The sequence below is a fragment of the Heterocephalus glaber genome, unplaced genomic scaffold (assembly GCF_053883595.1).
Source record: "Heterocephalus glaber isolate CG9 unplaced genomic scaffold, H.glaber_assembly_v1.0 deba00001523, whole genome shotgun sequence".
Taxonomy (NCBI): domain Eukaryota; kingdom Metazoa; phylum Chordata; class Mammalia; order Rodentia; family Bathyergidae; genus Heterocephalus; species Heterocephalus glaber.
Window position 1 is genome coordinate 7,820,403 of NW_028258327.1, and position 103,424 is coordinate 7,923,826.

General features: G+C 39.7%; 1 protein-coding gene across 6 annotated transcripts; it reads left to right on the plus strand.

Annotated features, from left to right (window-relative positions):
- Nucleotides 1–1,288: 1,288 nt before the first annotated feature.
- On the plus strand, nt 1,289–82,999 carry Faxc (failed axon connections homolog, metaxin like GST domain containing). 6 transcript variants are annotated; one of them, XR_015441533.1, is made up of 8 exons: nt 1,721–2,303; nt 7,709–7,844; nt 19,423–19,619; nt 28,377–28,600; nt 56,991–57,107; nt 72,372–72,457; nt 74,486–74,686; nt 74,980–75,118. XR_015441533.1 is itself a non-coding variant. In XM_004862493.4 (7 exons), exons 1-7 carry the CDS (start codon nt 1,387–1,389, stop codon nt 75,267–75,269), a joined length of 1,185 nt encoding a protein of 394 aa, XP_004862550.1. In that variant the 5' UTR covers nt 1,289–1,386; the 3' UTR covers nt 75,270–82,999. The 6 variants fall into 6 exon arrangements, 5 of the variants coding, with proteins under 5 accessions (XP_004862550.1, XP_021098336.1, XP_087044079.1 ...); XM_004862493.4 differs by lacking the exons at nt 72,372–72,457; nt 74,486–74,686 and adding an exon at nt 1,289–1,485 and having other exon boundaries at nt 2,182–2,303; nt 74,980–82,999; XM_021242677.2 differs by lacking the exons at nt 72,372–72,457; nt 74,486–74,686 and adding an exon at nt 1,475–1,711 and having other exon boundaries at nt 2,182–2,303; nt 74,980–82,999.
- Nucleotides 83,000–103,424: the final 20,425 nt, after the last annotated feature.

Consider the following 103,424-nt stretch of genomic DNA (forward strand, 5'->3'; position numbering starts at 1 on the left):
CATTATGGCATATCCCAGGTGAAACACAGGCACTTTAAAATTTGGAAAACTGATTTGATTTTTCCATGCCTAATTGTTCTGGCAAGCTGCAGAAACATGTGACACAGGGAGTAGCAATAACTGCATAAGGAATTTTCTGAAGATATCTTTCTCAAAAGGTGACAGAGTAAGTCACAGGCATTTGAAGTTTTGAAGTCATTTGATTTAGACATAGTTCAGGATGGAGCCACAGACGGTGTAAGGAAAGAATACCATGGACAGTGCTCCAGCGGGCATGTGTGGTGTGAGAGACCAGATAGCTGGCAGAAAGCCCACAGTGTCACTGGTATGAGATGTTCTTTGGGTTGAATCCTGGCTCTGTCATTCCCTGGTTCTAGCAACTAGAGTAGTTAATTGGCCCCTGTGTCTCAGTTTCCTCACTTGTACAACTGGAATGAAAATACTTATCTAATATAGCTTGTTTTGATATAAGAATATTACATTTTATTCTCTACATGTCGGTAGAGAGCCAAGTCTGAGTGCTACATGGGGAGGGCACAGGAGGACCAGGAAGAACCCTTGGTGACCATCCTCCTGGTGCCCTCTTCCCAGCATCTCAGCCTCCCCTACTCTGCTTCCTGTGGGCAAGGCCCTGCAGCTGCCTGGCCCCGCTGCCTGGAAGGTAGTGTGGTGATCACCTAGGCCACTCCAATGGGTTCCACTTTGGAAACCTGCCCCTGGTAGGAACACACTACAGCTTCCTGAGAGGCCATATATGCTCTTTCCCAGGGGTGACTGGTGCCCCTGACTGCTGCTGGTGCTTAGGCACAGCCTGGCTAGGCCCTCCTCCCTATCTCCTTGAGGCTAACAGCTTGCTGATATTTTATCAAGGACGTGACCATGCTGCCTGCTTGTTCTCTAGGGCTGGTACAGTGGGGGAAGTAGAAAGGAAAGGAGAGCTGCTTTCATCCCAATCTCTGTTGCCTCAGGCAAAATTTCCGAAATTCATCCTTCCACCATATGAGTGATGAACCCCCATGTGTTCAGTTCCTCTAAACAATTTAGAACTGCCTGTGTTTGCTAGCTTTTGTGTATACATCATAAACTGTGAAACACAAGCCTGTTCTTCGTAGTTATAAACTGCAAAAAAAGAAGTTGGGGGGCCAAAACCACACAATTGTTTGAGATTTTCTGTACTGAATAAAGAGGATCCACAGAACCTATAGTACAACAGCGAGTATCCTCATAAAGATTTCAAAGGGGGAAAGACTGATGGTGGGTTTATCAGAGGAAAGATTTCTCTACCCAGAGTACATTTTGTTGCTATTTGTCAAGCTGGACACCTCTCCCTGAGTACCCCGCCAAGACCTAGGTAACCATAAAGTCCTAAGAGTGTTTCTATAAACTATGCAAATACTGGCCAGACATCCGACTCCCGGCCTTGATCCAGGCCTCGGCACCAGCCCCGCCCGCGGCGTCCTCAGCCCGCAGAGCCGCGCCCCCCAGGTGAGTCCCGCTAGGGCCCAGCTCCCGGGCCCGCGGGAGGGGCCGGAGCGGAGGCGGGGACCGATTGGGGAGGGGTACCAAGATCTCGGGCCCGCCTGCAGCCTCCTCCTCGAGGCAGAGACGCCTTCCTGCCGCCTCCTCAGCCCCAGCCCCCGCCGAGGCTCACGGCCGTCTCCGGGCGGTGGCCAGCGGACCGGGGAGATGCGGGGCGGGGGCAGGGCGCGGGGTAGGTGACTTTATCCCGCCCGTTTCCCTGCCCCGGGGAGCAATGACATCACGCGGCCTTCTCCAGGCGCCGACACAAAGAGCGGCGAGGAGAGGCCGCTGCTTGGGGAGCCGGCGGCCGCCGCTGCCGCTCAGGACCCTGGGCCCCCGCCGGCCAGGCCCGCCGTCCGTGGCCTGCGCCCTTCCTCTTCCTGCTCCACAGCCGCCCGCCGGGTCACCGCTGCCTGCGCCCCTCACGCTCCGCTGAGCCCGCGCCCGGCCGCGCCGATCCCTTCCCATGCGCGCGGCGCGGGCCCTGGGAGGTGCGCCCGGAGCCAGCCGCGCAGCATGCACTGGGGGGTTGGCTTTGCCTCGTCCAGGCCGTGCGTGTTGGATCTGAGCTGGAACCAGAGCGTCTCCTTCTTCGGCTGGTGGGCCGGGTCCGAGGAGCCCTTCTCCTTTTATGGGGACATCATCGCTTTCCCTTTGCAGGATTACGGTGGGATCATGGCAGGGCTGGGCTCCGATCCCTGGTGGAAGAAAACCCTTTACTTGACCGGGGGAGCTTTGCTGGCCGCAGCTGCGTATCTGCTCCACGAACTCCTGGTCATTAGGTGAGCCGGAGAGAGGGCCCCCGCACGGCGCTGAGAGGGGCACCTGGCCAGGGCAGGGATGGCACAAAAGGGGGTCCGGTGCCAACACTTCGGTCACATTGCCCAAATGCCCAAGCGTTTTCCCTTACTTTTCCTCTAGAGGCCTTCCGCGGTTACCTGGCCTTGAGGGCAGATTAGAGTTGACGAGAGAATTGGAGAATTAACTGGTAGTGGGAGGGAAAAACATTTGTCCTCACAACCCTTCTGTGCTGGAAGCAGAGTGCTCTGGGTCGCTAGTCGTTATTGAGCAAAATAATTTGTTGAGAGATGTCCTTGGGAAGATCCTAAGCGCTATGTATTCGCAACAATAGAATTAGGCTTTGTAGAAATATTGAGTTACACTTTCATGAAATGTTTGATCGTTTATCGGTAACCTCATCACTTAAAAGGTTACTTCTACAGTAGCCCTCCCTAAATGTCAACATCAAGAGGCTGCAACTGCAAAGCTCCAGAAACCTGCGGGTCCCTGTTAAAGATGCACAGCCAAGTATAGTGGTGTGCAGTTTTTGATGCAGCCTTCACCTGGTTATCTGCTTATCTGGTACTGAATGCTAAGCACCGTCTTCAGTTTAAATGCTATTGTTGTGTGAGCTGGTGATCCCAGGGCAGGGCTAGCACATGGGCGTGTTTGACATAACACAGAGTCGCCCAGGGCTGTAAACAGTTGCATCTGCTGTAGCAGAACGTTTACAGGATTGACTTGGAAATTCCAGAAAATGGAGAATCCTGCTGTTGGTACATCCAGTCCCACTTGAGATCTTCTTTGGAGTAGGGTAATACCACAAGGTACCGAAATGGTCTTTAGCTAATTGATACATCAATTCATGGTTGAAATTTCCATGCATTTGAGCCCTGGGTCACTGGAAGATTACTGGAAGCACAGCAGTTTTTAATAGCTCAGGATGTCCCTTCTGAGCAGTATTTTCTGAAGAGGGAGAAATGTGTTCACACCACCTTTCTCCAGAGGAAACATGCTGCACGAGTGATTATAATAAAGACAGTAGCAGGTGACCTTTAAGGGACCCGCAGGGATTCCAGGAAGGCATTGTAACAGCCTGACTGTAACCGAATATTCTTGGGTCTGAGAATGTGGGAAATCATTTAGATCTGGGAAAATGTGTTTGCTTTTATAGTATTCAGTCACAGTTGAGAATTGAGAAGTGTATTTTATACATTTAATTTTCTGACTTAACCTAGTACCTTGATTCTAGTTAAACCAAATAAAACATTTTAAAGTGTAGTGTCTCCCTTGACTATTCAGTATTTGTGGTAGTTTTAGAACTCTATTTCAAGTACAGTTTCAAGCTATCTAAAGAACCAGAACATTTGTGCAGTATTTTAAACATTAATCATTTTTTCCCCCTCAATTATATTCCAGTTCAAAGCCTTTGAGGATCCTGAGCCATGTGGCTTCTCAGCAGTTCTCCACTCTGTGGAGGGAGTGAAGGCTTCCCAGGGCTGAGTCTCATACATGGATTAAATGACCTTGCAGAAATTGAGGGGGGTTAGAATTCACTCAGGAGTAGGCCAAGCTCTTGGAGGTGTGGTCCTGGCTCTCTGCCCACATCTAGCTCCTTCACCATTTAGAGGACCACAAGCCCCAGCATGGATACTTGTTTGGGTTAAGGAATCTTAAATCCTTTATTTGCTCATGTTTATTTCTTAGCAAATGCTTAAGATGAATTGGGAAGCCCTGTTATATTATAAAAGAGGCAGGTTTTTTTTTTTTTTTTTTGGTACCAGGGATCGAACTCAGGACCTTGCGCTTTCGAGGCAGGCAAGAGTTCCCTACTTTTGAGCATTTTCTGGAGACTGCATACAAGTACTTGGTACACGTGATTGCAGTTGCTGCTAGTGACTATCGCTCTGAGGCTTGATCCACACTTTATAGACCAGGAAACTGTGGCCGAGGGAGATTAAGCAGCTTGCCCAAGATCACTCAGTAAGAGTAGTAGGATCCAGATTCAAGCATGAAAATGAATGTGTGTGCACACACAAGTCTATACTTTTTACCAGTACCTCCTGGAAAGTGCCCATTTTGAAATGTTTTGTTAGGGGAAGAGGAAGAGAAATGTGGAGAACTAGGGTGTCACCTGGGGAAGACAGGCTGGTGGCAGTGGCCCCATTTTCTGCCAGCTTCTAGAGGGGTAGAGGAATGGGGAAAAAACAGGAGGGTCGAGGATTGAGGCTTCAGAGGTTACAAGATGGAGAATTCCACATAAGGTGAAATTTAAGTTTCAGTTGTCTATATAGTTTAGGCAAAAAACCAAAACAAAATCTGAAATATTTGGGACAGAAAATACACCTTGAAATGACTTCACTGAATTTACTGGCAGTTGCAAACTCTTCCCTGCCCTTCCTGGACTTTTTGCTGCACAGCTTAACTTGGTCTATAGCTATGACTCTGGATTGGAAAATAAAATTGAGAATTATCAGGCTGTTCAACAGTGAGTAAAACCAAAGCAGATGTTTTGAGTGTTGGAGGAGGCAGGGGCCTTTTCTGGAATATTTTGGGTTTTACCCATGTTTCTTTCCACATAAAACAAACACTGTCCCAATCCTCTACTTTATTTTCCCTGGTGGAGATAGTCTGCCAGCTCTTAAATTGAATTGGCATTTGGAAATTTGTTCTCTGTAAATGGAATGGGCTAAGTAATGACTTCATTACCAGTAGTTCATTTGCACTTTGGTGGTCTGGTTCAGCCTGTCCTAGAAAATTTAGTGAATCAAAGCAGGCCATGGGTCAACCTCTGATCTCCACAGAATAACAGCTCCTCATGTGTACACAGAGGCTGGCATCTGTGAGACCCTTAGCCATGGCAGTAGGCGCTAATGTCTTCCTACAGTAGCCAGTTTATACTCTTCAGGCATTGTTTTACACATCCACTTACAAAGTAATCTGTATACAAAGCAACCCACACCTGATCCTCTGATCCTAAGCTAGAAGAAGATTTCTGATGTGTGGAAGGTAGGCTCTGGAGCCAGATTGTCTGGGTTTAAATTCAGATTCTGTCTTTAACCAAAATGTACCTTGGATGTGAGAGTAAGTTCTTAATTACTCAGTTTTCTCATCCATAAAATAGTGATGATAATAATAATGCCTTTCTCATAGAGTTGATTTAATGTAGTAACAGTTCAAAATGCTCAGTTTGTTTTATAGTAAACATTCAATAAAGGTTAGCCATCACTAGCTGTTATGGGCAAATGGCTTGAGTGGTCTGAGTCAAACTGTCTGTGTTAATAAAAGAGAGGAATCGCCCATTTTGGTGTCTTTGAAGTGCTTAAGAGGTTGGGAACTGGAGTTATTACAGACTTGTTCCCAAATTGGTGTTCTCTGGCAAGTTATTGAACTTCTCTGAGCTTCAGATTCCTTGTCTATTGTAAAGTATAAGCATGGCATGATGCCCTAAATTTAAACAATAACAATACTCTCTAGTGTCATTGTCAGAATTTAATAAGTTAATATGTGTGATGTGTATAGAGTCATTGGTTTATGGTTGTTATACAATTAGCATCCATTCTTATTATGATATAGCCCAAATTAACCGTTAGAGCTAGATTGTTGTGGCCAAGGGAGCAGGGAACTTTGTATTTATTTCTTCTCCTATGAATTCTTAAATTTTTGCTTTTCTAATTTACATGAAAATACCACTTTGTGGTATGAGTTATTTTACTGGACAAAATCAGTTATTTGATTGTCAAGTCTATAGTTTGCTCTCTAGGAACATGGTTGAGGTGGGTTCTTGATTTTATTTTATTTTTTGGTTCTTGATTTTAATATCTGACTTCTCACACATTTCATCTAAATGAAAAACTTTTTTATGAACATTGCTGGAGAAACAGCAAATATTTTTATTTTTTGACTTGACTGGTATTTTCAGAATGATTCACTCTGAGCTCTCTAAGTTGAATGCACCCTTGGGTGGTAAACTTCCTCAAGAGAATTTATTTTACAAAATGGAGGTGCTGAAGTAAGTGAGCATCAGTGGGACGGTGATGGGCTTGTTCATGCTTAGGTAGAAGTAGGTGTAGAATTTTACCGGGATTCATGCCCGAGAACCTAAAGCTCAGGGAGGGCCAAAGAAAAGCGTGAAATTTATCTGAATAAATAAATGGTTAGATAGAGTGAAAAACTGAAATTGCAATAGGTTCCTGAGGAGTAGTATGTAAGTAGGGCAGTGTGGAATGATGACATTTTGTAGCATAAGGGGATTAGGCCATATCTCTTTGGATGAGAATAACTTTTACTACTCTTATTTGATACTTGACTGCTCACTAAATATTTACAGATGTTACCTTATTTAATTCACATGATAGTGAATGATAATCGATATAGAATTGGTACTATCCTCACGCTCCAGGTGAAGGAAGGTGGAGAGGTCTGGAGTGATATGGCTGATAGGAAACTGGGCTTGTACTTATCCCCAGGACTCCAGATTTGGAATCTAACATTTGTTTCACTATATGGTGGCTACTGAAATTGCCTGTGAAAGTTGTCCTCACCCCAAAAAGTAGCCACAGGAGAAGATGGATGTGTGGCTGAGACAGAAAAAAGGAGAAAAACAGGAGCACTAAAATATATGCTGTGTGGCCAAAGTGTATACCCTGTAAAGACTAAGAAAGGGGGAGGGAGGGAGAGTGAGAGAGGAATAGAAGGGAGAGAGGGAGAGGGGGAGAGAGAGATCAAAAGCCATGTTCTACTAGCACAGGTGAAAGGCCAGGCAAGGGCACAGGCAGTCTAGAAGAGGGACCAGTGTGTTCAGAGTTTCACATTCCCTGTGGACTTGGGTCATAGCAGAGTGAATCTCCTCTGGTATTCCTTAACAATAGAGACTGTAATGGCCAAGAACACAGGCATTGACTACCTGGTTTAGTCCAGATTCTACAATTTACTAACAATGTGACTTTAAGCCAGTTAATCTGCACCCTAGTTTTCCCATCTATAAAACATGTATTTTATAAGGTTATTATGAAGATTAAATGAGTTTAATACCATTTAAAAATCTCAGGACTATCTGTGGTACATACGTAGTGAGCACAAAATATCATTTCTACCCATCCACCTTGTGCCTGGCAGCTGGAGAAGAGTTATCTGTCCCAGAGAAGATTCCCCCTGTGCATAGGTAACAGAAGAATGGCTTGTAGTTACTTCTGTGAGCCACTGGGTCATGGTGATAATCAGAGTTTGTATGGCTCTCATACTAAATAGCTCCATCTGCTGTTCCGGGTGAAGTACTGTGATCCTCTGCGATAAACACTGCTGCATGTTCCACTAGGACTACAGTGCTGCAGGGTCCTCTCTAGAACTAAGGGAAATGAACATTTCACATGCAGATTGTTCTTTATTTCTGTTTTGATTTTGACAGGAAGCAGCAAGAGATCGACTCCAAGGATGCTATTATTTTGCATCAGTTTGCAAGACCTAACAATGGTGTCCCCAGTTTGTCACCATTCTGTTTGAAAATGGAAACTTATTTAAGGATGGCTGACTTACCCTATCAGGTACTTATTTGAAAATATGTTTTATTCTCATGACATCCACATCAGTTTGGGAGTATTTTTAATGTCACACAGCAGATGACAGAGAAGGTGAAGTCTGAAAGTTGAATGTCCAGGCCTTAGTGAGACAGAAATACTCCATTCCAATGCCTGTTGATTTTTATATCAATTTTAATGACAGATCAAAAAGTCATGGACTTTTGAGGAATTCAGGGCCATGATATTTTCCTTAACAATGAGTATACTTTGGTTGATGGCTTGGGTAGGCCTCCTTCACAGCTGTGGAAATAGTGAGTGTGCCATTCCCTAATGGCTTTTCCCTTTAGGTTTTCATTATTGACAGCATTATATTTGGTCTCTTATGAATCTGAGGTTAGAGGGTCCAGTAGGCACCAGGTAGATATCTGCATAGATTGGAAGAGCTTTTCTACGTTCTGTTTGAGTGGCTGTTTATTTCAGCATTAAAGAATGAAACAGAGCCAGGCATTGTGTTGCATGCCTATAATCCCCGCACTCAGGAGGTTGAGGCAGGAGGATTGCTGTGAGTTTGAGACCAGCCTGGGCTACATAATGAGTTCAAGGCCAGCCTGAACTACGTAGTGTGATCTTGTCTAGCATTTTAATTCTGAAATTTTTGCTATCTTTTCCATTTTTGTTGATTTTTAGACAACAAACTTTTTAGTGCAATTTGACTACCTTATTTTCCATATACCTCATCCTACAAGATTTATCGTGGTTTTTTTGGTACTGGGGATTGAACTTGTGCTTGCAAGGCAGGGGCAGTGCCACTGAGCTAAATCCCTGGCCCCAAGATTTATCTTTTTATTTGAGTTCTCCCTGGGTAAATATTTTCAGAGTGATCCTTCATGTGGCAAGCCTTTAGTGGCTTTGCATACCTGGAAATATCTTATTACAGTCTATATTTGATAAAGCTATGTTCAAGTTTCTCTTCCTTTAATGCTTTAAAATATTGCTTCCTTGTCTTATTGAAATATTTGATATTAATCTTTTTTGGGGGGTAGTATTAGGGTCTGAACTCAAGGCTTCATGGATACTAGGCAAGTGCTCTGTTACTGAGGAACATTCCCAGCCCTCTTACTATGCTCTTTTAGAATTGGCTCTTAATCTTGATGTTCATAAGTTTCACTTATAATGTGCTTTCATATGGGTCTTTATGTATCTTCTGTAGTCATTTATAAACTTTTAACCCGAGGTCCTTTATATATATATTTTTTTGGTACTGAGGATTGAACTCAGGACCTTGTGCTTGCCAGGAATGCGGCTGCACCACTGAGCTACATCCCCGGCTCCCTTCATATGTTTTTAATTCTGAAGAATTAATGCTCAATTTTCTTAAAGTATTTTCCTTTCTTTTATGTTTGTTTCCCCCTCTTTTTCCTGTACCCTATTTTCTAAATATTAGAACATCTGCTTTTATTTTCTGTGCTGTTGTCCTTTGAACTGTCTCTGCTTCTTCCTGGGAGTGTTCCTCTCTCTGGGCTTTCATTACAGTGCTCTGTTCTGTTTTTGCATCCATCATGCTGTTTGTCTCAGCTGTTGTGTCCTTTATTTCAACTTTTGTCTTTTTCTGGTAGCATTTGTCCTTAGTTGGTATCACTGATCTTTTCCTTTATCCCTTGGGGGATACTTATTATGTTAATTAAATTTTTGTTCTGTCCTAGTAATTCTGCTTCCTTTCATACATGGTCAGTACATTACCTTTCTCTTGCAGATATCTAGTTACTTTGGTTTGAGGGCTGTTCTTCCCAGAGATGCCAGCCTCCCTGACTGGGAATTTGTACTGGGCAAGGGCTAAAGCTCAGTTATGGGCTATGTGTCTGTGAGGAGTTTAAGAAAGCAAGGAGGGGAGCTCTGGGGACTCCTAAACACTGTGGTCCTTTCATTTTGTCATCACTCCTCCAAATGACTCCTGTTGGTCTGAGATTCACCCTTTGTCTTCTTCTTTTTTTTTTTTGGTACCAGGGATCGAACTCCGGTCCTTGCGCTTTCCCTTCGTCTTCTATAAAGTGACAGCTTTGGGATAAGGTAGTATCCTTAGGTTGTAACCACCAGCTGGTAGGCTGTTCCCTAAGGATATTCCCCCTCCAACTCCTACTTCCTCTTGGCCGTGCTTTGTGAGGTGGTACAGAAGTGGGATGTGGCTGGTAGTGACCCTCCTAAAGCACTGCTGGGACAAGATGATTGACGCATTTGAGCTTGGTAAGTGTTGTGATGGAAGTCCTTTGGAAACATGGTAGAATCTGGACTTTGGGTAGAGGGCTTGGGGAGGGTGTGGCATGTTTGGGAACCGAAAGAAGGGTCTTCATGAGCAGGAACTGGAATTCAAGGGGTGAATCTAAAGAGAGAAGCAGGGAGAAGTGTGTATAGACTTGCTAGGCTAGCAGTGGAAGAGAAAATAGCCATAAAAACAGACAAGGCTTGAATCATCTAAATGCATTGGATCAGATTTAGCTTGGTGTTGGCAGGCAGTACTGGAAGATACATGTGACTGAGGGACTTAAATTGAAGAAACAGATTGCTACCCAGCAGCTCCTTGTCCATTCTGTCGTCACTGTTGCCTAAATCGCATAGCCATGAGAGCGCTGGGCAGTTAGGGTCCAAATCGTGAATTTTGTTCACTGCCACCACTGGCTGCTTTCAAGATCTTTTGCCCTCTTCCACTGTGATAAAGCAGTCCTGCTGTTTGCAGTGGCTTCAGCAGCTTCTGGGCTGTTCTGCCTTTTCTTTCCTTCAAGTCACCAAGCATGGACTGCTGCAGTTCTGTCTTTTCCTGAAGCCACACTACCTTTGCTCATGGCTTTTGGTGAGTGTATGTGGAGCCACACACCTTGCTTTGAGGTATGAAGCTATTACAGAGCTCTTTGAGAAGAGTGCCCTTACCCCTTCCAAAATTATTATTTTTCTATTAAGTATATCTTTAAAAAATGAATCATACAGGAATGTTTTCTTCTGTGAGGTCTTTATGGAAAGTAAGTGGAGAGTGTGTTCACAGGGTGGCATTCTAGGAGGAAGTAAATTGGTTCTGTGATGTAGAAGGAGATGCTCTGTGCCTGCTCATGGCACCTTGAGCACTGTGTTGATGCCCAGGGTGCCCTTTTATGTTGATGTTGTGGTGCCTCAGTGGTGCCTAGAAGTACCAGGCAGCCATTGCTTGGTATAGAAGTGTTTTGTCCTGGGCTCCAGGAGCTCCATGTGCTACCCCAACAAACCTATGACTTTATATTTGAAGCTTTCATGTTTTTTAACCTACATAGGATGGCAGTGAGTATTTGATAACCATCAATAGGAAATCACAAGAGCTTTTTTTCATAAAGCCCAATGTAATGGAGCTATAATTTTTTTTGTATTTTTTATTTTTTTTGGTACTGAGGATTGAACTTGGAACTTTGTGCTTGTGAGGCAGGAGCTGGCACCACTGAGCAAAATCCTTAGCCCTTTGGAGCTATTATTATTTTAAATCAAGATATATTGGTAATTCAACTTAATCTTTTTTTTTTGTATTAAATTCTTTTATTGGTACATTGTAGGTATACAACACAATTACATTTCTCATTAGGAATTGTACCTTTACATAATGCATCTTGGTTCTTATTTTTTCCCCATTCCTAGCCCTCCCTTCACGCCCTCCACCCTTCCCTATTTACAAAGACTTTATTTCCATTTTTTTCATTTCTCATCATTTTTTCCTTTCCCTTCTTTCCTTTCCCCTGCTGCTCCCACTACCCCTACCCCTTTGGACTGTTTCTTCCTATTTTACATTATCGATTATTCATTCTAATTATTGGTACATTTTAGGTATACAATATAATGACATTCATCATTGGAAATTTGCACCTTTACATAGTCTCTCTTGGTTCTTATTTTTCACCCTTGCCCAGCCCTCCCTTCAACCCCTCCATTCCTCCGTATTTACAAAGATTTTGTTCCTATTTTTCCATTTTCTCATATTCATCCCATTCCCTTCTATCCTTTCCCCTAGCCCTCCCACTTCCTTCCCCTTTGCCCCTTTTCTTCCTATTTCACATGACCTATTATACATTTAGTCCTTATTTACACTTTCAGTTTCTCACACCAGAGAAACTATTCGGTATTTACACATGTGTGTCCTATTTATTTCACTTAAGAGTATTGCCTCAATGTGCATCCACTTAGCTATAAATGTCTCTAATTTCTCATTTTTTATGGCTGAGTAGTACTCCATTTTATAAAAAAAACCACATTTTCTTTATCCAGTCTCCAGTTGATGGGCATTTGGGCTGTTTCCAAGTTTTAGCTATTACAAACTGTGCTGCTATGAACATGGGCGTACATATATCACTGTGGTATGACTCTTTTAATTCTTTGGGGAAGATCCCAGCAGTGGAATAGTGGGGTCAAATGGGATCTCCAGTCCTAGTTCTTTGAGGTATCTCCATACTGACTTCCACAGTGGTTGCACCAGTCTACACTCCCACCAGCAGTGGAGCAGGGTTCCTCTTTCCCAAGAGCCCCTCCAGCATTTGTTATTGGTTGATTTCATGATAGCAGCCATTCTTTCTGGAGTGAGGTGGAATCTCAGCGTTGTTTTCATTTGCATCTTTTGAATGACCAGTGATGTTGAACATTTTTTCATGTATTTATTTGCTATTTCTACTTCTTTGTGTGAGAAATGTCTGTTCATTTCAAATGCCCATTTTTGGATTGGGTCTTTAAATTTTGGAGGTGTGATCTTTTTAAGCTCTTTATAGATTTGAGATAGTAGACCTTTGTCTGAGGAAGAGCAGGTGAAGATTTTTTCCCACATTGTGGATTGTCTCTTCACACTGCTGGTGGTTTCTCTTGCTGTGCAGAAGCTTTTTAATAAGAAGAGATCCCATTTGTTGATTGTTTGTGCTAGTTCACGGGCAACTGAGGTTTTGTTCATAAAATCTTTTCCTACACCGATGTCTTCAAGGGTTCTACCTAACTTCTGTTCCAACTGGTTCAGAGTTTCTATTTTAATATTTAGATCGTTAATCCATTTTGATTTTAGTTTAGTGCATGGTGAGAGATATAGGTCTAGTTTTAATCTTTGGCATGTTGAAGCCCAGTTTTTCCAGCACCATTTATTAAAGAGGCTATCTTTCCTCCAGTGAGGGTGTTTGGCTCCTTTGTTGAAGATGAGGTGGCTGAGTGTGTCTGGTGTTGTTTCTGCATCTTCTAATCTGTTCCACTGGTCCTCAAGTCTGTTTCTTTACCAGTACCATGTTGTTTTTATCACAGTAGCTTTGTAGTATAGTTGCAGGTTGGGGATTGTGATACCCCCTGCCATGTCTCTGTTACCTAGAATTGCTTTTGCTATTCTGGGTCTCTTCTTTTTCCAAATGAATTTTTGGATTTTTTTCTCAGTTCTATGAAGTATGCTGCTGGGATCTCAATTGGAATTGCATTAAATCTATATAGCAGTTTTGGAAGTATGGCCATTTTCACTATATTAATCCTTCCTACCCAGGAATAGGGGATGTCTGTCCATTTTCTGATATCATCTTCAATCTCTCTAAAAATCTTTTATTTTATAATAATCATAGATTCACATGAAATTGCAAAAAAATGTAAAGGGATATTGATTAATTAAAAAAAATAGTCAGGCATGGTGGCCTACATCTGTAATCCTAGCACTTAGGAAGCTGAGACAGGAGGATTGCTATGAGTTCAAGGCTAGCCTGGTCTACATATTGAGTTCAAGACCAGCCTGAATTACATAATGAGACACTGTCTCAAAAAACCAAACCAAACCAAACCAAAACAAAAGAACAGAGGGCTCTAGACATAGCTCAGTGGCTAGAAGGCTTATCTAGCAAGATCTGGGTTCAACTTCAAGCACACACACAAAAAAAACTTTCTTGTTTTTTCTGATGACATAAAGTTTAGCATATGGTCCTAGTCTAAATTTCAAACAATACAGAAAAGTTTAAGTGATAAGTGAAAATCACCTGATATCTTACTAGCTAGAGATTAGTGTAACTAATATTTTTGACCACCTTCCATACATTTCTCTTGATGTACATAAAAACATGTACATCTTTGGATATGATCATTGGATATAAGCATATATTTCACAAAATAATTATCATATAAGAGAGAGAAGAAAGAAAATCTTATTTGGAACTTTTTATTTTTTGGTATTGGAGACTGAGCCAAGGGCATTTGCACTGAGCTACCAGGTCATTCATTTTTATTTTTCATTTATTTACTCATTTCATTTTGAAAAAGGATCTTGCTAAGTTGCTGAGTTGCCCAGGCTGGGCTCGAACTTGTCCTCCTGCTTCAGCCTCCTAGAGTGGGATCAAGGCCACCACACTTAGCTATTAGCCTTGATTTTTGTTGTTCTATTTATTTGCTGGTCTTTCCCCCCTGCTCCCCCCCCATCTTTTTGGTTTAAATTTTACAGACAAGTTAAAAGAATAGTACAGTGAGTTCCCCAGGCTTTTAATCTGTATTCACTGATACTATGTTGTCTCCTTGCTTTATTTCTCTTATATATACTTACAAACATTTTAAAATAAACCATTTGAAAGTACATTGAAGAAATCATGATATTTCACTCTACAATGCTTTAGCATGCATCTCCCCAAAATAAGGACATTTGTTCTACAAAACTACAATACATAGGGATACATGGATTTATTTATCTACATGTTATAATCTGCAAAAGGTGCTCCAGTTACTTCACATTTACCCAGTGGGAGATATTTGGTGATAGTTTAATGTAATGGATAGCAGTTTAGCTAAAAAGCTAGGACACAACATAAACAAGTCAGAACCATAAGACTCTGAAATCTCTTTTAGGGTTTCAAGTTCTCCATCTCAAAATGGTGATGATGATGGTGATGTTAATACATCAGAGGAAGGCATTCTGTCAAATACATCATGTTCATTTTCTCATTTAATCCTAACAGCTGTTATCATTCCTCCCATTCTATAGATGAGGAAACTGAGGACCATGGAGGACTAAGAGAGACCCAGGGAGGTCCAAGGTCATACAATGAATCAATGATGGGACCAGATTTTAAAATCCAAAGCATATGGTTTTCACTGATGTGCTAACAATGTCATGTATACAGCTGCTTCATGCTCACCTGGGACAGACTATCAGGCAAAAACATCAGCTTGGAAAACATTACTTTCACGAAGTACCCTCAGTAGACTAGTCAGACTCCAATTGCTTAAATAACAACTGAGCAGGAATTCTTTAATATGTTTAACAAAGTTAAGTATTGCTTAATATTTTTATTTTAAAAGTAATATAACCACATTCAGAAAAACAAGTGGGAAAGAAAAGATCACCTGCATCTCATGCACAGTATTGCCAATTACTTTAGACATTATTGTCCAAACTCTTTTTTCCAGTGTTTTAAAAATCATCTAGTTTTTAACTCAGATATAATTACAGTGGCTTCTAAAATGTTGTTTTCTGCTTTTTCAGCTAACAAACAAAGTAACATTTCTGGTCAAAAAAATATACCAAAGCTTTCATTTCCACATGAGAGTTGATTACTCATCTTTATTCCTATTCTTTGATTTTAGAAAGTGGTCAAGATAAGCTTGTACCAAGTATTCAGGGGAGAAAGTGGCCTAAAGGCACATGTGTAAAGAGTTATTCTGCAAGGAGAGGAGTATACACTGTATAGAGGAAGGCTGAAGGGAGGGAAGAAAATTGTTGTACCCTGAGGTAGTAGATCGCTAATGAGGTGAAAATTGAACTGAAAATTAGGATAGATAGGACTTTAGGGGGCAGGGATTCCTATAAAATATGGAGTGTGCAGATTGATGTGCCTATGTATGAGCAGTTGGAATCCAGGAAACCAGAGGGACTGATAACTAATGAGCCTGGTAGTTGGGCAGCAGCTAGATGCTGGGGGTCTAGATCGCTGTGTGAGAGGGGTTAGAATAGATCTGTTAATGCCATTGCTTAATTTTAAGCAGCAGAGTTCTTATGTTTCAGTACCTTACAAAGAGTTCCTTCTGATGGTATTGTGGAGAATAGATTGCATCTGAGAATGAGTGGAGTCTACAAGAGGATGTATTAGGAAGATACTGATGGTATCAACAGAAATCTGCAACTGAGACTATGTTATATGGTAAACTGATACCTTTGGTCTATAAATTATATGAATCTCAAATGTACTAGTAACTTTTCCAGTAACTAGTAACTTTTTCTCCTCATTAGCATCAGGGACAAGGTTCAGGGCTGCCATGTATGGATGGTTGTACACATAGCTTACTACACAGCAGTGCCTGGCCAAAGGCTGGGATTGAAACCACCCAATTCCACACTGTTCCAACCTGTGAACCTTGGCATGCACTGCAGCTACCCAGAAGAGATCCTGTTTTCTTTTCTTCTTTTGGTACTGGGGATCAAACTCTGGACCTTGCGGTTGCGAGGCAGACAGCAACACCACTGAGCTAAATCCCCAGCCCTGATCCTGTTTGCTAAATTGCACAAAGGCAATGTGGCTAACAGTAGTCCAAGTAAGTGATTACCTTTTTTCAGGATAGGTCTTTTAATCAATGAGACAAAGTATCAAGTGGCAGAGACCAGTCTAAGTTCCCATTAGTGTCTACCAAAAATGGTGGTAATCAACATATAGCTAGTATCTGCTCTGCTTCTCAGCCTTCCAAAAAGGTGATATTAACTACTAGTTTGAAAAGCCCAGGACCCTCAAGCATAGCTTAAGCTCACTCCTGTGGGCACAAAGACTGCCCTGACCTTGAGGGACATGATATCCTGTCATAACCTTGTTATGTCACTTGAGGGCAATTCATCGGCCGGGCATATTTAGTATCTACCATACACACTATGCAAGAAGCATAATTCCTAGACAAAGAGAAGCTTAGAATTTTTGCAGTTTTCTGTTTTTATCCTCCATGGTTAAGGTATATTATTTTGCTTTTATGAAAGGCACTCACAAATCTTTTTTTTTCTTTTTAAGTTTCACATTTTATTAAAGTTAAGAAAAAACAGGCTCTGCAGAGTGAGTTTGGGCCAAGTAAAAATAGGAAAAATGGAGAAAAAAATAATAGGGTGGGCTACCCTGAAGAGACACGATAGCCACACACAAATCTTGTTGTGATTTGAGCAAGAACAACTTGAACAATAGTCACCTTGGCGAATCCTCATGTTTGATACAATGAATAGCAATTGTTTCCATCTGTGTGCACATTTTGGAATTTCAGTCCTTAAAGAGGGATTTGGTCATTGGTCTTCTAGAAAGGGTCTTCACTGAGTTTTCTGTTCTAATGCACTGTTACAAAGAGATGTCTTTTTGTCTGGTTCTTGATCCAAATGGTTCCTTAATTTTAATTTTGTTTCCTTGGGAAGTGGGGAAGGTAAATGAGTACATTTAGGCAAATGACAGCCTGTGGGCCAAATCAGGCCTGTGAGTGAAGAAGAGCTTCTGTATTTAAATAGTTGGAAATATAGTAAAAAGACAATTTTGGATTACATGAAATTCAAATTTCTGTGTTGTAAGTAAACTTTTATCGGAACCCAGCATGCTCATTCATGTGTGTATTGTCCATGCTGCTCTCTCTTGCTTTGGCTGCAGAATTAAGTTGCTATAGAGACTGTGTGGCCTGCCTGAAACATTTCCTCCCTGAATCTTTATAGAAAAACTTTGCTGATGTCTACTCTAGAGAAATAGTTTAAACATATAAAAGTTTGCTATATTTAAAATTTATTAATGCTATGTTCTTTTTTTAAAAAAACCCCACAACTTATTGAGATATACTTGACATACAACAAATTGCACATATTTTAAGTGTAGTAGCTTGATAAATTTTAACATAGGTAAATATTCATGAAGTAATTACCGTAATCAAGATAATGAATGTAGTCATTGTCTTCGAATTTCTTTGTGCTTCTTTGAAATTCTTCTTACTCTTGTCCCATCTTGTCCCACACTGTGCGCAATGACCACTAAATGACTTTTTGTCACTATAGATGAGATTACATTTTTTACAGTTTTCTAAAAATGGAAACTCATGATGTGTACATGCCTATGCTATTTTTTGTTTGTTTGGTACCAGAGACCGAACTCGGGTCCTTGTGCTTGCAAGGCAGGCGGCAGAACCACCGAGCTAAATCCCCAGCCTACTATTTGGCTAATTTTATGTAGCAAAATTATTTTGAGATTCATTCATGTCATTGTATGAATAGTTCTTTCCTTCTTTGACTGAGTAGGATATGTTAGATTTGTTTATTCATTTATCTCCATTTATTTATTTATTTATTTGTAGTACTAGGCACTGAACCAGGGCTCATGCATGCTAGATAAGTGCTCTACCAAGTTACACTTCCACCCCTTTTCAAGTTTTATTTTTAGACAGGATCTCACTAAGTTGTCCAGGCTGGATTTGCTTAGCCTCTTGAGTAGCTTCAATTACAGGCATGTGCCACTGCGCTTGGCATTCACTTACTTCTTCAGGGTATTTATGTCTTTTCCTGTGTCTGATAACTGCTACTAAATCTTCTATGAACTTTTGCATATAAGTTTTTGTACAGACATATACTTTTTTTGTCTTGTGGATAAATGCTTAGGAGTAAAATGGTTTGATTATAAGACAAGTGTATATATAATTTTTTAAGCAGCTGTCACGGTTTCAAAGTGCCTATAACATTTAACATTTACACCTGCACTGTCCTAGGAGCCAGTATTTGTGATTATCCAACCATGTTTGGACTATTTGTATGAAGTACAAGGAAGAGTTTGTAAAAATCTGATAAATTTAGGTTATAGACTGCAGAAAATTTGATTTTAACAATCAGCTTTGAGGTCTACATGACCTAGATAATTGAGAAAACTGAAGACATGGATTATTACCACAGAGTACCCTCCATCAATGTGGTTTAGGATTTTGTTTGTAAAATTGGCAATGTATGTCACTTTGTAATTTTAGGTGTTTATAAAGTGTGTGACCCCAACTGCCTACCCTGTTTTGGGGTCAGAGTCCTATTAGACACTGCCCTTCTAGCATGCATACAAATCAAAGGGGAGATTGTCAAGAACACAGATTTGTGGGTGCCATCCCTCAGATTCTGAGCTAGAGGTCTGGGGTGGGGTGTGGTAATCTACATTTTAAGAGGCACTATAGCTGAGCCCATTTTGCACATTTGTGATATCTAAGGGTTGTGATTTGGGGACCACTTGTTTGCTGTGTAGTGACATTAAGCCTTACTCCAGTGTTAGATACTTTATTTTAAATGTGTTCTTTGGTTAGTAGCCTACTCAGACAAGCCTCCTCATTGTTCATTTTCACCTTTTGCATTTTTGATAGTTTATACATTATAACTAGCCTGAGCATTCCCAGGATCATTTCAACCATTTCAAACCCTCCTCTTCCTGCCCTCCATTTCCTGCCCCCTCCCGAAGGTCTTGTTTTTTTTTTTTCTTCAATAAACCAGAATCCAAAATCCATGATAGAGTTTATCAGAGTAAATTGGTATGTTGCTATGAGGTTAAAGCTAGAATGTTTGTTTCTGTTAAACATACAGTGGAATTTAAATAATGTTTTTCTCTTTTTAAAAATATACTCTGTTTAGAACTATTTTGGTGGAAAACTCTCTGCTCAAGGGAAAATGCCTTGGATTGAATATAATAATGAAAAAGTTTCTGGCACAGAATTCATAATTGACTTTCTGGAAGAGAAACTTGGAGTGAATTTAAACAAAAACCTTGGCCCACATGAAAGAGCTGTGTCGCGAGCGGTGACCAAGATGGTGGAGGAGCATTTCTACTGGTGAGTCCCCCGCGGCACCCCCAGCCTTGCGGAGCGAACCCAAGTTCTATTGCATCTTTCAGATATTCCTCTCACCTTTTCAAGAGTTCTCTGTTAACAGTTTGATGAGAAGTCTGACCAATTTCGGGTAAAAGTTATCGTGGTAACAATTCCAGGTATCTAGATGTCAACAGACATTTCATGTAGGGGACCAGCCAGTAAATATTTTTGGCTTTGTGGGCCATGTTTCCCTGATGCAACTACTCATCACTGCGGTTTTATTACAAAAGCAGCCATAGACAATATACCATTGAATATTGTTGATTGTGTTTGATAAAACTTTATTATGGACACTAAAACTTGAATTTTACTTAATAGAGCATACAATTCTTTTGATTTTTTTCTAACTGTGTAAATCTGCAAAAAATTCCTAGCCTGTGCACTGCAGTTTGCTGGCCCTAGATCTAGGCTGGAACTCACCCTAGAGGGGGATATTTCACTTTGTTGGGCTCAGGGCTCTTCACCACATAAAGCACTGAACTAAGGCGCTATCACATCAGATACCCAGAGCAAGGAATGAAAGACTAAGTCAAAGTGGAATTCCTAGGTGAAGCAAATTATACAACCTTTGTGAGATTACTGGCCATTTTCTTCAGTTAGTAAGAGTTTTTTGTGTTCTGGAAGTAAAGCATACAGTCTCTGTAGTTTCTTTGCTCTGATTGCTGGACTCCTAGTTTGTGTTCCCCAAGTTTGAAGCATCACAGGAGTTGTGCTAATGTGTTTGTTTCTCCTGTTCTGCTTGTTGCGGCCTTGAGTTGGCTGCTGCACCACATGATTCGTCTTACTTTGCAAGTGCATTTGTCATACGGGATTTTTGCTCATTTGCTCATCCATTTTCTGACATTTTTGCCCTTTCTCTGTAGAGAGAAAATAGATGAGAGAAAGTTTCTCCCTGATTTCTAGAAACCTTATCTTGTCCCAAAGGTTTAATGAAGAATTACTAACTCCACTTTCTTGGCTCTACTTCTCCTGGGCTAGGTGCTGGTCCAGTAGCTTTTGCTAACTCCTTCCTCCCATTGAGAAGTTCCCTCCCAGGAGGGTGATTGTAATAGATTCTTCTTCATTGGCTTCCTATCTCACCCATTCTGCTCTTTCTAAATGGAAAACTTGCTCTTCATGTCTCTGAGATTTTAAGTGACCCTCTATTTTCCTTTTCCTCTTTCTACTTTTGTTTCTTTTCCAGTTTGTTCTGGGCTGACTGAGCTCCATTTCCTCTTCCTCCTCACTATGGCAATGAGGAAGGGATGAGCAAAAGGGAACAGGGGAAAGGTTGGAGGCAAGGGTACAGGTCAGTATGGAAGAGATCGGACTTAGTGTCCTGGAAGGAACCTAAGTCTTTTTCTTAGAACTTCTGGGCTCTCAAAATTCAAGAGTTATAGCGGGGACCAAATGTCTGTCTTGCTTGGCTTCTGGGAGAAGGCTTGAAGGATATAACCCATTTCACTTGCCAGCTCCAGACTCGGCTCTGCAGTGATGCAGGCCAAGAGAGAACCACACAGGGATACCTTGGGCCTTGTGCTTTTTTGTTTGATAGGGCCATCCAAAGCAATACCTTATTTGGTAGGTGGGCTCCTTGATGTGGAGAGCTGAAAGGCTGAAGACCCTATGTTGGCTATAACTCTTAGATTTCTGGAGTGGCTTAGAAAATACATGTTCTGGTGAAAAAGCTTTTGATTCAGCAGAGTTCTACATGTCACACTGCCTTTGCTCTGATGTGTACATCATTTTATGTAACTTTAGTGTCTGGTAGAAGTTCATGACTGCCCTCTACTCCCCATCTTTTTCTTTGCTAGCCTCCAGCTAAAATGGGGCTGGGGAGGGGGCAGATTGCAAATGCGGGGGAGGGGAAGAAGAGAGCTGACAGGTTGTACCATGGAGGCAAGGGTCTTAATTTTATGGATCAAAAACTTTCAAGTGCTTGGAGATTTGCTTGGATATGTGTAGACTCTTCTGAGAATAATTTTATTTCTCTAACTCACTTTTAAATTAGAAAAATATTTTTTGGGTGATCTCTTCTTTCTTACTTGTTTATGCTCAGAAATTCAATATCTAGTAGAAGAAGACAAAACAAACTTGTCTCTTCAGGTTTCCAAGGCCTTAGCCAGTGCCATTTTTATCTTCATGCTTTCCTGAGAGAGCTCTAAATCCCAATGGAGGAAAGATCTCATACTCCCCAGGAAAATGTTTCAGGTAGAGAATCTTCCACACTGTTCCTTTGAGCTCCTGTCCTCCTTCCTGTCTTCTGGTCCCAGAGACCTCGCACAATGCCTGCACCTGTGGGAGTGTGGGCCTAGCATCAGTAACTGCCCTCAATATAGGGGAGAATATCAAAAGCTTGAGTTTTCCATGAGATCTTGTTAAATTCTGACAGTCGTTGTGCCCCTAGGTTATGCTGCTGCTCACAGATGTAGGAGAGGAAATTCAATAAACTCACAGTGTTTAATTCAATTACTTAATGATCTGAGGGTTTTAGATATGTTTTATTTTGGCCTGAAACCTTAGAAATATTCCACTTCAGGTATAATTTCCTGAAAAACCAAGGCTATAGAAAGCTGTCATTACTAAGTAATATCATGTAGTTCTGAAGTCCTGTTTTAGGACTGTTTAAACAAGTGCACTCAACTGTAAAATCAATGCTTTTTCTTGCATTTGAAATTTATGCAATTATGTCTCAGTTGCATTATAAAAGCTATTACTGAAGATGAAGTAGACATTTTTTTCCTATCCTTTTTATTTTACTCCTGCACTTGTGGAATGCGTAAGTTAGGTCTAAAGCAGGGGAGCTGGTATGAAGAAATGTCTGGGAGACCAGGGATCAAACTAATGGAAAGAAATTGAACTTTGGTAACATTCTGTACTTGTTATGTGACATAGTGCCCCCTTGAGGACATCAGTGAGTTCTTCAAGAGAGGTGTGCAGGACATCACCGTCAGATTACCTTAGTCATAACATTGTCACCAATAAAAATATAGGCAAATTTGCTTCTAGGTTAGCTATAATTTAAACATTTGAGCTTGGCTTTTTTTCTTCTGAGTGCTGGGAATCAAACTTAGTGGTCTACCAGAGATACATCCCCAGCCTGAGCTTGGCTTTTGATGTGGTTTCAGTGTCTTTGGGAGATGGGATGCTTTCATAAAATAACTTGCCCAAGAAGGTCCCTTCTGAAAGCCAAGACACAATCTCCAATTATAACTGGATCCATGTGTTCCCATTTCACCCCTTCCAGTTTTAGCTGTAGGAAGGGTTAATCTAATGCTTGTGAAACCTGGTGACATTACAGAAACATAGCATAAACTACTGTACCCTTAGCAAATGTTCAGAGTAGAAGCAAAAAACAGTGAGGATGTAGCCCCATTCCAAGAAAGGTATTCTCCTGACTTGGAAGGCCACATTCTGAGACTCAGAATGCCACACTTTGCAGTTTTCTGCATATTAATATTCACTTCTACTATGGACCTGACATTATGTTAGGTTATAATGAGATATATTTTCATTAAACATCAGGGTCAGCCTTTCTTTGTCTGTTTTCTTGCTCTCCTTTAAAAATATTTGAGCAGGTTTTATTCTTCTATTAGATAATGTCTAGAAACTCTTTGATCCCATTTTTGCAGGAGGGATTAGGTACATTAGTTATGATAAGGGAAATCAGACCTCAACTTCCTGAAACAGACTCACAAATGATAAATTAATTGCTTAGCCTAGTCTGATTTCCAAATCGGCACTCTCTGCTGTCTCTTGTTAATAAGTCACGATTTCCTGTGCAGTGGGCTTCCTTCCAGTGAAGAGGAAGGAGCCAGGGAGCTCAGAAGAGCAGCAACCCCTTTGTCCTCCATAGGCACTCCTCTCTTTTCACTTTTCTACTCAATTATGTGTCATCCCTTAGAAATACAGCTTAGCAGTAGTTGGCTCAGAGGGAAACTTTTCTTCATTCAATCAATACTTCAGTCTTCAGCAAACTAAATGACTGACTACCAGTGGCCAAGCACCATGTCCCTGTCCTCAAGTGGCTCAGAGGCTGGAGAGAGACAGCACCCCCTCTAAAGGGTCATTGTTTGGGAGAATTGAAGAGCTGAAGCAAGGCAGTGCGCACCTGCTGGAGATAGGAGGAGTTAATATCCTGCTGGAGTGTAGGGACAACTGGAGTGGCTGCTGGTAAGGGGAAGTTAAGATGTCCAGGCAGAGGGCAAGAAGGAAGTGGTTGGGGAGCATCTTAGTCCATTCAGGCTGCAGTAACAGAATGCCACTGACTGGGTGGTTTATGAAGAACAGAGTTCATTTCTCACAGGTGTGGAGGCTGAGAAGTCCAAGGTCAAGGTATTTGGTGTCTAGTGAGGCCCTGCTTCCTGGTTCACAGATAGCATCTTTTGCTGAAATCTCACATGGCAGAAGAGTTAAGGGAAGTCTCTGAGGTGTCTCCCCCCCCCCCCCCCCCACAAAGTGGTACTAGGGATTGAATCCAGGGTCTGGGGCATGCTAGGCAAGCTTTCTCCTACTGAACTACACCCCACACTCTTTTATTTTTAATTTTTAAAATTTTGAGACAGGGTCTTGCTAAGTTGCTCAGGCTGTCTTTTAACTTGTGATCCAGTGAAGCTGGGATATAGACATGTGCCAGCACACCTCGCTTAATGTCTCTTTCATGAGACTATTTATCCCATTCATGAGAACTCTGCTCCTATGATCCAATCACCTTCCAAAGGCCCCACTTCCTAACACTATCATGTTGGAGATTAGGTTTCAATAGAATTTTAAGAGGGCATAATATTCAGTCTCCAGCAGGGAGGTGCATGTAAATTCTGTATGGCTGGTGCTTAAGGTGCATGGGAGGAAGTGCAGAGCAATGGGATCAGAGAAGGGTAGACCGCAGAGGGGTTAGGCCATGGGAGCAGTGAAGAATATTTCCTGGGATCTGTGCAAGATAACTTTGGAATTCTGGCTTGGTTGCCAGAGAAGCTGGTTTGAAAGGAGCAAAGATGAGTCCAATTTTCAAAATGTTGGTTTGCATTTCCTGAGGCTGATCCACATGGAATCCATGGATTCCAGGACAGCGGTCTGGGCTGAATGAGGATTTGGAGTAAGTTTGAAATCTTAGATGGAAATCAGATTACCTCTTGAGTGTGGAATAAATAGGTAGAAAGCTAGAAGAAAAAAAGAAATAGTTAAAACCTTGGGAACACACAAGAGGTGGGAGGAAAAAGAGTAGCGATGTCAGCTAAGAGAAGTTCCAAGAAAGAGGCCAACAGTGTCAGATGATGTAGAAAGTTCTTGAAAGCTAGATATAGAAAGAAGGCTTATTTGGATATTGCATCGAGGAGATGATTGTTGGCTTGCACAGGAGTGATTTTGGTGGAATGATGGGGTGGAAGTTCATATGGATGGAGTTTTCAGAAATTTTGGTTGTGAGAGGAGATGCATATTTGGTTTTAATGACACAGAAACAAGTGCAATGGATGTTTCCTACCTGTAGTAGTTGCTTTAGGAAGCTATGATACACTCCTTTTCTTTGGTATTTGAAGTTGATACATACTTCACAAGGCTTGATCCTTGAAGAGTTGGCCTGGCCCTGATTTGCCTTGATACTGGTCTATAATATTGGGCGCAGTAAAGGAAAGAGAGGAAAGTAATCAAGAGCAGGGAAGGAAAGAGGAGAGAGGAAGGCAAGACAGTTTCTAAAGTTACTTCTACCTGCAAAATTCTGAATGAACCCTGTGTTCCTTCTTCTGTGCCCTACATGCAAGCTGATACTGCACCTAGAGAATTGATAGAGTCTCGTCCCTGGTGAGCCTTGTGACCCAGAAAAGCTGACTCTCCCATCCCTACCTGCTACTCTCTGTTAGGTCCTCATCTTCTGCACATGCCTGCACGCACATTTCCTGCTCTGAAGAGGAAACTGAACTTGGAACCTCTGTGTAGCCCCTCCCACCTTGCAACCCTTCTTCCTATATCTCGCCAAGCTGTCCCTTTCAGCTTGGCCTCATTTTCTATCTTGATCTTAACTGTGGTTTTCTGAACACTGCTCCTCACTCCAGAAGCTTCCTTAAGTGTCCTTTTTTCCTCTTACAACTTAAAAATTACCACCAATTCTCCATCTACAGTCTAAACCTGCCTCCTGAGTTCTCAGCCTTATACTGAAAACATCTCCACTTGGGTTGGGGGAGTTCCATGAGACCTTCAAATGCAACTGGTTAACTCATCTTTCAATGCCTGAATTTGTCCCACCTAGTGAGATACAGCATCAATTAAGTGACATTGTTCCTTTGAACCATCATCAGCCTAGGGGAAAATACCTGCTTTCTTCTTCCATACAATTCTTATACCCATTGGTGTGTTTCTTCTGTCTCAGTGTTTCTCCCATGTCTTCCCCATTCATTCTCGCTGTTGCATTGGTCAGTGGATTGTTATTTTTTTGGCCTGGTCTTGCTGTGGTCTTCTAATCAGCCTTCTTATCAGCACTGCCACAAATATGATTATGTGTCTAGTCTGTTTAAAGCCTGTTGTGGTTAACCTTGGCTTTTGGATAAAGTTCAGCTTCCTTTTCCTGACACAGTCCTGATCTGGTCGCTACCTCCCTTCCAGCCTCATCTCTGCCAAGCTTCCTCCTGTGCCTCCTGTACCCCACCCACATTTCCTGGGGTTCTTGCAGGTCAGCAAGGAGCCACTGTTCTTCACACACCTACTTTTGTCTTTTGCTCATCCTTCAGCCTTGGTGATGATAAAACCTATGCCATTGGCCTACAGAGAATGTAGTTTTTCTCCATTTCAACTTGTCAGCTTTCAACTATGTTCTTCATTTTTACACTTTAGATCCCTCCTAGATGCTATTATTTGTTGGTTGTGCGCAGCATTGAATAATTTAGTTTTATTCTCGGACCATCAACTTCCAAAATTATCAAAATTATCCAAAGATTAAATAATCTTTTAAGTGTGAATTTAGATCTAGTGCAATTAAAATCTGAGTGCTCAATTATTTTAATGCCATGTGAAAACACAATTAGAATTAAAGTGCTCAATTATTTTAATGCAATGTAAAATTTGCCACCTTAATAACAGCAGGTGTAAAAAGAAAAGCAAGTAGAAAAGCATTTAGTTTTCATGTTTATATAGAATTTATCAGAATAATGTGGGATAATTTATATCAAAAAATCCACTGAATGCTTTTAACTATACACACTAATTATTCACCTTTGTGACGTGCTTTTTCCTATTTTCAGCAAAATCCATTTCTTGACTCTGCAATATTTCATTTTAAGAAACTTACTAAAAATAGTTACATAAATTTTTCTAACAATATTTGTGGGCATTTAAAAAAAGTAATAAAGAGCAATTATGGTTGTAGTACATAGTGTATGTTAAATTGGTTATAGAATTTTGCAGTAAAAGGAATGTTTCAAAAAAAAGTAGAGATACCCATTTCTTTCTTATTTTCATTAATTAGAGATCAGAATTGTGTAAAATGGTCAAAGTTTCAGAGTCTTTTTGTTGTTTTGTTTTGAGACCGAGTCTCACCATGTAGTTCAGGCTGGGCTTGTGCTTACTATGTAGCCCAGACTGGCCTCAAACTCAGTGATCCTCCTTCCTCAGCCTACCGAGTGGTGCCACCCTGGCTTTTTTTTTTTTTTTTTTTTTGGTCTCTTTTTTCCCTGGAAGGTAGAAAATACCATTTCATTGTAGCTACAGTTTACCATTATCCCCATGTTCTCTCTAAAAATATTTTTCACATTTCTGATTTTTTTGAAGTGGCCATTACTGCTGTATAAAAATATACTAGGAGTAAGGATATAGTCACTACATTTCTTTTTTTTAATCATTATGAGGCAAAACACTAGTATGTCCTATGCCTGTACTCCAATAGCTACTTCTTTTTAGCCTTTAATAGGAAACATTTAAAACTTGTATTAGCCTTAAAAACATTCTTGCAATTGTAGGGGTTTGGAGAACAAAATCAGCAAAGGTCTGAGTTATGCAGTCAAGAGGATGCTTAGACAGAGAGTAGCTCTTCACACTTCTTATGCAGGAACACTTTGCTGGTTGCATTCACTGTAAGCTTCATCCAGATGGGAAAAGTGATTCATCCAAGTCCCTGGGTATTTGTGTTCACTTTAGAGCCCTTGAGAAGACACTGAGGTAGAGCTGATTTTCAGGACAGCGAATCATTTACATAATATTTATGATTTATATAATGTGTCATATACATGGAGAGGTATACCTTTTCCCTATCCCTCTGTCACAAAGGCAAATGTTTTAAAGAAAATTCTTTTATATTGTGAAATATAAGATTCATAAACAGAATGCACAAAACAGATGTGTGCAGCTTAATTAGTATGAACCACATACCTGTGGAACCGTGCCTGGGAAAGGGAACGATTTCACCCCAGTCACTACTGCCTGCTGCCACGTGTCCCGCAGGGACTCACATCCTGAACAAAAGACTTTAAAGTAGGTTTCTTCCTGTTTTCTGTGGGGTTGCATGGAGGGAGTTCCGGAGGTTTTGTGGAACTGGAACATATGGTATTGTTACCTGGATTTTTTACCATTTTTCTCATAGGCGCATAAGTCTAGGCATCAACTACCACCTGCTGTGATATCTGCCATGCAGATTGCTCTTTGTTATTCTGTTCCTTCAGAGTGTGTAAATTGTGAATGATTCTTTCAAAAGTGACTCTGTGGAGCTGATACATACCTGATGCACAGTAGTAACTTGTTTCCACACAATTCCAGGACGTTAGCTTATTGCCAGTGGGTGGACAATCTCAATGAGACCCGGAAGATGCTCTCTCTTAGTGGTGGCGGTCCCTTCAGTAACCTGCTGAGGTGGGTCGTGTGCCACATAACGAAAGGAATTGTGAAGCGCGAGATGCATGGCCACGGCATTGGCCGCTTCTCAGAGGAAGAGATTTACATGCTGATGGAGAAGGACATGCGGTCCTTAGCAGGGCTTTTGGGTAAGGTGCCATGCCTTCTATTCTGTATTTCCTTATTTTTGCATGATTAGTAAAGCATTGCTGATTTACTAATGTAAAGTTTATTTTGGTCGGTTTGTTCACTTCCACATGTAGCTGCAGTCCCCCCATTTATCCAAGCCCCCTAATTTTCAGGAGCATGCGTCTTTCTACTTAGTCACTGGCATTTGACTGTTTTTAATGTAGAATGTGGAATGTGCTTTAGCATCAATATTTGACTGTAATGATGCTGGCATTTCTGGACGTTCTGTGAGAAAGGGTGATTTTGAGCAAGGAAGCTCTTCTATTTATACACATGTCAGGGTTGACCTTGTGAACCCATCTACTCAGATTAGACTGTGTACCAGTCGACACTGAGGAAAGTTTGAGAGACTTGCTGACAGTGTTGGTTCTGATCTATTTGTATGTGTGTAACATTTGTTGTTTCTTATTCCTTCCATTTCTCTTTGTATCCTTGGTCCTCTTCTTACTAGCATGTTTTAGCTCTGATTTTGTATTTATTGCACACAAAGAGCTTACTTGTGTTTGAGAAGCCCCCCAAAGAGAGCCATGTATGTACGCACCCTTGGATGGACAGGTTCCAGGTGGCTGCAGTTCTGCACTGGGCAGAGCTTGATTCTAAGCTATGACAATTAATAAGGAGATCATTTGAATTCAGGACCTTCTGGATATGAAGTCTTTGAAGGGGGGCAACTAATGTACAGAGAGCCAAGCCTGCTATGTGACTTGTCCTTTGGGGGCTGTTGATTTTGACTGCAGGTGAGTTTTTTTTCCCTCTACCTGCCCTCCATTAGTGGCAGTCATTTCGAGAATCATCCTCATCCCCATTCGGACCCACATTAGGTACCTCACCTCCTTTAGAAAGCGGGGTTTGGAATTTATTCTGTTGAAGCCCATCTGGGTCCTAGGAACTGGAGGCTGTGCTGGTTACAGCCTGTGTCTTGCAGAGTGACCTTCTCTGACTGGCTCTTTAGTGTCCCACACTGCAGACCCTTGGTAGACCTGCAGTTGTCCCTTGAACCTCAGCCTGCAAGTGGCAAATCTGGCAGCACATCCATCTGTTGGCTAGCTTTGCTATTCTGCTTGTGGTCTGTAGGGGGTTTGATAGCGGCTGGATTCCTTCAAGCTCTGTCTTGATTGAAAAGTTGACACCGTCTAGACCTCCTGTCATTTTGCTCTGCTGAGACCAGGTGAGCCTGCTTGATTTAGAGATGAGTGGAGTTAGCCTCCTCCAGCTTGCTCATTCCTTTGGAAACTTCACACTGGATTCTTGGCCTCAGATACCTGACCCACAGCCTAGATCATCTCCTCTTAATAATGAATATGTCTGTTCCTGGCTCCTCCCTTCCTTGTCAGCTCGTGATGTTGGGAATCTCCAAAAGCAAGGAGTTGAGTTTCCAGACTTATGGCACAGATTATGCCAATGAAGTGCTGCTCATCTTTAACAATTTAGCAGTGTTGGTTTCTTAGCCAGAGGGCAGTGATCATCACCTTCTGGTATGTTTCTGGATGAGAGAACCAGGGAAATAGCAGTAATGATAAATGACAGTGTTTTCTCCAGCATTTAATGACATAATGCTTTCTCCTCAATTTTGGGAGATTGGAGGGAAATGAATCACTGACAGCTGGGCTGGATACATTGCAAGTACAGGAGTCTCTTTATCCATGGTTTCATTTGCTGCAGGTTCAGATAGCTGTGGTTAAGTGAAGTCTGAAAATATTGATGGGAAATACAAGAAATAAACACATAAGCTTTAAATTGCACACTGTTCTGAGTGACATGAAACCTCTCACCTTCCTGCTCCATCCAGCCCAGGACATGAATCATCTCTTTGCTCAGCGCATCCCTGCTGTATACAGTACTGCCCATTAGTCCCTCAGCTATCAGATTGACTGTTAGAGGAGGTGTCACAGTGCTTGCATTCAGTTAGTCCTCATTTTACTGAATTAGGCCCCAAAAGTGCAAGAGTAATGATGCTGGCATTTTGGATATGCCAACAAGAAGCTATAATGTGTTTCCTTTAAGTGGAAGGGTGGAAGTTCTCAGCTTAATGTGGAAAGAAAAATTCCTATGCTGAAGTTGTTAAGATCACAGTTAAATTACTGTTGTTAATGTCTGACTCTATCTAGTTTACAATTTAAACAGCTGTGTCTGATGTTGTGGGGGGAAGGCCAGATGTGACCGTTCACTATGAGATTAAAGTATAACTAGAATGTGGAATTCAGGACAAAGTCAAATAACACCACTTATGTTTGACACATAATGAATGGAGGGTCAAATGGTAGGATGATTTGCCAGTGGTCGTGCAACCAGTAAGAAGGAACCAGGAATAAAATCCAGGTTGTTAAACTCAAGACCCCTAGTATTTTTCTGACCCAGCTATTCCCCTGAAGTTCCTTATAAATTGTACTTGAAAGTGAAATAATCGTATTATGTTAGGATAACTTCTTTAGAACATTTCTTGAAGTTACCAGCGCTTTAACTGGCAAGTTAAAATGTGATCTCCAAAGTAACTTTTATATGTATTGCATTAGCTGGCCTCCAGAAGCCGAATGCAGAATTAAATATGGAGTGTTACCATCGATTTAGATTTCTTGAGCTGTGTGAGTTGAAATGGTGCCCTTTCTTAGGACATTTGCTCCCTAGCCTTCAGCTGAAGTGCACAAATACTTAAAAGAAAGAATCTCTTTGAAGGGGCTGCTCCTGAAAGAGCCAAGTGATACATTGCATTTATAAGTGAAAGCAAGAGAATTTGATTTCCAACAGGCTTCTCTTGACTAATAAAAAATTTAATGTGTTTTTTCTTTTGGCTGATCTGAAGTGTCATATTGAGTCAGAAAATAGCTCAGGCATCTTTGTTTTTCAGAGTCCTTGTTGACATGGTGTCAGCATATTTTAAAGATACAAATCTGTTGGCTATTTAAAAAATATCAGTGTAATCTTGACTATTTAATAGAGTAAGGGGATGCAAGGTAATATTTTTTTTTGGAGGCAGTAAAATGAATCATTTACCTGCTATATGTCACCTTCCTAAGCATGTATAATTACAGAGTGGTATGATTTTTCAAAATGATTGTATTTTGCACTTAGATTTCAAAAATGACTAATTTTGTTTTTCAGTTACATAGATATTTAGCTGATCACAGTCAGAGTTAAATCATATAGAGATTAAAATATCCTCAAAGAACAATATGGTCAAGCTTCTGTGATTAGTAGTAGAAAATCTCTAGCCCACTTTTCACCGGAAATGTCTTGGGGTTCTGTACCTTCAGACTGAGAAGCCTTGCTGTGAAGCAGAGTACTGTTGCCATTCAGGAAGCATCAGGGACACTCACAGAAGGGTGTGTGTTGGGGAAGAGGTAACAAGAATAAGGGTACAAATATGCCTTGAAACCTAGGCTGAAATCTCAGAAAAGCGCTATGCTGGTTGCACACCCCTTTGTTTCTCTTGCGTGCCAAGAGAGGAGAGTGCTGCACTCCATGAGCTCAGAATCCAAAAGAGGAAGTGAGGTTCTTGTAGGGCATGGACTGAGGGATGGGAGGGGTTGTGTGGTAGCAACAGCAGGAGAGTTGCTCTCTTTGGTGAATGTGTCAACACCCTTTTATGGTTTTATACACCTTGTATTATGAGGCTCAGATTTCTCCAGGTGACAACACAAGATTGCATTTTGGTGCTTTTGGAAAGCAGCTTTCATAAAGTTGACCAGAGGCAAGAGTTACTAAAAAGCTGTTGAGGTGGCCACCTCTGTGTGTGGAAGATGAAGGGATGAGTTGAAGCTAGGCCTGAATTCCTCTTTTTGGTCTCTGCTGACCCCTCAGGCTCAGGGTAGGGTAACAGGTGCCCAGATGGGAGGGGATTTTGATTATTTTAAAGAATCTGTGCATTTATTTGATCATGATAAAGCAGCACAGCCTACTAAGACCTAATGTTTCTTTGGGGTCTTTTGAACTTTTATAGATACTGGGTGCTGATACAGCAGTTATCTTATGGGAAAAGCAGGTGAATAATTGGCAAATGTAGTTGGTTTGGGTGATATAATCATTTGGGAATAGAGAAGTAACATATGTAAAGCCCCAGAGAGGAAATACAGCTGTGCACTTTCATGAAGTGGAAAAGTTACACTGTGTCTGGAAGTTGTGTGAGAGCAGAAGGTGGTATGAAGCAGAGGTAACCAGGGGCAAAGATCATACAGGTTTAATTATCACATAAATAATTTTGGGCTTTTTTCCCCTAAAGGCAAAAGAGACCACCAGGGGTTTAAAGTAGGGAGATTGCATGATCTTATACATTTAATGTGCTAGAGCAGTGACGGCAAGCCTTTTAGAGCTCTCAATGATACAAATAGTTTGCGTGCCATAGGTTTGCCACCACTGTGCTAGAGTGACCAAGAAAGGACTATTGGGCTCAAGGAGGAGGTTATTGCTGTCCAGGGAAGATAAGAAGGGATTGAACTACAGTCTTGGTGTTAGAGTTGGGTAGAATGTCATGGATTAGAGCTGTATTTTAGAGACAGAATTGACAAAATTAGTATGTGTGTGGAGGGAGGGATTGATGATGAAGAGAGATGCTGTAACCAAGTTTTGGACATGAAAATTTAGAAGTGGCCATTCACAGAGTTGGGGAACATGAGAGAAGAGAGGAGACCATGAGTTTTGGTTATGGATACACTGAGTTTGAGATCCCTATGAGACAGACACTTGAGAGGAGATGCACTATTATGATAAAGGCAGCCTTGGTAAGTTGAGGAAAGACAAATTAATTCATAAATTGTGTTGAGATAGCTGGCTATTTTGAGCTAAATTCCATTAGTCATTGATATACCTAAAGAAATGACCTCTGGGCCAGGGATTTAGCTCAGTGGTTTCGCCTCCTGCTGCGCAAGCATGAGGACCTGAATTCGATCCCTGGTACCAAAAAAAAAAAAAAAACCCAAAAAAACAACAAAAAAAAGAAATGATCTCTACATCACTACTTCAGAGGATGCTCTGAAGAGCTGAACTGTGTGCAGTGGCGTCAAAAGGCTGGAATCCAGTGCACTTACATGTGGAAGACAGCCTGAGACAGGTTAATGTGTTTTTTCTGTTGTTTTGTGTTTTAAGGGTATAAAGCTAAGGGACAAAATCTAAACTCTGAACTTCTAATTTTCTTCCATATAGGTAAATTGAATTGAATTCCAAACTACCTGGGAAGGTTGTAAGAGGACACTTTTATATTTTTAAATAACCACCAGTTCAACAAGAAAGTTAGTTATTTGAACATTAATTTTTTTATTTGTTATGCAAAATTAATTAACTAGATGCTAGTTTTTTAGGAAAGAAAGAGAAATAGAATGGTCTACTCTCAAGAAGCTTATAATATACTAGCACACAGATTTTTAAGCCCAAACAAACAATGTCACAGGACATGAAAAATTTTCTATGTGATCTTGGAACTCCTATTGACATCTTTTAGAAATGAGGAGAATAGAAAAAATATCAGGAGATGGAGATAGGAAATTGTTCTTATTTCCAAAAGGGGAGGGAGAAGTAGTTTCTGATAGAGAAAATAAAATATCAAATGAGCTATTAAATAGATTTTAAAATGAAGAGCTGTCAGTGGATTACCATGGGTGAATCATACCAAGAAGTTACTGTTATGTCTGCTTAACTTGTGTATTGGGTGGATCATCTCTTGAATTCTTCAAACTATTAGATATCATCTCTTCTGACATTCTGATGAGCAAGATGGCTGGTTTTCACAGGGGACATCATGGTTGCATATGCATCCCTGAGTTTCCCTGCATGTGCTACGAGGAGGAGAGGGAACCTGGCAGGTTGGACTCTCCCCACCTGCTTCACTAGAGCAGCTCCTCTAGTATTTATTTACTTATTGGAATTCTTTTGCATTTTGTTTGACAGAGTGCTTCTTCTACCAAAGGGGAAACAATTGAAACCTTTGGATTAGACTGAGGTAGACTGTTGGCTGGTTGAACAATTACATCCTCACAGTTTTGATCAAGTGATGAATATTACCCCAAGAAAGCCTGCTAGGACCAATGGTTTTGACTTTATTATCATGTTCAGTACTTTTTTTTTTTCCAGTGGCCTGTTCAGAACTTGAAAGTTATGCTCAATACTTTTTGGATGACACTTGGTAGAAGTTGGGTGGAAAAAAAATCAAGAATCAGAGCTTTCATCTTTAAAAAGATGAAATCTAGGGCCCGGGATGTAGCTCAGTGGTAATGCGCCTGCCTGGCAAGTTCAAGGTCCTGAGTTCAATTCCCAGTACAAAAAAAAAAAAAAAGGATGAACTCTAATAGGGATAAATGTCAAACTCTGTACTTAGGCCCCCAAATTAAATTGCATATCTACCAGGGAAGGAGACACATAGAAAAATACTTAAGGATTTTAATTGATTTTAATCATGGTATAGCTCCAATGTGATGGATTACTGGTATCAAAGAAACAAAAACTTAGCCTGTATAGATAGAGCATAGTATTTCAGCTTGGAAGTTGTTTCCTCAAGGAAACCTTCTAGAACTTTCCCCCAGAGTGTATCAGGCAAGTTTTCCATGTTCCATATTCACAGACATCTGGTGCATTCTTTTTTTTTTTTTTTTTTTTTTGGTGCATTCTTTCTCAGAGCCCTCCCTCCATGTTCTTATAATGGTTTTGTGTGACTGTATCTTCAGCTGGACTCTCCTAGGTCTGGTGGATTCATCCTCTTCTCTTTGGTCTGATCAAATGCCTGACACACAATAGGGATCCAGCAAACATTTTTTTTTTTTTTTGAGACACGGTCTTGCTATGTAATTCAGGCTGGCCTTGAACTGTGTATGTGGCCCAGGCTGACCTCAAACTCTCAGCAATCCTCCTGCCTCAGCCTCCCTAGTGCTGGGACTACAGGCATGCTCCACCATGCTTGGCCTCCAGCAAACATTTTTTGAACAAAGGGGTATAATGTTCAGTGTGGATAAAAGAAAATGGCTATAGTAGTGTGTACCAGAGGAGGTGGTTAGGAAGGTGGTTGGTGTTAAAATAATTTCTCTGAGGAATTTGAGGATACTAGGCCTGAATAGTCTAGAGAAATGAACATGTTAAGGTTCATATACTAGCTTTTCATGAATATCAGAAATGAGTAGTATCTTTGGTGTTGATGCAGACAACAAGCACAATAGAGAGGAGAAGACAGGAGAAGGTGAGTATTTGAGGAAATGAGAACAGATTGCAAGAACTTTAAGGCAGAGTGGTCCAACAGTGGGGAGGCTTATCTTATGATTTGGCTTGAGGTTGGATGACCACCATCATGACCACAGAGGAAGCTATCGGTGGTTGAGATGTTTCTAGATGGTGTCTGGGTTCTCCCGCTCTGACAGTTTCATGATTTTATATTCATTTTCCAGAGAGAAAGAGGGGAAGTCATTTTTCCAAGTCTTAAAATAAGGCAGAGACCCAGGTGAAGACTGGCTGACTCATTCTGGGGGTTCTTTTGAGTTGTAATTTAGGTTTAGGTAGTTTTCCACTTGTGCCTTCTGAAGCCTCAGTCCTATTGATGATCTGTGTTCACTCTATATCCTTATTATGAAATCTACATTTTTGGCAGTGCTGATATCAAACCCAGGACCTTGAACATGCTAGACAAGTGGTCTAGCACTGAGCTACATCCCAGCTCCTAAATTTACATTTTGAACAATGAGTCTTCTACCTGTATTGTGGATTTTCCCCGCTTATTTTATTTTTTTGAGACAGGGTCTTGCTAAGAAGTTCAGCCTGGCCTTGAACTCATTATGTAGCCCAGGCTGGCCTCAAACTCACAGCAATCCTCCTGCCTCAGCCTCCCAAGTGCTGGGATTACAGGCATGCTTTCTGCTCATTTTAAAGAGTTTTTCTTTTCCCCTCAAGACTTTTGACTTGAACATTAGCAAAATTCCATCTATCTATCTATCTATCTATCTATCTATCTATCTATCTGTCTATCTATCTATATCTTGTGGTATTGGAGATTGAACTCAGGGAGCAAAGAGCTACATCTCTTCTTTTAAAAATTTTTATTTTGAGACAGGTCTCACTGAGTTACCCAGTCTGGCCTTGAGTCTGAAGCCTTCTGACTCATCTTCTTGAGTAGCTGGGATTATAGGCATGCACCTCCATGCCTGGCTGTTTTTTCGGTACTAGGAATTGAACTCAGGACCTCACGCTTGCCAGGAGGCATGGTGCCACTGAGCTACATCCCTGGCCCCCGGTTTTTCTTTTTTGATTGACATATACTCATTGTACATATTTATGAGGTACAGTGTGATGTTTTGATTCACAAATTCAGCTTTTGTTTTTAATAGAGTTTGGAAATAGGTCATTTTAATACTACCTACTCTTCCTGCTCTTTTTTTGTACCGGGGATCAAACTCTGGACCTTGTGCTTGCAAGGCAGGTGGCGGAAATCCCTGGCCCTTACTGAGCTAAATCCCCAGCCCTGTTCTTTTTAATTATGTTACTTTAACAGCATTGGATGAAAGTGCTCAGGTTACCTCTACTTAAGGCTTCTGGGCCTTAGCTGAACACTGCTGGGGACACAGTGGCCAGCCACACACCATGGTTCCCGGCGGATGGCTATAGAACCTTCAGAGTGAGGCTTTGGGAAAGGATGTGAAGCAGTAGATGGTATTTCTGCACAGTTTAGCATGCTTAGCATATGCTGAGAACTGTGAACAGAGGCCAGACAAGCATGAAGACATAGAAGGAATTATGTTTGTTAATCTAGCTAAAAGGAAAAGATACACAGATAAAAGAAGAAAATAATAAATACTAAAGGGAATGATCTGGAACCTCAGAACAGTGTTCCCTAAAGCAGGTTCTGAGTGCTTTCCAGAGCCCGGGGCCAATCTAGAACTGTGGCTCACAGCCCAGTAGCTCTTAAGAATCATCCGAGGAGCAGTGTGTAGCAGGGTGCTTTTAAAATATGGCTGGCCAGGCCCCATGCCAGGCTGGTTAATTCAGAGTGTCTGAGAGTGAGATCTGTGGAAAGATGTTTTTTAAACTCAGCAGATGATTCAAATGTGTCTGTAGCCTGATAAGGTTCAGGAGTGGAGGCCTTGGTGGTGGGAGGAGGGAAGGGCTGGATAAAGACTCACAGAAGGGAGCGCTTAAAGATTCTGTGTGTTGGAACCAAGAGAGAATATTGTGGTCTTTGTAAGGGAGGTGGTCAAATTCAGAGCAAATCATGCCTGCTTTACAGCTTTGTTGAGAAGGTGATACGGTACTTAGCCTGGCTTGTCCTTTTTCCCATGTCACAAACCAGTTAGTGTAGACTGCAGATTTATTTATTTATTTATTTTGGTATGGATGAATTTTAGACACTATTTTTACTTTTCCCCTTTTTTATTAGTACATGTTTGCAGTATGTAATGATTATGTGTATCACAGGGAGTTGACACATGTACATAACACATCTCAATTTCTTTCTCATTCCCTTTTGCTTCCCTCCCTCTCCCCTCCCTTCATCTCTTGGTCCCCTTCCCTTTTGCAAAAAGATCTATCTCCTTGTTTCCTATTATCTGTTTTCTTACTTTGGTCTTTACACTTGATCTTAGCCAAAAGGCCGAGAAGCGATTACTTTGGTCTTTAATTTATTGATATTCTGGATTTCTCATATATGAGAGAAACTGCAATATTTAAGTTTGTGTAAACACTATTTTTATTTATTTATTTATTTAATTTTAATTTTTTATTTTTTGGTACCTGAGATCGAACTCAGGACCTTGTGCTTGCGAGGCAGGCTCTGGAACCACTGAGCTAAATCCCCAGCCCTAGACACTATTTTTTTTAATAGTACCTTGAAGATGGTCTAGTCTTACCACACTCCCGAGAGCCAGCTACTTTACAGATGAGAATGCAACATGAAGTTTGAGAGGCTGGGGAGTAGGCATAATGCCGTTCAGCTAATGACAGGGCTTTTCCTAAACTGCAGTATGACTTCTGTGTTTGCATTGATGGTTTGTTAAAGTCCCATGCAAGGAAAGCAATAATTAGACTTGAAAACCATAAATCCCATTTTTGCCTGTATTGACTGGATTCTAGTGAGAACCCTAAGCTTTTCACAAGTTCATGCTGGAGTCCTATGCTCACCAGTTGAAGTGGAAATGATTTACTCTGAAAGGTCTTTATGTCTTACTCAATGACTCTAAATTACTTATTATTCTCTAGTGCAGGGAACGATTAGATCACATACTCAGAAAGCATCACTTCTCTTTTCACTCATTTTCTCCACGCCAGCCTTCTGAAGGGAAGAAGGAAGAATAGATAGATAGTCTGCAGGCCTTGGAGTCCATCAGTAACAGGGCCTACGAGATTAGGCCCCAACAATGTCCCATCCTCATGGGGACAGACAGTTGTGAACTGTGGTTCATTTCTTTTCCATTTTCATTGTTGTGCTTTTAGTTGGTAAAAATATGTAGATCACACATGCAAAAAAATTACTTTTAGCAGAATAAAAGGAATGTTAATAAATATTGAGTTTTTAGAAATCGTTGTGACAGATTTAGCAATAGAAAATGGTTGATAATTCTAACAGATTCAATCTGATTTCTATCTGGGGGTTACTCTAGCTTTTTCTTCCTCTGAGAAAAGTGACTGTGACTTTGTGTTTAAATTTCAGGTTTCCAAGTTGGGCATGGTGGTGCACACCTGTAATCCCAGCACTCAGGAGGCTGAGGCAGGAGGATTGCTGTGAGTTTGAGGGTAGCCTGAACTACATAGCAAGACCCTGTCTCACCCCCACCCCCCAATTCAGGTTTCTAATCCCTGTATGATTACAAGAAAATAAAAAAATTATCACAAAATAGCCCCATATAAACAATAGCCTTTAAAAAATCTTTGTCAGTACCTATCCTTCAGATATTTATATGTTAGAGTTGAATAGAATGGGAAATTCCGCCCCCTCAACTTTGCCAGATACAGTGGCACTTTCCATTTTTGTTCTGTTGGGCTGACTACTTGGATAAAATTTGGGGAGGAATTAATAGATAAGTGATAATCTGGTATATTCTAATATATTAAATCAGTTGTTTGGTTCTTGGTCAACCCAACAATGTATTTTTATTTATTTAAATTATTTAATTTATGTTAAAAAAATAAATCAAAATTTAAAAAACTGGAAAGAATTTACATATCTCTTATCATTTTGTAGCTTAATTCAGTTACTGTTTCTTATTTCCCCATATCTTCCACATGCATATTCTTACAAAATATCATTTTGATGTACACATCCTGTTTGTTTTTAAAAACAAGCTCTAAATATTTTCTGTTGAAATATTTTTAAGATTTTTCTTCTTAACAGCTGTATAATATTTCATCAAATTATTTCAAGTTGTTCTTATTTTTTTTATCCTAGATAACTCAAATATCTTCATGCATTAATTCTGAGAGATTATTTGACATAAGCTCAAAGGAGTAAAAGATAATGAACTTCAGTAAATCTGTTCCTAGGAATTGCCTGGGAATTTCCAAAAGAGATGTGCACATTCACCAAGGGACCATTAAAGACTGAGGTACTGGTCTGACTGAAGGCTTGCCAGAATTAGGCCTTATGACCAAAAAGTACTCTATTCATACTCTATTTGTTGTAACTGGTTTTGTGAGGTTGCTCTATTTTGTAAACACATTTTTTGTTTTAATTTTCCAAGATATATTTCTCCTGTGATTTGTCTCAACACTTTATTTTTTTCTACTGAATCTTGGTTTTCTTTAAAATGTAATCAATCTATTTATATTTCACAGCTTTGTCTCTGAGGGTTTGAGGCAAGTATTTCCTCAGACTCACTTGAAGTCTTCAGGATTTCTGTAGGTGGATCCTCTGGCTTATGTCCTCTTCTTCACTTCAGTCCCCACCCTCCCGTAGGCACCTGTAGCGCTATGTGGTCCTTTAGTCCAGCACTCACAGCACTGAGTCCTAAGCCTGCTGCAGTGAAATCCACCCACTGAACTGCCTCCCTGAGCAGCCCAGCCCAGCCTTGCTCGCTGCCCACCTCTGGACCGTAGGTTTCTTCTCTGGAGTCCCACTCCTGCCTCTTTATTGGCCCTGTTCATGTTTACTTCCTCCTCAGTCCAGGGTGGATGCCACTCTCTCCCTCATCCCCTCCATCTCCTGCCCCAGCTTTCACCTTCCCCATCTGGCAGTGCCCAGTGGGCTCAGTCAGCCCCCATGTCGTGACTGTGAAGCGCCCCAGTCCCTCACCTCCTCAGGCTCTTGAATACAAATTCTTTCCTCTCTTAAGTCCTTGTCTCTGCAGGCTGCTTCTACTTACCATTTACATCTGTTCTGTCTTTTAAAATACCAACCCCCTGCTGCTCTGTCTCTTGTCTCCCATCACTCAAGCTTTTTCGAAATGCAACAACAGTCACACTCTTCCCTTACTTCCCATTTACCCCTTGGGCTCCTGTGTCCTGACTCAGCTCTCCTCTCTTCACCCTCAAATGCTCATGAAACATCCAAAATTGCTCTTGAAAGGCTAAGTAACACCCTACCACTCAAGAGCCTTCATTTTTTTTATTTTGGCCATTTGGATGTGGGCAATTCATCCCTGAGGAAAGATCTGAAGGAACCTCTCTTCCTTGTGTGATGCTGATGGCAGTGGGATTCTCGGGGGCTTTAAATTACAAAGGACCTAGGGTTTTCTTCCCTGGAGGCGGCACCCCCCCCCCCCCCCCAATGCTCAGCTCTCCAAATCCCAGGTTTCCCCTGAGGATGCCTTAGTCCCCTGCTGTCTCGGGTCATCTCTGGTTGTTGAACAGAACAGCCTTTAACACGCGCAGGCTTGTGCCAGCACTGTTCTGAGCACCTCTCACATGCTTCTGGGCTGCTCACAGTGATCCTGTCCATGAGGAAATTCAGGCACAGAAAGGAAACTGGCCCAGGGACATGCAGCTAGTAAATGGCACTGATCCTAAGGACTCCAGAAGAGGCCAGAAGACTGCTGAACACTTGTAGCTCTGTAGCTCTCTGATTCTCCTTTCTTGCTTCTCTTTTTTTTCAGGTTCTTGGAATACTGATGTTTCCAGATTCCATCTCCTGCCCTCTCTAGTCATCTCACATTGCATACTCCAGCATATTTATCTTCCCTCTTAATCCTTCTTGTGAATCCTGAATGTTTTCTAAATATTAACTTAGGTTTCCTACAGCCTGTGCAAATATAGCACACCTCACAACAGAACCTGTCAAACCAGCACCCCTTGTGGCCTTTCTTAGTGAATGGTAGCATCATTCACTCGCTTGGTCAGGTTGGATGCTGAGACCTTATAATATCTTCTGCATTATCTCCTTCCTGGCCTTCCCAGCCCTCTACTACCTGAGCCCTGTCTTCTCTGCAGTCTTGCTTCTCACCCCTCGGCACTGTCCATGTTGGTGTTCTCTCTACTTCACAAACCCATCACGCTTACTCTGACCTCCAGGCCTGTAGGTATGTGTCTTAGCTGCTTTTATTTTTTATTTTTTGCCTTGAATTATTTTCCTTCAGATCTTTGCATTGCTAGGTCCTTTTGGACATTCGTGCCTTCATGTAAATATTACCCGCACAGAGATGTTTTCTCTGACCTCCTAGGCTAGTGTAGCCCCAGTCACCCTCTAGCATATCATTCTACCCCGTTTATCCACATGGCACTTAACACTGGTTGATATTTTCTTACTGACTGATTTGTAATCATGCTATGTGAGGTAAACTCCAAGACAGTTTGTCTGTTCTGTTCAACTCTGTATCCCAAGCACCCAGGGCTTTGTCTTGCGTATATAATCAAGATAATAATAAGAGCAGACATTCATGGAACATTTACAATATATTTAGGCAAATAATAATACAATATGTAATGCATATCCATATAATGTAATATTTATCCTAATATTACTGTTAATCCAATTATTATAATTAAATATCAATTATATAATTAAAGTATAAATTTATCTAACAATTATTTATTATTAATATTATTGATAACATCAAATAATATTGATAATATTATCAATAATATTATTTAATATTTATTCATGTATATGTTATAATATATTACAGATGGGACATGTGTAATACATAATTTAAAATACTATAAAATAAATATATACCTACTCTAAAATACCTACTAAAATATCCTCATGATGACACAATAACAATACCTATTTTCATAGGGGTTTGATAAGAATTAATTGAGGTAGAAGTTGTTCTCATGAATTCCCACCACAGGCATATACACATATAATTGTGATTCTTATTACCATTAGTATTACAGTCTTGGTTTGTAACTGGGGAAATTGATTTGCCCAAAATGGACTCAGGAGCCTGGCTATAGAGCCAGACACTCAGTAAATGCTCGCTTATTTAACGGATGGATGTAATTCATCACCTGAATGCTCACCAAACTGTCCTCACCCCACCTCCTTCTTTCCCATAACCGTGGTAGAAGCACCTGATGTCTCCTAGCTGTATTTTGCTACAGCTTCTTAGGTGGTGCACAAATTTCGAGTTTTGGGCTGGTCGTGGTGGTGCAAGCCTGTGATTCTGGCACTTTGGAGGCTGAGGCAGGAGGTTCATCGTGAGTTCAAGGCCAGCCTGGGCTACATAGTGCATTCTGTGCCCACCTGAACTATTGTACACAGAAAGACCCTGTCCCAAAAAACCAAATCAAAACAAAACAAGACAAAACCACAAAATCCCCCCCAACAAATTTTTAGTTTTGGATTGTAATTCTAAAGTGGTTAATCTAAAATGTAAATCAGAACAAAAGATTCTCAATTCTTAGGCTAAAATCTAAACTCCTCTTCTTTACAATCTGAATCTACTCCCATCTCCATCCTCATTTCCTCCTTATCCTCTGTATGGAACTTTATTTCTACTATGCCAGTTGTCTTTGTTTGCTGACTTACCCTGTACTGCTTTGCCTTTGCATAGTCTGTTTCCCTTGTCTTGCTTTGTGTGACAGATTCTCAAGACTTATTTCTGCTTACGTAGAAACTTTCTTTTCTTTGAGACAGGATCTCACTAGCCTAGGCTGGCCTCAAACTTCTAGAGATCCTCTTGCCTCAGCCTCCTGAGCGCTGGGATTACAGGAGTGTACCACCACTCCTGGCCTAGAAAGTTTCTTAAACTCTCCCTAACCTCTGCCAACTCCATGACACTACTTACTTTGCTGTGTACGTCCATCAAGGCAGAACCGTTTATACTGTTTAGATTCTTCCCATGTGCGCCCCTCCTCCACTTTCCTCAGCCTTACCTGTGGACACTGTCATCCTAAAGGAATTGGCAACTGACTTTCCTTTAACCCTGGTGTCTAACAGAAGCCTTGCTAAATAACTGTTTGCTGAATGAGCACTGTCTTCCAAAGGAATTGAGGCAACCTGCAATGTAATAATAATTCTAAGACATGGCAATCTAATATATTCAACATTAAGACAAAACTCCCAATAGTGCCTTTCTGGAGACCAATGCTTTAACACAGGAGCCTTTGGAAGACACTTAAGAAAATTACAGCACCTGGCTGAAATCTTGACCATGTGAGAGACTCTGAGCCTGAAGCCCCCAGCTAATGGGGACTAAGCCTGGATTCCTGACCTATATAAACTGTGAGGTAATAAATGTTTATTGCTGTAAGCTGCAGTTTGAGGGTAATTTGTTCTGCAGCTATAGTGACTAATACACCAGCATAGCCCCAATCCTATTAATTACAGTAGGTGCTTCTTTCAGGTGCTGCTGAGCTTGGAGAGTGAAGCCACGTTGTCAGTAGAGGGAAAGAAGAGGGTTTATCCTGCTGTGGTGGGTGACAGGCACCAGATCTCAGTGTTTTCAGGTTATTTAGATAAAAGCTTGTATGTCTTTTAGAAATAGACTCTTATCTTTCAGTCTCCTGAGAGGAGGCTATTATTATTATCCATTCTGATTCTAGCAGGAGTATTCTCATCTTGGCAGTGAAGACTAATTCTAAGATTACAGAGTGTGGCACACAGGAGGTTTCTGTCTGTGATATTTGAGAAAGTTTTGTGCACTGAGGAAAGATTTACCTCTTAACTATTTGATGGCCAGAATATGTGGACAAGAGCATTCAGGAGGGGAATAATAAGGTCTTCTGCAGAGTAGGGGACATCCAGTCCTGCCCTCGAAAAGAGGTATCATGTGGAATTTTGACACCATGTCCAGCATGCTTACGGGTATTATTATTTGAGAAGATATAGGATTCCCATGTTTAAAGATGAGCTCAGTAACAGGTGGATTTCTTCCTAAGGGACTTGTTTCTATGGAGTTAAACTGAGTAAGGTTCATTCCTCTGGGCAGGTCCTAAACCATTCTGGTGGTTAAAGGAAAAACAAGACGGTATTGGTGATTGTTTAAATGTTTGAAATTGGTTGAAGAGCCTGGATTCCAACTAAGTTACTATGGTTTGGATCTTAAGTGTATCCCAAAAAGGACATGTTGGAGGTTTGGTCCCCACAGATGGCACTATTGGGAGGTGGGGCTTGCTGGGGGAAGGACGGTAGGTCTGTGCCCTTGAAGGTCTATGGGGACCCCAGTCATCTGATTCTTTATTTGCTTCTTGGCTCCCACAAGGCAAGCAGCTTTGCTTTTCTTCTTCCCCACTACCATGACAGGTCTTGCCACAGACCCAAGTGATGGGCCGAAGCAACCATATACTGAAACTCCTCAAACCCATAAGCCAAAATAGAGTTTTCTTCCTCTTAAGCTGATTTTCTCAGATATTTTGTCACAGTAACAGAAAACTGAATAGTGGAAATTGTGACATCTGGGATCCATGAAATGAAGAAAAGTCCTTTAGGAACGTGGAGTCCACTTGTAAAGTTGGACTCCTTTGGTCCTGATGACCAAACACAAAACCTCTCACTAGAATTGATTACTACTCAGCTTTCTTAAAAGAAGGAAGAGGTCCTTGTAGTAAGATTCTAACAAGTTTCAACATGACCTTGCATTTTGTGTGATGTATTATTTTATTAACCAAAATTTGGGGGCTGTCAGATAGGCTTTATAAAGAGTCTTTGAGAAAGGGGACAGAAGAGCTGTTGCTTTTGATTGCTCAGCACAGGTAGTCAAGGCAAAATTAAAATTAAGGGTAAGCCTGTCCCAGAATGCATTTTGAGTTGAGTGCTCTATATTCTTTAGCTTCAGAAGTGATTTAGGAAACTGAAACTGGGGAGGGATGTCTGACTCATCCAACTTTTATAGCCCTCAAATCTCAGCATCTCAGCCAAATGTAGAGTCTGACTCAGAAGCAACTTCGAGAAGAGAGAAGCAAGAGGCTGATCATCAGTGAGTCAGCGACCCTGACACCTTTGTTTAGGATATTAGCTGTAGATCTTTAAGACTTCTAGGAGCTGCTGCTCAAGGATGTTAAATTGTGACAGGTGAACAGGCATTTACCTCCTCCTGAGGAATACTTTCCTAATCTAGATTTCCAACAAGTCAAGTTTTTGACATGGGTACAAATACTCCATCCAAGTTTCCCCAAATATGTTATTAGATGCTGTGAGACTATGGAATTCAGGAGATGTTCAGACACATTATTAATAGGAGGACTGAAGTTCAGAAGAGCAAGTAGAACACATTCTTTAGGGTGATGGAATTTATGTGCTTTTTGTTCTGATTTATAGGAAATTTTAAGAGCTAGGACATTAAATCCAAAGGGAGGATTGGGAGGAAGCAACAGGGTGGTTAGTACTGGTGATCAGTGGGGAAGGTATTGGGATCACAAAAGCTGAAAGAAATTCTTTGTTGTGTGTTGTTTTAGAGAATCATACAGAAAACCATAGGAATATCGAGTTGCTTTCTAGAATGAAATCTGGAGAGGGATTAAATTAAGGGGCCCCTTCTATCATATCCTTGGATCCACTTTTATCTTTTCCCATATTGTAAGCCAATTGGTACAACTAATAGACATCAGAAAGTGGTCAAAGTTGATGATTTTATTTTATTTTATTTTATTTTATTTTTTTATGATTTTAATTCTAAGATTTACCCACAAGGACAGTTAATAACCACAGATATAAGATAGTAAGCCCCCACAGTTGAAAGAACCATCTATGAAAGGATTTTGGAGTATTCTGGGAATGTTAACAAGAGCTCTTTTGTTTTGTTTGGTACCAGGGATCAAACTTGGGACCTTGCGCTTGCGCAGCAGGTGCCGGAACCACTGAGCTAAATCCCCGGCCTGTGTATTTTATTTCTGACAAAGAGAGATCTGATCAGGAGCATAATATTATTCTTTTCCTATGGCTTTGCTTGTGGGAGATTCACATGCACAAAAAGAGCTTAAAGAGTATGTTCTTTGATGGTTGACTCCTAAGATTACTTTGACCAGCTGTGCTTTCCTTGGGGGAAGCACTCAAAATCTTTTTTTGGGTAGGGAATATCTGGTAGGGAAGTTGAAGAAGAGGTTCCTATACTAGGATAGAGGAAGGACTGGTTCTGTCTGGAAACAGTTACTTGTTTTGATTATTGGTGATGAGCATAGCTAATTCCATTTTTTTTTGTATATCCTTTTATTGGTACATTTTAGGTGTACAATATAATGACATTCGTCATTGGAGATATGCACCTTTACATACTCTCTTGGTTCTTATTTTATTTCCCCTTCCCCTGCCCTCCCTTCAACCCCTCCATCCCTCCCTATTTATAAAGACTTTGTTTCCTTTTTTTCAGTTTCTCATATTAATTCCATTCCCTGCTTTCCTTTTCCCTACCCCTCCCATTTCCCCTTCCCCTTTGCCCCTTTTCTTCCTATTTCACATTATCTATTGCTAATTCCTTATGTTACAATTTCACCTTATAGTTTGTGAAATGCTCGCATATTATACCTTTTAATCCTCATGATAGCTCTTCATTCTAAAAAAAGGATGTACTAAAAGTAAAAGTAAAAAAAAAAAAAAGAGTTTAACTTGCCCTCATGGGGCTTTAAAACTATTTGAGGAGATAGGACACACATATAAATAAAGCTACAAGACAGTGTGTGTAGGGCCGGGGATTTAGCTCAGTGGTTCCATTGCCTGCCTTGCAAGCGCGAGGACCTGAGTTTGATCCCCGGTACCAAAAAAGAAAAAAAAAAGACAGTGTGTGTAAATTATTTAATGAGTGATCTAGACTAGTGGTTCTCAAAGTGTGGTCCCTGGAATAGCAATATCAGCATTACCTGAGACCTTGTTAGAAATGCAGATTCTTAGGCCTCACTCCATGTCTACTGAATCAGAAGCTCCTGGTTGGGGGTATTAATCAGGTTTTTTTTGTTTCTTGTTTTTGCTAGGGTTTGGATCTTAGTGTCTGATACATGCTAACCACAAGTTCTACCACTGAGCAACATCCTCAGTCCTCTGTCAGTGTTTTAAAAAAATATTTTCAGATGACGGTGACACATGCTATAGTTTAACAGCACTGACTGCTCTGGTCTTTTAAACTAGCTTCTAAACTTTAGCATGCATAAAATATCATCTGAAACATCACTGATCAAAGTTTGTTCTTAGAACAGCACCCTCAGTAGGAAATTTCTATGCCCCTAAAGTTTGAGAATCATTGACCAGAATGCCTGTTATATGGATTCTCTGGCCTCACTCCTAAGCATTTTGAGACTCTGTTTCTAACTAACTGCTAGGTGATGCAGGTACTGCTGGACTATTCTCGGAACAGCTCTGCTCTAGCAGTGTGTCCCTCTGGGATTCAGCAGAGGAGTAGACAGTGAGAAGTCCCAGTGGCCTGTGGGGAAGCCTTCCCTGAGTAGAGGATGTGGGTGTTGATCTGAGTCTTAAGAAAAGCCATGAGCTTAGGTAGGTGGAGGGAGGAAGGGTGAGTGTTGGTGATGGCACAACCACCACAGGTCTGAAGTATAGAGCATTCACAGGAGGAAGACCTTGCTTGTCTGGCTTGGGTCTGGAGAGCACACTCACTGTCAGCTCTCATGCACCCTCCCCATGGAAAAAGGCAGCAGGCAAACAGTGTAGGGTTTTGAGTGCTGTATATCATTTCACCCTCTAAGGGGCCTCCAAAGGCCATGTGGCTCTTTAGCTGTCCCCTCCAATTCCCTCTGCTCCACTGCTCATCAAATTCAGTTTGCCTCAACCCTGCAATTTACTTGGTCCTTCAATTTGGCTGGAGCCTTTAGGATTAGATTCTGGCCATTCTTTTCAGGCTCAACGCTGATATAATTCTCCCTGGACAACTGTGTGGCTTTGTCCTCCATGTTCAACCTTACCCCCCCATCTCTTATCCATCACCTCACCTCCTGTGAGGTCCTTTGTTGCTGCCTATGGAGAAATGGAAGACAGTGTGAGAGGGGCCAGAGGTCAGGCTTAGAGGTCAAGATAAGGAGCCTTGCATTAATGAACTCACTAGAGGCTTATAACCAGTGATGTATGGTGAAGTCCAGTCACTGTGAGTTTGAGTCTGGAGTACAAAGAGCAGATACCCACCAGAGACCTTTCATGTTATTCATGATTCAGTACTCATTCAGTTCTTGGTCAACCTTGAGTGCCCAGTGGTCTCTGCATCTATAGCACATCCTTTCTCATGGAGAGTACCTGCCTAAACTATTGAGAATAGGTCATATCAGATTCTAGAAATGCCTATGACATGCTGTCCTTTCTTAACTCTCTCAGTAGAGCTAGCTTCTCCCTAGTATTTTGTTTTTGTTACACCCTTTTGGTCATGGAATTTGTGACTACTTGGTGAGCCCTGGGAGTGCTGCAGACTTGATGCCTTTAGCTTAGTCTCTATTTCTAAACAGAGTCAAATCTAATTCATTTCCCTTTCAAAAATGCTTCTTGCCAAACTTCCAAAGGCTAAAGCTGGAACAATTTGAGCAACAAAATAAATAATGAGAGTATTGGATCCTAGCCCATAGAATAAAACAAATATCCATGAGTGCATACTTACATAAATAAATAATTGAATACATTAGGAAATGGGGATGGAAGGACAGTAGAATTCTAATCAATATATGTAGAAGGAATGAGAGAAATAGAAAATCACAATTAAGCAAACACCATAGCAGTAATTGTTTCCGATAACATCCACCATGGATGCTAAAATTAGTGGGCCAGAGTTGAAAGAGAAACAGAATATTTGTACAGTTCCAAAGTATTGCTCTTAATGTTACTAAATACAAAGGGAAATATTGAGGACATTACCAAAGGCCTCTGCAGTGGGTCCTGATCTCTTGTAAGGCAATACAACACAAGCTAACAAGAACAAAAGACAAGAGAGAACTTAGAGAGAAAGCTGGGTCTTGGCTGGTCCAAGCTTCTCTGGGCAACAAAGACCAAAAGCACCAAGGACATCCAATGTTTATTCATGACAAGCAGGGGAAGAAGGGGAGCAGGGTATGTTTAGGGATACCTGGTGACAGTGGGTATCGCAGGCAGGGCTGTGAAAGGCACTTGCATATCTTGCTGGAGAGAACAAACAGGTAATTCAGAGGAAAATTTTTAGTTGGGGTCATGCTGACCTCGGGTAGAAGTTAACTCAGCAGGGCCCTGCCACTTCACAGAGGACTTAGGTCTTGGTAGCAGCCATTAGCGGAGCCCAACTCTGCTATCTGACATGTTCATTTAAGTCACATAAGGCTTCAGTGGGAATCCTAATTATGATACAGCTGAATTATGGGGAAGCAAGAAGCTTGTGCCACTTATAGCCTGCTAATACTGAGCAGGGATGTCTGCTACAGGGAAGTACACATTAATGAAGAAACCAGTTTATTTATTATGAGGAAACCTGTCAAACACCACTTTTGCCATGTGGTTAAGGTTAGCATCACCCGGGATAAGACATAATTATGTACCTCTTGGTATGATGCCCGCCAAAGATATAACTCAGGATTCTCCAGAGAAATAGAACCAATAGGATATAAAGAAATCTACTATAAAGAATTAGCAGGGCTGGGGATTTAGTTCAGTCGTTCTGGCACCTGCCTGTCAAGTGCAAGTTCCCAAGTTCAATCCCCGGTCCGAAAAAAAAAAAAGAATTAGCTCGTAGAATTAGGGAGGTTGACAATTCCCAAGATCTGCAGGCTGAGTTGGCAAGCTCCTATGCTAGAAGAGCCCATTGCATAGTTCTAGTGTGATGCTGAGGATCTGATAACCAGTACCAGTGGTGTAGTTCCAGACCAAAGGCTGGCAGTCTTGAGACCCAGGAAGAACAGAGATTTCTGCTTGAGTCCAAAGGCAGGGAAAAGATAGTATTCTAGTTTGAAGGCAGTCAGACAGGAGTTCTTTCTTTCTGGGGAGAGGTAGCTGTTTGTTCTATGCCATCAGTTATTTAGATGAGGCCCACCTACATTAGAAAGTATAATTTGCTTTATTCAGTCCACCAATCTAAATGCTGACATCATCCAGAAACACTTTCACAGACAAACCCAGAATATTGTTTGAACAAATAGCAGGGTACTCCATGGCCTAGTCCAGTAGGGACATAAAATTATCCCTCAAAGAAGGATACACTATTACTTCTGTGTATTCTTAACAAAAATACATGACCTCTTCTAATCACAAGAAAACCTTAGGTAAACTCAAGTTGATGGATATTTTATAAAATAACCAATCAATATCCTTTCAAAAGTGTAAGTTTATGGAAGACATACACTGAGAAGCTTTTACATATAGAAGATTAAAGAGATAGGACAATCAAATGCGGTGATTAGCTCCTAGAACAAAAAAGGACATTAGTTAAATAATAAAATTTGAATAAAGTCTATAGTTCAATTATTAGTATTGTGTAATGTTTTATTTCCTACTTTTGATAAATGGACTGCAGTTCTGTAAAATGAATGCATTAGTGGAAGCTGGTTGAAGGCCATACAGGAACTGTACTATTTTTGCTACATTTCTGTACATGTCAAAATATTTCAAAATAAATGTTTAAATACAGTTTCTGTTATTGGATACTCTGAGGACTTTTTAATGACAGAGGATATTTTTATATCCTCTAAATTTACAATTATTCTATATCTGTGTATACATACAGAATTTTGTATCACTCCACACTTTCCAGATACCGAATTCCATCCATATTTTCTCTGCAAGAAACTTTTAAAAATATTTCAGATTTCTGATTTTTTCTTTTTCTATTTTATATTCCATCCCAACCACTGCATCCTTCTGCAAACTTTTATAGCCAAGTTGCCTGCTGCTCCATGGGGTCTTTGCCTCTGAGATGATGATGTGTGTGGCAAGTGATGGAGACACAGAGGGCCTGAGGTTAGCAGATCTGGAGCCAACATTCTTACTGTGGGCCCGTTACTAAGTAACTCAGTGTTCTTCCACCTTCAATCTTCTTGGACCAAATGCCAGATTTGCCCTAAACGCTATATACACTAGTTGATGTATGGGTTCAAATGATTATATATTTTATGATTTAAAAAATCTTGCCAGGGTCTTAGGTGCCCTTTTAAAAAGTTTTCCAAATTTTTATCCACTTATATTGTTTCATCTTGCACCCAAAGTCCTTGGTTTCTACAACAGACTTCACAATTCATACTCTGGCATTTCCCTCAGAACACTTTTTCTTAGCAATTCAAGGAGATAACCATTTCTTTTTTTTTGATTCTCTTTCTTTCTTTTTTTTTTTTTTTTTTTGGTATGGGGGATTGAACTTGGGACCTTGAGCTTTCAAGGCAGGCACCGGAACCACTGAGCTAAATCCCCGGCCCTTTTTTGCTTCTTTTAAACTTAGTTTTTGGTCAGGAATCCATTGTTGTTCTTTTTAAAAACCATGTTTTCTCCTCTCTGAACCAGTGGTTATGAAGCTTCTCAAAATTGCTGAAAATGCCTGTAGTGGCTTCCACTTTGTAAGCTGACCTGGATTTAGGCCATGAATGGGTGGAGCCTGACACAGTCCATAGTTAGGGCATCATGGCAATTTTGTATTAAAGGAGCATACTGAAGGATGTACAAAACCCACATCTATTCTTTAGAAGTATTTCTATTGATGAATTATTAATTTTAATTTTATGAGTTTTATTATATCAAACAATGAGTACTTAACAGGAAAAATAGAAAAATAAACTTGAATTTTCAATATTTATTGTTTATAAAAAAGGATCAAAATTTTCAACATTGACTTTTTCGGTGTACAAAGCCTAAAAAGAACAACAGAAATAAATTACTATATGAACTCATTGAAAATACCAATAGCTCTCTACAAAAAGAGTAATCTTTACTTCAATTATCATACGTAAGGCAGTCTTCATATGTGACAACAGCACATTCTATACACACGTATTGCCTGCACTGACAGCACATGTGCTTAGCTTTACTGTCTTTTCTGTAGGACATACTTGACATTTTGCTGGTCCTCCTGTTTTGTCAGGAAGTTCTTATTATACAATGTGTAGTTAACAGGAACATAAAATATCAATGAAATAAAGTATTACATTTTTAGTATATATTGCATGTTTAGGATAAATATCAACATTTCCACATCAGCTGTGTACTTGCTTACAAAGTCTAAAAGCATCAGAAATAAATACCTACATGAATTACAATGTAAATACAAACAAAAGTCTACCATAGAAGTAATCTTTGCTTCAGTTGTCACATTCAAGGCAGTCTCCATGTTCCATGCACAAATAATGCTTTCCCTGATACGACATATGTTTTGTTTTCCTGTTCTTTTTTTTCGGTAGGGCACAGCTGATATCTTTTTGGTTTTCCTGTTGTCATAGTAGGTCTTTGTGATGTTGCATTTGCTTGTTCATCTGTGAGCTCACCAGTGTGCTCCACAACTTTTTTGTGTAGTTCCCTGGGCAGAAATATTTTGTTCTTTCTCTGTTGTAAATGATCTCTTATGAGTCCCAGTCCCAATCCTCTAAGAAAATTTCTCCATGATATTTTTCACTTGTTATTTGCTTTGTAAACTATCAAACTGTTTGTGCAACAAACAGGATCAAGTAAAACACAATCATTGGCCAACACTTTGTGTTTTTTTTGTTTTGGTACTGGGGATCAAACTAGGGACCTTGCACTTTCGAGGCAGGCAACAGAACCACTGAGCTAAATCCCTGGCTCAACACTTTGTGTTTTGAGTGACATCATAGTTGCTGCATAACTCATCAACATCTACTCCACCTTTGTTTTTTTTTTTTGCAAAAAGTTACCATCTGAGACTTCAATTTTTTCAAGGTTTCTTAGTCAATTTTTCCATCGTGGTGCAATGTTGACATCAGCAATACCAGTTTGTTTTTCTTTCCCATATATAAGGCCAGTGTTATAGCTTTCTGAAATCCAAAGATTGTACTATATAATCCTCTGTTATGAAATGGCAACATTTTATTGGGAATTTCTGCCTTGTTTGTGCATACAGTTCCTACGCTGGTCAACTTGTCCTCTGTTAGCAAATGTAATATCAATCAGAAACTGGTAAACCAATTGTCAAATGTTATATTCTGATTAGTTTGGGAGATGGGAGCAACAAGTATGTTCACAACATCATTTGGTTCATTACTATAAGAATAAAGACCCGGTGTCTGAGTTCAAGGATAAATTTCTAAATTCAAAGTATATGTCTTCAAATCTAGCAGGACATATATCTTTATACCATATTTTGAAGGCTTTTTTGGCATATACTACCTAAAGCTACAGTGACCAGGTTTTTCATGCACCATTTTACTGAATTGGGCTACTTCTATAAGAGAAATCAAAAGAAAACTAAAATAAATCCTAAATGCAAGAAAATCAATAATGGACATTTCATGGATAAAACTCAACTGTTTCTGCTTCGGAGCTCCTGTGCAAACCTGGCCATTCATCTGGCAAGTGCACATATGGGCTTTCCCCAGGCACAGCTACTGTGAACCATACCTGGATTCCATTATGAAAAATTAGATGTTTGCAGAACAGAAGACTTGTATGAGTGTATTTTACCTGCTGTGATGCTCAGGGATACATACACAAAAAATACTACATGGACCATTTCATGTGTGTAAAAATCTTGATTTGACACTTTTGCACAGGTGTACATGCCCTGCTGTTCATAGTACCAAATGAGTGAATACAACAATTGCTTTCTGTATTCCTCAGGCACAGCTACTGAGATGCATATCTGGCTATCATTATGCTAAAGTACATAATTTAATTAGAAAAGTATGAAATGGGTTATGGTAACACACAATAATGCCCCAAGGATAAAGGACTTTGTGTCACCTGACAGATGTACCTCTCCTGCTCTAGCAGAATGGCATGAGAGCTGCTGGGAGGTGTCTTTCTGCCCACCTAATTTGCTTAATGCCACCAGGGGAATGGCTAAGACATGGAGCCAACAAGATGTACCGTCAAGAAGTAGCTGATAGTCTTGACAACAAATAACACCTAGTAATTTTTGCCCAAGTAATGTTTTCCCATATAGGTTTAGATCCTGGGGCAAGATTCAAATGATGAAGTTGGTTGACCCAGGAAATACCAAAGGGCTCCAACATGAATGACTTGATTGTCCTTACCAGAAAAGACACTTTAGTTAGATTCTGCATACTGTCCTAGCATAGGGTATTCCTTCGTTCCTATGAAATATATAGTAGAAATGCTTTTTAAAGTGTCCTTCAGATGCATCCGTGCTATACTGGTTTGTTAACTTATGTTCCCACCTTCTGTAGTTTCCCCTTCCCTCTCAGTTTTCTAACTATGTCAGCTTGCTGCTCAAGAATGGGTGGATAGTTCTAGGGCACAGTATGTAGAACCATGCCAACCATGTAGAAAACACAGTATGAAATTTTGTTAAGTAAAAATAAGAAATGACTCTTACTTTCAAAGAGCTTGCCATTTAGCTGGAAAGATAAAATTCATAAATAAAAAGCAACCAGTGTAAAGTACAGTATTGGGGGAAAAAAGCCACATAAGAGATTTGAAAAGAGATAGGATATATTTTTTTGTGTTCTGCTCAAGTTACCTCGGTTATTCTTTTCAACAATTAGGAAATCCCTCTATTTTATAGTCAGGAAGTTGAGTTTAACATGTATTACATGTCTAAGAGTCCTGTCATATGTGCAGAAATGAAATTTGAACTCAGGACTTTATGAACTGAAACCTCTTTTTGCCCACAGCCAGAGTAGACAGAAAGCTTTGAAAGCAGGCTGTGGCTAATCTTGAAGAATTGACCAAATAGAGGAGGGTGGAGAGCACACATAGGTTGGGGACAGGGGAGGGAGTGGGCACAGCATGAGCAAAGGTGTAGCAGTGGCAAGCACAGAGTGGGAGCTGATCCCCAGGTTTGCTAGAGAAAGGGAGGAGAGAGGGATAAAGCAGGAACATGGGTGGGAAGCAGAGTATAAGAACTCTCATCTTCAAAATTGAGTTTGGACTTTACTTAATAACTCATTTCATAAATGGTTGAGAATGGGTGTGAAAGGGAGTGACATTATGAAAAGTGTTCAGGTGGGATGCGGAATGGACTGGAGAAAGGGAAGGGCTATCATCTTGAGAGCTAGTGTTTCCTGAGCTAGCTGGGTATGGTGTTGAGTGCTTTATATGTATATGTCATTTTGTTCTCACAATAGCACCAAGGAATAGGTACTTTTTATGTCATTTTCACTTCCTAATTAGAAAACTGAGACTTTCAGAGGTTAAGTAATGGCCAGATGAAGAACAGTGGTACCAGGATGTGACTTAGGTAGATTGAACTTCATTTGTGCTTCCACATGCCACACTAGACAGCAGTTCAGGAGACGTTTTGGAACCATTTTAATTAGTTGGGTATGATAGTCCAGGTGACAAGGCCTGAACTAAGTCATTAGTGGTAAAAATGGAGAGATGGGTACAGTATGAAATAGTTTGGTATGATATGGGGGCCTGATGCCAGAGCTGAGCCTGTGACCTCATGGCTTTTCTTAGTGTTTTCCAAGCAAGCTGGCACTCAGTTTTGAGAACTTGCCAAGACCATAGAAATTCCATGGAAAACTTGTCCTCCAAACTTCTGAGACAGTCTAGGCTTCTTGTTTTTCCTAAGGGTATGTATTAATTTAGTCAGGTAAGCACTGAAGTTGAGGGTGCTTGGTTTATGTTACTTTTGAGATGGCTTAAGCAACTTCCAGGTATTCTCAAGCATCACAAGCTCTAATTATTACAGTTCAAGACAATAAGTCTCCCTGGGGATCAGTTGGTGATCGTTTCCCTCTTTTTTCCACGAATACCCTCTCTCCTAATGCTTATCTGGGTGTGTTCCCTGTTTTGCTCTCTGTAGGTTGATATATCACAGAATTGTTTAATTCTCTTTAAATTTGTTGGGGTTTTTTTTAAGAAAAAATTATGCATGCATTTTGACTCTGTGAATTTTTGTTGCACAGTTCAATGAGCATACAAAACGAGTGTGCTGAACGCTGTTGTGATCACGTGAGACAGCATGGGCCAGCCCAGTGATCTCTCTGTTCTGTCTGCTGCAGGTGATAAGAAGTACATCATGGGGCCCAAACTTTCCACTCTCGACGCCACTGTCTTTGGGCACTTGGCACAGGCAATGTGGACCTTACCAGGGACAAGACCTGAGCGGCTGATCAAAGGCAAGCCCTACGAACCTCTTCAGCTTTTAGGAGTTGCTAGGGTGGGCGGGCAGGCGAAACAGTGTGTAGTATTCTAGGCTGATGCTTTGAGTTTGGCTGTGCTCAGAGGCTGTGGTGTCTGGGGCCAGAATCAGTTTTCTGCCAGCTTCTTAGTTAGTGGGACTTGATAATTGTGAAATAGGATTTGAATGCCGCTTAGTACCCTTGTTTTGTTGATTGTCCTTGGCGCAATAATGACTCACCACATCCTGCTTTATCCAGTTGCTACAGCAATCAGGGTGAGGTGGGACCGATGAACTCACTGCCCATTTCAGTTGGTCCTTTTGAGTCTGAACCGGTCTTAGATATTTCACATGTGGATTATATTTGATTATATCACTTGAATTCAACTCTTTCTGCTACTCCAGTGGGGTAGCTTTAGATCATCTACTGAGAATAGTAGAACTGGATAGTCAAGATTGTGGAAAACTGTCAACAAATGCTAAGTCTGATGCCAAGGAATTATTATTAGACTGTATTATTACATATGCAAGGAAACATAACCTTGGCATATTTTTTTTGTGAGATCTTGGCTGTAAGGCCTACTAGAATAACAATTCTATTGGAAACAAAGTAAAAAGTGAAGGTAAATGGACCAGAGCTAGGTGATGAGCATGGAGTAGGGTAAGCATAGTAGCCAGAAATGAAATTCATGGTGGGAAAAGGGTAGGGAAAGTCAGTTCACCTTGGGTTCATGACCTGGGACCATGTCTTTGTGTGGATATATTTGTATGTGTGTATTAGGGTGAGGTGGGGTGATGTATATAGCAGTTGGGACTCTCGAAGAGATGGGAACTGTTTGAAGTCATCTTCAGTTTAAAGCAGCATCTAAGCAAGTGAGTGGGGGCTATGGATGTGAGGATCAAAGTTTAACATGTATGTTTGGGGAAGGTGATTGACAAGAGTTAATTAGAGTTGATGCTCAACTGAGCAGGCTAGGGATATAGATGAGATCACCGGTAGAAAGGTGCGTGGAATACTATTAATACTGTTGGGTGGGTGGATGGGTGTATGGATGGATGAATGGAACTCAGAAAGACCGAATCATACAAGAAACAGAGGCAGGGGTGGTGGTCGATAGTGGGCAGCGGGTGGGAGGAGGCCCCCTCCCTCCAGGTGCATGCTCTGGAGTTCAGATCCTGTCCTGGGCAGCATGCTTACTCTTCAGATCCTCTTTTTTGTGGGGCTGGGGCTTCAGATACATTAGCAGACTTGGCTGGAATGGATCAGGCACAGACTGAAGGTTTTCCAGAAGGTCACAAGTGGGGCTAGGGACAGTATGGAATGACATTTAATTTCATCATTAAGTCACTTTGAAGACGTTCCTTGTTTTGTGATTCATTGGAAGTTTTCTAAATTTTTTTTCCCCATTAAGTTTATTGGTACATTTTTGGTATAAAATACAGTTACATTCATTATTGGGATCTTGTACCATTACATGAGTCTCTTGGTTCTTATTTTTTTTCCCCTTCCCTTGCCCTCCCTTCACCCCCTCCACCCTTCCCTATTTGCAAAGACCTTGTTTCCATTTTTTTTCCTCTTCTCATATTTTTTCCTTTCCCTTTTTTCCCTTCCCCTACCCCTCACAATTCCCCTGCTCTTTTAGACCTTCTCTTCCTGTTACACAATATCAGTTATACATTTTTTAAATTACAATGTTAAGATCTAGGAGACATTACCACAGATTTTACAGAATTTAAAAGGATATAGAAAGCATATTACAAAAATCTGTTTTGAAATAAATTTGACAACTTCTAAGAAGTACCTTGGAAGACAAATTAATGAAACTAACTCTGGAGGAAATATAAAATTTGAATAGCACCTATTAAAGAAAGTATATTCCTAGCTTGAAAACCTACCTATATGACAACAGCAGGCTCATAAACATTTTAACTGATAAATTATGTCAAACAATTGAAGTCGAAAAAAGAAGGAACACTTCTCTCCTCATTTTAGGAACTCAACATTGTGCTAATCCTAAAACTGAATAAAGATAATAGAAGAAAAAAGTATGAACATAGATAGAAATTTGTTTAACAAAACAAACTATTAGAAGTCAGATCTGGCAGGATGTAGAAAGTGGTTTTGTTATAGGGATGGCAGTGTTGGTTCAGCATTGGAAGATCCACCCCCAAAAGTTATCATTTTAACAGAGGAAAGGAAAAAGCCATATGATCCTGTCACTAGTTGGAGAAAAAGTATTGGACTAAATTCTACAGCTGTTCATGTTAAAAGCTATCAGGAGACTAGAAGTAGAACAGAACCTTCTCAACAGATTAAAGACATGTACTCCATACTTCCAGCAAGAACGCCTTATATAAATGGAGATGATACAATGCTTTCTCCTTAAGGTGGGGAACAAGGGCAGATATGCTTACTCTTTATCTGTCCATTAAACTTTGAAACCTAGTCCCCACCAAAATAGTCTGGCAATAAAATGACACAACTAGGATAGGATTGGCAGGGCAGAAGCAAAATCTTTATATGTAGATGAAATGATCATCTACAGAGAAAATACTAAGAAATCTCTAGGAGCCCCTAGAACTTGTACTTGAATTTAGCAGGATTAGAAAACACAAGGTATATATAAAAATTCAGGTCTATGTATACTTGCTATAAATTGAAGAATTGGATATTGAAATTTAAAAGTTATGTAGGAGTACAAAGGACCTAGAAAAGTTAAAAACAAAAACAAAAACAAAAACAGTGTTGGAAGACGTTTAGTACCTAATTTTAAGACTTCTTCTAAAGCTACAGTAATCAAGGCAGTGTTGGTGTAAGGAAAGACATATAGATCATTTGAATAAAGCAGAGAATCTAGAAATAGAACCACACACATATGGTCCACTGAGTTTTGAAAGATTATTTAACATTAGCATTTTATAGAATATAAACTCAATTCAAGAGCCGAGGAAGAGATAAGTGTTTTCACCAAATGGCACTAGAACACCTGGTATCCATATATAAAAAATTAACCTCAACCCTTTTTTTCCATACATGAAAATAACTTGAAGGGATCTATGAACCTAAATAAGAAAGCCTAAAAGTATAAAACTTTAAGAAGAAATTATAAGAGAAAATGTTTATGAATTCAGGGTAGGCAAGAACTACCTAGGATACAAAAAACATGATGTATAAAAGAAAAAATTGATAAATGAGATTCCATCAAAATTTAGAACTTTAAATGACATCATTAAAATGAAAAGTAGTCCTTAAACAGACCATATTTACAATGCATATAACCTATGATCAGAATATATAAAGAATTCTTAGAGCTCATTAATAGACAACCCAATTAAAATGTAGACATAAGATGATAAATAGCCAGTATAGCACAAGGAATGGTGTGCAACTCTAGAATCAGAAAAATACTAATCAGTACAATAATAAGATTGAATTATACACTCATTAGGGAGATGAAGTTCAAAGTTTTAAAAGCCTTGTCATGATTTTTTCTTTTTGTTAGATTCTCCCACTTTGTGTTTAATTTGTCACGCCCAGTGGATTCATTCTGCTGGGTTTCCTGGGGTTGTGATCCTCATTGTCTTTTCCTAGGATATTGTCTAAAATTTTTTGGAGTGCCGGTTTGGTATTCATGAAGTTTCTGAGGTGCTCTTTGTCATGAAAGTATCTTATTTCTCCATCCATTTTGAAAGATAGTTTTGCAGGGTACATCAGTCTGGGTTGGAGGCTGTTTTCCTTTAGGGCTTGAAATACATCACTCCAAGGTCTTGCCTTGAAGGTTTGCATTGAGAAGTCTGCTGTGATTCTGATGGGCTTTCCTTTGTATGTGATTTTTTTCTTTTCTCTCACAGCTTGTAGAATTTTGTTCTTCTGTTGGATTTCTGGAATCCTAACTATTATATGCCTATGTGTAGATTTTTTTTGATCAAGGCTAGTTGGAGTCCTCTCTGGCTCACTTACCTGTTTGTCAGGCTCTTTTCCCCTGCTTGGGAAGTTTTCTGCCATCACTTCTGTGAACGGTTTTTTTTATGTCATCTGCACTCTCTCCTCTTTCTTCATTGACTCCAATCAGTCTGATGTTACTCATCTTTGCATCATCTAGCAGCTGCTGGATTGATTTCTTGTGGTCCCTTACAACTTTAAAGCAATTTTTCTTTTCCTCCTCAGTAATTGCAATCTTATCTTCTATATGTGAAATTCTATCCTCACATTGGTTCATTCTGCTGTGCAGACTTTCAATGGAGTTTTTAATCTCTTGAAAATCTGTTTGTATCTGTTTTATGGATTCCATTTGTTTCCTATGTTGGGATTCCATCATGTTCCTCAGATCCTCTATTTTTTTATCTGTGTCCTCTCTAGATTTATTAATCATGTCTTGCACCATGAGCAAAATCTTTGCTGTTATCTGAGTAATTATTTCTGATTTCATTTTTCCCAGATCCTCTTTCGTTGCCAGTTCAGAGAGTCCAGGTGGTTGAGTATCCGACTGTTCCATCTTGTTTCCCTTTGGGGTTGCTGTAGGTGATCTGGAACTCTGTTTTTGAGGCTTGTTTTATGTATCTTCTCATTTCCATGGTGGGGGGGTGCTTCTGGCACCCATGCGGCTCACCTTCTCTGCCCTAGCAGCCTGGGATGGCAGCGGGGGAGCTTCCTTCTGGGTGCTGGGACCAGCTGAGCTTTTCTGCCCTAGGAGCCTGGGATGGAGGCGGGGAGCTCGGAAGGTTTCTAAATTGATTGTTATCATATCAATGATGCTAGTCTAAAAGATATTGATTCCTCTTAGGTTATTTAGGGCTGTTTTGTATACACTATCTCTTTCTATTATTCTACTTCCTTCACCCCCCCAAACCACCCTTGCACACTCCTATGTACACACTACCCATGTTTACTCATATCCTGCTGGGCACACATAGCCCATACAGACATTTACTTGTGCACACACACACCTCCAGTGAGGCAGTACTTTTCTTAGAAGTATTTAGGGATGTATTATCAGTAGAACTCTCAGATTATATAGGATCTTTTCGTTCAAAATGAAGCATATTTTGTTAATGCATTTATGATTTAGCTCCTTTTTGTCTTGGTTCCTGAAAGGACTTGAGGAATTTAGTGTTTTCTTTAGAGAAATGAGCAGCCTTTTTAGAGGACTGATTTTGGTTCCCACCCTGAGACACATCTGGGGAATCTGACACCATCGTATTTGGGGGATTTTGGAGCATGGTTGAAGCCACATCTTCAGCTCTCCCTTTCTTTTTTTCAGCTTTTATTTGGGGATGGGTTCTTGATTAGTTGCTAACTTCTCAACCTTCTGCCTCAGCCTCCCAGAGTGCTGGCATTACAGGCATGTGCCACCGTGCCCGGCACGTGTATTTTAATTCTTAAAGAAGTGCCAGTGACTTCCAGTTCTCCCTTGGGATCACTGCAGCATGAATTAGTGAAGTCTGATGTGTCCCAAAATCTCATTTTAGGTATCAGTTTTAAATTCATTTCTTTCTTCCTTTCCTTTCCTTTTTCCTTTCCTTTCCTTTCCTTCCCTTTCCTTTCCTTCCCTCCCCTCCCCTCCCCTCCCTTTCCTTCCCTTTCTTTGTACCAGGGATTGAACTTGGGATCTGTTGCCTGCCACTGAGCTAAATCCCCGGCCCTCTAAATTCTTTCTAAACCTTTCAATCTGAGCTGCTAACATGCAGCCAAACTGTTAATTTGGTCTCAACTTCTTTCCCTGCTTTTGCTTACTCTATGGTGGAAACTTTCCCAAGAAGTAATGAGACAAGGCCTAAGCAGAAACAACCGAGAGCATGAGTGGTTTAGAACTGCCCGAAACCTAGAAGCATGCATGCCTTGGATCAAGACAGAGCACTGCGGGTCTTGCCATATGTGCTGGTGTAGGAATGAATAGTATTTTTTTGTCCTAGCTTTACTTACAAAGCTACAAAAGCTACTTCTGGAGCTGTCTGAAATAGTAAGAAATTTTCCTTAATTTAGGTGAGCAGGAAGACAGACTGAATATTCAGCAATTGTTAATATATGGATGTGTGTATATCTATCTAGACATAGATATAAATATAAAATATTGGTACATTTTAGGTATACAACACAATTACATTTCTCATTGGGAATTGTACCTTTACATAATGCATCTTGGTTCTTATTTTATCCCCATTCCTAGCCCTCCCTTCACCCCCTCCACCCTTCCCTATTTACAAAGACTTTATTTCCATTTTTTCCATTTCTCATCATTTTTCCTTTCCCTTCTTTGCTTTCCCCTTCCCCTCTCACTACCCCTACCCCTTTGGACCTTTTCTTCCTATTTTGCATTATCGATTATTCATTCTAATCATTGGTACATTTTAGGTATACAATATAATGACATTCATCATTGGAAATTTGCACCTTTCCGTAGTCTCTCTTGGTTCTTATTTTTCACCCTTGCCCAGCCCTCCCTTCAACCCCTCCAGTCCTCACTATTTACAAAGATTTTGTTCCTATTTTTCCATTTTCTCATATTAATCCCATTCCCTTCTATCCTTTCCCCTAGTCCTCCTACTTCCTTCCCCTTTGCCCCTTTTCTTCCTATTTCACATTACCTATTATACATTTTAGTCCTTATTTACACTTTCAGTTTCTCACACCAGAGAAACTATTCAGTATTTATACATGTGTGTCCTATTTATTTCACTTGAGTATCTCTTGCCTCAGTGTGCATCCACTTAGCTATAAATGTCTCTAATTTCTCATTTTTTATGGCTGAGTAGTACTCCATTTTATAAAAAAACCCCACATTTTCTTGATCCAGTCTCCAGTTGATGGGCATTTGGGCTGTTTCCAAGTTTTAGCTATCACAAACTATGCTGCTATGAACATGGGCGCACATATATCACTGTGGTATGATTCTTTTAATTCTTTGGGGAAGATCCCCAGCAGTGGAATAGTGGGGTCAAATGGGATTTCCAGTCCTAGTTCCTTGAGGTATCTCCATACTGATTTCCACAGTGCTTGCACCAGTCTACGCTCCCACCAGCAATGGAGCAGGGTTCCTCTTTCCCCACAGCCCCGCCAGCATTTGTTATTGGTTGATTTCATGATAGCAGCCATTCTTTCTGGAGTGAGGTGAAATCTCAGTGTTGTTTTCATTTGCATCTCTCGAATGACCAGTGATGTTGAATGTTTTTTCATGTATTTATTTGCTATTTCTACTTCTTTGTGTGAGAAATGTCTGTTCATTTCAGATGCTCATTTTCAGATTGGGTCTTTAAATTTGGGAGGTGTGATCTTTTTAAATTCTTTATAGATTCAAGATAGTAGACCTTTGTCTGAGGAAAAGCAGGTGAAGATTTTTTTCTCACATTGTGGATTGTCTCTTCACACTGCTGGTGATTTTGATTGCTGTGCAGAAGCTTTTTAATACGGGATCCCACTTGTTGATTGTTTGTGTTAGTTCACGGGCAACTGAGGTTTTGTTCATAAAATCTTTTCCTACACCGATATCTTCAAGAGTTCTACCTAACCTCTGTTCCATGTGGTTCACAGTTTCTATTTTAATATTTAGATCTTTAATCCATTTTGATTTTAGTTTAGTGCATGGTGAGAGATATAGGTCTACTTTAATCTTTGGCAAGTTGAAGCAGAATTTTTCCAGGACCATTTATTAAAAAGGCTATCTTTCTTCCAGTGAGGGTGTTTGGCTCTTTTATCAAAGATGAGATGGCTGAGTGTGTCTGATGTTGTTTCTGCATCTTCTAATCTGTTCCACTGGTCCTCAGGTCTGTTTCTTTGCCAGTACCATGCTGTTTTTATCACAGTAGCTTTATAGTAAAGTTGCAGGTTGGGGATTGTGATACCCTCTGCCATGTCTTTGTTACCTAGAATTGCTTTTGCTATTCTGGGTCTCTTCTTGTTCCAAATGAATTTTTGGATTGTTTTCTCAAAGTCCATGAAGTATGCTGCTGAGATCTCAATTGGAATTGCATTGAATCTATATAGCAGTTTTGGAAGTATGGCCATTTTCACTATATTAATCCTTCCTACCCAGGAGCAGGGGATGTCTGTCCATTTTCTGATATCATCTTCAATCTCTCTTTTCAGAATGCTATAGTTTTCAGAGAAGAGGTCTTTGATTTCTTTCATTAGGTTGATTCCTAGGTATTTCAGTCTTTTGGATGCTATTGTGAAAGGAATTATTTGCCCTATTTCTCTCTCAGTGAGTCTGTCATTGGTGTAGAGGAAAGCTATTGATTTTTGCGTGTTGACCTTGGAACTAGTTACTTGACTGAATTTGGTTATTAAGTCTAGAAGACTTTTGGTGGCATTCTTGGCGTCTTCTATATAGAGGATCATGTCATGGGCAAATAATGACAATTTGACTTCTTCATTACCTATCTTTACTCCTTTTATTTCTTTCTCTTGTCTAATTGGTGTGGCTAGTGTTTCCAGAACTATATTGAACAGGAGTGGTGATAGTGGACATCCTTGTCTTGTTCCTGATTTTAGTGTGGAGGATTTCAGTTTTTGACCATGTAGTATGATATTGGCTGTTGGTTTTTCATAGATGGCTTCTATCAGTTTGAGGTAGAGACCATCTATTCCAATTTTTTGTAGGGTTTTTAATCATAAATGCATGTTGGATTTTTGTCAAATGCTTTCTCTGCGTCTATGGATGTAATCATATGGTTTTTGTCCTTGGCTCTATTGATATAGTGTATTACATTGGTTGATTTGCATATTTTGAACCATCCCTGCATCCCTGGGATGAATCCCACTTGATCAGGGTGTATGATCTTCTTGATGATCTTCTGCATTCTGTTTGCCAGTATCTTATTAAGGATTTTTGCATCTATGTTCATTAGTGAGATTGGCCTATAGTTCTCTTTTTCAGTTGTGTCTTTCTCTGCTTTGGGGATCAAGGTGATGCTTGCTTCTAGGAATGAATTTGGGAGTATTGCTTCCCTTTCAATTTCATTGAAGAGTTTAAACAGTAGTGGCAGCAGTTCCTCTCTAAATGTCTTGTAGAATTCAGCAGTGAAGCCATCAGGGCCTGGGCTTTTCTTAGTTGATAAGTTTTTAATTACATTTTCAATTTCATTGGTTGATATTGGGTTGTTCAGAATTTTTAGGTCTTCTTCATTCAACTTTGTTAATTCATATGTATCTAGGAATCTATCCATTTCTTTTGTGTTGTCCATCTTATTGGCGTATAGGTTCTGGAAGTAGGTATTGATGATCCTCTGGATTTCTGCTGGGTCTGTTGTAATTTCACCCTCTTCATTCCAAATTGCATGGATTTGGGCCTTTTCTTTCCTTTTTCTGATAAGGTTGGCTAAGGGTTTGTCAATTTTGTTGATTCTTTCAAAGAACCAACTCTTGGCTTCATTGATTTTTTGTATCGTTCTCTTAGTCTCCATTGCATTGATTTGTCCTCTGATCTTTATAATTTCCTCCCTTGTATGAGCTTTGGGGTTGTCCTGCTCTTCTTTTTCTAGAAGTTTGAGGTTCAGCATCAGGGTATTTAATTGGGCTTGTTCTGTTTTCCTAATATGCTTATTCACTGCTATGAATTTTCCTCATAAGACTGCTTTCATTGTGTCCCATAGATTCTGATATGTTGTATTGTCATTGTCATTTAATTGAAGGAACTGTCTGATTTCTTCTTTAATTTCCTCTGTGACTCATTGGTTATTCAGAAGTGTGTTGTTCAATTTCCACGTGTTTATGAAATTTTTTAAGTTTCTTTTGCTATGGATCTCCAATTTCATCACACTGTGGTCTGATAATATACAGGGGATAACTTCAATTCCTTTGCACTTACTTAAACATGTTCTATGTGTGAGTATGTAGTCTACTTTTGAGAATGATCCATGTGCAGCTGAGAAGAATATGTATTCTAATTTTGTGGGGTGGAAGACTCTGTAAACATCTGTTAAGTTCATTTGTTCAAGAGTTCGACTGAGTTCCAGTATTTCATTACTTATTTTTAGTCTAGTTGATCTATCCATTTGTGACAGTGGGGTGTTGAGGTCCCCCACTACAATTGTATTAGTGCATATATAACTTTTCATGTCCGTTAGTATTTGTTTTATATAGTTGGGTGCACTAGTGTTTGGTGCATAGATATTTATGATTGTCATCTCTTCCTCTTGGATTTTTCCCTTTACGAGGATATAGTGTCCTTCGTCTCTCTTAATCAGTGTTGGTTTGAAATCTACTTGATCTGCAAAGAGGATAGCTACTCCTGCTTTTTTTTGGGTTCCCGGCACATGGAGTATTGTTTTCCACCCTTTAACTTTCAGTCTATGAGTCTCCTTTTGAATTAAGTGTATTTCTTGTATGCAGTATATTGTTGGATTTTGCTTCTTGACCCATTCTGCCAGTCTATTTCTTTTGATTGGTGAATTGAGACCATTAACATTGATGGTTATAACTGAAACATATTGACTTGTCATTGCCATGACTTTTTCTTTTTGTTGGGTTCTCCCCCTTTACATTTAATTTCTTGTCATGCCAGATGGGTTCATTCTGCTTTGCTTCCTGGGGTTGTGATCCTCAATGTCTGTTCCTAGGATATTGTGTAAAATTCTTTGGAGTGCTGGTTTGGTATTCACGAAGTTCCTAAGGTGCTCTTTGTCATGAAAGTATCTTATTTCTCCATCCATTTTGAAAGACAGTTTTTCAGGGTACATCAATCTGGGTTGGAGGCTGTTTTCTTTTAGGGCTTAGAATGTGTCACTCCAAGCTCTTCTTGCCTTGATGGTTTGTGTTGAGAAGTCTGCTGTGATTCTGATGGGCTTTCCTTTGTATGTGATATGTTTCTTTTCTCTAACTGCTTGTAGAACTTTGTTCTTCTGTTGAGTTTCTGGAATCTTAACACTTATATGCCTATGTGTAGACTTTTTTTGATCAAGACTGTTTGGATTCCTATAAGCTTCACTTATCTGCATGTTAAGTTCTTTTCTCCTGCTTGGGAAGTTTTCTGCCATTATTTCTGTAAAGAGTTTTTTTATGTCATCTCCACTCTCTCCTGTTTCTTCATTGACTCTAATCAGTCTTATGTTATTCTTCTTTGTATCGTCTAGCACCTGCTAGATTGATTTTTTTGTGTTCCCTTATAGTTTTGAAGTAATTTTTCTTTTCCTGGTCATTAATTGCAATCTTATCTTCTATATCTGAAATTCTGTCCTCACATTGGCTCATTCTGCTGTGTAGACTTTCAATGGAGTTTTTCATCTCCTGAAAATCTATTTGCATCTGTTTTATGGATTCCATTTGTTTCCTGTGTTGGGATTCCATCATGTTCCTCAGCTCCTCTCTAGATTTAGTAATCATGTCTTGCACTAGGAGCACAATTTCTCCTGTTATCTGAGAAATTATTTCTGATTTCATTTTTTCTAGATCCCCTTTTGTTGCCAGTTCAGTGGGCCCAGGTGGTTGAGTATCAGAGTGTTCCATCTTGTTTCCCTTTGGGGTTGCTGTAGGTGATGTGGAAGTCTGGTTTTGAGACTTATTTATGTGTTTTCTCATTTCAACTGCAGGGTTGGGGGTGCTGTTGGCACCCGTGTGGGTCACCTCCTCTGAGCTGGGAGAGGTGGGACAGGGGCTGGGAGCAGCGGTAGGGATGGTGGCCCAGAAGCCCCTTCCTCTGGGCCGGGAGCAGCAGGAGGGATGGTGACCTGGAAGCCCCTTCCTCTGGATCTGGAGTAGTGGGACGGTGGCTCAGAAGCCCCCACCTCTGGGCCAGGAGCGGTAGGAGGGATGGTAGCCCGGAAGCCCCTACCTCTGGGCCAGGAGTGGCGGGACCAAATATTACTTTTGTAGTGGAGAAAATTTAGAAAAAGTAGAATGTTTTAAGAGAATAAAATAAATGACAATCATCAGCGGAGAACTACTGTTAGTATTGTGATATGTACTCTCACCTTTTATCAAGTACAAGATATATATATATATACACATATAAATATATATATACATATAAATGTATATATTTTAAAACTGGGATTATACTATTGATACAGGTAGAGCATGATGTGTTATAACCTGAGTATTCTGTCCTTTTCCTTTGCCATTAAATATTATTTAAATGAAGTTTTAGTCATTAATTATATCCTGTATTATGTCTACATTGTAATTTATGTGATTAATCTTTTTTTCTGAATTTTTAGATTGTTTCAAATGTGTGATAGTGAATAGTGATGTGAATATATGCTCCAGCTCATGCTCAAGTTATTTCCTGTGGCTAATACCTAGGTAGGGAATCACTGTCTGAAATGGTAGAAGAACTTGTTCTACATGGCTGAGGTGCTTTCTAGAAAGGTCATAGTAACTTCCATCTGCATGAGTAATGTTTGAAAGCACCTGCAATTTTAGTTCCTTATTTAGGGCTGAATATTATTTATTTTACAAATTTAAAGTTTTACAATTTTTATAGTAGGAAAAGAATCTGTTTTATTATCAGTAACACTCTTAATGGGGAGTCACAATCACTATTTTGATCTGAATGTCTTTGTTAGAGAATTTCATGTGGATTGGGCACTCCTTAAAACAGATATGGACAATTAAAAAAGCCCAGAAAAGCAAAATCAATGCATCTCATGGTAAAGAACTCCACAGCACATCTGCCCACCTTCTAGAGCCATGGGGAAACCACAGACTGAACACTACTTTCTGAATTAATAAGGAATACTCTCTTCTGCATTCTCAGAAAAACCTCACTCAGAAACTTTCACTGATGGCTATTTATTGTACTTGGGTACCTTTTTTTGCTTATTACTTGATAGATTAAATCATGGAAAAATGCTGGATATCCTTGAAAAATATGTAAGTGTCCCCTCCTCCTGTGCTTTACCATTCTGTATCTGGAAGAGGTCATGGTGGGGGCATTTCGGTCACAGGGAAGGATCAGGCGGCCTTTGTGGGTGCTTGTATTGTGAGGTCTGTGAATTAGTGTCTCAGTTATCTTCAGCTTCAAGGAGGTGAGGCAGAGGGAGTGTCTTCCCAGCATTTGAGGAGTGTTGTCACTTTTCAGAAGGGTATGTCAGTGGTCTCTGTACTTCGGTGACAGATCCTGAAGGGAGTAACCAAGGTGTAGTCAGCACCCACAGAGGCCTGAGACAGTGTGGGGGGGCGGGGAGCAGTGAGTTCATACTTGTGGAGCATGTGACCAGGTTTGGGTAGTGGCCCAGTGTTTTCTGAATATTTGCTAGTTAATGACCCAAAGTGGGTGTAGATGGTAGGTGGGAGAAATGTAGTCCTAGATTCTGGGTCTGGTTGACAATATTTTCTGTGTCAGAGTATACAGAATGTTTTTGATTATTAGAGAAATTAGAGTGATACAGGAAAATAACACTGGTCATTCTTTTGTGGTGGGAATTTGAGACAGGTTCTCATTATATAGTTCAGGTTGGCCTTGAACTCACCGTGTAGCCTAGGCTGGCCTTGAACTTAGCCATCCCCCTGCCTCAGCCTTCCCAGTGCTGGAATTACAGGTGTGTGCTACTGTGTCCAGCAACACTGGTCACTTTTTAAAAAGAAAACTTTTCCATTTGAGAAACTCCAAAGAGGAAGACCCTTTATTCTGTCTAGGATTTTCTTCTGGGTAGAGGAATGATCAGCTTTCTGATAAATATCCTCTCAAATTGTCTGAGAATATCATTTTATTTTTTTACTAATTTATTTTATTGCATTTTCAAGTTAAAGAAGTAAAACATGATGGTCACAAGTTGAATCATACAACAAAAGGTTAAGCAATGTATGATCTTTTCTTTATCCATGTCCAATATTCTGCCCTCCATGGACAATCAATATTGAGGATTCCTCTGTGCCTTTTTTTGTGTACAAATTTATTTGCATATATGTGTTGTGGTTTGTTTTTACTGTTTGTTTAAACTAAACAATTGACTAATACTATACCTATTACTCTATAACTTGCTTTTTTCACTTAATGGAACATCATATTTTTTTAACAGCTGCACTGTTTTTTACAAAATGGATAATTTATTCAATCAATCCCTATTGTTGGGCATTTGTGCTGTTTCTGTCTTCGCTTGTCTTCTGTTTCTTGTCTTTTCATTCCTTCTTTCATCCCATCTCTTTCTTCTTTCTTCCTTCCCTCCTTTCTTTTTTTCTTCTTTTTTTGTGTTGATATATAGTGCTGCATCCATCCATGCACATATATTTTTAAATACTGATACTTTTGTTTCAGTAAATTGAGTATTAAAAGAGGAGTCCTGAACCAACCTATGTACACATAAAATCTCTCTGGGTAACAGGCTATTTCCTAAAAAGGGTTATAGCAGCCAGTGCTTTCACAGGCCATGCAGAGGCAGGCTTGACCTCTCATCCACACCAGCACTGGATGTCATCAGACTGTAATATCTAACGGTTTAGACTTGCAGTGGTGGCAAACGATGGCACACGTGTCGCAACAGGCACCCAGAGCCCTCTCTGTCGGCACAGGAGCCAGATCATCCCAGCAGCCGAGCATCAGATAACAGTTGTTTTTTCTAAACTAAAACCTCAGTATTTGGGTTTAATTGTAGTGTTTGTACTTTGTGATAAATAAGTGGTTTTGGGGCTGCAGTTTGGACACTGGATTTCTGAACGGTTCGCCACCACTGGTCTAGAGGATGCAGTTGCTATCTGATTGTTTAATTCACTTTGAAGAAATGCAGTTTTTCTATTATTTCACAAAGTTTACATCTTCAGTGTAGGCATTTTTGTTAATAAAGGCACATAGCACATATGTCGCAGCACCCGTTCCTGCTCCCATCCTTTTCCATTCTTTTGGCTGGCAGCATGTTGAGCAGGGCAGCTGATGGGGACGATGGGCCAGGAAGAACTTGGTAAAGCCAGAGAAAGACAGAGCCCACCTCTAGCTGCACACTCTGATTCACTTTTTTTTCAGGGGTAGGGTGTGGGGAGGAGCCCTTCTCGTCAAGGCCCACCCTTCTCAACTGTGTAGCAGAATGTTCACTTCTTTTCATGATGGCTTATTGCCGTTAAGGGTGGCACAGTTCTTGAGATCCCAGGAAAATGTGCAGAGAAATAGTCTGGGACAAGCAGTACAAGGCTGTTAATTGCCAGGCCTAGCTGTTCATGCATCAGTGGAGAGACAGGAGAGTCCTGGAGAGGGGCATGAGGACCGCTGAAGTTAATACGAAATTCAGCAGATGAGTAAAGCTCTTTAAACAGTGCCTGGTCCACAGTAAGGACTGCATAGGTGTATACTAATATGATGATTAATTTTTATTATTGCATCCTGGTGTTTTGGCACAGAGTCACAAAGAGGGTCGATCATCTGGAAGAAAGGTGAAGAAACAAGGCCATTACAGAAGCCACAGAGTCACAGAGTGAGACATCATGTGGGTCTTGTGAATAGATTCTGATATTCTAGTGGCTCCTTGGGAACAGAACCTGAGGAAGGATTTGATTGAGGGCTGTCCCCAGGGCCTAATTCACTGTGAAGTGGCCTAATTCACATTTGCTGTCTCTTTGTTAGATCCTTTTCCTTGCTCTTGCTGCTGCTTCCACATATTTTTCCAGTCCTTGGTTACCTGTGACTGGCAGCAGTACCCAGGGAGGTGTTGTATGACTATTCTTTGAGGGAGAAAATAAGTAAAGATTCCTCCAAAGAGCAAAACTGTTGGTTTCTCAGCTTCTGCTTCCTGAGCATACATAAATATCTTCTAGTAGCAAGCAATCATAATGGATTTTTTTTTTTTTTTGAGACAGGGTTTCACTATACAGTGCAGGCTAGTCCTGAATTCAGTATGTAGTCCATGCTGGCCTCAAATTTGTGGCGCTCCTTCTGCCTCAGCCTCCCAAGTGCTGGGATTATAGGTATGCACTGCCACGCTTGGTTCAGAATGATTTCTCACATAGAATGAATTACACTGCTGTGATCTAAGACAGAAAGCAGCTGGAACTAGTATGTGTCCATTGGTTTACAGGACCCAGGAAGTAGGTGGATTTATTTTGTTATAGTGGTAGGGATAAGCTCATTTAATGAAAACAGCAACCATGTTTTGAAAAATTTTATTGACAAGGGGAAATATTTAAAATAATGTTACAGGAGATAATAGGTAATAATAGCAATAAATAAATAAATAGAAAATAATACTGAAATAAATTAGTCCAAAATGTTAATTGTGATTATCTTGGGTTATTGAAAACATAGATGTTTTTTATCTCCTTCTTTATGTATTTATATAGTTTCTACATACAGACTGGTAATTTTCCAAAAGGAAAATATATTATTCTCTTTAATAGAAAAATAGACTAGTTACAGACTATAATAAACAGAGCTATTAATAAAGAAACAGCTAAAATGACATGTTATAAGGGATTTGTAAAAACAAAATGAAACTATGGTCATTCATATAACAAAATATTGTGAAATTATCATGATTCTCATAGTGTGAAATTTGAATATTTATTGTATGTTGTTAAGTAGAAAAAGTAGGACAGGAAACAGATTGTATAGTAAGTCCCACATAGCAAATATAAATAAATGTAAATGTATTTGAAACATAAATTCTTGGAACAATATAAGTGAAAATGTGCTTATGGAGAATGGGATTATTGGTAAACTTTTATTTTTTGCTTAACTGTATTTCTTAATTTTCTGCAATAAAATGTGGATCACATACATATTAAATGAATACTTATATGACTTAAAAATATGCAAAGGATAGTTTGGGCTAATGTCCTATAAGAGAGAGTGCCAAATTATGTATTTTATTAACAATGTTGCCATCTGGTGGATCAAAGGCAAAAACTCACTTTTTTTCTTTATTTTTCATTTGGAATAAGGAAATGAAGTCCAAATCCTATGTGATGTTTGATAAATGCCCAGACAATGTTAGTAACTTCACACAATGTTCCATTAATCCACATGGAAAAGAAATAGTCCAGTGATTCACTGGGACCCCATTTGTTGGCATAGTTGTTTAATTTTATTTAAAAGATTAAATTACTTTATTTTTACTAAATGTATTTGCAGGTACACTTATCTGTAAAGACAATTCTGAGTTATCCATTTTATGCATTATTTAGGGCAAAGATCTGATCCTAACATAATTTTTTCCAACTTGGCATAGCACTCAGCCTATAGTAAAGTTACAAAAGAAATTATGGAATGAATGATTACTTTTGGCTGATTTAATGCAACAAACTGTATATTTTATAAATTAATTTAAACATGAACCAATCATTAGTTCTTTTGATATGTAAACATAAAATGCTTCACAAAGTCAAATGATGGTAATTTATCTGTCACTTTGGATAAACTACCCCTCCACATCTCATCACTGTAGGAGTCACTCTAATTTCATTCAGCCCATTTAATGAATTGAACTTTTCTGACTTACTTTTCTTACTTTTCTTATTAGGTGCATAAAAATCTAAATATTTTGACAGTATATCTGTGGGAAAACGCTGTTAATGTCACTTTGCCCCATTCTCCCACACTGCCCAGGAAGCTCAGTGGCTGGATGTCTTACTTCAAATACCACACACTAGGTGGCTTGTAAGCAACAAAATTTGATTCCTCCAGCTTTTGAGGATCATGGCGTGAGCAGATTCCGTGTCTGGTGAGGGCCTGTGTCCCAGTGCTTAGACCCTGAGGGCTTCTCATGGTGTCCTCACAGGGTGGGGGGCAGGCAGTTTTCTGGAGGCTCCTTTATAAAATACTAATCCCAGTCCTGAGGGATTTGTCTTCTGAACCTACTCATTTCCTGGAGGCCTTACATCCCAGTAGCATCACCTTGAGGTTAAGGCTTCAACATTTGGATTTCGGTGGTACAGGGACATCCCGACCATATCACTGTTAGGTGGTTGCCTTTGAGAATAACCCTGTCTTCTCCTGTTCTGCTACCACATGCAGGTGAGCTGATCAACCTTGCCATGTACTGTGAGAGGATAAGGAGGAAATTCTGGCCTGAGTGGCACCATGATGACGACAACACCATCTATGAGTCTGAGGAGAGCAGCGAAGGCAGCAAAACCCACACCCCCCTGCTAGATTTCAGTTTTTACTCAAGGACAGAGACCTTTGAAGATGAAGGAGCAGAGAATAGTTTTTCCAGAACCCCAGACACAGACTTCACTGGACACTCACTCTTTGATTCTGATGTGGACATGGATGACTACACAGACCATGAACAGTGCAAGTGACGTCCAGCCTCGCTGACCCTCTTCCTTCGGAGCTGCCACTCCCTGGGGTTGGTCCAGTTTCCCAGGTAGAAATCCATCTACAATGGGAGGAGATCTTGGGGCATTACCCACACGCTAACTGGACTGTGGCCGCCTTATTTCTTTTTTGTACAAACAGAACACAGAACCATTCAGATGGCTCCATTTAAACAACACCCCCCCCCCAACAAAGTCAGCATGGTTCCTGAAATCCATTTTTGAAAACTAATATTGTGTTGTAGAGCAGGTAAATGAGGGGATTGTCAGCTGATAGTGTTTATATCGATCCTCCTCAACTGAGGGCTTAGTTATGAGCTAGATTCTTGAATGTCCTTCATTCTCCAGGATATGAAGTATGAGAGGTATCAGAAAACATGTAGGAGATAAATGTCCTATGGTGGCCACTTGTATTCTGTGTATGTATATTGTATGTTGAACATAAGTCAAATAAAATCCACAGATACTCAATGAACACCTACTGTGTACAAAAGCACTGTGCTAGGTGCTAATCAGTTTAAGTTTTATTCAAAGCTTTGCCAGTGACTAGCTATGTGATTTTGGATGAGTCCCTTAACTATTGCGTGCCTCATTTCTCCCACCTGTAAAGTGGGGATGACAATACTCTCCATCTACCTACCTCACAGGGGTGTTGTGGGGATTCATGCGGTAACATTCCTATGGCGCTTTCAAACTCTTGGAAGTGTTGTGACATAAACAACATTTTATTCTTTATTATGCTTCATTTGTGTGAAGATCTGAAGGCAAAGGAATTCCATATCTAGGCAACAATGACCATAGTCACTTGCAAAAGTTGAGCACATGACACACACACACACACAAGGCCACCAATTAGGACTTTGTCATCATTAAAATGATCTTTAGATCTACAGTGTTTTTACAGAAAATGTTTCTTTTGCAGCCTGAACTCAAACTGGAATGTTATTCTTTGTTGCCTCCAGAGTGTTATGCTTGATTTATTTGGAAAGAATAAAGCTCAGGAATATGGGGGAGAGGGTTGTAGAGGTAAAGGGGGAAGCATTTGACTGACTTTTGTAGGCAGAAGCTTGCCAACTTTTAATGTCTTTTTTGAAAATAAGCCTTGCAAAGATGTATTGAGAAGATGAAATAGAATGAGGATCATGTTACTTGTACCAGAGCACTCTGTGCAGTGATGGGCCATATGCAGTTTTACTGCAGCACCTTTTCTGTGTTTTCAGCCATTGCCCAGTGAGAGGTGGGCAGAGCTCAGAACTGATCTCAGTGTTTCTTAAGGATTTCCTCCCTGCTCTCCAGGGAGCACGGAGACTATTGGTGGGTTATCCACATTCAAGAAGCCATTCTCACATCTGAAGATAGTTTTTGTTAACTTAGGACATTTTCCAAGGAAATATGGGGTGAGGATCCTGTGTGATGGGCGCTATAGCTTTGGGCCAGGAGAACAAATATTAAGATTTGCAACTGCAAACAAAATTACTTTGCTTCTGACTAAGGATTATTTATTATTTGGTTAGAGGAATTTTCTTTCTTTCTTTTTGTTTGTTTGAGACAGGGTCTTGCTATATAGTTCAGGATGGCCTTTGACTCACTACGTAGACCAGGCTGGCCTCAAACTCTAGCAAACCTCCTGCCTTAGCCTCCTGAGTGCTGAGTGCCATCACACCTGGCTTAGAGACATTTCTTAAAAGACAGAAGCTTCTGAGAAATTCATGTACTTTACTTGAAAAAAGAAAACCTTTTGAATATAGCTCTTGCATAACAACCTGGGAATGAATGCTGAAGTATTCTAAGTTAGGAATTCTTACTCCACAGAAAATCTAGTTGCTAATATTTTATTAAAGCCATACCTATTCAAGGGGACTATTTGATGCCTAACATGAATAGGGTAGAGGAGGTATGCATGAATAAGCCTGTTTTGAGTTTCCAGCATCATTTGGGAGGACTGTTTGCCTCTTCTCTCTTTAGCAAGAGTGTTCCAAGGCAGTGGAGGGAATTCTGTGGCATCAGGGAAACTCCTGGCCTGAGAATGTGAGTGTAATGAACAGCTGTAGACCTGTCTTCATGAGGATTGAGTTTCCCTTTTCCACCTTTGACTAAGAAGAAATGTCTGAAATTCTGCCTACAATATATTCTTACTGTATAGCACTAAATGTGATGGATTTTCACTGTAAGGATGATTATATAGATTATATGTGTTTTTTTAATTGTGCATTACTTGGAGGGCAATTATGTGGAGAGCCAGTTTCCAAGTGAATTGTGGGATAATTCATTTCATTCAGGTACCTCCCTCAAGGACATGAATGAATATTGGAACTGCACAGTCAGCATTTTGTAGGTATAATATGCCCCAGTTTTAATTTCCCAACATGGGTTAAGGAAAAAAAATGGCCAAGACAAAATCACGGTAGTTTGGGTCTTTATTGGGAGGGCATTTTGTGTGCTTCATTCTTAAGTTAAAGCAGATTTTAAATGTTCTCCAGTTTGATGAACAGGTGCTACTTACAAGACACAAAACCAACAAGTAATTAGGGAATATCTTGGTTACTTGTTCAAGCTCTGTATTTCTTTTTTTAAATAGAAAGTAACTTAAGGAAACATGATTTTTTTTTTGTTTGTTTCCAATCCATATACTTGAAAACATTTAATTTTTTTTAAATTTTTTATTTTTTTACTTAAATTCTTTTAGTGGTACATTTTAGGTATATAACACATTTACATTTCTTACTGGGATCTTGTACCTTTACATGATGCATCTTGGTTCTTATTTTTTCCCCATCCCTAGCCCTCCCTTCATGCCCTCCACCCTTCCCTATTTACAAAGACTTTATTTCCATTTTTTCCATTTCTCATCATTTAGGAAACATGATCTTTAAATAACAGATGCTTTTGACTGAACAGAAGATTCATGAATCAAGTGTTCTTTTTTTAACCTTTCATTATAAAAATTAAGTCTTCCCCTCTATCTACCTACCACCCAACTCATCAGGATTAGTGAGCAACAGTTGTGTGCTTTGCTATCCATCAGAATAGATACAAGGACAAGATAAATCTAAGCAGAGATAGACTTAGACTGTCAGACTTTGCCATTTTGCTGTTACATAATTGATTGTGAGTAGTGACACTGCCAAGGCCAGGGGCTACCAGAAGACAGAATCAACTGGACTCGAACCACAACTGCAGTCTAGTCCTCACACGAGCCTTCCCCATCTATACAGAAGTACTAGAATATGGTTTTGTGAAACGGATAGGATTCAAAGAAAAGGAGTTGCTAAGGATTTCAGGCTCATGGGTCTTGCCTAGCTTTGTTTGGGAGAAAGTACAGAAGCATAGATGTGTATAACCAGTCCAGGAATCAGCTCTAGAAAGCCCCTTAGTGGAGAGCCTCTGGGACTGTTACTGGCTCAGTGTCATATGTGTAAGTATTTGAAGGGTGGGACCCAAGACTGAGGTCTTCTGTTCTTTCATTGTGCCACCTGGGCTTGATTTCTTTATAAAACTCATGTTCCTGAGAAATCATTCCATGTTCACAGGATCAGCATATCCCCAGCCTCGGAGTGTGCTAGGAATCCTCTTTCACTCTCATCACCCACATTTAATTAGCTTGGCCCAGACCAACTCAAGAAACCTGTCTTTGATGTCTCTTTTGTATATGGTACTGCCAGGCTCTGTGAATAATAGCAAGATGAATTTCCAAATCATCAAGACTTCTCAGTCTTACTTATCCTGTAAACAATCCATGCTCGATTTTTCACTCACTGAATATTTACCCTGGATTGGCCCTGGGATGCACACTCAGGTAACAGAACAGACATGGCACACTGATTTTAGGGCAACCTCTTTTGCTGAGTCTCCTGCCATAGCCTCTTTTATATGCTGAGTCACTTCCTTGACCCATCCTAACCATCAGCATTGGATTAATCTTTTGGAAAAGAAGAAAAGCTCTCTGGTCCTGATGAGACACCTCACTTTCTCAGATGAGAACTATCAGGTTCCTTAGGGCCTGGTATTGTCACTTCTTTATTCATTTGTCTCCCATGCTTCCTGTGTGTGAGCAGTCCAGTGCAGCAGCTGATCTGTTTGCCAGGGCCTAACTGTGCCTCAGGGCTCCCACCTCTGTGCCTCTGTTCATGCTGCCCCTCCTGAAATGCCCTACCCTCTTCTTCACTGGCCCAAATCATACCCATCTCTTAAGGCCCACTTCATTAGTTCCGCATGAAGAATTCCCGGCTCATTATCATCTCCTCCTCCTCTAAAAACAAAGCATTCATCATTTCCTTCCCTAAAGGGTGTGTGGAAGAAGTTTGCTCAGAAAGTGGGCCACACACTAGAAAGTAGTCATTTTTCATTTTTTTTGGTGTGTGTGTCAAGGACTCCACTGATGATCCAATGGAAATCCTATACCTTATTCCCAGAAAAATGCATATATGCAAATATCTAAAATTATATATATAAATTCAGATTTAAAGACCTGAAATTGCTCATGAATTCCTTGGGGCGTTTGTGGGCCCTAGTTGAAGAGACATTATCCTAAAGAGTCATATTACTGTTGTTGGTGTTTATTTTTGTCTTTAACATCTAGTGAGGAGAAAAATTGGTGTAGGATATGCAAGCACAAGTAATTTCCATTATTATCCACATTGAATATGTGTTAAATGACAGAGAAGGAAGACAGAGGGGCTGTCTTATGTTATATGAGAAAATAACTTTGTTTTGACAGATTTGGAATTTTGAAAGTGATGGGTTTTGTTGTTGTCATCATTATCTATCTTTTAACCCCCCCAAAAAGTTAATTTATCAAAATGAGTTTGGGGCCAGCTGAGCTGCATTTCAGCCCTGAAACCCACCACTTCTGCATGGAAAGGCCAGTTGATCTGGAGCTTAAGATGGGAGAGAACTGGCTGGATTTTTCCTCACAGGAAGAAGATCTGTGTAATCAGATTTTCCTGTATTCATCCGTCATAGAACAATTGTTGAGTGCATTTTCAATAAAAGGATGCTGACTTCTATTGATAGAAAACAACTAAGGAAATTCTTCCTTTTTTTAACCCCAAGATTTTTAATTTAACAAATAAAGGAGAACATTTCAATAATAAAAAATAACATATAGATGTGGTCTAGCTGGCACCCAACTCCTGATCATTTCAGTGGAGCAACAAATCATGTGGAGTGAAAGATTAATACAGGACTTTGGAATTCTGTACACAAATAATTTCAGTGAAGATCTTGATGGACATCTTACATTTTTAGAGATCACTATTGTCCCTTATTACAACTTTAGATATCTTGAAATATTCCATTAACTGTAGATATATACATATGTATATAATTTTATAAAAAGTAGAATTACTAAATGATATCAATCCCCCTAACCCTGCAACATCAGGAAACATTTATTTTTATTTGTTTTTACTCTGTGGCTCTAGGATACTTTTCATTTATTAGTAATATTTAAATTTTTTTCTTCAGTACTTTCTTCAAAAATTACCCCATGACTTCTTAAAAAATAACATGCAGGGCCAGGGATTTAGCTCAGTGGTTCCACCACCTGCCTCACAAACTAAGGAACTGAGTTCAATCCCCGGTACCAAAAAAAAAAAAATAGCATGCAGATTTGAATTGCTATATTAATTAGTGATGGCTAAATGGTTAACAGAGAGAATATAATATAATTATTCATTAGAGGGCTAGAAAAGATTAATGTTCTATATATTTACCATTATCTTCCTTTTAAAAAAGCAATCTGTGGACTCTCCCCTTTAATAGTTGTTCAGAATAGAAGTGAGTGTTCTTTTGAAATTCCTTCTACCCCCATCCTCCCAAAACTCCTCCAAGAGATCACATTTGGCTTATTAACCATGGACAATGATTGTATTTTTACTTTTAATTATATTTAATTTTTTTTTACACCAATAAGACTAATGACAGTGTTCAAATATCTAAGAGATCTCTACTTCAGTAGAGGTGACATGTTTTACTCCTCTCAAAATGATTTTACCTCCAGTAAAAAGACTCATGGGATCAGATCATGCTTCCTGTAAACATATTTTCCCCCAATTATCTACATGGCACTGAATGTCTGGCAACACAAACATTGACGTGGGTGACAGTTTCTCCAGAGTTGATGGTTGGAAAAATGAGACACTGAGTCATTCATTTAGGGTGTTAGAATTTAAGTGAGTTGGAGGAAAGAAGAAAACCAGGGCTTCAAGCAACCATGTAGTATGGCTGTGTTAGAGATGTGTCAGGCATATGGGAAATATTCTAGGTGGTGGCATCTTACCAAAGCTATCAAAGTAGAAGTTTCCAAATCAGAAACAAATGCAATCTATGTTAGGAAAGGATTGCTTATGGATATAAACATGGCCAGTGCAGGAAATAGTGCAGTGTGTTTATCTTTGTTTTAATTTCTGTGCTTGTGCCCTGGATCGCCCCATCGGAGCTAGGGCTAGGAACTTGGAGAGCAGCTTAGAGGTGCTTGCCCCAATATGTTTACTTCTTCAATTTTGTAACTTCCTTCTGGTTTCTCAAAAGAGTTTGTGGCATTGATTTTCCATTTTACAAAGAAAAAATATACAAGTAATGTGTATTCTATTTTAGAGGAGTTTTTTTGAAGTGTTTGGAGACATCCCAAATCATTCCTATTTAGGCAGTGGTCTACAAACCTTTGTGGATATTCACCGTATGACCAAAACTTTCTGTGCATGACCCTCAGTGTGTTCATTTATGATATACACATATGTATATATGTATACACTGCTGTATATGTATATACTAGTCTACTGATACAAGATATATATAAACAAAGCCATAGCAGAAATAGAATTTTAAAAATATATATTCTCTGGTACCCATTGAAGTTTAAGGAATGGTGCAAGGGGTACTTAGTGGTAGCTCCTGAAGGCTGTAGTTGATTGGCGAGTCTGTAACATGTATGGCAAAGTGGATATAAAATAACCAGGCATAGATGCATGACTTTAGTTCAAGGTATTTATTTATTTTTACTTAAGATAGGTATTTTTGGTCAGGGAAAGGGAAGAGTGAACAGTTAGATGTAACTTCTATAAGAGCTCTTTTTAATTTTGTTTTTGGGACCACTTGATTTAGAATGCCTTGAAAGTTCCTGAAAGATTTCACAATACATCTATTGTAGCAAAACAAGAAAGGAGCAGGGACACAAGTAATGCTAATGGTGACATATTGCCACAGAATTTGAGCACCAATCTGAAAAGCATGTTTTGATAATACCTGGTAGTCATCATATCACTGATAATATATCATTCTTCTATTTGTTTATAACTCTGTGTATCCAAATGTGTGGGAGATATAAAGAATTATCTTCAGATATCTGAGATAGCAAGGGCCAATGTTGGCATGATTCAAACCCAAATTTCAGCTGCATGGGGGCTGATGGTGGATACCACTAGGAGACATTTACCTGCACCACCCGATTTGCAAACATGATGAATAGCATCTTGCTGAACAAGGGCCTAGTGTGGAGTCAGCTTTCCAGTGTTTATTTCTGGACCTATGAATTACTTTAGCACAGTTACTGTTAGTAGTTTATAAAGCCATATATTAACTTGTGTACACTTGATTGTAAGATAGATTTGAATTGTGTACTATGTTGACTACTGTATATAAACGTGGAAATCCTGTACGTTTGGTTTTAATGCTGTATGTATTTGATGTGTAAATGATAACTAATGGATATGAAATAGTTTGCTGTGAATGTCTTCATTCCACTTTGCTTCTCTTTTGCAAATTTGAATGTTTTAACTTCATACCCATGAGGGAAATCTGAAATTTTTGCATCTGATATACTGTTAAGTGGTGGTCTCTTAGATGATTAGGGGAATGTTTTAGTTGTAAGGCTCTTGTATAATTAGAACAAAGTAATGAATTTTTAAAGTGTATAACTAACTTCTTGATGAAATTTCAAAATGAGTGTTTTTAAAGAAGAAATACAGGTCTCTGGAATATGCCACCCTGCCCTCTCCTGATTTGCCTTCAAGTCCAGTGCGCCCCTCAGAGTGCTGTGAAGAGTAACAGCCCTGGTAGAGAGAGGAAGAGGAGGAGTGGGAAGGCTGAGGCTATACCCTAAGACCTTTGCTGCAGTTCCACCCTAAAATGGGGCAATTTTCTCTTGTAGAAATATTGTCTCAATTAGTGTGCACACCTCTCCAATAAAGTAATTATAATTCCCATTTTACAGACAAAGACTGAGGCTTGGGGAGGTAAATTTGCATACAGTAATATGGCTAAGATATACTCCAGTTATGTGTTGGAGTCAGAGATGCACAGTGAAGTTCTGGAAATACAAATGTTATTTTTAAGTGTTCTACACATCTGCATATGGCAGTGAAACTCCATGGATAGCTGGGGCTGGAGGCATACCAGGGTCTACAGAGACGTTCTGTATACTTGAAATCTTACCATTTAGAGCAACTTACAATAGGGTAACATCCAAAATCCCACCTACTCCCTGTCGTGAGAATATTTTTTGAATAGAAGATGAGTGGACCCCCTAATCATCCAGAGATAATGGTTTGGTTTTTATTCTATCGGACCTCTTTTCTCTCTTTTCTCTCTATAAGTCCTTACCATTTAGCTTTGCTTATTAACATGGATCCTAATCAGAAATGTTTGGGAACAAATCTAAAGTCTCTTCAACATAGTTCTCTCCAGACTCTTCCAGAGTTTGCATGGGTGTTCTGGTCTTTGAGCTTAGGGTCTGGCCTATTAGGAGGCCATTGTTTCCTCACCTTTAGAACTCACGAGTGGGAAGGGATTGTTGGCATTTCCAGTGTGCTGTGCCCTCAGAAGTGTGAGGAATGCTTTGCTGCCATTTGTACTGAACATTCCATGACTCAATTTCACATTTTTGTCTTCCTTTCCTCTGAGAAGTAGAAGAGTTGGCTTATGTTCTTGCTCAAGGGCTGCTTATTTTGTTTGTAGATGGTGTCACCATTGGCACCCATTAGACACTTCCCAGCAGGGTTGGTTCCTCTTAGCAACAGATTTTTCTTTTAAAAACTGCCAAGGTTAAAGTAGCTTATCTTTGAGATGAAAGGGAACTTTGGCAAACAAAGAGGAAAGCGAAGGAGTTTCTTCCTCATGGAATTACTGTGTTACTATTCTGTATGTCTATGAGGTTTATTTCAATGCCAGAATTCTTGTTTTGAAGAATTAGAGGAAGTGTCTCCACCTAAGGGACTTTTAGGATCTGAGGCTGAGGATTAACCTACCTAAGGGTGTGTTTGGCATTGGCAGGTACACTGAGTAACTCATACTCAGGAGTGCATCCTCTAATTCCTGATTAAAACAAACATTCAAGGCAGCCTAGAAAGATGGAAGAGTCAGCGAAGGTCTGCAGAGGGGCAGCCCCAGGTCCCTCCCCTACCCCATGTGTTTACAAATGTTGATCAGGTAGGAACCCTTCTGCTTCTTTCTCTCCCCTTGCTGGCCTCCCTCCAGCTTTAGTTGAAGTCAAAGGAAGATGGTAGAAATTCTATGGGCTACCGAGTGATATCCAATAATCCAGATGTGCTGGTGAGGAGGGTACTTGAGCAAGGGAGTAACATGATGAAAAAGGACTCTATTTAAGTAAGATTTATTGGAGGTCTGGATGTAGGACTAGGTAGGAAATAGGCTGCAACAGAGCATCTGGGTCTGATTTTGGTGGCTCAGAGTAAGGTAAGAAGCATGAAATGGGGCAGGGGCAGTGGGAATGGGGAGGGGAAGAGAAGGACCTCCACTGTGCAGGAGGAAACACAGGGCGCTAGAAGAGAGGTGACAAAGGTGACACTAAGATTTCTCCCTATGATGCTGTTGTCAGATGTGACAAATGTGGAGGAGAATGGGCTTGAGAAGAAGGAGATGTTTGGTTCTAGCTGCCTTGAATTTGAGGACCCAGGAGGAGATGGAGGACTCGAACTTGTGAAGAGGGTAAAAGTGAAACCACAGCCCTCAAAGGATAAGGAAAGCAACCAGGCTATAGAGAGAATAACAGTTATTAGCAATTTGCATTTGTACAGTATTTGTCTTTGACACTTGTCAGATAGTAGTTCCTGGGCATGTCACGCGTATTATGAATACTGATTTGATGGTTGTCACAGCACTAGAAATGAGTTTATTGGCCCAAAGAAATAATTATAGCTAATATTTACGTGCCACTTACTGTGTGCCAAGCACTGTGTCTTAGTAACCTACATGTATGAACTTATTTGACCTTCACAACAATTCTATGAGATAGGTACTGTCATTGTCACTGTCATCATCATCATCATCACCATCATCACCATCACCTTCATCATCACCATGGGTACTCATTTCTTTGACAGTGGGTTAGTGACAGTTGATGATGGCTTAAGTGTCTACTTGAATAAGCCATGGAGTGCTTAAATTAAGCATTGTTTCTGGATGTGTTCTATGATACAGTTTTGGATGTGTTTCTGAATGTGATTAGCACTATGGGAATGCGTATATTGTAGGAAGGAGTCTGCCTTGGTACAAGACCTTGAAGGACAATTTAGCAACAGCTAAGTAAGCTGAAGACACACATACTGTATTACATTTCTACTTCATAGCCTAGAGAAATTTCCCTACATGTTCACAAAGCTTTCTTTGATTCAGCAGAATTGATTGCCTTCCTGTATGTGATTGGCCATCATTCAATATGCTGAGAACATGAATAGGTCAAAAGTGGATTCATACAGCTCCTTTTTACCCCTGCCTCACTGCTTGAGCTGAGACATCTCATGTCATCTTCTTTTGCTCTTGGATTGAAAGATTTATCTCATCATCATGCTTCTAGATTTAGACAGAATTATACCACTTGGCCCTCTTGGATCTCCATCTTGCCAATGGCAGATTGCTGACCTTCTCAGCCTCCATAATTTTGCTTGGTGAAGTTTCTAATACAATGGTTGACATAAAGATAAAACAAACACTGATTTCCTCAGTAGAGGAAGTAGAAGGTAAGGCAATACCTTACCTTCTTTCCTCGGTAGAAGGTAAGGCAAGAACACACAAAATAATTCTTCCTCTTCTTTTTTTTTTTTTTTTTTGGTTTTTGAGATTGGATCTTGCTGTATAGTTCAGGCCAGCCTTGAACTCACTATGTATCCCAGGCTGGCCTCAAACTCTCAGCAATCCTCCTGCCTCAGCTTCCTGAGTGCTGGGATTATAGGTGTGCACTACCATGTCCAGCAACAAAATTCTGATTAAAGACATGCTGATAGGGCTTGGGGATGTAGTTCAGTGCCACAGCACCTGCCTGGCAAGTATGAGGCCCTGAGTTCAATTCCTAGTACTAAAAAAAAAAAAAAGATGCTGTGGACCCCACAGTGGTAGAGTCCTTTCAGCCTGGAAACATAAGGAGGCCTCCTGGAGGTGACCTTACAGCTTCTGTGCCTCTCTCTATTGTTCTTCTGTCCTTATAATACTATAGTTAACTTATTTTTCCAATTCATAACACCTCCAGATGTGCCCTCTCTCTAGCATAGAGGGGAAGAAACATCTTTCTTTGGTTAAAAAGACTTTCAGAAGTCCGAATGTCTAAGACATGATTTTCCAAGGACTACATAAGCCGAATTCTAATTAATAAGTGTAAGGTTCAGCTGTATCCTCATTGTCACTTTCCTCTCTCTTGGACAAGATACCTGAAACTGGCAACTTAAAAAAGGAAAGATTTGGGGCCAGGAATTTAGTTCAGTGGTTCTGCCACCTGCCTCACAAATGCAAGGTCCCGAGTTTGATCCCCAGTACCAAAAAAAAATTAAAAGGAAAGATTTATTTTGGCTCACAATTTTAGCCCATGGTCCACTGGCTGCAAAGCAGAAACAGTATGGTGGAAGGGTGTGATGACCACAGAGCGACCAGGGAGAAGAGAGAAGGAAGGCGCTGGGAATGAGAATATACCCTTCCAGGTCAGGTCCACAGGACACGCCTCTAAGAAGACCCTGAGCAGCAAGTCACCAATGAGTGAAGGAACCCATGAGTGAGTATATAGCCCCCATGATCCAAGCATCTTCCAAACACATGAGGCTTTAGGGGGGACATTTTAGAACCAAACAATAACATTTATCCTTCTGAGACAACTAACACTGTCAAGGACTCTCTCTGCACCACCAGCATCTTATAAATAACATTAGCATTGAGGAGATGAAGGAGGCACAAAGTGTCTTAGAATGGTTAAAATGGATGTAGAGTGTGCCTGTGGTACAGAAGGGCCTGGGTTGCTCAGTGAGATTATGCTAGCTGCTTCGAGGCAGGTGTGTGGATTGACCGTGCACATGTACCTTGCATCTTAGTGTCACCTGAGGGATTCCCTTTCTCTTGACAAGCAACTTTCCTAAGTCACTGTGCTGCAGCTCTCCCCTGCGGGTGGGAGTACTGGGAAACTGCTCAGACCGATCCCCGAGGATGAAACACTCTGGGAACTCCATCCCAAAACGCTTGTTGTGTCTAATTAAATATTTGTTTACTTTTTGTTGTTGTGGGTAGTAGTTTATTCTCTGGGCAGAACTCCTTTGCTGGCTGTAAGATTTCTGATTTCCAATGTTGGATAACCTTAAAGGTTTAAGGCATACAGCAGCTGCAGGTCCAAAGGGGACTGCACCATCCACTTCTCCCCACAGCATGATACCTGTAGTAAATGCCCAGTAAAGATTTGTTACAGGTATAGACACCTTCTGAGGTAAAAGACAAATCAAATTGCAAAGAAATGTCCAAAGTTTGAAGTTTGGCACTACATACTGCTCAAGGGTAGCCAGTAAATTGCTCACAGAACAAGCCACAGGTGATTGAAATATGGGGCAGTAATTTCTGTAGACTCAAGTGGTTTATGCAGTCCTCAGCATCCCTCGATGGAATTATAGCCCCATGATTCAAATAGCTCCTGTTTCCTTGACACACACATACCATGGATTTGAATTCCAAATCCTGTGCATGGTTGGCACCCTATTTTTCTCCACACTTCCGCTGTTAATGCTGCCCGATAAATTCTTTCACTGACACCTTTACTTTTAGATTTATTTGCCTCTGATTACCAAACACACAAACATACACCACACACACAAACATACATTCAACTCTTTCTTTTTGTTTGTTTCTATGTATTTAATTTATTATTGAGACTATATACATTAAAACTGTATGTGGATTTCTTTTGAGGTCTTGGAAGTTTATTCCTTTCATTTATCGTTTTTGTATCTTTTTGTTATTTAAAAAAATTAACTTTATTAGTCACACCTGAACTAGCACAAAGAATCAACAAGTGGGATCTCTTCTTATTAAAAAGCTTCTGCACAGCAAGAGAAACCATCAGTGTGAAGAGACAACCTACAATGTGGGAAAAAAATTTTACCAGCTGTTCCTTAGACAAAGGTCTACTGTCTAGAATCTATAAAGAGCTTAAAAAAATCATTTTTGTATCTTACAGGCAGCTGAGTGAGGTCAGGGATGCACACTGATTAAACATTAGTGCTTGTGGATTTAGCCTGACTTGTGCACACAGAGGGATAAATTCTTTCCTTTACTTTTCCCTTTTCCTGCTGCAACTCTCTCTTGACGTTAGAAATTTGAATTAATAGTAATATAACATTGTGTTTAACCTTCTTTGCTATGCTCTCATATATGTAATATATCACAAAAGCAGACATATCAGGTACATTTCTAAAGCTGCTCATAGGGCTTGTTTTCCCCCAATGTTGGATGACATTTCACACAAGCTTGGTATTGTTTATCTGCTTACTCTTAGACAATGAAAAGCTGAGAACACTCTTCAGTTACTCAAAATAGTTGCAGTTCTACTAATATATCCAGTCAAATGTAGCAATCAAGTCTCTGAATGTCATTTACCTGCTTTGTGTGGCTTCCCAGCTGAAGGACTTTAATTTTCTTTCTTCTATCAACTTCTGTCTCTCCTCTATCCCACCTATGCATGGACTCACTAACCATAGCTGTTGACTCTTCTAGAGTTAAAACAGAGAAAAGGAAAAAGTTTTGAGGGTGTATATAATTAGCTTGTTCCCAAGATGGTTGTAGATATTTGTAGATGTGTAAATATGACACTCTTCTGGGTACTTTATGGGATGTTTGGAGAGGTTCCCAGTACTGGAGATCTATCATCTGGCAGTTCCTATAAAGCATACAAATACACCTCCTTTTCAAAAATGATTTTTCCATTATTCCTTGGATAGAATTCTGCTACTTTTCCCAAAGTCCTCTTTGGAGAAGTCTCTTTAAGATAGTGCCATTATCTCTGTCTGTTTTTATGTTAAAATGTAAAATTCTCCACTGAATGGCTGAGCTCTTCATCACACCTTCAGTCACTAAGCTTGAGGTGATTGGAACCTCAGGCCCCACCTCTGCCCCTCACCTACTTCTGTGAGATCTGCTTGTGTGGTCTAAGACCTCAGTGGGGCAAGTGGGGTTAGTTGCTCTCTATTATTTTGGGGCCTCATTTGAAGGTGAGCTTATAGTTCTAATTTTACATGCTATAAAGTGTAGCATGTATATATGCAAAAGAGAACCAAATAATTTTTTGTGTGGGTTTGATAGTCTGAAGTCCACCAGCGGTCTTATAAATGTGCAGAATTTTGGCATCTGTTCTTTTTTTTTTCCATTAAGTTTATTGGTACATTTAGGTATACAATACAGTTACATTTATCATTGGGATCTTGTACCTTTACATGACATATCTTGGTTCTTATTTTTTTCCCATTCTCCTGCCCTCCATTTACCCCCTCCACCCTTTCCTATTTACAAAGACTTTGTTTCTAATTTTTTTCCTTTTCTCATATTTTTTCTTTTCCCTTCTTTCCTTTCCCTTACCCCTCCCACTTCCCCTACTCCTTTAGACCTATTCTTCCTATTACACAATATCAATTATACATTAAAAAAATTACAATATCAAGATTTAGAGGACAGTACCACAGATTTTACAGAATTTAAAAGGATATAGAAAGCATATTACAAAAATATTTTTTGAAACAAATTTGACAACTTCTATGAAGTACCTTGGAAGACAAATTAATGAAACTGACTCTGAAAGAAATATAAAATTTGAAAAGCACCTATTAAAGAAAGTATATTCCTAGCTTGAAAACCTACCTATATGACAACAGGCTCATACACATTTTATGATGAATTGTATCAAACATTTTGGCTCATACACATTTTGTGATGAATTGTATTAAACATTTGAAGCAGGAAAAGAAGGAACATGTCTCCCCTCATTTTAGGAAATCAACATTGTGCTAATCCTAAAACTGAATAAAGATAATAGAAGAAAAAAAAGTATGATCATAGATAAAAATTTGTTTAACAAACCAAACTATTAGAATTCAGATCTGGCAGTATGTAGAAAGTGATTTTATTATAGGGATGGCAGTGTTGGTTCAGCATTGGAAGATCCACCCCCATAAGTCATCATTTTAACAGAAGAAAGGAAAAAGCCATACGATCCTGTCACTAGTTGCAGAAAAAGTACTGGACTAAATTTTACAGCTGTTCATGGTAAAAGCTATCAGGAGTCTAGAAGTAGAACAGAACCTTCTCAACAGATAAAAGACACATTCTCCATACTTCCAGCAAAAACACCTTTTATGAATGGAAAAGATACAATGCTTTCTCCCTAAGGTGGGGAACAAGGGCAGATATGCCTACTCTTCATCTGTCCATTAAACTTTGAAACATAGGCCCAAATCAAAATAGTCTGGCAATAAAAAGAAACTAATAGCATAGGACTGGCTAGGTAGAAGTAAAATCTTTATATGTAGATGAAATGGTCATCCACAGAGAAAATACTAAGAAATCTCTAGGAGCCCCTAGAACTTGTATTTGAATTCAGCAGGATTAGAAAACACAAGGTATATATAAAAATTCAGGTCTATGTATACTTGCTATAAATGAAGAATTGGATATTGAAATTTAAAAGTTACGTAGGAGTAAAAGGACCTAGAAAAGTAAAAAGAAAAAAAAATAACAGTGTTGGAAGACATTTATTACCTAATTTTAAGACTTCTTCTAAAGCTACAGTAATCAAGGCCATGTTGGCATAAGGAAAGACATATAGATCAATGGAATTAAACAGAGAATCTAGAAGTAGAATCACACATATATGGTCCACTGATTTTTGAAAGATTATTTAACATTAACATTTTATAGAACATAAACTCAAGAGCAGAGGAAAAGAGTGTTTTCAACAAATGGTATTAAACACCTAGTATCCGTATGTAAAAAATTAACCTCAATCCTTTATTTACATACATGAAAATAACTCAAAAGGATCTATGAAGCTAAATATGAAAGGCTAAAAGTATAAAACTTTAAGAAGAAATTATAAGGGAAATTGTTCATGAATTTAAGGTAGGAAAGAATTTCCTAGGATACAAAAAAAGTGATGCATAAAAGAAAAAAATTGATAAATGAGATTCCATCAAAAATTAGAACTTTAAAAGACATTGTTAAAAATATGAAAAGTAGTCCTTAACCAGAACATATTTAAATACATATAATCTATGACCAGAATATATAAAGAACTCTTAGAGCTCATTAATAGACAACCCAATTAAAAAGTAGAAGATGATAAATAGCCAGTGATGATAAGAAGATGATAAATAGCCAGTGCAGTACAAGGAAAGGTACACAACACTAGAATCAAAAAAATACTAATCAGTACAATAACAATATCATATTATACACTTATTAGGGAGATTAAGTTAAAAGTTTTAAAAGAACAAATGTCAGCTTAGGTGTGAACCAGTTAGAACTTTTGAATACTGCTAAAGTGAATGTAAAATGATAAAACCATTTTGGAAAACAATATAGAAATTTCTTGTATTTACTGTTAAGAACCAACAGCTCTGTTCTTAAGTTATTACTTAAGAGAAATGAAAACACATGTTCACAATAGATTTGTACATACAAATTGACTATCCCTTATCTGAAATTCTTGGGCCCAGAAGTGTTTCAGATTTTGGTTTGAAATCCACTTGATCTGCAAAGAGGATAGCTACTCCTGCTTTTTTTCAGGTTCCTGTTGCATGGAGTATTGTTTTCCACCCTTTCACTTTCAGTCTATGTGTTTCTTTTTGAATTAAGTGTGTTTCTTGTAAGCAGCATATTGTTGGATCTTGCTTCTTGACCCATTCTTCCAGTCTATTTCTTTTGATTGGTGGATTGAGGCCATTCACATTGATGGTTAAACTGATATGCACTGACTTATCAATGTCATGATTTTTTCTTTTTCTTGCATTCCTCCCCCTTTGCATTTAATTTCTTGTTGTGCCTGATGGATTCATTCTCCTGGGCTTCCTGGGGTTGTGATCCTTATTGTCTTTTCCTAGGATATTGTCTAAAATGTTTTTGAGTGCTGGTTTGGTATTCATGAAGTTCCTAAGGTGCTCTTTGTCATGAAAGTATCTTATTTCTCCATCAATTTTGAAAGATAGTTTTGCAGGGTACATCAATCTGGGTTGGAGGCTGTTTTCATTTAGGGCTTGAAATATGTCACTCCAAGCTATTCTTGCTTTGAGGGTTTGCATTGAGAAGTCTGCTGTGATTCTGAAGGGCCTTCATTTGTATATTATTTGTTTCTTTTCTCTAACTGCTTGTACAATTTTGTTCTTCTGTTGAGTTTCTGGAATCTTAACTATTATATGCCTATGTGTAGATTTTATTTTGATCAAGTGGCATCTGTTCTTTTGAGACTCAGTGTGGTGGTGGTTGTGGTGGGGCTAAGGGCTCTACACTAACCAGCCCTGCCTTCTCTCTTCCCTCACATGAGCTCCTCTTCTTATTTTAGTATTGCTAAAAAGAGAATGATAAAATCTCCAATAGTCCAATTAACTGGTTAATGTGGCCATGTATTTTATCTCTGAAGTGAGAAACTGATGTAGTATGAATCTATCCCTTTAGGATGTAGGGTTATTTCCAAATCTTTTAATAACCTTGATTGAAGCTAACACCCCTATAAAAATCACTTGTATAGTGTATTATTCAGCTTTTCTGTTGCTGGGATGCAATACCTGATACAACTTAAAGGAGGAGGAATAAGATTATGCATGAGTGAATGGGTATGATTATGCAAAAAATGTTGTAAGGGACATTCCATTAGAATGTAGATCTTCAAGAATTGTACTCTATCTTATCACCTTTCATTTTCACATCTAGCATAGAGCTGAGCATAATGGGTGACCTATAAATGTTTGTTAATAATGAACTGTATGCATGTTGCATTTAGCAAAATGACTGGTCAAACGCAGTGGAAAGGTCCTATTGTAAATGGCAACTGAGATTATAAATGGTATCTGGGCAAGACTAGAGCATTGTGGAAATAAGAGGAGTCTGACTTTGTGAAGTATGCAATGAGGATTTTTGAGTGGGAGTTTAACAAATTGGAAAAGGAAGATTAATCCAGCAGCACTGTGCAGGAAAGAGCACTGTGCCCTAATATTTCTTCCTTCCTTTCTATTTACATTGTTGCTGTCAACTTGAGGCTCTATTGCTTCTTGTCAGAACTTCCTGCTCAGATACCTTTAATGACTCCTCACCATTTACAGAACAGTTGCAACTCTTTAGCCTTCTTAACAAGTATCCAATATCTAGTTTCCAAAGTTCTCATTTTCCCAATCTCTTATGTGAAGTTTCTTCACATGAATTCTGTTCTTTATCCAGCTAGCTGATTTACTTAAAATCGTCTCATTCGCTTGCTCGCTTTTGTGGATTGGCTCGTAGGGTTGCCATCCTATCAGCTTATTTATTTCTACCCTTTATCAAGTTCAAGAGAAGGCTCTGGGAAGTCTTCCTGCCCTGAGAAATGTCTTCTTTGTAGCAGACACCTATGCCCAATGTTAGTAGGTTATAGTGGTACAAGCTTCTTGCCCCTCTATAATTTGACTGTATATTATTTCAGGAGTCTGACTGAAGCTTATGTGACTCAAATGGGCATGTCAGGTAGCAGAGTTGGGCTAGCATTACTCCTTTGCTAATGGCTGCTACTGAGACGTAAGTCCTAGTCTGTGAAGTAGCAGGGCTCATCTGAGTTCACTTCCAGCCAAGGTCTACTGACTCCACCTAAATTCTCCCCTTTTGAATTAACCTTTGTTCTCTTCAGCAAAGATATACTTGTGCCTTCATTCTACAGTTCTGCCTGCTTGATACTTGTTATCAGCAGGTGTGCCAAGGCCTGCCCAGCTCCCTCCTTCCGATGCTTATAACAAATAAAAAACTGGATGTCCTTGGGGTCTTTGTCTTTGCTCCCTAGAGTGGCTTAGATCAGCCTAAGATTCAGTTTCTCTCAAGTCTCTGTGTTTTTTAAATTCCCACTTTCCTATCTCTCAGATATTGTACTGGCTTGCAAGAGGCCAGGACCTCTGTAGGGGACTCTGGTAACATGCCCTTACCCTTTCCCTATACTCTTTAACTTCTGAAGCAATTATTGTCCACCTGTTCATTTAGCACTGAACAAATACTCTCTATTCATCTGCCGAGGTGTATCATATCCCACTGTCTAAATTATAAACTTCTAGAAAAAAATAACTGAGATTCTGAAATTAAAAAAAATTCCTTATAGGGTTCAATAAATATATATTGTTCAAAGTGGAGACAGTGGGAATAGAAGGGAAGAGACAGGCACACTTGCCATTACTTTTTGAGAGGGGGCTCTTGCTATGTAGCCCAGCCTGGCTTAAACTCCCGGGCTCAAGTGATCCTCCTGCCCTCAGCCTCCCAAGTAGTTGGGACTACAGGTATATGCTGCTATATCTGAGTGATTTTGAGGGAAGAATTCACAGAACTTTGTGATTACTGACTTACCTAAATCCTTCTTGTGTTTATTTTTATTTTTATGGTGTTCAAACTTGAGATAATGGGTTCTATATACATCCATGCTCCTGTGTAAAGAAATTCTGCCTTTTATTTGTCCTAAATTGGCCTTTATACTGATGATCCTGTTTAAAGCATAAGGTCTATATGCCTTTTAAAGGTTAGGGCACTGTTTAGCCAGACGCCCTAATATTTATACACTGAGAACTACACCAGTGTTGTCTGATTAATACTTGTCTTCTTGGGAAAGCTGTGAATAATGTCAACATGAACTACATTATTCCTGCTAAAAATTCATCCATTTAGTTTAACTTGCATGTAATGATACCTGAAAGTCAGAAGCTGTTTGCTCAGAATGCTGTTGCAATACTGTTGTAGCTCATTCATAGTGAATGGTGATGAAATAGCTTCAGCATACCAAATGGGAGCATCAGCATAAATGGGAAATTTAGGGGCTCCTGGAAACCTTTAATATGTGATGAATATAAAGGGGAAATGCAATGAGCCTCAGAAAAATCCTTGGTTCGGAAAAAAGATACCTTTATGAATTGGAAGTTAAAACTATGGCATTAACCACATACTTTACATTAATGCCAACTGAAATTTATCAAAATAGCTGAACAATAGAGGCTGGAGCTGGAGCTATTAAGTAGACCTAGGAGAGGGTGACAAAGGAAGAGCTTCACTATTTCCTTTTCATCTCTTTCTTTCTTTTTCTCCTGTTTTATGACTTTATTTATACTTTTACTTCCCCTTGAAACTTTTACTTACTTTGGTCTTTGATCAGCCTCTCCTTTTTCCTTGCAGACTTCTGTCTTCCTTTTCCCTCCTCTCTTCTCTCTGTGAATGGTTTCTTCCTTCACCTTAGAGGTCCTGTTCACTCACCATTACAAGTTATAGAATTTTACAACGTGTATGAAGGAAACCATTTTACTAGTCCATTCTTCCTACAGGCAGGGCTGATAAGTCCAAGAGAAATCAATTTACTTGCAGAAGTCACTCAGGAAGTGAAAAGATTCACATAAAAAGCATCACACTTTACCACTGAAAGAGCTTGGATGTCATGTGTATCATTCATTCCACCTGTGGAGAAGCACTTTCTAAATATTCAGAAATGGTCTGTTTGAGAATATTTCCAGGGAGGATAACCCACTTCTTGGTTAGGTAAATTATTATATTGGAGAAGCCTGAAAGTAGACTATTCTTTAGATTAAATTGTGTCTTTCTGTATTTTTTCCCACTGACTCTGCTTTTGTTCATTAGAGTTACAAGGAAGAGTTTCACATGCTTGCTCTTTAAATTTGTGATGAAGCAATTAGTTTCTCCTAAATCTTTCTTTCCCTAGGGTTTATATCCACCTTCCCTCTTACTGGCTCCTCACAGGATATGACAATTCTCTCACTTTTTTAGAGTCCTCATGTGGATGATCTCTAGCCACGGTCATCCTTGTAGAGTGACATAGATTTGGATACAATACTTCAAATAATATTTAATCCATACAGACTAGAGAATCACCATTACTTATCTTGATATAGGAATTTTATCAATTTATTATTTCTCAAAATGTGCTCATCTAGTGTTGGTTTATACTGAGATTAAGCTCAGTTGAAATTCTTAGATCTCTTCTATGTAAACTTCCAAGAAGTCAGATTCTTCCAGTTCCTTTATTCTGATTATATGGATGATTATTATAGCATTAATTTAGGGTTAATAGTTATTTCTATAAAATTTGATCAGTTTGGCTTTGTATTATTTTTTCCTTGGAGTCTGGGCTCTTCCTAGGCTTCTAGAAAGGTTTCTGTACTTCACAGTGGATGGACAGCTTCCTTCTGGTGAACGGCCAACTTTGAACAATGTGTACATTTACTTTTGTTATAAAATTATCCATTTGATTATAGTAATAACTGTCAGATAAAATTATAAGTGATAGAGTCAAGTGGTACAAAATGGACTGGAGTACACTTTATCTAGAGTTAGTTAAGATTCATTTGAATACAAGCACTAGGCAACAACTGAAAGAATTCTGTTATTTTTCACCAAGAAGAATAGTTTTGTTGATCTTATTTGTTCATTAATTTACTAAATATTAACCATGTGCTAATCATTATTCTAGGTCCTAGAATGGGACAACCCAATTTCAGAAGTAGGCAATTCAGTGATAAGTGTTTGTGATGTTTTCTAGAAATATCTTACTCCCAGACTCTGGGCCTTTCTATTCTACCTTTCAAAATTCTTCTTGAAATAATTTGATTGATCTAACTTGGAGGTCACTGAGGTTTTTGGAGCTGCCTTGGTTCCTGTCTTCCTCATTCTTCATTGTACTTTGTTCTGGGTATGTAGTTGGAAGTGCAAGGTGCATAATAACACAGAGCCATTTGCATTCAACTCCTGTGGCCTGGATTTCCCAGTGAAGGGGAAATGTTATAAGTGAGTCACTCCCAATGATGTCTACTAAAAGCATAACATAGTGTAAAGAGGATGCCAAAGGAAGAGAGTGTGTTTACTGGAATATATAAGAATATAGCTCTTTTGGTATACCGTAGAAGCAAGAAAGATCAAGGCAGGAAAGAGATTTTTCTCAAACAGTTACACAGAGCTGAAGGGTCGCCAAGGGAAGAGTGAGAGGTTTAAAGATGATACAAAATTTGTTTACACTGTAAGAGTGATTCTGTCATAGTTTTGCTGGCTCATTTGTTCATTAATTTACTAAATATTTACTGTGGGTTTACCACGTACTAATCATTAGTCTAGGTACTAGGGATGTCTTGGATGTAGTTCTGCTCTGATGGTGCTTGTACTTTAATGTATATATGGACACAACAGATAAAGAAACAAACAAGAAAAATAATTTCAGCTAATGATAAGTGTTACAAAGAACACAAAATGAAGTCACGTGACAAGGAATGACTGGGGCTGGGGCAGTCAGGAAAAGCCTTCCTAGAAAATGATGTGTGAGCTGAGCCTTTGCCTCAACAGCTCAGGAGACAGCCCAGCCAAATCAACAGACTAATGGGTACTAATGATATTTGACTTGTTTTGTCTCATTTGTAGTCTTTCAGTATGTTTAAATGCTCTGCAATGATTCTATTATTTGAAAGCTAACCACAAACACACAAGTCTGAGAGTCCAACCCTAGGTAGATTGCTACTCAACAGCAAATCTTGACTTGGTTATGAATCTAGTGGCTCTGGTGTCTTGGGTGAAGCATCAGCTCCCGAAAGTATCTAGCTTGGTGTGAGTTGGGGAGAAAAAGCAGGTTTAACTTCCTTCTGAAGGGTGGGGCATTCTGATCCTTCAGTTTCAACACTGTCTTGCCCATCATTGGCTCCCTGGTAAAATGCAGGCTCTGGAAAAGCTCAGAGATTGCCAGACCCAAACACTCACTGATAAATAGGAAACTGAGAAGTTTAGCATCTGACTTATGATTGCACGGCTGGTTTGGGCAAAGCCAGGATTTCATCCCAGGCTTCCTGTTTTCCAGTTCAGTTCTCTTTCTTCCAGATCACTGACTTTAAAAATAGAGGAGATGTTTTTTGTGAGCTCTATTTCATGCTATGATGGGATCAAAGATTATCTTTATTTAAAAAATAGTAGTTCTCCAAATTTATAAATATTAATAAATTAATATTATCAAATAAGAAAATATTTTAGATAGTAATTTTATAAAATATATTCTATGTTGGTAAAATATATTATTAATAATAAATTAAGAAGTTATATTAGGCTGTTTTGTGTTGTTATAACAAAATACCCAATGCTGGGTAACACAAAGTAAAAAAGTTTATTTAGTTCATGAATCTGGTGGCTGAAGGGTTCAAATAACAAGGCCTGGCCCCGTAATACCATGGCAAGAAGTAGAAAGGGGCACAGATATGTGCAGAATGGGCTAAGCTGGGGGGGGGGTGGCCGCTCATGTTAAAACAAATTGCCCCAGGGGAACTAATTCACTCCCAAGAGACCTAATCCATCCCAAGAGACCAACATTAATCCTTTCATTAGGTTGCACATTCAGTAGAATCCATATTTCAAAATTTGAATTTTGATCCTTTTCTAGGCTGTCAATATGTAGTACAACACTCTCTCAAGATGCCGGGCAGTGGCAGTGAGCCAGAGCTTTTAGTCAGCCACGTGATCACGAGGGTAAATAACTGACACTCTTCAGTGCACTGGGTTGCTAACCTGTGATGTTTGTGTAGACTGCTTTTAGGAAATGCATTTTAAATTTACAATATTTTCAACTTATAATGGGTTTTTTGAGGTCTAATCCCATGACAAGTTGAAGAGCTTCTTCAGTTATGTGGTGGGAGAAAGTAGAACACAGAAAGCGGCAGAGAGGAGGTGCCACTTAGCCTGGGTCTTTCAGTATGAATAAGTAGGTCACAGGTAGTGAGAGTGGGAAGTACAGGGGGACATCCCAGGGGCATCAGTAGTAGTAATGGGATTGGGGATATTTGGAGAAAAAGGCCAGAGAGGAGAGCAAGAAGGCAGTTGGAATCAGGCCGTAAAGGATTTTGTTTTTCTTGCTAAAGATTTTCAACAATATTCTAAATTCAAGAGCAGTTTCTGCAGTCTTGGAACTGCAATATTTACACTGCCCATTATGGTTGTCACGTGCAGTTACTGAGCACTTGAAATGTGGCTAGTGCCAATGGAAGGACTTTAACTTCAATGCTTTAAAATATAAATTTAAAGGGTTGGGGATGCACGGTGTCTGCCTGGTAAGGGCAAGGTCCTGAGTTTGATTTCCCATACCAGAAAAAAAAAGATATAAATTTAAAAAGACAAAAGATTTGGCTAGTGGCTACCATATTGGACAATGCAGCTGTAGAATATGGGGAACTATATGAGTTTCTAGGTAGGTGAGTGATACAATTGGGTATGAGTTTAGTGAGTCCTCCATTTGAGGAATCATTAATATAAAGCTGTATGTACACAATGCTAGGCTAGTCAAATAAGGAAAAATAAATCCATTGATTGATTTCTACATTTACCAGACTAACAATGAAAATGATGATCTTGGTATTAGAGAATGTTCATACAGCAGTTTTTTCTTTTGTGAATACTCGTGGGATCAAAATGAATGCTACTTTAAAACCACTACTCCAGTAATAGTATTTGCACTGTGATATATCAGTAAAAGGATAATAGCAAATTACATATTGCTTTATTAAGGGTCTCCTCTTTCCTTAGATCATTAAAATATGCTGTTGCATTTATGTAAGATTCTTAAAATTTCATATATATAAAGAATGTAATAATTAAAAAAACTATTTGGGTTCATTTCTCACTAGATAAGTTGCAAATGATGTGGTGGTTAACAGGGAAATCTTAAATCTTTCATTAGCACAGGGTGATCTCTAGGGAGACTGCAACTTCCGTACACGCTTTGGATATATTCCAAGTCAGGAGATGTCTTTCAGCATTCCTAAAAACAAAAAGATTTCTCTTAGTACCTGAGGGTCTAAAAGTCTTGTGTGGTCCACTTTGGACAGGGCCGGGCCTGGCCTGGAGTGGAAGGGAGCGGTACACAGCACCTGCTCCCAGCTTGGATTTGCCTCCTGCTGGCTCCCTGGGGTCTGGCTTGGCTTTGCAGTTGATCTGGTCCAAGATTTCATAATGAGTTTAAGCTCCTGACCACTACTACTGTAGAAGCTGAAACCTTAAGGATTGGTCCAGAAATAACTCACCTTACTAACTCTCTCCCATGTTTCACTACCCTTGGTTGACCTAGAGTTAGGTCAGGGGCCAAAAGCCAGATTTATATCACAGGAAAATTATAAACTCAAATAATGACAAATCAGACTTTTTGTTGTTTCTCCTTCCCAGTTTCCTATGAGGTTAAGGATATAATATAGATTTCCTTTGAATACCTGAAGTTCAGGCCATGGCTGGATGATTCCAGGCACTTGTGGGATGAGTGAAAAGACACAGAGGTGGTGTTTTTCCAGGACCTCTGCGGAGGTGAGCAGCCCTCTTGGACATCATGTGTATTTCCCCCATTATGTCTCCCGCCTTGAAAAGAGACAGGATCAGATACCAAGTCATCCACAAGAGGGCAGCAAATGATTTCCAATCTAGTTTTGTTTCCTTTTTAAAAGTCATTTTGCTTCTCCTCCACAGAGCTTCTATTTAGTAAAGAAATAAAAATTTGATGCTGATGGGAGATATGGGACCTGAGTTTTATTTCCCTGCAATCTCTGTTTGTACACCTCACCACCGGAGCATGGCAAGTGCTGGCTGGTGGTCTCCATGGGCTGGAGAGGTCTGACGGGATGGTGTTTCTTGTCTGCTCAGCTTCTGAGATCAGGGTTTATTCCTGGGGCGGAACATTGTGGTCCCGAATCTACGAGAGCCCTCATCCATTTTCTTGTTTCAACACTCCTTGTTCATAAAGATCCCTTAGACCGTGCCTCTTACCAAATGATTAGATGCGAATCAGTTGTCTATTTGCCCTGTCCAGTGGGCTGGACATTGTGGGGATATCTTTTCCCCTTTGGTCACTGGGCTGAATGCTTCCCTGCTAGTGAATGGTGTGTCATCATTCTCACCATGTGAGGCTCAGATAGGTATAGGCTGAATTACGAGATGGACTCTCACCTTTCATCACCACATTCTGCATGCCCTTCTCTCTCAGGGAACACTCTCTCTAGTCTCCACATTCAAATCAATCAATATTTGTTAAGCATATCTACTGGTAAATCCCTGGGTAGATGCTAAATGACCATAAAATTACCCCCAAACAAATTACTTAATAAACGTTTATGCTCAGCTCATTTGATGACTTTTCATTATCTCTCAATTTTAGAAAGTAGGTATCATTTAAAATGCACAAATGAAGACATTGAGACTGTGAGAAGTTCAGCAGTTTGTCACTTGTTAGTCAAGGTGAAGAGCAGAGACTTGAACCTGGATTTGACTGACTCTGGACCCCTAAATGCACTGTTATATTGGTTTTCTTCCTAGAAAGGCCTCAGTCTCAAAGATCTTACAATTTAATGCAGTAGCTTTTCAATTTGGGAGCACATCAGAAACATCTAGGGAGCTTCAAAAAATTCCAATGCTAGGGCTTTATCCCAGGCTAGTTAAATCAGAATGTGTGTATGTGTGTGTGTGAGTGCATATGTGATGTCTGAGGCACTGGCATTTTGAGAAGGTTTCCATGTGATTCTTCTACAAGCAGAGGTGGGAAGTCCTGCTTATGTGGAAGGGAAGGTATGGGCTAAATGAAGTTCAGAGGAGACACTTGTTTTTCTTGGCACTGCTTGTCATGTTGCTCAGCTCCCTGCAGCGGGAGGTTGACTATCCCATCAAAGTGAGCTCCTACGTGCAATAGTGCCACGTTTGATATCAGTTGCAGTAACTCAGTTTTTTGAGTGCTTATCATTTTGAGGCACAACTTTAAATTTATTCACTTGCATCAAAGCTTTTTAATCCATATAGCAATCTAATATTGTCATGAAGTCTACGGTGCCATGGATTCTAAGGGTCAACATCATTTTAGGTACACTGGAGAGAAAGGAAAAATCACTATTGTTATGGCTTGGGTCTAGATGTCCCCCCGAAAGCCTTATGCAGTCATAGGTGTGTGATGCTAGGATTAAGGGCATGTGATTACTAAACCACTACATGTGAGTGACTGGTTTGGCACTGCCATAATCCTAGTAGTCTGGATAGATGAAAGGGGCAGAAAGATGCTGTTAAGGTCTCTTTTGCCTTTGTGTGCACCATGTTGTTTCTCCTCTGTGATGCCTGTTTGTCATTCCTGCCTTAGAGCCAGCTGATTATGGACTGAAACCTCTACAAACTGTAAGGCAAATAAACCCTTTCCCCTTTAACTTTGGGTGTTGGGTATCTTGTCTCAGCAATGAGAGAAAAGAAACTAGCACAACTACCAACTAATTGTAAATCACCATAAATTATGGTTTATTTTTTCAGAGATGTTAAGATGTGAGAAAACACACATCTTAATGTTAATGACATATAGATCAGGAATTGGAGGAACAGAAACTTTAAGTCCTATGTCTAAAATTGCTCAAATATAAGCCAGGTGAGGTTGAGCATACCTATAATCTTAGCACTCTGGAGGCTGAGACAGGAGAATTGCTGCGAGTTTGAGGCCAGCCTGGCCCACACGGTGAGTTCAAGGACAGCCTGAACTACACAGTGAGGCCCTGTCTTAAAAAAACAAAAAAAAAACCCAACAAAAACAAAAATTCTCAATCAGGAGGGATTATATTATGAACATTTGCCGTGTCATCAGTATTCTTCCTAAGCATAATTTTTAATGGCAATATTAAGTTACACATAAAT

What these genes read in the sequence shown, in the direction of transcription:
- Faxc (XM_004862492.3), top strand. Translation starts at nt 2,038, where the DNA reads ATGCACTGGGGGGTTGGCTTTGCCTCGTCCAGGCCGTGCGTGTTGGAT. An exon ending in GTCCTTAGCAGGGCTTTTGG is followed by an intron (nt 28,601 to 56,990) that starts GTAAGGTGCCAT and finishes TGTCTGCTGCAG; the next exon opens with GTGATAAGAAGTACATCATG. An exon ending in ACCTGAGCGGCTGATCAAAG is followed by an intron (nt 57,108 to 74,979) that starts GCAAGCCCTACG and finishes TACCACATGCAG; the next exon opens with GTGAGCTGATCAACCTTGCC.